Consider the following 144,179-nt stretch of genomic DNA (forward strand, 5'->3'; position numbering starts at 1 on the left):
AGAGATTTTTAAAAGGTATAATGTATTTTTGAAGAACAAGTTTGAGATATTCAAAGAAATTGAAGGGATTTAGACACGTCAACACTCACAACAAGATCTCCACTATACTGTCACATTCTCAACACACTAAGATATGCACCAGTCAACTGGTACAAATAAGTCACCTGCCCAACTGTTAGACCCAACTCCAGTTACACATCCCTTCATAAGCTAGCTACATGATCTCAGCTTTTATCCTTCATATACAAACTAGAAACATTTGTCTTCCGATCCCATCCCACCCCTCTAACTGTAATTGAGGTGAATTTATTTCACATCTTACTTTTTATCTACAAATCTACTAACACTCTCCCCTGTCCACCTTCAGGATTCCTCCAGAGAGATCTCCAGGAAAGTTTTCTGGAAGTTCTCAGCAATCCTCTGCCAAAAGTTCCATGGCAGAGCAGCTTTGTTCCTTCCCGCATTGTAGGAAGCTTTCCCATGTGAGTCGGCAATCGCTTGTGCATCGGGAGCAGCGTGGAAGCCACAAGCATGGAGTAGATGTACCCTCGTTTCCCTGCTTACCCTTAGCAGTGAGATGTCTGCTAGAATCCCTGCCTGTGGCAAAGTGTGGGAGAATTTTAAAATTTTTTCCCTAGGCGTCTTCACCACGACCCTTGCAGAGTATGTGCTCTTTTCCCTGTGTGGAGCACCTCCCGCTCCTCCCACCCCCCCCCCCCCCCCCGCAACACTCACCATCCTTTAAGTATTCACAGAGATGTGTACCTACCAAAGGTCACTGAGAAAGTGATTGTTATGTTGCAAAAGGTGTATTTAACTGAAATGTTTCAATATTGTGTGCGAATTTAACAATCCCGCTTCTGTGCATTCTCCCTTGTGCTTCAGCAGATATGGCCTTCAGGAACACCCCACACACCCCAGCTGAGTGTCTCCTCCAGATAAGAAAGTGCCCAAGACGCAGCAAAGAAGACATGTTCTGGGAGGTACTGCACTGCTCCAATGCAGAGAAAAGGGAATGCAAGGAGTGCTGGGAAGCCGCACTGCAGGACAGAAAAGAGAATCAGAACACAACTGAGCGGATGATTAAAGTAATAGAAGAGCAACCGCAGATGCTGAAGTCCTTAATAATGCTGCAGACTGAACAGATCTGTGCCTGCCCTTCCCTGCAGCACATTCAGAACTCTTTTCCATGCCCTGCCCAAAAAAAACTCCACCCGCATAGTCCTTTCCCCTTTCTGGGACTTCTCGGTTTCCCCTTCACTCCACCCGCTCGGACAACTTTCACAAAGATAGCTGGACGTATGCACAGCTGTGAAAGTCTGCCTTCCCTGGTTCCTCCTTTCCCATCAAGCGTCTGTGTGCATTTGTGTGCTGTTTCTTGTGCAATAAAAGCAAAGTTTTCGAATGGTAACTGATCTTTATTTGATTCCTACAGATTGAGACAGCAGGCACTACCAGTACATGCACATGCATTTTAATCATTTGCTCACTAGAATATAAGGCCCCAAACTTCACCATTGCTTCCGAGGAAAACTCCACGCAATGTAACATTGCCACACCAATCACAGAGCGATACATGACTGGTTCTCATTTTCAAAGTGTTGCCTCAAAGCCTCCCTGATTCAAATTGCTCCCCTCTGGGCTCCTCTGATAGCCCTGGTATCTGGCTGCTCAAAATCAGCAGCCAAGCAGTTTGCCTCAACACTCCACCCCTGAGCAAATCTTTCACCCTTAGCTTCATAGAGATTATGCAACGTACAGCACACGGCTATGAACATGAGAATATTATCCTCATTAAGATGTAACCTGCCATAAAGGCATCGCCAGCACACCGTTAATCTGCCAAAGGCACATTCAACTGTCGTCCGGCACCTACTCAGCCTGTTGTTGAACCACTCTTTACTGCTGTCCACTAAGGGCATTTCAACATCCCCCACTGTAATCTTCTGGTTTGGAAAGAAAGTCCCCACTTGTAGTTTTCTGTACAGGCAGGTGTTCCTGAAGATGAATGTGTCATGCACCTTCCCGGACCACCCTGTGTTGATGTCAATGAAATGCCCACAGAGATCCACAAGTGCCTGCAACACCATGGAGAATTACCCGTTCCTATTGAGGTATTCCATCGCAAGGTGGTCTGGTGCCAAAATTGGAATATGTCTGCCAGCTATTGCCCCTCCACAGTTAGGGAAACCCATTTCTGCAAACCCATTTATTATTTCACACAGATTTCCCAGAGTCAGGGTCCTTCACAGCAGGATGCAAGTTATTACCCTGCACACTTGCATTAACAAAGGTCAACTTTCTCACTCCAAATTGATTTGTGACTGACTGGAAGCAGTCTGGAGTCTCCAGCTTCCACATAGCAATTGCCACATGCTTCTCTACCAATAGGGCAGTTGTCATTCTGTTATCCTTGCGCCGCAGTAAAGGGGCGAGCTCCATATATAGTTTGAGGAAGGTGGCTTTCCTCATTCCAAAGTTCTCTAGTCACTGCTCGTCATCCCACTCATGCATGATGATATGATCTCACGATTTAGTGCTTGTTTCCTGAGCCCAAATGTGATAGTCTATCCTACACTGCTGTTCTGTGAATGCCAAAAGCAATCTAAACCTGCTTCTATCCATGTCATGCAGCATGTCAGGCACCTGGGAGTCTTCTTCAGTTAGGAACTTCATGATGAACTGCACTGCCATCCACAATGTCTTCATGACAGTTAACGGAGCATAGGAGAGCAGTGCAGGATCCATCCCTTCTCACAAAATTGCTGGGGTGCACAGCAAAGGACCATTTCAAAAATGCTGCGAAAGAAAGCCAGAAACGCATGGAGTGCTGGGACAGAAAGCAATGCATCCCAGGACATTAAGCCGGGTCCCAAGATGCACTGTGATCTGCTCTGCCTTCCCACAACACCTAGCGACAGAAGGTGTCGAGCTGGACTGTGGGATAGGTACCCAGAGTGGGTTGCTCACACTGTCAATGATAGTGCCCCAACTGTGGATACGCTTTGCCAACAGAGGGAACGAGTATGAACATGACATTCCGATTTTTCACTATGCTGATTTTTGAGTGTCAACATCACATTTGTTGACAAAACTTGGTAGTGTAGACAAGGCCTAAGTTGTCTAAGTAATTTTTAACTTGTTCTTTTCCTATTTTAGCCTCTGAGCCTACCACATTTTTTACTGGAATTCACTATGTTAGACGTTCAATCACTACTAACCTTTCTGGTGAAAACTGAAACAAAAAAGTCATTTAACATTTGTGCCATTTTCACATTTTCTGTTGTCTCCCCCCCCCCCCCCCCACTGAGTAACAGGCCTAGCCTGTCCTTAGTCTTCCTCTTTGTCCTAATGTATTTGTAGCATGTTTTCTTGTTACCCTTTATGTCTCCAGCTTGTTTAATCTCATTTTGTGCTTTGGACTTTCTAACTTTGTGCCTACATACTTGTGTTATTTGTTTATATTCATCTTTTGTAATTTGACCTAGTTTCAACTTTTTGTAGGACTCTTTTTTGAGTTTCAGATCATTGAAGACCTAGTTAAGCCACCATGGTCTCTTGCCATACTTTCTGTCTTCCCTAGGCAGTGGGATAGTTTGCTCTTGTGCCCTTAATAATATCTCTTTGAAAAACTGCCAACTCGTTTGAACTGTTTTTCCCCCTAGACTTGCTTGCCATGAGGATGATGGTGGGATACGGGGCAGAGTTAAGGTTGACGGTGCTACCATGCATTTCCATTCATTAAAACTTCTTTTTAAAGTGTAACCTTAATTTTGTATTGCCTGTCTTGCTGACTTTAAAACTACAGGTTTCAGAGTAGCAGCCGTGTTAGACTGTATTCACGAAAAGAAAAGGAGTACTTGTGGCACCCACAGTACTTCTTTTCTTTTTTTAAAACTACAGTGTACTCTTAACCTTTTTTCCCTTAGGTTGTTGATATACATTTACAACCTTCATGTCAGTTTAATTAAATGTATTGTCTGGGAACTGATTTATTCATAAGAATTACCTTAAGGTGCCTGTTGTCAAAGAACCACACATTTGAAAACAGATAATCTAAAGAAAAGTAATATTCCTTGAGGCAGGCTGTTTACATTCTTCAGCATTACTCTAATACTTGTCAGTGTTTTGTAACACTTTCTCAGGTGTCAATTGCAGCTTGCCATTTCTATTGAGGAACAGAAGGTGTAAATGGGTAAAACCAGAAACAGAACTGCATTTCCTGGGGTGGTTTTATGACATTGTAAGACAGATATGCTTTTTAGTGTGTGCATTCTGCATAACCATTTGCAACTTTGAGAGAGCTGGGACAATCGTGGTGAGGTGACCTTCGGCTTGACTTGTTTGTGTTGTTTCCAAGAACTGAAAGTTTTACTTATGTGAATCAGTTTTACTTATGTCTTGGTCTTGATCCACTGATTGTCTTATTTGTGAGTTGAACGTGTGGATTTAAAATATCTATAGATAAAGCATTTTCTCTATTTACCAGGTAAGAAGTCTCTTTTGAACTTTGTGAAAAAAATCAGGAGTTGCAATATTCTGTCCTCTGCTATTCAGGCTCTTGTACTGTGTGCATCATGGTGGTATCTGAGAACCTTAAATGACATAAGTACCATCTGTCACATGTGAGTCTTTCTTTCTCTGTTCCTCATGTTGCGGGAAATCTGTAATTTTTTGTTATAACTGTTTGTGGGATGCTGGAAAAATACACTCAGCATGGAAAAACTGGAGAAGTCCAATTGGAAGTCCAAAATTGAAGAAGTCCAATAGGGCTGCTTTTATCATCGAAGTCATGCCTTCTCTGTTAGTTTAAAAGCAGCCCTAGTCAAAAGGTTTATTTATTAGCACACAGCTGATAATTGTGTATTAGATATGAAATAAACCTAAATTCAGAGGATCAAATATAATACAGCCTAGCTTGTATGCAAGATTAATCATTCTTGCTACTGAAAAATAATCTAACCTATAGATAATAATCTAACTAGGCCCAAGTCTTGATTTAATGTTTTTTCTCAACTACTTTCAGTGAAAAAAGACAGCAAAGCAAATATCTGAAGTAGCAGTTAAAAATAAACTTTATTTGCCACCATCTATTGGTTTTCAAATACTTATTACCCAGATAAATGTGTTCTTTGCTTTTATTGGAGATTTACTGGTGAGTTTCAGCTTTATGCACCATAAAACAATGCACCAGGGGATTGTCAAGATAATCTTGAAATCAATCAGAATATTTCCATTTTTAAAAGTTTTAGTATGTGGCCATTAGAGGTTAAAATTTCTGTGGGATTAAGTGAAAAGGCTACAGAAATTGAGCAAATGATAAAAAGTGGGTTTTTTAAAAATCCAGTAGCTAGTACACATGTTCCAAGTAAAGTATTTTAAAGCTTTTTTTGTGTGTTTGTGTACACACCCTGGAAAGTCTTATAAATCAATCTGTAACAAGTCCCAGCTCTATTATACAGGCAGCAAAACTATTAGAGACTGTTGCATAAGTGGCTGCAGGACAAGATGGACATACATTTGCATACAGCTGCAAAAACCTTACAAACGCTCCATAAACAACTTTACTGATGCCCAATCTATGCTGAGAAGGGAGCTATGTTTGAAAACCAGATTAAAACCTGATCCTGGCAGGTGCATAGTTCCCAGAACTTTACTTGTACATCTTCATTGACAGGATGCTCAGCACCTCCTAGAGCACTCATCATTTTGTAGGATAAAAAGCAGGCATATTGGATGAAATCCTGGACCCGCTGAAATTAATCGGAGTTTTGTCATTGACTTCAATGGGGCCAAGATTTCACCCACGTCCCTACTGTTTTCAAACATAGGGTCAAATTCATCCATCCTTCCTTGAGGAATTCTCCGATGGGAGTTTTGCTCAATTAAGGATGACATAATTTGGCTCATGGTTTGAATGGCTGGCATGAGTTAGAACCATATTCACAAACCATTTAAAAACATGTTTTGGCCTTATCTACAGTCACCAATCCGCTGTGCCAGGAAAAGGTTCAGCAGGAGCTGTGTTTGAATAATTTTTAAAAGCTGTTTTCAAATATGTCCCCTTTCCCAGGGTAGACTGGGCCTGTCACAGAGCTAAAGCTAAGCAATGATAATGACCATAGTTTTTCCCCAAGTTTATTTTACTTCAAAATGTGTGGTATTATGTTTTGAATTGAACTGTAATTTCAACACTATTCAAGGGAAAGGAAGGTATATACTATTAATTCAGACTGAAGACCAAGATCCTTTAATCTCGAAAGCAGTCGTCATATCTGCTTGATTTACTGGTGTCATTTCAAAATAAAAATATGTATTTGTTTGAATAAATGGTAATCATTAAAACCAATTTATAAGGGATATAAGCAAGTTGAAGTTGTTAAAAAAAGGAAGTGAAGAAAATAACATAATGTAGATAAGCTTTAAAAGATGTTTTTTAAAAGAAAAAAAAAATCATTCAGTGCTTCCAAACGAAGTTGCATGGAAGTAACTGGCCTTCAGTCTAGCTAGTGCACTTAATTGAAAATTACATGGCATATTCTACAATTGTTCTGCAAGACTGCAAAGTATGCTATGTGCAATGAGTATAGAATATATCACTAAATGCTTAATTAATTATTTCTTTTGTTAGTCAAATGCTTCCTACTCTTTGACCTAAAAGCAAAAATGAAAAAAACAAAAAACAAAACGTGCACTGTCTGTATTCTGAGTCATTAGAATGGGTTCAAAAAGGTGCCCAACTTCATAAAATCTCATTATTAATTATCTGTGTAACTGGCAGCTTTCTACAAAGCCCAAAATACTGTCCATGTCCTTCAAGGATATCTCACTTGTGAATGGTTTCAGAGTAGCAGCCGTGTTAGTCTGTATTCGCAAAAAGAAAAGGAGTACTTGTGGCACCTTAGAGATTAACAAATTTATTTGAGCATAAGCTTTCGTGAGCTACAGCTCACTTCATCGGATGCACTGAATGTAGCTCATGAAAGCTTATGCTCAAATAAATTTGTTAATCTCTAAGGTGCCACAAGTACTCCTTTTCTTTTCACTTGTGAATGTGGAGAGCACTGGCAGAAAGACACTCAAGTTGAACTAGTTCAAGAAGACTAATAATGTATTTACTCCAGTTGTGTGAAAACCTGGAATTAATGGGAAAATATTAATACTTAGTCACTACTAATGTGCATAATATAAAAACATTCCATTCAATATACTGTGATGTATATTTATACTAAAAAAGATATATATGTATGTGCACAAACGTCCTACTTATTTCCTTGCTTTTTGTGGTTTGCGTTGGTGGGATCTGCAGACTAGCCACCTTAACTCAAAGTTAATGAAGAATTTTGTATCCATAATCTCCCATACTAAATTATATATTATACAGAGAGGTTAAATCTCCCATACAAAATCATTCCTTATCTTTAAGCTACGGGATGCACTCATCTATATTTCTGTAAACCACAAAAAGCAAGGATCCAACAGTTCTGTATTCAACATCCCATCTATTTTCCACTCATCAGTTCTGCTTCTCCATCCTGAACTGTCTCCCTTACCATGACTCAAGCCAGCTTTATCCTGTACATCAGTATTCAACCTGTTCAGTATCCCACCATGTTTATTAGTTACACATTCATGTGTTTTGCTGACTGGTACAGGGTTGCTGTGGCTTTAATTTATCAGACAGAACGTGCTTTTGTATTAAGTCAGGGGAGATCTGACTGCAAATGGTAGACCTGATTCTTCACTCCTTTACACAAGTTTTACACCAACATAACTGCACTGCTTAGTAGTATAATATCAGAATAATGTAATCAAAAATAGGACACAGGCTGAAATAAGTGTTCTTATGTAATGTTTAAAACCGTTGTGTTTGGATGACCTATCTTATTAATGATTGTTCTCAATTTGTTATGAATAAATTATAAAATTTAAATCTGCATATCTGGGTGCATTGGTATATTATATGAATGGTCAGAATTGAGGGTTACATAGTGGTTGGTTAGGATGAGGGCTGGCTTATGTGGACTGTGTATGGCAGAAGGGTGGTAGTTCTGGTTGAGAAGGGGAACAGATAAGTGGGGTGTAAATGGGGTGTTGCGGATCTGAACTGCTATTTCCTTGCCTTTTTTAAGCATGTAGTGATTGATTTGCATGTAACAATCAACTCAAAAGTAACATTTTTCTGAGGGATTTCTCAGCTTTTTTATTCAGTATAGATATCAGAGTTGATAGTTATTCACATGGTTAGCTCATGGATATGTTATCCACTAACCCCATATGCTCCATTGCATAGCTCCAGTGTCTTCCATGCTCCCCAATCCTGTTTCTCTTCCTGGCTCCCATGCAGACCAGCACTCCTCTCACATAATCCCTCCATCTCAACTTGGCTCCCCAAAGAGGTGCAATGGGGAGTAGCCTGGGCTGTATGGGAGTCCAGTGCCTTTGTATCATGGCAGGGATATGACTAGGGCCCTACCAAATTCATGGTCCACTTTGGTCAATTTCACGGTCATAGGATTTTTTAAAATGGTAAATTTCATGATTTCAGCTATTTAAATCTGAAATGTCATGGTGTTGTAATTATAGGGATCCTGACCCAAAAAGGAGTTGTGTGTGTGTGTGTGTGTGTGTGGGGGGGTCACAAGGTTATTGTAGGGGGGGGGGGTTGCAGTACTGCTACACTTCTGCGCTGCTGCTGCCTTCAGAGCGCTGCCTTCAGAGCTGGGCAGCTGGAGAGCGGTGGCAGCTGGCAGGGAGCCCAGATCTGAAGGCAGAGCCACCACCAGCAGCAGCAGCGCAGAAGGAAGGAGGTCACAGTGTGGTATTGCCACCCTGACATCTGTGCTGCTGCCTGCAGAGCTGGGCCCTCAGTCAGCAGCTGCCGGTCTCCGGCCGCCCAGCTCTGAAGGCAGCGCAGAAGTAAGGGTGGCACTACCACAACTCCCCTAAAATAACCTTGTGATCCCCCTGCAACTCCCTTTTGGGTCAGGACCCCCAATTTGAGAAAGGCTGGTCTCCCCCTTGAAATCTGTATAGTATAGGGTAAAAGCACACAAAAGACCAGATTCACGGTCCATGACATGTTTTTCATGGCTGTGAATTTGGTAGGGCTGCCAATCTGAAGCTAGTTTAGATAGAAGAGACGGGGGAGCCTGGTGTCTCTGTGTCTAGGCATTGATGCTTGAAAGGATCCCTCTATGCTTCTGCCTTGGTTCCCCAGTACATAAAAGCAGCAGCCTAAATTTCCCCCGTTTTAAATCTTGGGACTAAGCTGGGGGTTTGCACAGATAGTTACAAACCCAGTGTAGACAAGGCCTCAATATGCTGGAGGGCCAGGGCAGAATTGCTGGGGAAACAGAGGGTGAAATCCTGTTCCCATTGAAGTCAATGTTAAAATTCCCGTCAACTTTAGTGGGGCCAAGATTTCCCCAGATTGTGTCTTGATCAGTGCTTGAAGGGCTCCTCAGGGTGTTGCTGCCGCAGTGCTCAGGTGATGAGTCAGGAGCATCAAAGGAGCCCTTTGTGTGTCAATACATCAGCACAGACATTGGGGTGCTCTCACCCCAGGTGCCCTTCACAGCCACAACCCTCCCCTACGTTCCCCCCAACTTCCCAGCAGATAATCCTTTTCCCTCTGAGCCCCTTATCCTCACCAAATCTCTCCCACATTCCTATTTACCCCCCATGACCTCACAGAGCTTTTTTCCAGACCCTTTCCTCTCACTCTTCCTGCCCAGTCTGTCTCCCTGATTCACCAGGAATACAGGAGAATGTGCAAGGCAACCACTGGTTAGTTAGGGATAGAGCAGGTCAAAAGATTTTGACAAAAACCATTTTTGAGAATAAATAACACAATTTTTGAAAAATGTCATTTGTTTGTCAAAATGTTACTTCTTGTCAAGGAAGCAGGCTGACAATAAGGGCAAATAGAAACAGCTGATCCTTCTGTGCAGTTCTGTTGGCTAGTCTTGGTGAAAACCAATTAGATTATGATAAATAAGAGGAATAACTCCTTATGTGTTTAATTTTACAATTTAAAAGTGACCTGTGTCTGAGATTTTTGCATAATATGTGGTTCTGAAACATGGGAGATGCGATTGTTTAGCTAGAGGTGCCCAAAGAAATGTGAGAAATAGGGCAACATTTCAAAAAAGGGAGTATTATAAATGTTTAATTTACAAAAGCAACTCTTACTTTAAAAATTACATAGAAAAATTCAGTTGTCCTATTAGGACTTAGAGAGCCAAATTTGGAGATTAAATTCAATCATTCATTTTCATGGTGAAGCAGAATAATTTTAAGTCCTGCTTTAGATACAATCTCAACAGAACCTCTACTGTGGAGTTTCTATTGATGCATTCATAGTATATAATAGCTGCAAAATACCAGTTTTATGAGTGCTGTAGACCTGAGGAGAGAAGTGTCATAGCTTATAAAAATTAACATTTGTACCAATGGTATATTATCCATTTATTTTTACTATTACCACCTATCTTGTGGTAGCAATCTGAATAGTTCTAGGTGTTTTCCAACACAGAAGAAAATACAATCTCTGGATTCATACAGCCTCATTTATAAAAGTGCGTGTATGTGTTTTATGTACAACGCTGATCCCATAATGTCTAACAAACATACTTACCTGTACTCACGTGAGCAGTGTCAGTGTCTTTAATGGATTATTCACATGAATAAGGTTAAGCATATGTGTGTTTTCAGTATGTGTGTGCATGTTTGTGTGCTTGCTACATAAAATACACACTGTTCTTTCTTCTATGATTTCTCTCTGTAGAGAAAGGCAAAAGCATGATGTACTGACAGGTGGTCTTCATTATAAAGGTCATTGACATTGTCAAGCATCTTTTGAAAGGTGACACTGCACCTAGAAGCTTATCAGGCCGGAGCCATGAAGTCTAAAACAATTTCTCTGACAACACTGTAAATGGGTAATATCTCTGACACCTTTTTAACTTTAACACAGTATAAAAGATTAAAGTTATGAAAGCAAACAGTTTTCTCAGAGTCCCTCCCTGTGGTTCTAATCACCCTTTCCTTTTCCTTCACCAGGCATGTATTCACTTCCCCTAAGCTTTGTCTCTAAGTACTCTGCAAAAGTACTGAAGTTGTAAAGGAGCTACTTTAATTATAAGTACTACAGTAATGGATTCAAGTACACTCATTTATCATAAAGGGCTTCCCCATCTGTCTCTAGAGTATGCTCAAAAATGCTGTGTATTTGATAACATTAAGGTGGAAAATTTAACACATTTTAGTCTTAAACACTGCATATTGGTTAACTTTTTGTCAAATAGCATTTCTGCAGATTGACTGATAGAAGAGATTTGTGTGTGTGTGTGTGTGGTCTCTTCCTAATTTATTTGCACTTCAACCCACTGGGATCAAACTGCAATCCCTGTAGGCAAAAGAAGATTAGGGAAAGGGACTGACTGTTTTTTCCCAGACACAGAAGGGAAAGCAACTCCTCAAGTACCGCAAATTCTTCTGGCCACTGTACAAATTGTTCCTGAGTGTGGAGAGTTTCCAAAAGACCTAATTAGCAACTCACTGCAAACATTTCTTTGCATTAGCTAATGATCCGGCTACACTTGTAAGCAAACAGTACCAACATATCTAATCAATGCAGAAAAACCAACAGAATGCTTATTAAACATCTGGATGTATTTTTCTAGTTAGACTTAGAACAAAATGAAAACATATGCAGGTTCCTTTGATCTGTGCTTCAACAAAGAAATTGTTGATAAAAAAGCATACTGGCCAGTCAATGTGTCATTTTCATAAAGTCTGGTCATTTCTCTTCAGATGTTCCCAATTTAATTTTGTTGGTTTCCTGCAATCTCTAATTTTACCATATTGTGCGAAACCACAAGAGATTCTTTGGATCTGATTTTATTTGAGGTTTTACTGCTGCATGATTTGCTACTGATTTTTTTTCCTACTTAGTCTGGAAGAATTTTTTTTAACAGCAGGAGACTGAGGGAAGGTAACATAGAGATGCTCTTCTGGAACTTTTCAAAAATTCCTGTGCATAAGGAAAATTATTAATTTGAAAAAAAAAAGTTGAAATCATAAAAAATGTAAAGAACAGATATTAACTGTAAGATAGTGAATTATGAGAAATTTAATTCTTTTAACTTTCTCACATCATTTGATTTAATAAATAAGGTAGAATCTTAAAAACAAATACTCCTTTTGCATTTCATCATAACAATTATAATCCCAACAATATTGCACTACTGTATTACATGTACTGTATGACTCAGGCACTTTTATTTTTGGCTCCTAGCTGTACTCTTTGCACATTGCAAACAAATATTTAAACACATGTACTTTCTTTTTCTGACTGAAAATCCAAAGAACTCTGAAATCCAGAATTTTAAAAGCATAAAATCTATTGAATTTTATAATTGTCCTTTTAACATATTTTTTCTCACTGCATTATGGGTTGGAGAAGAGTGAAATAAAATACAAATTTTAGAAAGAGTTTTCTTCTGCATTAGCAAAGTCCTAATAATTGACATCATATAGCATTTTATTATATTGCCACTTTGTGGGAATTTTTAAAAACCTGAAAACATATATTCATATTGATTGTAACCAATAATGTTAACTGGAAATGAAAAAAAAACAACAACCCATAAGCATCTAAGGTGTAAACTGAATGTCATTTCCCTAACAGAGCAAGATGCTACATCTGAAACCTAATATTATACTAAAACTACATTTTGTGCCTGATCCTGATTTGTTTGTTCACCCAAAACTCCCACTGACTTCAATATGAGTATTGATACATAATCAAAACAGAATTAGGCCCTTATGCTGTTTGAAGTAAGAAAATTACATTAGTATGCTCATAGTGGGAAAATTAACAGACAGAAGAGTAGAAATTATGATTAATCGGAAAGATTTCTGATATATTAATATTGAAGGCAGCCTCTGCAAATTGTATGTTTATTTAAAACATAAGACTAAAGCAGCTTGATTGTTTAAACACCATTATTTTTAATGCAGTTAGAGAATTTAGTAGTATAATTATTACAGCATAACAATCTGGGAGAATATATTACCTTGAATGGGATACAGCTTTTTATAGGCTTATCCACTTATCCAAATTTTGCTCTTGTTGCACTGGTTTAAGTATTAAGGAACATCATAGACTCCAATTGAATTAAATTCAGGTTACATTTACATAGGTGTATCCAAGAACAGATTTTGGTCCCCTTCCATCAACCATGGTATTCAACTGTAAGTTAAATATGTGAAAGAGTTTGTTTGTTTGTTTATTTATTTATTTATTTATTTACTTACTTATTTTATACATATAGCAGCTTTCATTAAAAAAAAAAAAAAATCAAACCCCAAACAGTTCTACTACTGGTTTTATTGCTCTTCCATACTGATTTTGATGGAAGAGGCTCAAAATACCCTTAAGTCTCTTCTCCTAGCATCTCAGTAGGTCAGAAAGCACTTGTTAAAAGGTATGAGGAAAACAGAGAGCTGTATTTGTTAAAACATGCCCTGAAAAATTTAAATATGGTAAATAAAGATCACAAGACATTTCAACTTTCATGTAGGTGAGCAATTAAAAAAATCCACTTCTGTTCTTGTTCCAGAATACACTGTTGTTTTAATGCTTTATCTGTTTTTATCTCATTAACAACTTGTGCCAGCAGGTTAAGCATAGTATTAACCAAAACTGGATAAGAAAGTGTTATGTTGTCTCAGGTTCCATAACTACCAGGTGCACCCACAGCATATATAATAATGGTTTGTATTTTATAGCACTTTTAATCTGGGGAATCTAGAGTGCTTTATAAGCATGAATTAAGCTTCTTAATGCCTGTGTGAGGTAGCTAAATATGCTAATACTTATTTTTATATGGATAAACCAATACACAGAGAGGTGAACTGACTTGCCCAAGATAATGCAGAAAATCGTTGGCAGAGTTGGGCATAGAACTCTCAGAAATTCTGACTCCCAGTGCTGTGCATGGACCACTAGACAAATTTACAGTCTGGTGTCACAATCACTGCCTTCTTCTGAAAAGCAAACCTTTGTTGACTGCCCCTAGGAAACGGTGAAAAAAGAAAATATACCTTCTTACTTATGAGATTGCACTCAATTTCAAAACCCTGAGGAGTGCAAAATTCATCTGGTGTTTTGCAAAATACTCGCAGGTAATGAGAGTTTGCTTTGTTTTTTTGTCCTTCCCACCCCCGCCTTTTGTCATTTTTTATTGTAGGTAAAACTGGTAATAATGCAGTTAAAAAAATAACACTGAGAATTGAATAAAGCCATAAATTGCTCTTGTTCAGAGATGTAACAATTTCACTCCTATTGAATTTTAGCCATAATCAGTTCTAATTTAAATTACATAGTGAAATTTAATACAATTATGAAGAAATCACATAAACGTTTAAAGGGAAGTTTAATTGTAGGGTGAGAAAATGTTTACTATAAAATTGCTCCTTTTATGTTCCAATGACTCCTTATGATATTTTAGGACTTCTCCTTTAGGTAAAATATATTACCTGAATAAGTATATGAACATTTATTAAAGCATTATTTAAAATTATTTTAAAGCATTAAATTTAAATTATTTATTAAAGCATTATTTTAAAGCTACTAGTACATAATGCTTGATTATTAAATTCTGTTATGAATAAGATGGTTGTTACTGGAGGATGTGTTCTGAAGATGTTTATATCCCATTGTGGGCTGTGTGAGTATTTGGCAGGGCAGTAGTCATACATGGAGCATTTGGAATTTATTTGACCCTAGTCTACTTCCAATAGACCAAAAACTGTTTATAATATTGGAAGTTTCTGACTACTTAACTCCAGTGGAACCCTCTTGGAAAAAGTCAGTTTTACCCAATGGACAACTTCAGTTCTGTCTGAAGGCCACTGTAACTAAATTGCATTTAGTTTGTTTGTGCATTACAGTGCATTAGACCAAGTCTGAGACTTTCATTTTACTTTACTAAATTTTCTCTCTATGGGAGTACACTATAAGCAAGTGCCACAGTTTGTGCACCTATGTGTATGTAACCTATAAATTAAATGTGTATGCATGCCATATTTGTCCCTCAGAATTAGAAAGTAAACTCTGGGATCAAAAATCATAGGCCCAAATGTGCTTTCAATTTACAGCAATGAACAGCACTGAGTTCTTCTGGATAAAAACCTGAGGAAAACAGAGCAGAATGGGACCTGTTTTTATTTGATGTGATTTCGATATTGTTTTGGATGGGCTATATATCTGTATTATAACAACAACTTCCGATGAAGTGAGCTGTAGCTCACGAAAGCTTATGCTCAAATAAATTTGTTAGTCTCTAAGGTGCCACAAATACTCCTGTTCTTTTTACGGATACAGACTAACACGGCTGCTACTCTGAAACATAAAGTCCATGTGTGTAAAATAGTGGGCCACAAGCAGATGTTATGGGTAAATCGTCTTTCCCTACAAACCCCATTTTGTCATGTTCATAATTTTCTGAAAATTCTCTTTTGGGCTACAGTTGTCCATGTTGGGTCTGGTTGTTGAGGTGAATTATTCTAAGAAAAATTTAATACAGATAGATATGTGAACACCAACCTCAAAGCCTGGAGCATAACGCTCCACCCCCCAGCTAGTGTGTGTAACCAGGGTACTGTATGTCTGGTTCTAGCTGCAGCTTGTCCTGCTCTATGGAAGGATGCAGTATTTCTCTCTCCGTGTTACTTTCACAGATTGAGACTAGAGAAAGGGGAGAGGGCAAAGTGGAGGAATAAACCAGATCCCAGCAATACACGCCTCCCTTCATTCCCTTTCCCTCCTCCTCCTTTTCCTCTGCCCCCCCGCCCACGTTACTTTGATTGACAGTTCAGCCTCTCCCCCTCTCCTTCCCACCGACCTTCCCGTTCTCCCTGCCTCTCTGAGCGTTCCACGGCCTCCTATTGGTCCGCTCGGAAGGGTCCTGCAGCTCCGCCAGGAGAGCGGGCGGGACCAGAGCCTTGTCCCATTGGGCAGTTGAGAGGAGTACATCAGCACCCCACGTTGGCTGGTGAGCAGGCGATTGGCCAGGGATCCCTGCCTCCCCTCGAGTGGGCGGGGCCGGGTGGCTGGTTAGCTAGAGGAGTGTGAAACCGCGTGTTAATGTAACCAGCGCGGGCGGATACATTGTGTCCCGTTTACAGAGAGCCTGCTAGTGCCGCGGCGCAGCGCCGCGCTCCCTGGGCCGTACCCCGCGAAGTTTGCATACTGCGCACTATTATCCATGGCGGGGCGGCTGTAATTGCGGGGCTGCTTTCCCCCTCCCCCGGCCGCCGGTATCTGGATGTGTCACCTCGGGGCGCTGGAGAGAACTTTGTCCCGGCCGTGAGCGGGGCGAGGCGAGGCGAGGCGCCGGCTCGGGAGAGCCCAGGATGCTGCTGCGCGCGGCGCTTGCGGGGCACTGGTGAGAGTCGCTGCTCCCCGATGCGCGCCCGGCCGGAGGAGGCTGTAGTGGCGGTGGTGCGCGGAGGAGCTGCCCTTTGATTAGTCCCGCCGGGGGGTGGGTGGCTTGGGACCAGGGCGTGGGTGTTGGTGCCTCTCTTTGCAACGGCCCGAGGAGTCTCCGCGGTGCGTGGTTCCCCTTCCCCGCGGTGCACGTGCCGCGGGAGCCGGCCCCCGCTACTCTGCCACCGGCCCCTTCGCCAACGCCCGGGAGCAGCGCGGCGCTCGCTGGGGACTTTCTCTTGCGCCCCCGTCTGCTGAGTGTCCCGCCGGTGCTAGCCCGCCCGCGCCCCGGCCTGGATTTCCCCTGCGGGCAGGAGCTGTGGGGAGAGGAGTCGCCTCCGCTCGGAGTTTCCGGTCTTACAATTGCACAAGTTACGAGCCTGCGAAAGGGGATTATTTACTCTGCAGACAGAAGCAGCGGCCAGAGGAGGAGGAGGAGGAGGTCGGGCAGCGAGGGGAGCAGCCACCCCCCGCCTTGCACCACCCCCGCCCAGCGGAGCCGCGTGGCCTGGGGACCGGCTGGGGCCGACGCGCCCAAGGAGCCGACACCTGCCGGTGACTTTTCAGAAAGCGGCGGGGGCGAGTTGCTGGCCGAGCCCCCAGCCCTACAACAACAAAGGAGGCGGCGGGAGGAGGATGCCGCGGCCGGGCCGCTGAGCGGCGGCGTCTGCCCGCGGGGGCTGCTCGGTGCTCGGGATCTAAAGTTGGGGACTGAGTGGAGAATTGAGCTACAAAGGAGCAAAGCGGCGGCCAGAGCCATGTTCCCCCAGAGCCGGCATCCCGTAAGTAACCCCCGGGCCGGGCTACCCTCGCGGCACCCCCTCCCTGCCTGCCCTGCAGGAGCGCTATGGCAGAGGGGATCCCTGCTGCCCTTTGCCCTGCTGAGTGAGTGGCTCCTACCCCTGCCTGCCCAGCCAACCTCTCTCTGGCCTGCGGGCCCCAGGGCTTCCTGCCCCAAGAGCGACAGACCCGCAACAGGCCACGGGGCAAATTCTTGGCTCTCTTGCCCCCTCCTGGGTTGCTCCCCGTGTGTCCCTTTCCCGGACCATGGACCCGGCCTGGGTACTGGAGGGCACTGGGGGAGGGGCTCCTTCTCCCTCTCGCCCCTTTGTTTTAATATGTAACTTATTTGCATATAAATGACAATGGCGGGGCCGGGACTCTCCTTCGCCTCGCCGCCAGGTTGGCTCCTTCCCCCTTCTTCAGTTGCGGCCAAATAAACTCTGCCTGGAGCAGAGACAGGATATGTGCTGCCCCCCTCCCTCCGCACGTGATTTTACCGCAGGGAGGAGTTAGCACCGACTAGTTTCCCTGGTATGGTGGTGACAAGTGTAAAGGGGGTGGATCCTGTTGCCCATCCCTGTGGAGTTATATCCCAGGGGTGGAGTGAAAACCAACTTTTTTTTTTTTTTTTTGGAGAGGGGTGGTGAGTAATAGTGACTGGGTTGAGGGGTGAGTTGGGTCCCCAAGTCTCTTCCCTCTTTCCCTAGCGTTCTCCTATTGTACCCTGTGCTGGAATTAAGCTCCCTCTTTTTTCTGGGGTGTGATGTTTATGAGTGTGGGACCCATTGCTGTTGGAGGTGCCCCAGTTGGAGTGTAGGGTGGCATGGTGCTGGGGAATGGTTCCTAACAAGTGAGCTGTGCAGACAGTGGAATAAGTAGCTTATTTTTCATGCCTGTCCTAGGGCCTTGCTCACTGTTCTTTATTGAAACGTTTTTCTTTTCTTGTGCCTGCTTTTTCCTCTGCTGGCCTTTCTAGACACCGCACCAGGCTGCAGGTCAGCCTTTTAAATTTACTATTCCAGAGTCTCTGGATCGGATCAAAGAGGAGTTTCAGTTCCTGCAAGCTCAGTATCACAGGTGGGTGCAGCATGCTCTGTTCATAACCAATTCTTCCTGCACCATAGGCCTCAGGCACATACTGCATTTGAGGATTCAGGCTAGTGCACAACGTGTTGTTCAGTGGGGTGTGTTTCTTTTTTCTTGTCTCCACTTTCGCTGGTGGGAGAAGTGGTGTTTTATATCCGTGTCCAGATGGTGGCGTGTGGAGTCGCAGTTAAACCCTGTCATTCACTCCTCCTTTTCTTTCCTTGCCATTGTTTTCACAGCCTGTTTTGCTGCTGTTCAGATGAACTTTTTTCTGTGTGGTTTTTAGTGCTTCACAATAACTGTCAATATTTGCTCTTGGGAATTTTGTAACTGGCTGTGTTCAGAACAGCAGGTCAATGGGTGCCTTTGTCCTCATGTTCCTGCATTCCAGTACCAAGGCACTGTTGAAATAAGCTTTTAATAAGAGCTAGAAGTTCAGTAGGAAGCAGTGGAGTCTAGTGGTGAAAATGAGAGTGACTGAGTTTGGGACCAGTAGGTTCTAAGCCCAGCTCGGTCACTTAATATTCTGTTTGTGACCATCTGTAAAATATTCAGGGTGGGAGTGTGAAATTTAACTCTTTGGTAGGATCCTTAAGTGCAAAACCTACATAAATGCAAAGTATTCTGAGAGAATATCCACCCTAATTCTGTAGCAGAAAATGTTACGGTTAGTTCTCATGCACTTTTTTGTTTACAAGATTAATGCAAAAATATAAAAATGAAAATAAACAGTATTTAAAGAGCAAATAAGGATTTTAAAAAAGCAGACAAGTATTTTAGTGTGCTACCACAGATAAGTGAATTTCACTGGTTTGGTAGATTTGAGTGATGGTTGCTATGCCATCCTTGAAGCTGGCAACTGTGTTGCTAGTTCTTGTGCTTATTGCTGAGGTCTCTGCAGATATCAAGGGTGTATTTTCTCCCTCATTGCATAGACAGTACTTTTGGCATTAACAGGGAATGTGTCCCTTGGTGTGTAGCTGTATCCTGTGGCTGAGCAGAGATGAATAGAAGGCTTCAAGTAAATTTCCTTCTTTTTGAAGTTTGGATTAGGCCTTTATGATGTTGTGTGTGTATATAGTGTTTATCTATACAGATAAAACCCAACTTATCAAGGCCTCCGGAGCCTATTTTTGATAGCTCTTACATTTAAAAATAGCAAAACTTAAACTGTGTACTGTTTTATATAAAAAAGGTGAGCATGCACACCAACCACTTTGATAGATTGTTTACTATTTTCTTTAATTAAAAAAAGTCAGTTACCAGTCCATGTTACAAAGAAACGGTATTTAATATTTTGTTTTAATTAGAGCTGTTGGAGTAGTAAGGGTACAGGTTATTTGAAACTACAATTCCTTCACTTTATTTTTGTTCTCATACGTATATAAAAAGAAAAGGCATATCAAATTCTAAATAATGCTCAAAGGCTATACATCTTCAAGGCTTTGGCAAAATAGCTAAGTACAAAATCAGGAGACTTCTTGGAGTAAAGGTTTAGAACTGAAATGCAGCTGAGTCTTCTACTGTGGTTATGTTGTTGAACTCTGGTACACTAATTCCTGTCACCTAGAGAGATCTTTTTACTTCATATTTAAACTATAGTGAATTCAGGCAATACCATAGTCTGGGGGTTGTGACAATTTTTGGTAATCACCCTAAGCATAGTGTTTTGATATTAAAGCCTTACTTAGTATGTATTTAAAATGAGTCTGATCTGATTTGCTGGATGCTATGTACTCTTTATATTCATATTCAGTTTTTCTGTTATACCAGGCTAAAGTTTATGGTATCTACATTGAAGGGAAAGGACTAATAAGCTATCAAAGTGCAAATAGGGCAGGTAGATGTCAAAACAACTGTCATAACATTTACATTAAAGCGTCTGTTTTATTTCTGTAGCCTTAAATTGGAATGTGAGAAACTGGCAAGTGAAAAGACAGAAATGCAGAGGCACTATGTGATGGTAAGTATAAAAGATTTGTTTTTCCTTTGTGTTTATTACAGCAAATATTTTCTACTACTTTACTATCGTATGCTGGTTTTAAATTGTACTTTCCTTTATTTGCAGTATTATGAAATGTCCTATGGATTAAACATTGAAATGCATAAACAGGTAAGATGTTCATCTAAGTTCATAACTACTAAATTTATAGTCCAACTTGTAATGTGTTTATGGTATTAAAACGCAGCTTTTGGATTTATATTTGAATTAGTGCACTTTGTCAGAAAGAGTGGATTGATTCATAGTTGTGACTAGTAAACATTGTTCATCTACCTAATATAAAATGACGGGACAAATAAGGTCTGCAGAACAGAATGGTTGTGTTGGTGCTGGTTCTGAAAGATGTGGATAAATATATAGGAAATGGCTCGTCTCTGTAAACAAAGACACTTGAGTTAAATGGTTTATAAGGAAATAATTTTTTTGGTACAGCCCCTAGACCTGTTGTATCAGTCAGTCTTTTATGCGTCTGCAGCTTATGTTGATAGTTGGTGAAAACCTAGCAATTTAAAAGTATGAAAAGATTAGTGACTTGGAAAATTCTTATGACTGAGTTTGCAAGTTCCCATAAAATTCACACTTATGGCCACTATAATGGTGAATAAAAAGAGGTATTGAACTGGAACAAGGCACTAAGGACCTCATAAGAGAAGAAAAGCTAAATGATTGCTCAGCCCAGAGGACCCTCAATTGAGTACTCATTGTCTGCCAAAGAAAGCATTAATGGTAGGGTGTAAGTATTCTGTAGATATGCTGACATTCACTTTTTCATCAAGATGCTGGTACAATAAGTCTTTCAGAAATCGATGGCCTCTTAAAAAAATTATCATTAGATGAAGTTGCACAGTTGGACACATTTCAAAGTGCAACAATACAATTCTTTCTTGATGTATATGTGCTATTTCATCTAAAACTCTTGTTTCATTAAATTAAAGAGCATGGCTGACCGGCTAGGGCACAGCAAAGAAATTGATTAGTTCAGGTTTCAGATCTTCAGTACATTCAAAGACTTTCATTAAGCAAGTATATTTCAGAGCTGAATTCTGTTTTTGTAACTCTGAACCCTTTGATATTTTTTTTTCTTAAAGTATCATGCCCTGAAAAATATCAAATTTGGTAATGTGGAGTTACATGTATAGCTTTACATGCTCCGTTGGAGATGTATTTTGTTTAAATTTGAAGTATTGACTAATACAGAAATATGACAACTTTGTGTTGAGGTAACAATGAATTTTGTAGGGAGAAGATTTCTGCTACCATTTGTGACGCTCAGATTAGATCTAGAGCTGAATGAATTTTTTTTTCTTTTTTTTCTTTTGCAACTTAAATTTGGAACCTTGTCAGTTTTTTACTTCAGGCAACTATTTTGGGCTCAGTGGAAAAAATTCCTTTTCTTCAAATAACTTAATGGTGTATTGTGACTTGGTGATAAGTTATGATTAAAATTAATATCTAAAGGCAAACCTCTTCTGCTACAAGTATTACATAAACTTATAATAGGATCAAAAGTTCTTGTAACTATCCTGTAGATGGATTTAAAATAATGGAACAGTTGATGAGAACATGCATTTAGTGTATAAATGCACTAAAAACGTTAACCTTTGTCACTCTAAAGTTAAGTCCACAAAATCAAGGAACGTCAGAGCTCATATTTCCACATTGACCATAGCTTCTGTGTATTGCCAGGCTTTAATGATTACATATAAATGGTGTGTAATGTTTGTTTGCTGTGGTGATATAGCATAGAAACTTTTAAAATAAATGAAATAATGTATTATAACCTGCGATAGTCCAGCTGGGAAAGGTAGTATGTTTTGGGTGTGCCTAATATTGTGATTTTTAATGTCTGTTTTTGTTTAATCATAATCTTAGGGATGAAAGAACAAACTTGGGAAGTGCATGGCAATCCAAAAAATGAAAATTGACAAGAAAATAAGCTGCTTTAGTGTTAGTGGGTTCTTATGACTTCCATATCCAATCTTCCACTTGAGTGCAGAATCTTTAAAGCAGGGTTTCTCAAACTGGGGGTCGGGACCCCTCAGGAGGTTGTGAGGTTATTACATGGGGGGGTCACGAGCTGTCAGCCTCCATCCCAAACTCCGCTTTGCCTCCAGCATTTATAATGGTGTTAAATATATTTTTAAAAGTGTTTTTAATTTATAAGGGGGGTCACACTCGGAGGCTTGCTATGTGAAAGGGGTCACCAGTACAAAAGTTTGAGAACCACTGCTTTAAAGCCTCAAATTCAGAACTAAACTACAGAGTTGCAAAATAGCACTGTTACAGTTCAGTATAAATTGTCTTAAATTGAAAAACATCCTTCTAAATTTCAAATACTATGGAGGCATTTGGTAGATAATAATCATAATTCTTATTAAAACTGGTGACGTCTAGTCCCTAGAGTGTAGCCAGCCTCAAATTGATGCTTTTTGCTGGCTGATCACCAGCATGGCCTAAGTGCTCATTATGTTGTAGAGAGGGCCTTTGGAGCTCTCATTACGTTTGACAGGAATTCTCTCTAGGGGGAAACTGGGCATTAGCTAGACTCCTGACAGGCTGAAATTATTCCTGCTTTATGGCTTATAACCAAATGCTAGCAAGGCATCATCAGGGGACACAAGAAATTGTCATTTCTGACAACATCTTTGTTACAGAAAAATGCAGTGATGGGGAAACTTTCCATTGAACAAGCTTTAATGTTCTGAAGGCCTGTCTCCTGTGTAGATGTTACCCTTGCTCTGTGTGAAGCCCTTCAGAGCGTTGGTCTGATGAATTTTTTTTATACTACTTCAGTGGCACTTCACACAGTGAAGTGCTGCACCAGTGTTAAAATAAAAGTGTCACCCAAATAAAAAGTGATGTAATTATAGCGTGTCTTTTCGTGTAAAAGCTGGTGTGTTGCACAGATATTATGTGTTAATGTTGTATCAACAGTTCCATTATCTTTAATTCAGGAGTTTATAATAAATTGTCTGGAATAAATTCACAAAGGCTTGAATGTTGGTATAAACAGCCCTTTAAAAAGTAAATATTCTAAAATGTACTGCATTAAAAGAATGCTTAAGATAGAAAGTGAAGCACGCAGGTCAGGAAATGGCAAAGTTAAGGTTGCCTCTACAGCCTTTACTCTGCCCCGTGTGCATATGTATTACAGTAGTTTTTAATTACATATGCCTTTCCCAGGACTTCTGCCTTACTTCAGCCTTGGAGCACGGACCGTGCTTAGTGAGCAGTGTCTGTTAAATATATGTATCCTCACTGTTCAGTTTGTAGCTTCCTTTCTTGTTTTTGGCATGAACTAGCTTTGGTACACTTACATTAGACTCCTTACGTTGTTTAATATAGGTTTTTATGCTGTTTTATAGGTATCCACATTAAAATAAATAGAAATGAAGAAACACAAAACAATTTAATAAATCAAAACAAAAAAACTCCTATAGAATTGTTCTCAACTAGTGTTTGGATGTGTGTAGCAGAGGTGAGAAGATGTTCAGGATATATTGACTTGAATTGCATGTAGATTTTATACTCTTTAGGACATTACATTCCAATGATGGGGAGGCATTTTATGTTTTTTTTTTTTTTTAAATCTTAACTTTCATTCTCAATTCTTTCCTATTGTGACATCCATGGCCAGCAATGGACGCACTGCAGCTGCTGGCGCCGAGGCATACTGTCTGTCGGGTGTTAATAGCCATATTATACTTGAAGGGCTGCTGTCATCGGGTATTAGAGCAATGTCTCTTTATTTTCATCAGCCATGTCTGTCGTCTTCTGGAATAAGGCAGGAGATAAAGCTTCCTGTGTGTTTAATGTCCAAATTGTTTAGGTGTAAGATTAGCTTTTGTTCAGTGGCAGGCAGCCAAAGAGAGAGCCATCACTTTTGAAGCCACTGACAAAGTTATATCAACTACTACAGTGTGTGGTGAGTTTCTGCCATCCTAAAATTGACAAGTGGGTCTCTGAGTTGTGATCTTTGACCTGCCTTCAGGCAAATGTGTCTTTCCACTTTCCTTGGCTTGTTGCCTTTCTTCTTGCAAAATAATAAAACCCTTAACTGCATATACACTAACCAATAGTACAAGAGTTAAATGTCCACTTAGTTCAGTCTGTCATGTGAAATCACTTTTTTATTCAAGACCCAAGTCTTTTACTCTCTCGTTAGAACATCACGATCTCCAGGAGTGGGTTAAATAGAGGAGAATTAAGAGGCTTACTTGGCTCTCTGCAGCTCTTTAATAGGATGGTGATATTGTTGAAAGGGTTTTAAAGATAAATTTAATTTTTTGCCTTTTTTTCTTAATTGCATTTTAATTATTGGAGTCAATAATTTTATGAATTTTTCCTAAAGATTTTGATGCTGTGTAATGACATTAAGTGGCTTTGTTAACTATTGGAAATTTAAGATACACAGAATCTGTTTGTGTCTTAAAGGAAACATCAAGATAGGATCATAATGACTTTCTTCCCCTCTCAAAATGTTGTATTTACTTTACAAATATGATTAATATATAAAAGAACCATCAACATTTCTAAATGAGCGCAGTCATCATTGTATACCCAATCTGAGCTCTGGGTACTAGAAAGCTGAGAGGATTGGTAATGAGACAGAACATTTCACCTCTTGCTCATTGGCTTGCCCAGGTCAATGATGTAGTTACTACTATCTGTCAGTTATTCAGTGGACTGTGCTAAATGAACTGGTAGTCTTCATCCGTTTCTAAGTAGGTAGCTTGCCACTTTGTCAGACACCATTACTGCAGTCCTTTTAACTAGTCTCGGCAGTTGCACCAGATTTAAACACAAGTTAAACAAATGGGTACTTTATTATTATTCAGATAAATTTAGCACCAAGGAATCGTGGACCAGGACCCCATGGCACTTGGCGCTGTACAAACATGAAACAAACAGATGGTCACTGTCTCAGAGAGGTTACAGTTTAAATACAGACGCAGCCTGTGGGAATTGGAATACTGTACGGAGTTAACAATGTGATGGTAGCAAGCTTTCCATGGGGCTTGTCTCCCTTATCCGCAGTGCATTTGGAAGCAGAAGAAACTGAAAATTGTTTTGTTTTCAAGTTGGTGTCCCTTTAAAAATGAGCCATTAGATTTTTCAATCGTAAGTGTGCTGTAACTTTAATTTTTATATCTGACAAGTCAGGGAAAAAATTGATTTAGACAACGTTTTAAGAATTCAGCAATCCATTTGTTAGTAAAAGAGAAACTTTTATTTTTTTTAAAAAAGAACACCTAAGCCAACTTCAAGAAAATGCAGCAAGCCTTCATTGACACAAACAGAACTAATCACAGCTTTACCTGTACTTTGATTCATCAGTTTCCTTGCAGACTTAAGTAAACTGGTGTTAATAACTAAATTATAAAACAAAATTTTTACCAGGGATATGCCTGTGTTATATCCTGGAATGTGGCCTGTACTTTTCTGGTAGGTGTTTCAAAACAAAACATCTTTGGCAAAGTAGTAATTAAGCTGCTAAAGATATTGGGCTGCAAACTGAGTTTCTTCCCAACTGATGATTTTGTTCCTCTTGCAGCTTTTTGATGTCTTGGATAAACAGTTGGTCAAAGTAACTTACAAGTAAGGTGACCAGTCAGTGTATTGACAAGAATAGACACAATAGAAAACTGCATTAGGAGGCAAGCCATTGGGATTTGCAGTAAATATATTACAGAACACAAGTGAATTGCCGATACTGCTTGTTTAGCAGTTTGCAAGGGCAATGGCAGTATGGATTTTTGAATTAGAAGGGAAGGACTGTTCTTTCTCTGTGCCGGAACATCTAGTTGATGGCTGAGGAGAAAATTGATTTAGAGAACAAAATGCTGCTGCCTCTATTTGTGCCATGTGAAAAGCTTCTATGGATTAGTGAGTGAAAACAAAAAGATAGCTTTCCGTTTAGGAGAAGGGGAGCAGAATGGGTCTGTTTGTTTAGCTGCATCTTGATCAGGTATTAAGCACATGAGATGAAAAAAAACCCAGCTATTGGGAGGTCAGGATAAGGAAAGGGCATCTATAACTGAAGCTTTGGGTTTTACACAATCTGCTTAAGTCTGCCTAGTTCTAAAATTGTTTTAGAAGTGCTTATCTTCTGATAAACTCAATCGTTGTACTCTGCCCTCTAGTAGATGCCGTTAAGGTTTTATTTTTAGCTTAATTAAAAGAAATGATGGAAATTAGTTAGCTTGGGTAGTTCTGTAAAATAGAATATGGAAGATTTCAGGTATTCTCCATGTGGCAAACTGTTTGCAATACTGCCACTCTTGCTCATGGAGTCTTATGTTTGCAGTAGCTTAAGGCAGCATTCACATGCATGACCTATTGGTATCAGTGTAGAAACATGTGGATTTTAATAGATTCAAAATCAATGCTAAACTGAAAGATTTAACTCTTGTTAAAGGAACATGGCCAGTGTAAACATTTCACTTAGCTTCTTTCTTGGTACCATTAATAATGCCCGAAAATCTTTATTCTTTAAATGTAATTGGTTATTAAATTTGCAACACCCCTTGGTAATATATTGTCATTCTGTTGTGTACATGTATAAAAGTTGCATAATTAGTGTACATACCTTTCAGTAAAGACTTTCTGTGTGTTATTTTTATACTTTGATGTACATGGGGATGGCTATACTGGTTTCTGTGGTATGAGTGTGAATTTTTCCTTATGTTACACTAACTCCAAGCAGCTCCTTCTCTTGATCCTCAAATCTGATGACTTTGTGTCTGAGTTATTCCACTGAAATCCAAACTGCACCAGCATTCTAATCTTTTATTTGGATTTTGATAGCACCCAAAGGACCTCCTCGATCAAGATCCAAAACCTATTGTTCTAGGTACCATAAAAGTGCTTATTTGGCCTAAAGAGTTCATGATCTAACTTGAAAAACTCTGAGGTCTCCCCAGCTGTGCAACACTTCTGGGTTTTTTTTATTGCTACTTCCTGATTCAGGAAATTTCTCTAGAAGCTTCAGAGGGAATTCGTGCACATTGGTGCATGTGTGTGGGTATGACTATGTAGACTGGTATATGGGCCAGGTCTACTTGTCAAGACAAACACCTATCAGGGATAGTCTAGATAATACTTAGTCCTGCCATGAGTGCAGGGGACTGGACTAGATGACCTCTCGAGGTCCCTTCCTGTCCTGTGATTCTATGATAAGCATAGGGTAGACATGAAAGAGTTACTAAAGATGACAGGCGATTTAGAACTGGCTACAATCAGTGTAAAATGGGTAAGATTTAAAGTAGTTACAAGATGTCCAAGAGGGAGAAGGCAGATGGAAGTAAAATGTCAGTTCTCGGTCCTTTTAATTCCTATAAAGGAAGGGCCGTAATGTGAAGGACCAGCATCAATGGGAATCAAATGCTGTATAGAAAGTAGAGATTCTAACTGCAGCACCAGCATCTAGCTGAAAGAGATACTGTATCCCCCCCCCCTTTTTTTTTTTGGAGGGGGGGACTGTTTGTGGTTGAAGTTCTTTGCGCTTTTAAGTTGGATGCATGTTGGATGGCTTTGGAGATGCTCTTGTTCCTAGGAGGGGACAGTTACAACTAGGTGGAATTGGTGCTTCAAGAAGAGAATTTGGTGATAAACAGTTGACCAGAGGCGAAGCTTCGTTTTACATCTATTCAGTTATGAGGCCTAAGAAAACTTCCATGTGTATTCGAGGCTAGATATTGAAACAAAACAGTGGAATTGAAAGGCTAGTTACAGGCCTCTGTGAATGTGCATAAGTCCTGAGTGTTAAGTCAGAATTCATGAAGTGGGACATGATGAAAATTTGGATTAGAAGGGAGATGTGGTGATAAAAGTGTCCTTCTGTTAAGCGTAATTTAAAAAGAGGCCTGACATACTAAAGATGTGCGAAAGGCTGTTGTCAAGATGCTAAAGTGTTCCTCATTCCTGCCAGTTGGCCTGGGTTCAACAGCATTTACAGCTGAAAGTGGGATGGGCAGTTGTTTACAGTGCTTGGTCAATAGCTGCTGCAGAGCAGCTCACTGTGCTATTACAGAGAAAATTGGAATTGGAAAAGTGAAATGTATCCAGTGACTGTACTTTAAAGTTGAATGAAGTCCAAACCCACATCTGATAAATATAACAGTTGACTTGTGCATCATATATATACTTTGGAATATTTTGGCCTTTCTATAGCTTAAACTGACATCTGAGAGGCTTCAGAAAAATGTAGCCTAGGGTCTGGAATCAAAAATGTAAATTTTCTGCATTGTGAAACATACATAGTATGCTTTGAGACTTTAATAGAGATCCCGATATTTTTACTTCCCAAACAAACTACATGCACCCTACATTTTCAGTGGGGAAACATTAAAGCAAATGTGAGGATGTCATCTTCCGAGGTTTACTCTCATCATCTAGTGGCTGCCTGATCTTGTGATTTAAAGTGAGTACAGATACAAACCCGGGGCAGAGGCGGAGCAACATTTACTAGCTGTCATGTTAAACTGTTGGCTTTTGCCCCAAATACAGGAATTGTTCCCTTTATTTGAAACGAGTACCCTTTGCTGCTTATTAGATAGTTTTCCTTTCATAGAGTAAAAAAACCTCATCCCTCCTGTTGGTGAGAATATTAGTAATGACAGTGTTTATAATGTTAAAATATAGTTTAAAAGCTGACTTCTACAGTTTGTCGTATACTGGTTAATATGGCTGTAAAGAGGAGATGAATGTGGCTACTTTTCTGAGTCTATTACTCAGGGGGCCTGTAAATTTGATTGGCTGTTACAATTCTAGCAGAATCATTCGATTTGAGAGCAATAGAAAGATAAGATATCCAATTACCCAAATGATTTGCAGGGTTAGCCAACGTTGTCATGGAGACGCGAGTTGGAACAAATTAAATTTTAAGCAATAAAATAATCTTAAAGCACGTCTGGGAACAAGAAAATTTGGCAGTGGCACTTACCTGAATTGAATCTTAGCTTGACACGCTGTTGTTTGACATTGATATACTGTGGGGGCCTCAACTTTTAAATGGCATGTTGTCTTCATGTTTTTTTCTTTTTGCAGCCATTGCCAAAACAAGGGCCTGTATTAGTTGTAAATAAATGGTTATTAATAATATATGCTTATCTCAATGCTCAACCTGAATTCAATAATGCTTATGAACAGCAGAGTTCATAGAGTGTTAGACTTAAATATTAAAAAGCCTCAAATGATTTAAGTTTTCAGCTTGTTATATTAAAAAAAAAAAAAAAGATTTGCAACTAGCATTTTTTAGTGTCTTTAAATAACAATTTTTTAGCAGGCATACTGGAAACTAAGAAGTTTGGAAATGCCTCTTTGTGGTGGTGGGGGGACTTACGAGTTATGAACACATTTTTTGTTTTTAGGATCTTGATTTTTTGAAAAGCATAAAAGCTTCTCTATGTGTACTGTGTTGCTTTTTCAGCAATGCTGCAGGAATATGAGAAAATACATACCTCTGAACTTCGACTGATGAAGAATAAAATTTGTAAACAGAATTGTGACGTGTGAAACTATTTTTTTTATTAATGCAATGTTTAACTGATTCCTGGTTTCCAGCATGGATTTAAAACAGTCAAGTGAGTCCCATAAAGAGCTTTTATCCACGTCTGTTAGACAGATGGAGATGAAAATTGGTCTGAGGTCAAGCCATTTGCAACATTCTCACATCCTTCGATTTTCATCTCATCCTCTCCACAGATCATCTCAAATGATTCAGTAATGACCAAGAGTGCAGCATTGACCTTTATTCCCTGGTGGGTTAGGGTTACACAGTATAAATGGCTGGAAGTACTTTCCTTCATCCAGAAGTTCAGTGCTGTGATTGGCCTTCCATGTGGGAAGTACAAATGAAGGCAGAGTACTTAAATTTAGTTTCTAATGCTGTTGTAAACTTGAATTGACAGTCTCTAATTTTGGCCTCGTGTGTGTGTCTGTGTGTGGTTTTTTCTTTAAGATACTAGTTCCAACCTTGTCACACACTAGGATGCCTTTTATAAACAGGATAAATTTGGATAACTTGATTAGTCACTAAATTTATTTTTAAGGCCACTTCTAAATGTAATTAGCTTTGGTCTAACGGGCAAAGACTTGATACAATAGGACCAGTTTTCTTCTTTTAGATTTTATCACTTGTATGCCTGCATTTCACATGCTTTTTTGTTTTTACTTTTTTAAAGCTGCTTTTGTCCTACAATAGAATTCTGGTGTAACAGTTGAAATATGTTAGTGACTACTTACTCTAAAACGGGTTTAATCTAGTAATTCCTGTAAAAGATTATTTTTGCTATTTCATGATTTACAAAGAATACATAAGAGTATGCTCTTGATAAGCCACAGTAAGGGTCAAGTCCTGGTCCCAGTGAAGTCAATGGGAGTCTTGCAAATGGTCATCTTGCAACACTTTCTATGAATAACTTTATTTTTCTGCCATCTGCCCAACTTTGTCTGCCACCTGCACAACTTTATGTCTGGAGAGACTTCATGTATAGTACGCAAACTTGTTCGAATCACAGATGTCCTTGGAAAAGTTTCAGAGTAGCAGCCATGTTAGTCTGTATCTGCAAAAAGAAAAGGAGTACTTGTGGCACCTTAGAGACTAACAAATTTATTTGAGCATAAGCTTTCGTGAGCTATAGCATCTGATGAAGTGAGCTGTAGCTCATGAAAGCTTATGCTCAAATAAATTTGTTAGTCTCTAAGGTGCCACAAGTACTCCTTTTCTTTTTGTCCTTGGAAAAGGTGCAGAACATCTGTAGTTGTAGCGATCTTTTGTTTTAACGTAGACTGTAGGTTCAAGCAAAGACAAGTGTTTTTTGAATATCAGGTTTTTATATTTTAGACTCTAGCACCTTTGGCAAAGAATTTGCTTTTTATATTATAAGAAGACTAAATAACTGAGATTTGGATATTTATTCCTATTACTCCTCTTAAACTGATCTCCACATTATCATTGCATTCTAAAATGGATATGAAATGTGGCATAGAAAACTGAATAATTATAAGGAGGTTAAAAGGCCACAAATGTGGCATGCAAAATCCTGCTCTCACAAGCTTAACATACACCAGAATCAGACTGAATGCTTTAATATCTTGATCTAGTTTTGTGACCTATGGAGTGCTATTTTCAGATCTATGGGGGCAGACTTCTCTTTTCACAAAGTACACTAACCACACTGTTTCTACATGATATGCTGCTAATGTTTTTTTATTTTTCAATTTGGGCTCTAAGTTTTGAGGTATGTTTTGAAAACAGATAATGGTATTGAATGACAATATTTAACACGTCTTATTAAATATTCCAAATATATGATTTAAGATAAAGTTGGTTGAGATCTATCATTTACAGGGCTAGAGGTGGTTTTTATGGATCCTTGTTGCTAAGGACACTTACGCCCTAAGTATACTTGTAGAATACTCTTAATAAATAAAATTATTGCATTATTAACATATGGTTAGTTCCTACAGTGTTACCTATGTTGGGTGCCCTAGTGTAAAAAGTTCACTTGCCTTATGCTATATGTTGACTTGCCCCAGTCAGAGGAGACTTGTGTAACACTGATTCAAAATGCTTGGTGTGCCCTCTATCCTAGGGCTTCTTCTAACATTACTAGGAAAGATGAGCTAGTGGTGGTAATGGTGAGAACTTGAAGTATTTTTCTTGTGTAGCTAAGGCCTGATATGGGGGTGATGTCTTTTAAGATTACATTGTGCTTTTTCCTTTTTCACCTCCAAAGCAAAAACTAGCAGCTTCCAAAAGAAACGGTTGGTTTCAGCATGGGCTTGTATATTATGCTTTTTTATAAACAAGAAAAATTGTTTGCAGGTTGTATTTTAGAGTACAGAATCATCTGCTGGATCAGACATTTGTGAAAAATTTTATTAGTATTAAACATCCTTTTACAATATGGAATAAATAAATACTGTTGTATGGGTACAAACACTGCTTTATTAAGTGCTTAAAAAGATCTGTATGACAGAATCTTATACAGGAATAAGCATGGCTGCTTTGTTTTTTGTCATTTATGTCAAGAATGCAACTATAGCAAAATGACACATTAAAAATACAAACACTTATGCTTAGCAACAGTTAGGTCAAAATATTTGTCATTAATTAGAAGGAACCAAGACAAAAAAATTATATGAAGACAACACTGCAGGCTCAGCTTCACTTTGCAAAATGCAGCTGAATTCCTTCATGTTAATTTTAATGATGCTTCAAAAAGGAGGGCAGCACTTTGAATCAGGGGTCTGACAAGCTTGTCATTTGCAAATAAATCAAAAGACCATCATTGCAACAGCAAGAACCAATGAATGGAGTTGCTTTGTCATTCTTTGATAGGCCCCACACTCAAGCCTGCTATTAAAAATGAATGTATTCAAGAGGCTCTGCATTAAGAACATAAACAATTAAGGGCACTTTAGATGTTCTGCTAAGAGCTGCCATACAGATACGAGAGATTTCACATGCAATGCAGGCCTGTGCAGTCTGCTTTGCCAGTGAGCCAAAGAGAACATGGGCAATTAGTGTTCATGTCTGTGCACAAGTAGCTTTCTGCATGAATTTTTTTACCCCTCATTGTTGGTCTTCAGGCTTACATAGGGCAGTTAAAACAATCTGAGGATAGCTGCATCAAATGGGAGACTTCCCCCAAGTAACTGTTAAAAGAACACTTTTAGCAACTTCCAGATGACTAAATATAAATATATATCTTTATAAGCCTCAAAAATTGGTGACTTACGTCATGATTAGCTAAACCATTCAGACTCTCTTAAAGGATTTGAGTTCTGGTTTTCAAGCATATTTCTTTCTAGGAGAATTGTGATGTGAGTTTGTTCTTACAATAATGGATTTAAATGGCTGTAGTCCTCCCTGGATCTGCATTTGAAATGTTCACAATTGGCAATTGTATTGGAACACAGAATACACTCGTGTTCTTTCCTGAATTGCTAAATGAGCAACTAATATTCTTTACAAGGTAATAACGTGGTGGAGGTGAATATGTAGAAACTGAACTAACTCATTACCTGTATACTTCTAGGTAGCCTAAGTTCATGGAAATTTTTTTTTTTTTTTTTTTTTAAACCCTTGGGGAAGGAAGACTTCAGAGGAGCTGGGGCGAAGTTAAGTGTACTGTGGTCACTAGTCGTGCTTCCAGTGTTTGAGAGAGGAAACTGACATAGTTTGGGTATTAAATAATCCCTTTAATAGATCAATTTAGCTGTTAATGGATTTTTGGTGGATACTTGAACAGTCTCTTTCTCTGAACTGAAATTTCTAACTTTCTGTATTTTAAAAGGTCCCTACAGGCAGGTGCAAAGGAAAATTACTCATTTGGTACACGAGTCTGAATAGAGAATCATTGTTACAATAATGTCAAAATAGAAAAACGTATATGTTATGTATATGTATACGTATACGTAAACATATATGTTAAATATTGTGGTATTATCTATGGATATTGTAGGAATTGTGAATGTTGTGGCTAGATGTACATGATGACTATTTATTTCTCATCAGTATATGTGTTACATGGTTTAGTCATTTTCATCTTTGAAGCTTAAACTTTCCAAGCTTTATATGTTCCTGAAGAGACATTTTAAAAACAAAGTTTTGTTTGATTTGAGAGGATGGTCAAATCTGTGATGGGTGAAACTTGTTTTTTCCTATGTTAGTAAGCTCTTGAAACTTGGCATATTCTGGTGAAAATCGGTTTTGATTTATCAGCCCTTGAGAATTTCACTCTATAGATATGGAGTCAACTTTTTCATGAACCTTGTTGCAAAGGTGATACAATAGGCAGCGAAGGCAAGCTAGATTGTGCATGATATTACATAACTGGATTAACTATTCATCCTTTAGTTCCCTGATCTAAAACAATTTCCAGGCATTTTGGTGAAATGAACAATAAATGGGGTCATCAGCCTACTGTTCCATTTTCCCTACCAAAATACCTACTTTGCTTAATACTGTATTTGGGGCATGTCCATAGAAGTTGAGGGAAGATGGGAGGGAAGGGCCTCAAAAGACCACTAATGGGCTCGCAGAAGACTTATAAATTATGATTGCTATGGTCTTCAATAGCAAAGGGTGGGTTTGTAGGGGTGTGAACTTAAAAAAAACAAAAACAAACCCCAAACCACACCCAGACAATGTTAAGGGTTTTGCTTCCCCATTGTTTAGGTTCAGAAGGGACTTTTGGATGAGACCAAGAGCAAATATCTCTTCACTTCCCTTCCTCTCAGTGCACATGTTCATATGCTGACTCTTTGGTTTCAGGTTTGCTGTTGTGGTTATTCTAGTAGACACTTTTGCAGGGCCTTGGGAAATATGTAGGCGTGTGCATCACCAGAACAGTCCCTGGGTGCTGCTCTTATGCTAGCATGTGATTGGCAATGGTGCTGTCTATCCATAGTTTAATCCTATGAATGTAAAGTTGAAAATTAGACATTTCTTTTTCAGCTGTAGTAATAAATGTTAATTTTTACAATACTAGGGCCAGTGTCATAAAATGAAAATGAGATTTTTCAAATTGATGGTGCCCCTTTGAAGTAGTAAGTTCCCATTTTTAACATGAAGAAATTAGTCCAATAAAAGATACTACCTCACCTACCTTGTCTCATGTTTTAACAACTGACCTTTCAATGTACAGTAAAAGGTGACATCAAGAATTAAGAGTTGAGGGGAACAGTGGAAGCAGTGCATTTTTAAAAAAAAACCCCAAAAACCTTTTATTGATTTTTTTTTTTTTTTTTTTTTTCCCATGTCACAAATCTCTGGTAACTTTTATTTGATTGAACTGTGTAAATATCTTAAAGTTCCACAAATTCTAAAATACAGATTAGATATAAACTAATTCTCAAAGACTTCAGAAATAGTAGAAACACTTCAATGATGTAAGGTCAGAAGGCAGATTATTTTCCCCCAGTATCAAGAGATTCACATTTGTCTGACCCATTTAGTGGTTTTTTAGGGAAAAGAAATCTGAAAGTTCCATGAGAATGTTAAATTTCATAGAGAACCACTTGGAACCAAAAAGTTATCAGCGGTCCTGTTGTCTTGCTTTACTGACTTTGAACCATTTTTCATTCAATTTCTTTAATTCCTGTATATGCACAGAAGGCTCAAAGTGTGAGACTGCCATGAAACACCAAATATTTTAGAAAACTTGCTTTAAAAAACACATAATTAACCCAAAAAAGCGAAATCTCTAATCAGTTACAGTAAAGGATTACAGGCCAGAGAACTTTCACTTAGACCAGTAGTTCTCAAACTTTTATACTGGTGACCCCTTTCACATAGCAAGCCTCTGAGTGCGACCCCCCGCCCCCCCCTATAAATTAAAAACACTTTTATATATATATTTAACCCCATCACAAATGCTGGCTGCAAAGCGGGGTTTGGGGTGGAGGCTGACAGCTCGTGACCCCCAGTTTGAGAACCCCGGACTTACTCTGCTGACCAAAACTGCTTTTCACCTGAAACGAGAACTCATCTCCTCCCATCCTGAAAACAAAGGACTCATGACCTAATTTTAATTAGGTCATTCAGTCGATCAGGAACTATATATTACCACTCCTCTCTCATGGGGATGCAAACCCATTACACAGCAGTCTGCTGGCATCCTAATTGCTGGCAGATCTCCATCTCAGGAGGGGCAAGTATGTGGGGAACATCCTGAAAAGAGAGTTTTGGTAACCACGTATGCAACTAACACTTACGTAAAATGCACATAATGCACAAACTGGCCAACAAAGCTTGATCATTTTTAAACCTGCTACAAACACATAACAGCTTTCCTATATTACTGTTGCTATTCATTTTTTATTTGGATTGCACTATCACTGAAGGCTCCAGTCAGACTCTGCCCTTCTGGACTAAGAATGCAAACAAAATTATCTCCACCCCCCCCCGCCAACATTTATTTAAATAAAAAAGCTGTTTCTGGGCACTTACCTTTCCTTCCCATTCCACAGGATGACAAGAGAAGCAACCACCCCTTCCTCCTCCGAGGAAAGGGAATTGCCTTCCTCTCCCCTCCTTTCCACCCTCTCACCCCTTTAAAAAAAAAAAATTCACGTTAAGGGAATACTATTGCTTGTGCTAGTCTTCAGTGGAACAGCTATCAAGTAACTGCCTGCTGGTCCCTGATTCTCTGCTTCAGCTCTGATGCAGGCTATAGGGCCCTGGGACTACTTTAAATTGCATCAGCTGGCTATAGTTCCCTTGGATGCTAAGCTCTGTGTATTCCCCTTCTTGGGAATTGGGATTCCCTGCCAAGGGTTGTGGAGAGGGGAGCATTCAGACAATTCTACCAGTTCTGCACCCGTTGGGCACTACCGTACACCCAGGGAATCCCCAGCAGGGAACTTGCAGGTGGCTTCCACGTCTCTTGGGCTTCCTGGGTGGTGCAAAGAGCAGAACGGGGCAGAAAATCTCCTAGATCATTAGGGTGGTAGGGTGAGGGGGAGGTTCAGTGATTGACTTCACAGCAGAATCTTCAGCTGTGAGCTGCAGCTAAGATCTTTGAGTAAGAGTTCCTCTGTTCACCATAATATTGGAATTTGACTTCAGGTAAATGGATGGGGAATCCTTGCTATCAACAGACAGACGGGGATCTGGGTTTTTCTGATACTGACTTGCTGCAAGTTGGAGGACACTTATTGTATAATTAATAGGTGTGTAGAGAGGTATAAATGTCATAAACTCTGTAAATAAAAAAGATGAATGTCAATGACAGTTGGGAGTAGAATTTGGGAGTTCCTGGTCCTCCAGCAGGCATGTGCTCAACTCTAGACTGTGCTGTGTCTAAGAAGGAAGGTAAAAACATCCTTTCCCTTTTCCATTTTAATGGAAGTCTTGCAAAATTGATAATGAAGTATTTGAGATTTGCCTCTTAAGCTCTGAACTCTGTCTTCAATGATACTGATCATTTTCTCCTCTGCTGTTTCTCCTTTGGTTTTTACAATTCTGTAATCTTGTTCTGATAAGTTATCCACTGCTTCAGTGATTCCTTATCCTTGCCATGCCCCCTGTATGTTTGCCCTCAGGGTTCTGTTCCCTCCTTCATCTGCTCCATTATTTCAGTTGTTCCTAAATGGATGTTTCCCAAATCAATCTCTCTGCCAAGTCTTTGCCCTGTCTTGCACCTGTCTCTTCGGTATTTCGTGTACACTTCTGATTCTATCTTGCTGTCTCAAAACCTCCTGATCTGTCTTCACTGTCCCTTCTCTATTAGATCGGTTTCTTCATTAGCTGCTTCTTTTACCACCTTCTCAGTCTTCATTTTCAAGGTCCTGTAAATTTTTTTCCCACCTCCATGTCTATTATTATTTCTTTCAGCTCTCAGTCCTCTGTTGCTTTCTGCTCCTTTTGTCCATGTCACATTTTTCATGCCCTTCTGTCATGCTGCCTGCCTCTACTTACCTGCCAAGCACCCTCTCCTCTTTCATATGCACCTCTTCAGTAATCCTTCCTGCTGTATCTTTTCCATCCTCTCCATTATTTGAACTGTTGTGTTCTTTTTTTTTCTTGACTTTTAAATTGTAAATTCTTCATGGCAGGCAATACATCTTGCTCTCTAAAAGCATTGTCTAAACTTACAGCACCTGATAAAAATCACATGAAAGGATATTCACTTCACACGCCATTTTCATAGAACACTGTTCTGTGCAACTTGGTAAATTGAGTAATAAATCTGCCTTTTAAAAGGCTTTAGCTTGTGTTGGATTTGAACAAATCCTTTACTTGTTAATGACTTATAAAGACCAGATTTTTTCTTAAATGTATATAGAGATTAGGTACTTGAGACATAGCAGATGTCCGAGAGTAATGAACTAGGTCAGTGGCCTGATTAGGGACTTATTAGTAATCATTTATACTTTCACTAGACATCTTTATGAATTTTTACAATGCTTGTACTTAATATATGACCCTGTAAAGTAGCTGATATATGATAACATACCTCATCCATGTTTAAACCAAAATAGTTACTTTTTTTTTCTATAGACAGAAATCGCCAAGAGATTGAATACTATTTGTGCACAAGTCATCCCGTTTTTGTCTCAGGAAGTAAGTAAAACTGTTCAGCTGTTAAAGTGCAATTATGTTGCTTCTCTGTTTGCAAATTAGCTAGTTTTAAGATGTTAATTTTATCACAATGCTCAAGTGTGAGGAACATCTGTTATAGCTGAAGTGTGCAAACCCCCCCTTACTAATTTGGTCTAACATCTGAGTTTACACTGAAAAACTGGTGACAATAGCTCAACCTCAAATTAATTCTTTTCAGGAAAAACTATAAAATGACAAAACAATTTTTTGTTTTCATTTTTAATGACAGTGCTAAGTTCTACTTAATAGTCAAGTGTTAAGTTCTATGTAAATAAGAATGTTGGCCTTCAATACAAAAATATTCAGATATTATTTTTGGGTAGGTAACACACAGTTGGTAACTCAAATACAAAATGTTGTTCAAGGGTATAAAACATTGCTTGACTACAACTGTAGCATATTAAAGACTACTTCTGTTCAGTTTTGGAACCTGCTTTGGATTAGACTAGTTAAATTAAATGTAGGAAGCTGCCTAGTCTTTTTGTTGATTATATTGGATGCAGGAGTTATAAATGACTTATAAAACAGACGCTAGTTTAAAGTTGTCAGAACCTTCTCATCTCAGTTGGAAACTAATGATTTAGTTCCTAGAAGATATTCTCTTCAAAAGTTTTCAACGTTTGTTACCTTTTGCCTCACTCTTAAACAATGAGTAACAAATGGCATAAGATGACCTATAATAGATAACCTGGGCTTCTGTCTTATTGTGCAAATTTCTGTACAAAAACTCTTTCTGTGCATACTGCAAATGTTTCTGGTCTCGGTTTTAATGTACTGGTGTTTTTATGGGGTGGTAAGAGGAGAAGCTGGTATAGCTGTTCAACAGCTTGATAACACAAATTTTAATTTTTATTTATTTATTTATTTTTTCTAAATAGCATCAGCAGCAAGTCGCCCAAGCAGTAGAACGTGCCAAACAAGTGACCATGGCTGAACTAAATGCCATCATCGGGGTACGTGGCCTTCCAGGTCTACCTCCTACAGTGTGTATAACCAGCTTTCATTTCTTATTGCTTTGGTCGTTTTAAAATAAACTTGAGAATTTTTTGATATCTAATTCTGTTTTGATACCTAATATTGTTGCTCAAACTTATTTGATTTGGCTCACTCAGATTTTAGAGGAGGTAGAATTAACAGCAGCTTATTTTGTAACAGAATGGCTTTTCATTCCCTGCACCCATATATTATATCAAAACCTTTGCTGCAAGAAAGACCAGGGAGTTTGGGAAAGATTTATTATCTATTGATCGTGGGTATTGTATGCTACTTGATCTAAGTTACCTTTGTTTTGCCTCCTGCTTTTTGTGACATTTGAGTTTTTGGAACCTGTACAACTATTCAGTCTTCTTCCTTTTCCTTTCTTCTGCATCTTTCATGAATTTTAAAGTAGCAGGCTAATGAAAAGAAACTTCTCTTGCTTTTGAAGTAGTATTAATTGTCTGACATAATGTTCTAATAGCCTTTCACCAAGTTTGTGCTTCTAACTATGCTGAAATAAGTTAATACTACTTGCTTGTGACTGGTTGTCAATCACAAGTCATTTGTTTTGCATTAATGAAGTCTCTGAACCGTGCATTCCTTCCACTGCATGAGTTCATTTTCCCCATCACTAAGTCTAGAATATATCTCATGTTTTCTGCCCTTCCAGACTAAGTGAAAGAAGTAGCGGAAACAAGAAGCCGTCCTTTCTGATTTTATTCATATGTGAGCGCCTTGAGCGGATTCAAATTACTCATTTATCAATTTATGTTAATTGCTTGTGAGAAGATGCCCTGCTGGTCTTTATAGTTCCCTCAGACACTTTGTAATGATAATTAGACATGCTGCTGTACGGATTAACAGTGCCATAGTCCAATGACGTCTACAGACAATGGAACCAGTTAATCCATCTGTGCTTAAAATTACATCCCAACTGGAGATGTGGGGGAAAAAACCCATAAGAGCGAGGGAGGATTAAAAGAATGAGCCTCAGCTTGAAAACTCTCCTTTCATCAGTTTCTCAATTGCAGATCTGCAGTCGGTTTGCCTGTGGTAAGCTATTGGCAGTCAATTAGGTGAAATAAACTGGGAGGGTGACCTTCATTTCCTTTTAATAGCTTTTTTCCTCCCTCAAATGGGGAGGTTCAGTGGATTTTCAGCTTAAATTTTATTCAAGCTGCTTTATTACACTTGACAGATTAGCGTTGCATAAACATACCCCCCCTTCAAATTGGAGCCCTGTTTTTTCCCTTATTTTCAAATTTTGACTGTTACTGAGTTAATTCACTAATCATGTTTAATAAAAGTTACATCTGCATTTTTCTGCAGTATTCTCTGTGCTTTGCTTGCGTAATGAATTGCCTTATTTTGAAGATCAAATCAAATATACATGCAGGAATACTGTATGAATAATATTTGATTGGCAAAGATTAATAGATCTGTGTTTTCTTGCATGTGTTAAGTGTACAATTTCACTGAGCACAGATCCTGAATAAAAAGTCCTTTCATAGTGGACTAAACTTGTAGGACACTTTTGCAGAGTGTTTTTTGTTTTTTGTTTTTAAAAAGTGCATTAAAACGTCTTTGTCATTAGACTAAGAAATTGTCCTGACAGCGAAGACTTGCTATATAGCAAAACTCCTCTTACCAAACTCGCTATGATGATGTTGTCCCAAGTGGCATTTGCTGAATGTGTTCTGTTCAGTTCTGTGCTCTTAGGTCTAGAACTACAGTGTACAAATAAGACTTTTTATGGGCAGGGATTTTTGGAGGTAGGGAGAGGTATGTTAATCCGATTAATAGAAACCTCAGAATTTTTTAATTTTAAACTACCAATGATCCTTCAGTATAAGCATTTCCATTTGTTTTATGAACAAATACTCAGCAATGCTGTCGTAGTTCAGATGTTGTGAATGAGGGAATAAACACGTAGTTAGTACAAATGTATTTTAATTTTCAATGTAGATCTGTGTATTATGCATACCAGAAATCAGATGCATGTCAGTGATCTTTTACAGTTTTAGGTGATCAATAATTATCCTGTGCTGCACAATAAGTTTCATGCTCTGACATATGCTTGATTTTGTTTGAAAGGATTGTGTGCATCCTGGAAAATCAGAGTAGCATAAAATTGGGTTGACAATTCAGTGGACCTTTGCTCTCCTTCATTGAACATGCAGTGTGTCAACCTGTCTCCCCAGAGGGGAGGAGGCATCAGGAGGCTGGCTTTTCCTACAATCAGCAGCTGCACTGAAAGTAAACGCAGACCAGTTTGATAGCAGCTGTCAGTATTGTTCAGGGACCCGACTTAGTGTAAAGAACAATAGAGGGGCCATGCTCTTAAACTGCGGTGTCTTTCAGGCTAAGAAAAGAAATAGTAATTTAAGGGTTTAGACCTCTATTATGAGTGTGAAAGATCATGAAAGACTTCTTTAAAATGCAAATAGGCCAAAGCATTCTCTAACAAGTAGCCTATGGCATCATAGTGCTAAATATATTTCTGTATCATAAATGTTGGGGTTGGGAAGAAAGTTAAGCATTTTCTTAGCAGATGTTGAGTTAGGTGTTCTCCCTGACTAGGTAAAATCTGCATTCTTGGCATTTGTCTGAGCACTGATTTTCTTTCCTTTTTCAAAAAAGGATTGTGATTCTGTGACATGGTATAATGATTCAAAAAAACTGTTTGCAAATTCAGTCTTGCCTCATTAATTTGTTATTAAAGAGTCAAGACTGAGTTTGTTTTTCCATTGGGCGCACATACGGAGTTGGGGGGGAAGCAAAAACCAAACCTTGTAATTTAGTGAAAATGGAGGGCTGGTGGACACTAAAGAATGAGCTTGACCCAGCTGTGTCGCTTGGAGGTGTGCAAATCCACACCGTTTAGCAACATAGTTAAACCTACTTAAGTCCCTTTGTAGACAGCACTTGGTCAACAAAAGAATTCTTTCATTAACCTGGCTACCACCTTGCTGGGAGAAACCCCTCCCGTCAGCCCAAATAGTGTTTACGCTGAAGCACCACAGTTGTGACACTGTAGTATTTTAAGTGTAGATAAGCCTTAAGACTTGTTTCATGATAGGCCACTTTTAAAATACAAACACACTACTACTTTAGTTACTTGGGAAAATTGAATTTAGAGCAGGACTGCAAGATATTGTGGGGGAAGGAGGGGAATTATCTACCTAATGTAAAGGCAATTTTAGTCAATGTATAAAAAGAAAAAGTATATTTAGATTGGAGGAATAATGAGTGCGTTGTTGCATTCAGAAACTTTAATGAGTAAAAATAAAATAATTCAGGTAGTGTTAACTTCTTTAATTAGATGTTGGAAGATCAGTTGTGAGGTGTGTTTGTGCATATACTCATCCACAGCCCCTTACTAATGGTTACTGAAATGTGTTGTTGGGATTGTCTAATTATTCATATCAAGCCACTACATGTGTGTGTTTGGCGGAGCTAAGTATTTTACTTTTCAACCATTGTACATGTCTGTACGTGTTCAGCCATTGTACATGTCTGTAATTTTTTGAATTGCACCAGTCAGCGTTCATTGTACTACTATTTTTCACTAAAGTTGATTGAGTGAACTAGTAGATTTGCTAGATACTTAAATGAAAGGTTTTGATTGTAAAGGATCGGTGCACCTGTTAACTCCTTGGCACCACTGATTTCAGAGCTTTGCCTGAAGTCTATGTTTGGGGGTTGGGGAGAATCCTGATCATGGCATGAAAGGATTAAGTGGATTATCATGGTAGAACTTGAAGGGATTTTTTTTTTTTAGATATGATTAAGCAGCAAGCTGGAAAATCAGATGCCTATCAGCTCACACCAGGAAGAGCTAAGGGACAGTTATAATTAGTCTATCCCAACGTCAGCAATAACGTAATTTTGCAAGACTTAAATACGGGCAACATTAATAAAATTCAGACATTTATATAAGTGTACATTCTTAATTTAGAACTACAGATCTATAAATTGGAAAGGTAGAGAATGTAGCATACAGATGTGAATACTTAGCTTGACATTAGTTGCTAATGATTCTGTGAAATGTATCTTTTTGGATTGACAATACTTTTCAAGACAGATTGAGTTGTAGACCTCCAAAAGAGCTCTCCACTGTTGCATGAGGTGATTGGCTAAAGGATTAGCAAACTGCTGAATTATTTTTCTCTCCTTGGCTGTGGTTGCCAGCTATCTCTGGGATGGTAGTGTGTGAAGCTTAAGAGGATGAGGTTAACCTCTTGAGGGTTTATTCTTATGAGTGTGTAGTTAATCCTTGGAAAGCCTATAAATAACTAGGCTGTATGTTTCGTTATAAAACAGAAATACAGACTAGAACAGAAATGAATGCAAAATTCTGTGCAGGGGAAGAGCTAAGCAGCTGTAGCATTACTTTAGACCCTTCTCAACAGTGATCTGTATTTTGTGCCAAGTGATATTTGTGGGGGGTTTTAGAGCAATGACTTATTAGCTTTCTGTAAAAAGAAAGCTGAGTGCAAGATACTTATGCATCTTTTTGGTAAACTTCATAGTGTACCGGCCTATAAAAACAAGCTAAAACTTTGCTGTTCAGATATTTATAGTTTTTATGTATGTACAAAAGTGTGTACACAAACTTGCTGCTGTACCTTAAATTACATGGGATTTCTTACTGTGTATTTACATTAGATACAACCCAAGTAATCTGTTTCCTTTTAGTTATCGCTGCTGAGGCAGGATTCATCATTTCGAGAACAAGTGACTTGCTTAATGTTGGGGATTAAGTAGATACCTTGACTTTCAGCTCTTATTTTATAACCTGATTTCCCCCCCCCCCCATCCTCATAAAAAAGCAAAAAAGGACACAATACTTACATCACCTTTAGACTGGTGCATAATTGAGCTAATCATCTCTGCATCTCAAAACAGTATGGACATGCTTGCATTGGTTATGTTTTAGAGATGTAATGACTGAACCTGCAAATAAATGTAGATGGAGATGGGCAGAATTACAAAGATTATGTGTTTGACCCAACAAAAATTTATTCTTTGCTTTTAGTTGAAGAATTTTGAGAGCAGTACATGTGCTGACAAATTTATTCTAGTAATATTCATTAGACTTGTCAATTTCCAGAACAAATTGCACATATTTGTCTAAAATAGAAAAGCATGCTTTAAGTGTTTTTAAAGGCTGCTCCTCTGTCCCCCAAACTACTTCCAAAGTGGATTAGGTAACTGGTTTCAGATGCCCAGCCTGTAGGCTCACTCCAGATGTAACAATCTAGTTCCATGATGGAGTGAGATATTACAGAATATACCTGCTTGATTAGTTTCTAGACCTTTATGGTTAGGAACACTCTTTGAATGTCAACCAATGTAGTATTGTCTTCAGTGTTCAGGGACACCCTTGGCAAATAAGCCATGTGTGCTTTCCTTTATTGTGCTTTACCCTCTCCCCTTTGTACTGTTCTCCTTGGTCCAATAGTCCAGGCTCTATCCTAACTTTTTTCACTTTTCACAAATTAACTCAGATAAGGAGAAACTAACCAGCAATTGGGTTATGATATTATTGAACTTAGAGATACAACTAATTTGACAGCTTCATGGACAAACACTCCAGCCTCATGGATGCTGTGCTTATATAGCTCAAAAAAGAGCACATCACAATGATTGGGAAAACGTATTCTTCTCTGCTGACAGTCTCTCGTTGGCATAACCCAGGATGGAAGTGTATGGTGTCTAAAAGATAGATTTGAGGGACATTTGGCATCTGCTGTCATTGGAAAGCCTGGGATAACATTGTCCTTAATGTGGGCCTTTTTGCACACTTATACTAGTACTGGGATTTGTTTTGGTATACTATGTACTTTACAAAGTTCTTTATGCTAATCAAGAATGTACTCCAGGGCACCACAGGACACTCTTCCCCCTAGACTACCTTCAGAACTCTAGGTCTCTAGCTGAAACATTTTCCTATAAGTGTGGCTGTGGACGTACAGATAAGGGGCAGTAGCGCTTAGGCCCTCTATATCTTACAAGGTGGCTACTGGCTTTAACTTTCCTGACTGCTAATATGCTTCTGAGTGAGCAGCTAGAGCAAGAGTGTGATTTCTTTTGGACTGTGCTTCCTAAAGGGTAAGCAGCTGTATACAGCACCAGGTGGAGACCCAAAGTGGCCTTCAAGATTAGCTCCAAAATCAGTGGATTTAACCTTGAGGCGACAAAGATGTATGTATCCTTGAAGAGCGGTGACCATTTTTGAGCTAGCAGGAACTGAAAAAGGTGTTTCTGGCCACTGCTGCTTTTGTTGCCATTCAGGAATATTGAGGAGTCCAAGAAAACCCTGAGATTTTCTTAGCTATCATGAGTTTCCAAAGCTGTGGGTTTTTTAAAATTGGGTGCTTACATTTAAACAAGGCAACACTAGCACACATGGGGATGAAGAGGCAGTGAGGCTGAGCGTAGCAATAAATGTTTCCAGACTTTCTATTTTGGCTGAATTTGGAAAGTCTCTTTCTAGCAAAAACAGGTATTTCAAGGCTTTAAACAGTGTCTGTGCTTCCCAAGCATTCTTCAGGAAATCTCCCACCTTTTCAGTACCCCTGGAACAGCTCCAGCGGTAGTAACAATGGAAATATTGCGGGAAGGGCATAGGTGCCTTTACCATTGTGTTGTATGGACATGCTTAGAACTAGTGGCTGTGACATGGTGGTAGAAATACTAGTCTTCTCTGTGCTAGTACTAGAATCCTGCCACCATCAATGGAGCTGCTCTAGTAGTAGTGCAGAGTCAGACTTCCTGAAAAATGATTACATAGACAAGCAAGGAATCACAGGTGTCAGAACACTTTCAGAACCACCCCCCATTATTCTCCATAGGTAGCAGAATCCTGGAGGGCCAAAAGTCCTTTAAACTCCATGCTCACCAGGATTGATGTAGAGATGGAAGTGGGAAGTATGACTATAAAGTTGGGGGTGTTTTCACTCCGTTATCCATCTCAGTGCAGCTTTGACGTATGGGAACACGCTTCTTCCTTCCCTTTCAAATTCAGCACCAATTGCTAACAGGAGGGTGTGTAGAAAAGTTCAGCTTTCCTTAGTTAGGACCCTTTTCATTCTGGGGCCAGTTCAGGATGTGAGACACAGTGACATAGCCTTTTTTCTTAGCCCTCCGTATGATAAGAGACATTAACGGCTGTTGGAAGAAACATATGTCTGAGACGGTTTACGTTTTGCAACATGTACTCTGTCCTTATGACCTGAGAGAGGTTATGAGTTACAGGAATGAGGGTGGGAATTGGGGTAAAGTTAGATAAAACTCGTATATCCACACAGAAACTAAGCTCAGTTTGTTCTCTAGGAAAGTGCCATTACTTCCTCCACACTCCATGTAGGTGTGCCTGTTTTAATTAGCAATTTACAAATGTATTTACAAAGAGTATGACTTTCTGCTCAGAGTGCACGTTGCACATCTTTGACCTCGCATTCTCTAATGGAAACACACAGCAGCATGTACATAAAACACAAAAACCAAACACAGCATTACAATACACATGCACTTCCTCCCTTAGGGAAAGGATGTGAGAATGAATGCCATGTAACATATTAACTATGTCACTTAATACGCTACTGGAAGGTGCTCAGACACTATACTGATGAGGGCAGTATAAGAAGTTACATGGAATTAAATATTTCATATGCTCATATATGTTCATAGCTGTTGTCATCTGTCGCACCCCCCCCCCGCCCCCGCTTTGATTAGATGTACTTATTACTGGGGGAAAACCATCTAGATACAATATTTTTGCTCATAGTCCAGATTTCTAGGGTTGCAGTAGAGGTGGGATAGAACTTCAACTAGCACAAAAGAAGGTGGCAGAAAGACTTGTGGCTGTGGGGGAGGCAGCTTTAGTTTTTGAGGTTAAATCTGGCAATAGCAGTACTTATCTCTCCTACTCATCTTGAGTTTCACCAGGGTAGTCTGAGTTTACCACTCTGTACATAATAGGCACTAAGAATATGGTTCAAGCTTCTGCTTGGGTGGTGAGACTGTCTGCACTAGCTTTGCTCTTTGGTAGGTGCTGTGTTGATCTCTGGCTTGGGAGATAGGCCCTGGTGCAAGTAGAATTTGCAGGGCTAACTGCAGTACGACAAATCCCAATTTAAAAGTCTGCATCTACCCCATGTCCATGCTGCTGAGCATACTTCACCTTTTGAGTCTGTAACCTGGTCTCAGCCCAGTCAGGTAACCTCTGAGTGCTTGTTCATTTCTAAGTCCCTGGCTGCTAGTTTTTCCTCTCTACACCCTGACTCTAGCCTGCTGCTCAGAGCAGGGGCAGAGAAGCTACATCTGCCCATAATGAGACTAGTAGGATCTGTAATTTACGGCATTTTTAGTGGTGGGCTGGGGATCACCCTATAAGAAGAGCTGAATATGTACTACCCATAACCATTTTCAGAGCTTAGTGCAAAATGCATGTTTTTGAAAAAACATACTCACAATCCTAGGAAGTACGAGGAGTGTGTAAAGATATAGGAGTGGCACGTATACTCTATACTGTGCTGTCTTTATATAATGTGTGACTATATTCATGCACTGTGCATATGTGACAAGGTGGAGCTCTCCCAAGATGGTAGTCCCCCCTCACTTGCTCTACCTCAACTCCTTTATGCAGCATAGATAAGGAACGTATACAGCATCAGTCACCTTAATATCTAGGCACTACACATGAAAAATAAGGGACACAAGACATAGATCTTCTGGGGCTCAGCCACTTACCTAGAAACTAAATATGCTTCCGTTACAAGTGACTGAGCCCCAGAAGGTGAAAGCAGAGACTGCTTTTTCTACATCTCATGCCCTTTATTTTTTCTGTCCAGTGGCAAGATCTTAAGGTGATGGATGCTGTGTACATATCTTATATCAAATTGCATAGAGGAGCTGAGGAAGAGAAAGTGAGAAGAGACTTCTGCTGGGGAGCTCTCTACCTTGTTATGTATGCACAAGTGAGAGAGACTACTAGTTTGGGAGTGCTTCCCTTAGTACTGCAGTAATTGAGGAGGGGTGGAACTGCTGCTTCTGTCTCTGCTTGGCAGGGAGGCAGAACAAAGAACTTACTAGCTAATGGCATGGAATACCTCAATTTTTTTTCCATTGTCAGGAACTGGGAAAGAGGGGAGTGATGGAAGAAGTCAGGCTGCGGGGGGAGAGAAGGTTGAAGAGGAACGTGGGATGTGGGGCAGGAAGAGGATGACAGAAAAGCCCGAAGCTATCAGAGTGAACACCTAGTTCACAGCAAGATGGGGTGTAAACCTGCCCCTCACTAGCGTGCTGTGCACTAAGTGTTCGCTTAGAGAAGTCCTTAGAAACTTAATGTAATCACTGTGTAGAGAGGAGAATGGGCTCCTGGCAAAGATTGCTAGCCTTGGGAACCCTGGATTAAATTCCCTACTCCACTACAGGCTTCCTGTGTGACCTTGAGCAAGTCACGTTAGGACCAGATCCACAAATCTACTTGGCTGTTCCTCCACTCAACACCTAACCAATAGGTGCCCTCTGCCACAAGCTGTGTGCTCACATTCCCTAAACAGTGCATGAGGAGAGAGAAAAAGATCCTCAGAAGTCAGCTGATGGGAAGCCGCCTAAGCTAGTCAGCAGTGAAATGCTGGGGAAGGAGGGAGAGGTTTGTGTGCCTGGCTGACAGGCTGGAGATAAATGTTTCCCTGTGCTTAGGATGAGTCATGAACTCTGTCCAGCAGTTAGGTGCCTGACCCAGGTCAACTGTTTAGGTAGCCCGTATGCTAGCAGCCAAAATTATTTGCACAAAATAGACACGTTTAACAGCTTTTACAATAAGGGAGTCCCCACAATAGCTAGTAGGCCAGGGGTTAGGACACTCACTGCACATGTGGGAGACCCAGGCCTGATTTAGAGCAGGGACTTGAACCCAGGTCTCCCATATCCTGGGTGAGTGCCCTAATCCCCAGGAGGGAGATGGGAAGACACGCACACAAACATCCTACCTTGTCCCCAGGTGTCTTGTGCTGGCTGTGCTATACTGGCTCCCTTCTGCGATCAATGGCCTGCATCTGGCCTTACTTCTGCAGGGTCTGATGGTTCCTAGGCATACTCAGAGCATGCCTGCAGTACTGGGTTATTCTAAAGAGAGAGGTACTTCCTCTGCAAAGCTTCAGGGCCTCTGTAGCTTTGACTTAAGGTATTGCTCCAAATAGCTTGTGAGCTCTGGGATGGTGTCAGGGCTTAGGTGGCTTTGCAAATGGCAACGGGTGGAAACTTTGGGGACTTAGGCGCCTACAGCATTAGGTGGCAGCTCAGTGATGGCTTTGAAAATGTCAGTGTCTAAGGACCTTTGTCAGTCTTGGCCCAGGTCCTGCCTTACCTCGGCTTCCCATCTGTAAAATAGGGGTAACAGTACTTCCCTACCTCACAGGGTGTAGTGAGGATAAATACATAAGAGTGTGAGGTGCTGAGATACGACTGTGGTGGGAGCCAAATAAATACGTAAGATATAGACATAGGAACCCCAGGCTAGGTCAGTCTCTATGGGGTAAGTACAATCATATGCTAATGTGACGCACCTCTGCAGACTTAAGATGTTTGAGGTGGTAACCATAAGAGAAATATTAGTGGTTTGAATCATTAGAACCTCTGTTTAATAGATATGAATAATCTAGACTTAAAGAGCATCTTTCAAAGCAAAGGATTCTAAATCTTATTACAAACTTGGAGTCTTGCTCTGCAATCCTTAGTAATGTGGCCCACTGAAGTTACACTCTGGTAAATTTGGTGGAATGTGGCCCTTGATTTTTATATATATATATATATATATATATAAAGCATACAGAGATCCATTTTATCCTCCACAGAATTGCAATTGCCTCAGAATTTGAAACATAACCTCTGTTTTAGTAGCATACAATGTACTACACAGCAGTTGAAGAATGCAAGAACATTGGAAATGTAAAACTACAGGAGAATTTAAGTAGGCCATGGGTATTTAGACACTTAAGAAATCACACTATATAGATGTATAAAAAGAGCTTACAATCTAAATAAAGTAGATGAGTTAAAGAAAGGAAGAAGTATCACCATTTTGCAGATGGGGAACTGATGCACAGAGATTAAGCTTGCTCAGCAGATCACAGGAAACCCCTGACAGAGCTAGGAATTGGACCTAGATTTACTCGGTCGCAGTCCCATGCTTTAAACAAAACTATCTTTCTTAATGACTAGAGTTGTACTTTGACAACACCCTTACTCCAAACCAGAGGACCAGTGAAATATTGCCCCCTGATAGTATAACTGAGTTTTTTAATACTTGGTCTTTTGGGCTTTGAGGGTGAGGGGAAATTGGGACAGAAATTTTGAGGAAATAAACGCTGCCTGAATCAGCTTTCAAATGATAAACTGAATTGTTCTTTTGCCAATATTAAAAGGATTTGGGGAGGCAGGGAGAGGTGGTTGTAACAAAGCAGTTCTGGTTGAATTAGAGATTATTTTTAAATCAATACTCTGCTTAATTACCACAACACAATTGCTTGTGCATGCATCATTGCAATCCCCACCCCCCAAAACTGGACACTGCTCTTGCTCTGCAAGTAATGATAGTAATTGGTGGTAAGACAGACCTGTTACTCATCCTTCTGAGCACATTTCTTATGGTAGGTGTCTGGGTTTTAATTAAGTGCTAATGAGCATGCCTAGCAGACCTTGATACTCTACCATCTTCTTCAGTTTTATGGCTCACTATTGCTAAACTCTTAAAAAGAGACAGAGCAGGCATTAGTGTCTTTGAAGTGACAGGTGATTTTACGCATAATATAATTGTTACCATCCTCTAAAGTGGTGAATGCCTATTCTGTAAATATGTCCTCCGATTGTTGCTGTTATCCATTCTCCTGCTCCCTCTTTTCATTTTCCCCATTTGCAGACAGCACAGGTTGTCTGTTTGGAGTGGGTGCTGGGGAAGAGGACTAATATCTTAGGCTTCGTCTACACTGGCACTTTGTCGGAAAAACTTTTGTCATTCAGGGCTGTTAAAAAAAAAAAAACACATCCCGAACGATAAAAGTTTTACCGACAGAAAGCGCCGGTGTGAACAGTGCTTTGTTGGCAGAAGCGCTCTCTCCTGACGACAAACAGCAGCTGCGCTGCGTTGCTTTTAATGGCATGGCTGGAGCAGCACAGCTGTCAGTAAAAGATGCGTAGTGTAGCCATACCTTTAGTAACCAAGTTTTTCTAAAGGACACAGAACATGAGTTCTTTGGGGCTTGGATTGTCTTCATCTGTGTTTCATATAGCACTCTCAGTGCTATGCATGGCTGGAATATAAAGTAAGTTTTTTAAATTGAAGATAGATTCAAATCATACGCATTCAAGTGCAACAGCTCCAGTGGTGCAAGAGACCAAATTTAGTCCCTTATTTTATAGCAATTATCAATTTATAATCATTCTGCAGAACGTTATATAATGGAGAGTCCTTACAAATAGGTCAAGGTCTGTTCCTCTCCTAGTTGCTGACACAGCACGGACCAAGATCAGTTCTGTAAAGGATCATGTAGGATTCTTCCGCAGTTCTGCTGGAGAAAGTGTTTTCCCCATGGCTGCTGCTTTGATGTTTTGGTGAAAGAACTTCAGAGTACAGCAGGTGAAATGAGTGATTGCAGTCTTAGCCCTGGTCTACACTAGGGGGCAGAGATCAATCTAAGTTACGCAACTTCAGCTACGTGAATAACATAGTTGAAGTCTATGTACTTAGATCAACTTATCATGGTGTCTTCACCGCGGTGAGTCGACTGCTGCCGCTCCCACGTCGACTCAGTCTGCACCTCTTGTGGAGCTGGCTTACAGGAGTTGACAGGAGAGCGCTCAGGGTCGACTTATCATGTCTAGACTAGAAGCAATAAATTGATCCCCGCTGGATCGATCGCTGCCCACTGATCCAGCAGGTAGTGTAGACATACCCTAATTAAGGAAGAATACCCTACTCTTTGATTTCCCAACAAAATGCATGCCTGGCACCACTATGAATGGATGCAGGAACAGATGGCGGATACAAAACAAATTCAGTTTTAATATTGATATACTCAAATGCTTTCACCAAATCCTTACAGCTACTGAACTTAGCTAAAAGGAGAGTCGAGATATAATAGCTGCCCCATGGGGGACGGGGGGGGGGCTAGGTTTAACCCAAGCACTTCAGGTGATGTACACTAGAGAATGCAGGTATCTACAACAACAGACCTGGAATGCTCATAGCATTGCAAGTATTGCTACAGCTTTGGCTGTGCAAGTCCAATAACTTTACTAATATCAGTTCTGTCTGAACTCTTGGAGTACTGCTGTGGGCTGGAAGCTGCACCATTTCAGTCAAGTAGTGTTCCTGGTCCACAATGCTGTGCCAAGTGATAGCTCTCATCACTTAAAGGATTGGATCAGTCTGCTTGTTAAGGTTACCTAGCTAGTGGCTGTGTGTGGGCGCAAGGGCAGCTGAGAAGATACTTGGCTGGTCTTGGCTCTGCTCCCTTCCTCCTCATTTGACACCGCAACCCCAAGACAAGAAAGAAGGAAACAGCTTCTTTAAACCACAATTTTAATGTAACCTTTTCCCCCTTCCACCTCATGTGTACAAGCCCAGTCAGTCAGTAGGGGCTAGTGATCCTCAGCCATATATATGGATTGTGTGGAGATGTAGTAAGGCATAACTTTTCCCTTTCCACCACTTGTGCAAGACTGTTCTTTTTGAAACAGTAATTGGACCAAATAATAATGTGAACAGGTGCAAATATGCATCTTGTGCTAACATTAGATATGTAATATTGCATAGCTCTGAGAAATGTAACCAATGCTTTACATGTGAACACACAAAAGAAAAATATTAAGGTTGCAAAGTCAAGCACTCTGAAGTTACTATGGTAGTCTGTGCAACATTAATTTGGTGTCCTTGTTTGTGTGCATTATGATGCAATCTTTAATTACATGATCACATGCTGGTTTTTCCACAGGCCTCTTCCCTCAGAGTGTACAGAAATAATTGATCACTTAATGAGCAACTATTCAGTATTTTGTTTTCTTGTCATTGATCATGCTCCATTTAGTGCATGCTATTCCAACCCTGCTCTGCGGACAGAATTATTAAATTTACTCTTGGGCTTTTCTGTGACATTCATTGCCGTACTATTCAAGTGCATCACAAATATTAAATTTATTTTCACAACATCTTGAGGAGGCTGTTTTAGATGGGGAACTGAGACACAGAGACATTAAGGTCAAAAGTGTCTACTAAATATGGGTGCCTAATTTGAGATGCATAGGATCTGAATTTTCCTCAGCCACTTGATCTTATGGAGTAACTGATAGCACTAGTAGGTTGTCATCTTCTATGTGGCCCAGCACATTCCAGAGGGGAATGAAACACGCACTTTGTCAGTGAGATTTCACAGATGTTTGCAGACTGAGGAGTATTAGGGAGACACAGGAATTTTGGGTTCCATTCCAGGTTCTGCAGAGAAGTATCTACTATAGTGGTCACAGATATTTCTGTCAAGCCTGACTCCCTTCTGCTCCTCCAGCCTGTCTCTCCCCTCCTCTCTGTCTCCTCCTCCCAGTCTCTGTCCCCATGGCTTCTTGTCCCAGACCCAATTTGCTAGCCAGTACCAGTCTCCACACACTGAGCCCTTGAGCCCAGGCCCACTCTCCTTGACTGGTCAGTCCTAGTCTGTTCCTCTCCCAGTCCTATTTCTTTCCATCACCCAATGGCTCCTTGTCCCAATCTGTACCCTCTGCAATGTCCCCTTGCCCCACAGTCTGGTTGCTGTTTCCTCTGCACTCCAAAAGCTACTCTTTTCAGGGTAACTGAAAGCACAGAAGAGACAAGACAAGCCCTTAGAGCAGGGATACTTCACTGGCAATTTATAGCTATAGCAAAGCAAGAACTCACCCCTGCAGCACCTCCTGCTGGTTGTCTTAGGAATTAGCTCTTCCAGCCCAGAGCACCCTCTGCAGGCCAGTGTCTCACCTGCTGCTGGCCCCTGTGTCCCTCCCAGACCCCCAGTGCCCCTTTACCTTGGGGTACTGCCCCCTGGCAGTGCCCCCACACTCTGGGTCTCCCCTCCTAGGGGAACCCCCCAACCCTCTAGCCACACCTTACCTCAGTGGCTATTGCCAGTCAGCATTTAGCCCCTGCTCACTGGGGCAGACTGCAGTCTGTAAACCACTCATCAACAAGGGGGGTTTGGACCTGCTACCTTTGCCTATTCTCAGGCTATACCTCTGTAACCCCAGTACCTTTCCTGGCCTTAAGCAAGGCCTGGAGCTCCTCTAGCCTTACCCAAGCCCTGCTCCACTCCAGGTACCCTTTTCTCCCAGGTAGCCAGGTCCTTCTTGCTAGAGAGAGTGTGCCTCAGCACCTGGCTCACAGCTCTTCTATAGGGCCAGCTGTGGCCTGATTGGGGCGTGGCCCCAGCTGTGGCTGTTTTCCCAATCAACCTAGCCTTTTCTCTCAGCCCCAGCCCTCTCCAAGGGCTGGTTTTTAACCCCTTCTGAGCCGGAGCGGGGTGACTGCCCTGCTACAACAATGCTGTAACTTTCTCGCTCAGGAGGGTGAAAAAACACCTGCCTGAGCACAGCAAGTTTCAGTGTTGTAAAGCGACAGTGTAGACAGTGCACCAGCGCTGGGAGCTACGCCCCTCGTGGGGGTGGGTTTTTTAGAGTGCTTTAAATTGCCAGTGTAGACTTTAAAAGCCATGCTTTAACATTGCCAGTGTAGACTAGCCCTTAGTTCCTGTGCCCAGGGCCACAGCTGTGCATAACAGTCAGGATCAGCAATTGCAGGAAAATCGCTGCCTACCTGGAGTGGCACAGGCCCTTTACAAGTGAAATCTGTGTGGAAATTAGCTGCCAAATTCTAACAACTGCACATTTAGAAATTTTGATGGATTTACGTAGGGGCAGTAAAAGGCACATCCCTGACATGAAGGAAACCCCCTGCCAAATTTCAAATCCCTACTTCAAAACAGGAGTTCTCAATAAACTAACTGAAGGAGTTTTTTTGACTTGGGCAGAACAACTTATTTTCCCCTCATCTTGTTCTTGGAAATGGCAGAACCATTTTTTTGCAGAAACTTGACCCAAAAATTTCCGTTTGAGGCACGCCCCCAGCATGGGAGATTTCATCCTGAATGGTTAATGTTTGTAAAATTATAAGCAACTTAAAACAGAGCCTTATAATAGGAAGTGTTAGACAACCTTAAATATAGGCAGAGGTATTCACCTGATCTAGGAAGCCGCACCTGAAATTGAGAGGTCATAATCCATAAGCACCACAATGCTTGCAGGGAGTGCTGTATTTGAATACACAAACTGCCTGATGCTAGCTAGGTTTTTTAGAGTGTAGACACTGAAACATTTTAGGAACACAGGTTCTATAAAAGCTCAGTTGGACTGTTTAAGCATGAAATGATGTCTTGTATGCTGTCTTTTTGGTAGACATTTTTTCTTAAAAATGGCACCCACCATTTCATCGCTGGTGGCAGTGCTGTTGTAGACAGGGCTAATGTGTTTTTAACCACTTTGTTTAGCTTTACTCAAATCAGGAGTAGGAGACACAGTGTGGTGGGGTGGAGAGGAGAGGAAGATAGGGTAAAAATAGGATATTATTGATTATGAATAGCTAACCAACATTTTTCTTCTCTTTTCTTCCTCAACTATGTGCTTCGCATACTTCCTCCTGTGAATAACAATGCTATCCATAACAGCAGCAGCAGTTGCAGGCTCAGCATCTTTCCCATGGCCATGGACCTCCAGTGCCTCTTACACCACACCCATCAGGACTTCAGCCTCCTGGAATTCCTCCGCTTGGAAGCAGTGCTGGCCTTCTTGCCCTCTCTAGTGCTTTGGGTGGGCAGTCTCACTTGGCAATAAAAGATGACAAGAAGCATCATGATGCAGAACACCACAGAGGTGAGAGGCATGGCAAGCCTGATTAGGACGTTGTCTGATTCGCACATTGCTGCAAATTATGTGCATCTCTAAAGAAATCGAATTATATAGAATGAAAACGAGAACAAACTGTTGTAAAAAAATTTTTTTTTTAAAAGTGTGTCTGCATTTCTACCACTGAAGCAAAATTAAGCTTGGAAGTTTTCAGTATTTGAAATAGGCTATCCATTAGGTGTCTCCTGCTTTATAGATTGCAGGGCATTTTGACATCCTGGGGAATGATTAGTGTAACACCAGTGCCTGCACAATATTGTGGATAATTGTTAAACTGCATAATTGGGTAAATTTTTTCAAAGAAACTAATGTTGTTAAATGGGTGGGGAGAAGGGAAGACGGGAATGAGAATTTAAATTTTGAAGTGAATGTGTTAAATGAAAGGTTTAGATAACTGTATCTGTTACTTTAGTTTCATAGGCTTAAGTTCTAGTACACATTTAAATATTGGGCAAAATTGCACTTGACTAATTTTTGAAAAAAATAATTTATTCTGTCATGAAATAAAAACTAGGCTTTGTGTATGTTTAAACTGTAAATCTATCATGTTTACAAAATACTGTAATTTTCAGGAAATCACTGTATTAGGAATGTGCAATGACTTATATAAATAAAAGCCATTTTAAAACTGTTCGGGGCTTGTGTTCTAATTTTTCCCCCCTTTTTTTATTTCTGTTCTTGCCTCTGTGTCTGAACGGGCATGTCTGTGCATTTCTTGGTTACTACGGGAGCAGACAGAGAGCCGGGCACAGTAAGTACCAATACTTCTGTTAACATTAAAATGTTTCTGCTTCAACAGTACTTGATAAACAAAAATTACTCACACCTGTTCTTTCTCTGTAGGTGTCCTTGTTCTCCCTCCTGTGTAGTCATAGTTGTGATACGATAGACATATATGTACCCTGTTCAGATAATGCAGTACTTTTTTTAAGTTGGAAAAATTAAAAGAAACTGTTTAATTACAAAATTTCTGTGGTCATGATAAAATCATGGCAATGGCGGAGATTTGAACTTTAATCAGACTTGATTTGTTTGGCTTCTGGAGCTACTTCTTTTTTTTAAGTCATGTTTATTGCTGCTCACATTTTGAGTGGCAGTTAAGGTGTTTTTAAAAAAAAAAAATCTGCAAAAGTTTAAGTTGCAGAACAGGTGAGAAATCAAAATCCACACATTACTGCTGTTTGCAGTCTCTTGGGCATTGTAATTTCTCTAACTGAATCTCTCTACCCATACAAATGTCTTCATTACTTGATTTATGCATCAGCTGCAATTTCCCTTGAATAATTTTCTTTCAGGCATGAACTGTAATAAAAATTTCATTATAAAATAAGGATCTGGCTTAGCCCCCACCCTTCTGTTCCCCATCCCAAGAAAAGTCTGCCAAAGGGTGGTACTTTTGTTTTTTCTTCACACTTTTGTGTCTGAGTAATGATGTCAAATTCAGGTGTCAGCAGGTATTTATTTTGATTTATAAAATGAAACTATTCACTAATGCCATGGGTGAATTTGGTCCTTTATGCAGCAAAATGAGTTGTGATTATTCTTTCTTATTCTCAATTAGACAACAGTGTAAGATGCAGTTTCACTAGGAAGGGTTATTCATTGTCTGATAGCCTTAAGACACTTACCTGTTTTTGTTTATAATGCTTGTAAATGCCAGTTATTTGAATGGCAGAGCTTGGAAATATCTTAATTAAAAATGTCCTGCATGCTTTTTATATGATAAACTGATCTTTTTCTCTTGCTTCCAAGTTGGAATTAACAGTTTTTGTTCATTTCCTTGCTCAGTGCAGTGGCATCATTAAAGTCAGTACGGCTGTGGAAATGGTTAAAGGGTAGGATTCTAAAAAGTACTGAAGGGATTGAGGAGCACAAGTCCCATTATAGAACGATGGGATTTTATGTTCCTAAGTCTATTTGGTGCTCTTGAGAATCCCACCCTTAGTTAAGTATTTTCTCAGAGTCAAAAGATGGATCTAACCACACTTTTTTTTTTGGTTCTGTGTAAAATACTTTGCTAAAAATATTCTGCAAATAATTTTAAGAAAAATGTGATAATTTGAGAAATATGCAGTATGCTTAAATAGCAAATATGCAAAGGATACTTGAGATGTGTTGACTTTAAAGTTTAGGTGCCCAGAATGACAAAGCAATGTTATAGAATGCAGACTCTGTGCAACCCTTCATTATGCACAACAAAGAAAGTAGATGCAATCTAAATCTGGTCATCTGGGTAGGGCTGCCAGAAAAGCCTTTTTAGTACATTGGGTGGGTTGCAGTTTCATTTTCTTAATTATAATTCAACTTATACAGTTAACTAAAACAGTTCCACCACAGTCACAACTTGCCACCATATGTCAAATCCATGTTACTCTGCTGTGGGTGTGAGGTAACTAGTATAAGTGCATTCTGGGGTGTCACTTAAGATCATGCAAGCAATGTGGGACTTCAGGGCCCTGAAGAATGAACAGTAAATGTAAAGAAAATTACATGCTGATTGTCCTTCTTGCTGTTTGGATATGCCACCTAAAATTGGATGTCTGCCACTCTTTAGATCCCAGTTCAGCAAAACAGTTAAATGGGTTTACACGTTTTGCTGAATAGAGATGACCTTAAGCATGTGACTTAACACACACAAAATGCGTTGCTATTTTGGGGTATCTGTTTCATGGCAAACAGAAGTTTGCTTTTTTATTTTTTTTAAAGATATTTAGAATCCATGGAACATTATCCAAATTCAGATTTAACATTTGTGGCTAACATTTATTTGACAGTGAGTTTTGGTTGGTTTGAATTTTCTTTCTCAGTCACATCTTTAATGTCACTTTGAAATGGTTTTTATATTTAAACACCTTTTAAGGCTAATATTTAAGTGGTCATAGTTACATAAGTCATATTCACATGACTATAAATCTTATCATAGTGTTTCCTAAGCTAGTACTATATTCTTATCATGCAGATTACTATTTAAATCATTCATCTTAGTGACCTACATATTTATTTCAGTGAGGCTTTGCATATTAAATGCATATGGTGATGCTGCCAAAACTGCTGACAGAAATATGCTCTGATCACTCAAGACACTAGAAACCATGTTGTTAATCTAAAGTAGCTGCAATATTGCTTTGCAGTACTTCACTATAACTTCCAGTGAAGTTAACTGGTGTGAGCTTCCAGTGAAATCAATGGGTGTTGATTATTCGAAGTTGCAAGGTAAAAGTATTCAAATACAAAGCAAGCTTTTAATGCTCATCTGTGAGGTATTAATGTAACTTAATGGATTAAAGCTGTTCAGGGTTTTTTTCGTGAGGCTCTTTTTGAGGGGAAAAAAAAAAAAAAAGTGCACCCAGACTAATACATGCAGTCAGAGTTTATAACTATGGTTTGAAACAGATACATGAGATAGTGAAAGCTGGGAGTAAAATACTCCACATGTGGAGGTGCATTAAACAAATTTATTATAATTCTGGATGATTATGTGTGGGCAATGCCTATAGAAGTTGCTACTGTACATACTCTCACTGCATCTGGGTGGCTGGACTACAAAATCTTTTTTTTCTCCCTTACCTTGTCACTCTTCTTACCCTAAAAATCCAGAAATTGGTATAAGTGAAATTTGTCTGCAAGATTTTATTTTTCAAAAAGTTATTTTGTGCACAATTTCTGATGAGGATAATAACTTTAAAATTCAAACTGGCCAGTTTTGAAGGCAGAGGTGTGCACTTATAACCTCAGCCAAGTTTCCACTGATATGATCTCAGCTGTCCAGAATTGAGACACCTTAACAGAGTTTGGTGTGGGAATGCAGACATTTTAACTATTGCGATCCTTTTGGGCTATGGCTAATGAAGATGACCAGTCAGTTATGCTAACTAAGTTCTGTAACTGAAGTTTAATAAGAGTTTTAGGAGACTCCGATGCAAGCAAGCTTTGTCCAAATTTTTCTCTAAAGGGTACAATAGCAACATCCATCAGACTCATCTCATGTATTCATTTATCACTTGTGCTGTCACTGTTCTAGCAGTCTATTCGGACAACATAGAAATGCAAATGTTTTCAAGTACTGTATTGTATCAACAGTAATTCATAGATAGTGGAGTTTTAATCTTTTTTATGCACTTGCGATTCATATTGTCTGAAGACAAGAATTCCGACAGTATGTTTTTAGAAGATTTATAAAGTACCTTTAGGTTTGAAAGTAGTTAATTTTTGCTTTGATTACCATTTGTGAAAACAGCAATATTTATAAAGCAGTCACGTTCTTTGTACAGTGAATAGAAAACTCTTTCTCGCTCCCCCACCCACCCACAAAGAACTCAAACAAACAACACCCAAAGACAAACATCCTAAAATATTTCTTTGGGTGCTTCTCTTTCTTGGGGAAGGTGATTGTGGTGGACATAATGTTTTAAGTAAACTATTTAAAATGAAATTTTGAATAAATAATATTTTGAAAAGCTTAGTATGCATTTATATATTAAAGAACCAATACTTTAATATCTTCACCAAGAAGATAGTACCTTTCCTAGAGCTTGTAAGAGGGAAGCTACCATGCTTCCTTTAACCATATGTTATCCCTCTCATTTTTAAGGGCCATGTCAAGTTAAAACATAAGGCCCAATCCTGTGTCCAAATGCATGCACAATACCAATTAACTCTAACCAGAGTTACCTGCATGCAAGGGCTGTGGAATACTGTGTTGCAGTCTAGTGTGAAACTAGAAGCCACAAGTGCTGATGGCTGGCAACAAAAGTTACAAAACAAAAGAGGAGAGCAATGGGCAGTGGAGCATAAATATTTATGGATAATTCCTGACCCCCATTTTGACAGGCATTAGCTAGAAAATATTGAATTCAACAGAAGCCTTATTTTATCCGTTGTTAACCTCTTCTGATTATTAAAGCACAGAGGAAAGCAATTTAGAATTTCTCACTGTGCTCATATAATCATGTGACAATACCAGTTTTTATGTTGGTGGTTGCTGCCATTATTAGTTTAAGTTCCAGTTGTAATTAAACTTTTTCAAATACACTTCAGTTTTTATGTACGAAGCCTTCCTCATTCTGTGCAGGTCATTACCAGTCTACAGTAGTGGTTTCTCTAGCTTATGATAGGTTCTGACAATTGTGATATTGTATATGTAAATTAAAAATAATTATTAAATTAGTGTGCACACTCATTTCAGTTAACCTTTCCTCCCCCCAAAAATCCAACAATGTACTCTTCAGTCTGTTTCTCGGTGTTTGAAACTTCTGCCCCTGTTTTCAGGCAACTTGGCCTGCTGAGCAGGTAAATAACTGGCAGCTTTTTAATAGTATCTGAGGTGCTGCTCTATCCTGTAAAAATATAAAATATTTATAATTTCAAGTAGAGGAAGAAAACAGGGATGCGGGGTGTGGGGGGGATAAAAAGAAGAGAAATGAGGGAAGATGGCAAAAGAGCAATAAGACTTCATATTTAAAACAAAATCAACTTATTTTAACATTAATTTTCTACAACTTATTTTTCTGGAAGAAAGTTCTAATAACTCTACCCAACCCCCACCACCCTGAGAACACTGGTAGAGTTGTTACTAACTGCAAGTTGTTAGGACTTGAGTCAAATAAATCTTTACTCTTGGGCAGATATTTTAAAAATTTACACCCTATAGGATCTGTGAAATGGTCTTCCCTCCTATTCAACTCATGCTGTTTATTCTTGTTTACTAGTGGGGCATGAATAGTCATCTTTCTCTTGATAGTGAGCACCAGAGCTTACATTGGCCCTCTGTTATTTTGGTTGTAGATGTTAGATTTGCTCCTGCTTTTCTTTCTGACAAAGGATAAATGTTTGTTTTCCTGATATATAGGGATGTTGGCAGATAATGCTGGTGTGCAGTGCAGGAGATCAGGTCTAATGTGTTAGCTAAATGTACATAGCCGCCTTTTTGTTTGTTTTTTTTTTTGTCTGCTGACAGTGCAGACAAGTGTGAGTTCAATCTCTTATAATGGTTGAGGTCAGTCATTGCAGTTGGTTAGACGTACAGCAGAATCTGTAAAATGACCAAGCACAGTGGAAAAAATCCAGCTCTAGAGAATGTCTTAATGGGTCCCAGGTATAGTTAAAGCATGCACACAGATGTCATGGGAACTCTGCTACCTAATTGTTATGTTCAATGTAAAGCTAATTGTCAATGTGGTGTGTGCTAGCAAATTAACTTCCCTATGCCATGGTATAACCAAGGATAAATGAGGTGTTTTGGGCTCCCAGTCTGTACTGCTGACACAAATACTTTTCTTGTGGTTTGGAAAGAGTTCCTGAGGGGAATCAGAATGGCAGCTAAGGAAATCCATTTGAATAATGTGCATTATATTCACATTAGGGAACCTGCCTTCTCTTTCTGCATCCATGAGCGGGTTTTCCTTTTCACATTTGTTGCCGATGGTTTCAGTGTTCGAATTTTGTTGGCAGCAAAGTCGCTTTGAGATCCAAGATTGCCTTTATGCTGTCTGGTAACAGTGACAGGAAGTAATGTCACATTAAGCTTTTTTTTTTTCTTTCTTTTTTTCAAGAGTTACTGAAGGAGGGAATCTATGCAAATAAATAATAATGTTGAGCCATTGGAGAAAAATAAAATGTTAGTTATAAAATTGATTTCATCATTTATGCCAATCTGGGTACATTGTATGTAGACTGTGCATTCTTAATCCCTGATAAATTGGGTTCTTAGCACGAAAGGAAGGATTATCCTCAATTAAGTGTCTAGTCTACTGAAATTAAGACACAACAAAAATTGGTGTCATGCTGTTTTTCTTCTTAGTGAGTCAACCAGATTTTTTTTGACACACAATCAAATCAGTTAACAGTGTAGATTTCAATCCAAAATGAAAAGTCTGTACTATTATCTATAAAATCTCTATAATTCCTATAGGGAAAATAGTAATTCTAACATTTCAAAATCAGTCATTTGTAGAATAGTAAGGCTACCTTTTTTATTTCATTTGTTGTATTTAAATTAGCCATAAAAGAAGAAGAGAACTGATTAGATATCTCTAGAGATATCAGCCTCATGAAGGTGTTGTGAAGCTCCTGCTCTTTCATGCTATCAGTCCTATATTATACCATTTAGGGCACTGATTATGTGGGAAATATAGACAGTACTTGACCTGACATGATGGGAGAATCTTCTCAGTTTGCTGTTCTAATTGGTAACTGTTCTCTGAACCCTCAAGTCACTTCTGCTGGCAGGAGGCATGCTGAGCCCTGGGTAAAAAAGTTTGATATTGTCATCTGTGTCCTAGTTTTTTGTTTACTGTCATTTGTGTCGCTTCAGTATTTCATAAAGCGCTAGTAACATGAGTGGAAAATGGAGACCCTTTCATACCACCTGATGAAATTCCATACAACTGATACTCAGAACTAAAGAAGGAGCAGTTTGCAGTAACAAGTGTACATACATAAAAAACATACTTTCATCAATCGTGGTGGACATTTTGAAGCTTGCTCTTAACTCTTTAAATATTTTAATGTACTGTTTTCATTTTTTGCCCAGACTTATCATTGAATTTACCGAGTCTAAATCCCTTTGTTGTCGACTGTGATTTTATACAACCCAGAACAGTGTTGGCATAATCTGGGAATGAACACCCAAACCATCCAAGATCTCAAATTCCAGGATGTTGGACATGTCGTCATGTAGGAATGTGAGCAGGATCAATTAACATCATAGGCCTCAGCGCTTGTCAGGGAAAAAAGATTGCCAATAAGTTCAGTCTCTCAGCTCCTTGCTACCCATTATCCATCCCCAGTGTGACACTCCAGGGTAGTGAAACTGTACTGGGGGTAGGTCTAACATGCCTTGCCCCTCCCCATTCTCTCTCTCTCTCTCACACTCTCACACTCACACACACAAATTTCAAATGACTCTCTTCCTTCCCCCACTCCTTTGCCCCCAATAGAAATTTTGGTGAAAACAGTTTCTGCATTTAAGACCTGATCCAAAGTAATTGGGAATGTTTGCAATAGATCAAGTCTGCATTTAGTACCGAATAAGATAAGTTATTTTTTCCAAGACCTTTAAAATAATTATCTTGTCTGCTACACCCCAAACTATACCGAGTCAAAATGGTTAGGTTTTAAAAATATGTTGGAAGTCGCACATAGCTGACATAAAGAAAGCAAGGTAGCATTTGAAGTGACAGTTAAAAATGCTGATATTAACACTTATAAATAAGGTACATTTTGCTTTATTGTTAATGCCCCAGAGCAGTGGTTCTCAACCTTTCCAGACTACTGTACCCCTCTCAGGTGTTTGATTTCTCTTGCATACCCCAAGTTTCACCTCACTTACAAACTACTTGCTCACAAAATCTGACATAAAAGTGTCACAGCACACTATTACTGAAAAATTGCTTACTTTCTCATTTTTACCATAAATAAATCATAAATCAATAAATCATTTTACCATAATCATAAATCAATTGGAATACAAAAATTTTGTACTTACGTTTCATTGTATAGTATATAGAGCAGGATAAACAAGTTATTGTGTGTGAATTTTTTGTTTGTACTGATTTTCACTAGTGCTTCTTATGTAGTCTGCTGCAAAATTATAGGCAAATATCTAGATCAGTGAATCTGCAGCCCGTGGCCACTTGCGGCCCAATCAGCACCGATGTGCGGCCCATGTGACATCTTCAGTGCCATACAAGTAGTATAGCTATTGTGTGGTTGCAGCCCACATCACTCAGAGAGCTGCATATGTGGCCCACAATGGTAAATAGGTTGAGAACCACTGATCTAGATGAGTTGATGTAACCTCTGCGTATCGCCAGGGGCACACGTACGCCTGGTTGACAGCCACTGCCCCAGAGCATTGGGGAGCCAAGAGGTGGTGCTATATAGGAAGTTTGCAGATGCTCTTATCTATTTGACTAGATGTTTTCAAGATCTATAGTCTTCCTGCTTTTAGGAATTCCAGTTTGTAACAAAAAATAATGGATAGGATGACTAGTGGTTATTGGGATGGGGAAGTTACATCCCAGATACTGTGGACCCTTGCCCCTTAATTACTATTCTGTAAACTAGTAATTAAATGCATATCATAGGAACTGCTTGTGTGTGTGCATGAGTATGCTTTCTGGGTTTATATAGTGCCATGTATGCTTTTTGGATTGATAAGTTTTTCTTTGTTTTTTAGAATACTGAATTGCACAGAAGTGTGTCAGCATTGTTTTGTATAGAGACGTGCATGTAAACATAGGTAGGATACAATCATGTGTGCAGGAACTATGCATTAAAGGGATACTAAATTTAAAAATACAATAAAACCTATTTCTTATCTTTGTTAATACCTGAAATTACTCTCTCTACATATTTTAGGCACGGATCTTGCAAGCTTCTTGTATGATTGGAATCTAGACCCATGTGGAATAATTTGCAGGATCCAGGTCTTAAAAATACAAATTAGTCTTTCCTTTTTTGCAGTTATTTTCTGTGAGTTTGGACAATGAAAACTAATGAAGTCGGTTTTACGTTTTGTTAGTTTCCCTTTTAGCTTCTCAATACTGCAATATTTGAGTTGTTAAAAATTATGTCTCAGCATTTTTTTTAAAAAGAATTATTTCTGTTGGCCTTGGGTTGAGCAAAAGCGGGCTTTTTTTTTCCTCAACTTTTTAATTTGTAGTCAAATTAGAGTTGACAGTGTCTCTTTAAGCTAAAAGAAAAGGAGTACTTGTGGCACCTTAGAGACTAACAAATTTATTTGAGCATAAGGTTTCATCGGATGCATGAAGTGAGCTATAGCTCACGAAAGCTTATGCTCAAATAAATTTGTTAGTCTCTAAGGTGCCACAAGTACTCCTTTACTTTTTGCAAATATAGACTAACACGGCTGCTACTCTGAAACCTCTCTTTAAGCTGTATCTTCTATGGCAGACATTGGGTGTTCATTTTAAAATACAAATCCATTTTTCATCAGAATTGGATTTTAGTATATGTTGCTTCCAAAACATTGGCTTCCTTATCTTCGTGTGTGTGTGTGTGTGTGTGTGTGTGTGTGTGTGTTTGGAAGGAGAAGATGGGTTAAATTCTGCCTATACTTATCAAGGTAATTAGTTCAGTCATCCAACAAGCCCACCTTTTAACCGCAAAACATTGTGGTAAACACATTACTGTGAGCTTCTTTATACTGAATTTCATTGGACCCTCCCATATGCTTTATGTAAGCCCTCTGGCATTTGTGTAGCTTGAATAGTCATGAATAAAAGAGCTTAGAGCTAGCTTTAAAGTACAGCCTCTGAAGTAGGCAAAAGAGGATTCAAATTGTCTTGTGTACCCTGTTTTGTTTTCTTTCTCCATGTGGTTGAGCATTAATGTTTGAGCACTGCAAAGCTTTGGTTTCAAATACGGAGTCATTCAATGAGTAGTAAACTGACTATTAGGTTATGTTTATGATATTTTAAGAGTAAATATCTATGGTTTTTAATTATATGCAAATATTTCCTTATGGACTCACCACTGTATCTGATTTGGCCTAAAGTAAGTTTTCTTTTAAGTAAGTATATGTATATTGGCACCATGCTTCCTTCTTGTGGTGATTTTTTTTTTAGATGGCTTTTAGAAACCAGGCTTATCAGGTCTTTTTGATAGGAGTTTTTTGCACAACTCATTCAGCATTGTTCATGGCATTAACACATCACTGAACAAATTGCCCTCTTGCATATGCTAATCCCGTACTTAAAAGAACTCATTGTAACATGTTTTAATGCTTTAGCTGGAGGGGAGATGGGAATCTGAGGCATGTCCAATTGTGTCATGCGACCCAAAAATATTTAAAATGCCTTTTTTTCTTTGGGTCAACAGTTTGTACTTAGCATATCTGAATGAAAGTAGCCTGTATCATTTGTAGAAAAGATTAGTCTTTGCTCTTGTCTTTGTGTGTGTGTATTGGCCTCAGTTTTTAAGTCCAAGACTGATTAAACAATGTAATAGTGTGAATTTTAAGCTAACGGTGAATTTTATGTTGGCAGTGAAAATATTTAATCTTTCTGTTTGCAGTAAATTTGTTGAGGGTGTCCTGTTGAGGTTATTATCACAGCTAATAAATAAATGAGCACTGGGTAATCTTACTCTGTAGCTAACACCTACTTAATTGTTATTGTTTTAAGAGGTAGTGTTCATAATGGTACATGCAATGGGCAGATCCTCCAAGCTTTATTTGCTTTTGACATTGTAAAAATGGGAGATCCATCCTTAGGTAATACATTATAATTGTAAATTTAAAGTTATAAATGCCATTGTATGTTTGTGTGTGTGAGTGAGAGTACATATAAAATACTGTATGCTCACAAATAAACATTGTTTCTCCTAAAGTAAAACAATAAGGTCAGTTAAATTAAGTAACCTCACAAATAGTTACTGACGAGCGAACTAAATTTCTGATAGGTTGATGTATGCAAAGATTAAGCAAAATGTAAAATGCTTGAATCTCTATAATTATAATTTGCCTTTGAAGACTTTGGTGAGTTGAATTAAATCGAATGAGAGATTGAGACGATATTACATTTCTAAAATATTTATTGCATCCAGTTTTAATTTTCAGGTGTATATGAAGGAATTCGGGAAGGAATTTTTGATTGACCTTGGTTTTTTGTCTTTACAGAGTAATTCTCTGTTGGTACCGGACAGCCTGCGAAACACAGATAAACGCAGGAATGGTCCTGAATATTCCAATGACATTAAAAAAAGAAAGGTGGATGATAAGGATTCCAGCCACTATGTAAGCAAATCTGTTTCAAATAAATGATTAATTTATTTGCACATATTTTGTGTGTGAGCAGTTAAATAGTTGTTAAAAGCAGGGCAGATTGATTGATTTAAATCAAAGTTATTTAAATCACCCATTTTAATAATGATTTAAATTAGCAAACAGGCAACCTCATTTAAATAATCTATTATAATCTGGTTTTGTGTTTATACTTTTTGGTTATTTTCCTAAAGAAGGTTAGTTCTCATGTTGAATCACAACTAAATATAGCTCCACATTAAATTTGGTGTTTGTTTTTGCTAATCAGGAGGATATACCACCTTTATTTAAGCAGTTATATTGAATAATGTACATTTATTTGGATTCTTAATTTTTCTTAATTAATTTTTAATTTTTTGTTAGAAAATGTGAATGGTGCATTTCTTATTTATTAAGTGATTAATTTTAACGTAAGATGTACGTCAAGCTCTATTTTGATGGAATTTCAGTTAAAAGAGCACAAAAATGGGATACTAATTTTTTAATTAAACTATCTTAAATGTACTGCATACATAATATGAAATTTTATCAAAAGGTGTAACAAAATATGTTTTGCATTTAAAACAATCTGATTTATTAAACAAAGGAAGTGTTATCTGTAGTTGGTGAATCTGAGTGTTTCTGGTCACCATGTCTTTAAGATTTTAGAACTAGTAGATGTCCTGGTCTCAAACTTAGCTTTCATTCATTGATTGGAAGAGGAAAACAAGCTTTCCTGCATTTTCAACTTCCATTAGTTCCTTAATTTTGAATGAACTAGTCACTGAACTGAAATAGTTGAATAAACTGAAATGAAGAAAATCTCTCTGCACTTTCAAATATGTACTGCTTAATATTATTTTTGCATTTAAATTAAATTATTTTAATACATTATAATAAGTTTAGGCCTCACCATAGGTTGTCATAATTCCAATTTTAATTTTAAATAGGTTTATTAAAAACAAAAATAAAAACTGATTTAAATTTAAAAAACCTGTTTAAAAAAATCCACCCTCGTTAAAAGCTGTATTTCAGGTTTCATGTGGTTGTTGCCACACTTACTGATATTCTTCATATTCATTCATGCTATATAGTGTAATGACTGAATAGCTTAACTTAGTCCGAAGATTATTACTGTCACTGGGTTTTAGGGAACCAGCTGTGCCTGCCTTTAGGAGTCAGAAGCCTTCTAGGATTCAGAAGCAAGTTGTTTTGCTCCGTTTCCTCCCCTTACATAAGTTGTAATAGTAGCCTCAGGGTCTGTGAGGGTACATCTACAAGGCAAGCAGTAACCTGTGGTGAAATCCATCCCCTTCCCTAACTTCGGAGCCCGAACCCAAATGTCTACACAGCTATTTTTAGCACTGTAGTGCAAGCCTCACAAGCTTAAGTCTCTCTGAGACACATTGCCACAGGTTTCTGCTTGCCATGTAACCTAACAAAGCTACCTACTACTTACGCTGGTTGAAATTACAAAATTACTATGAAAAGCAATGTCCCCCCCCCCCCCAAAAATGTAAAATGTTTGCACAACTTGTGTGTTGTCTTTTGACCAGCTTTACTTGCCCCTGAAGTTCCAAAGAACCAACAGCCGAAAGGGTCGTAGATCATATGCACTGGCTGCAATAGCTCAGCATTTCTGCCCTTAACCTTCTTCTAAGATTATGATAAATAAGCATGGGAGGAGCAGAATTTAATGTAAATTAAATAGAAATAATAGTAATTGGAGAGGGAATGGAGATGTTAGTCACACAGAGAAACAGAGGGGAGGGCTGATCTCTTTTTATTAAAAGTGCAATTGTGACACAATTGTACAGTGGCAAGAATGCCTTGGGTCTGTGGCTTCAGGCATTAGCTGCATTGCTGATCACTCTGACCCAAGAAAATTAGATTCTATTGTAATTCTCAACATCTGTGGGTATGATTTATTTCCTTCTCTTGATCCCAAGTTTTCACCAGATGCTTGTGTTGATCACAATAGGTTCCGTTCTATTCTCAGTGAAACCCTTGTAGTCTTTGATTTTGGGGTTGCATCAGAGCAACTGTGAGCAGGTTGGGGCACCTTCCCTCTCCTGTTAACCTAGCCCTGTATTACCACTGCATCTTTGAAACCAAAGTCTGTGATTTCTTCCACCATCTTGTATCTTGTTTTGTTGCTGGGAACTTTTGACAAACTTTCCTATTTACTAAAATCTTTCAACTCACTAGTGTCCAGATGCTAGCAGTTTTGCGGGTATTAGTAACCTCATTTATTCAAAGGAGAGCATGCTTAAACCATTATCTGTTTCTTGGGAATCATATACAATGTGAAACTCTTGATTTTTTTGGAAAACAGGACAACTTTTCTTTTTGGTAGAAGCACTAGGAATGGAATTGGATTATTAGTAGATAAAATAAATACTTAACTCTTAAAACAAAGAGTTTAAAATAATTCCACTCTGGAACAGGCTTAATATTTAAAGATTTACTAGATTTCCAACTGTACTCACATGTTTGCTGCTTTCCTAAAAGCAGCACTTTTAATGACAAGGAGGCATTTGTGTCTAGAAAGCAGAAATAAGTTGGCTCAGGGGAATTGTGGGATTGGAAATAGGACAGTAAGTTCAAGATCTTTCAATTTAATTTCTGCTCAAAACTTTTTGATATTATGAAGCTTTAAAATGGAAATTGGGATGATCTCAAACTGGACTCTGGACTTCTCCAGGAGAATTACCTTGGACTTAGAAAAATCTTCTGAAACAAGTAGTACACATAGGAAACTTCTTTGAAAATCCTTGCCATTGTGCTTTACATGTTCAAAGCACTGTGAAAACTGTAACTAATTCTGCAACTCTCCTTTTACAGTTGCTAGGACTAAAATATACAGGTTAACAATGAGAGCAGTTAAGGATGTCTTTTTCCCCTCTGAGTGTAAACAGTCATTGGACTAGCCATACATCATTTATATTTTATAGTTAAATACAAATATTCTTTCAAATATCTCAAATGTAATGTAAAGCTAAAAGGAAGAAAAGCTGTGCTCCTATTTTCATCAAATTTGTATATTTGCCCTATCATTTATAAAAGTGGCGAAGGGCTCTCTGCTGTTAATGGTGTGGCTCTCCTCTTTCTGTCTGTCTAATTCGGGTAGGACAGTGATGTTTGATATTCAGGTTGTGAATACAGCAGATGCTTAGCCTTTTCCCATGCTTTTCAAGTGTATTAAATGGAATAAACAATTTTTTTCTAGGACAGCGATGGGGACAAGAGTGATGATAACTTGGTTGTGGATGTATCCAATGAGGTAACTCAGTTTTCATTTTTTGCATTTTTAACATTTGCCCAAGCATTGAAGGAAAAATTCACTATCGTCTAAATGTATATAAAAATAATGCTTGCCTATTTTCTTTTTACTAATATTGGTAATTAACCTGAAAAACCTTAAAATGTAATGCCTGCTGGCTGCCATGTTACAGGACAGAGCAAATTGGGCTGACTTATCTGCTCCCTCTTGCACTGGTTCATACACATTTCAGCTTTCCCATAAGATGCATTCCAACATTTTACAGCTGCTGTCATGACTGCCTCTGTGTGGTGGGGAAGAGTTAAGATGAGGATGTATGTACAGGACCGGGTTTGATCAGGCAGTGTTTTTAAATCAATGTGTCTTTGGCAGGGATGGGGTTGGAACACAGGGTTAAAGCAAACTGAGAGTTGAGAAGCAACTAGAGATATCCACAGAATTTCCTAGGGCGAGTGGCCATTTAAGAAAACCCTACCATTCTTCAGGAAAGACAGTGTAGGTAGCAGCAGTTCCTGCCAGCAGCACGACAGTGGAGGGGGCTAGTCCAACTCCCTCCTCCCCGTCTTCTATGTCCTGCAGATACAAGACTTTGGGAGCATAGGATGCCATCAGTCCTCTTCCCTTACTCTGATCTGGCTTGGGAGGCAGGGCCTTTACCAAGCCATGGTGTACAGAGGAGGTCTACTCTGTCAACCGTCAGTTTCGTAGGATTGGATGGTGGAAAGTGGGTATCTGAGCAGGGAGCTAGGTAACTAGCAACATCTTCAAAAGCCCAGACCACAGCAATATCTGAGCATATGATACAAAATTGATTAATAGACTTTCTGCTCTCCTGCACTTGATACCACCTGCAGGGGTCCACCCGACCCCCAGGAGAGCAGCAGAGTGTGGAGGAACCATTGGAATCCTGGTGGCTTTGCAGCCTCCACCCAGGGCAGGCACTCGGGGGGTAGGGGGGGAGAGGAGTGAGGGGAAGATTTGCTACATAGAGGGGTAATATGAACAGTCTGTATAGAGGAAAGAAAACAATAGACAATACATACTCTGTGGGCCACGAGCTCAGGGTCATTTTCTTTGAGGGTGGGGATAAGCAAAGTGGGTTATCATTTGACAAGAAATTTTTAAAATAATGTTTACATTATTCAGAGCTATCATGCTGCGGACACTATGAACTGCATAATCTTATTACTGTTAGTCTTGTCCTCCCTTCCCTCTCACTGTTTGTCACACACTTGTCATATTTTATCTGTAATTAGGTTGTAATCTCCTCTTTATATATTTAAGAAAAAATTACCATGTTATTATTTAAAACTCACATGCAAAACTAACTGGATTTATTTTAATCAGTGGGCTAACTGCCCCCCACTGACCTGATGAAGAGGAGGCATTGTCACAGAGAAACAAAAACTAATATTTAAAAAAATTATTTATTTAAACTTACCTGTTTAAAACCTTCCGGTTTTTCCATGGTGATAATTCCATGGCAGTGTTTTGTACAAGCCCATGGCCATAAAGCAGTTTTCTGCTGTCCTTCCTCCCCCATTTGTATTTGTTTTTTGTTTTATTAGTATTATTATTATTTTAGGATCCTTCATCGCCACGGGCAAGTCCGGCACATTCGCCACGTGAGAATGGCATAGATAAAAACCGCCTGCTGAAAAAAGATGCCTCTAGCAGTCCAGCATCCACAGCCTCCTCAGGAAGTTCCACTTCCTTGAAATCCAAAGAAATGAGTTTGGTGAGTATTAAAAGCAGTCAGTAGCCCAGAGGAAATACCTATCTATTTCTCACATGTATGGTCTCACTACTAATTACTGTGCATAGTGGCTTGCTTGTTGGCTGCGGATGTCTGATTTTATACACTTGAAGTTGAAGCATGTTCTTGTTCCCCTAGACCTTTATAGTACTATACAACCATCTTCTTCGCTGATAAAAGCTTCTACTTCACACTGATCTGTCCTATGCACTTATAGCTAATGGTTTCCAAATTTACTGTATAATGCAAACGATTCACTTTAAACAGTGTTTTCTTTTTGGAGCTGAAAATAGCTTACACTTATTCTTCACTATAGACAAAACATACACACACAGATCTTTTAAATGTTCTGCAGAATCATGGTTCCCTCCTTCTAAATAGGTTGTTTTACTCTCTCTCTTGGTAAAATGTCATTAAATTATTTGATCATAAGATCTTTGGTTGTTATACTGGCACAATTTATTAAATTGTTTTATTTTAGGAGATTATTAATTACGTATCACTCTTTTTTTGGACTTTAATCTGGGACATTAGACAAATTGTTTTCTGTAATATTTGAGATGCCGATTTTAGACTGAAAGAATTTGGCAATACATAGAATATTGTCCTGAATTTAAATTATCTCAGACATTTTTAATGCCTGTGGAGGAAGGAAAAAATGACCTTCTGCATTTTTTCCTTGTTTAATTTTGGCAGGAATAGGAAAGGTCAGCATTTCTCTCTCACAAGTTAATGCTAACAACATTGTGTGGATTTATGAAAATTGGCTGAGGGAGTAGGTAGTAGGTGCCCAGTGTCCCAGCTGCTGTTGTGATAAATTGTGTAATATGGCCTGGATTAAAAATAATACTCATTTAATTTGTTTAATGATACCAGCATGAAAAAGCCAGCACGCCTGTTCTGAAATCCAGCACACCGACTCCTCGAAGTGATGTGCCAACTCCGGGCACTAGTGCTACTCCAGGACTTCGTCCAGGCCTTGGAAAACCTCCAACAATGGACCCTCTAGTTAACCAAGCTGGTAATGCATTGCTTTTCATGTGCTTTTCTCAGTCTTTCATTAATCTTTTACTTATGTAATTTGTGAATACTAAATAAATGTATTGCTTCATTCTTCATATTGTTGAAGAGGTTTGATAAGAAACAGATGTTCAGACTTAGTTTTCAGCAGCTTGTACCTCTTTCAGACTGACTGTTTACATTTGTTTTTATCTTCTTTGAAAATAATCTAAACTACGTAATGACTTCCTTAAAGTTTCTGATAAGTATTCTGAATGCAAGCTCCTTCCTAGCCCATTATCCTGTATTTGAAGCAGCTAATATTTGCTGAAATGTAAATCCTGACAGATTCAGAGTGATATTCAGACTTCAGACGTCAGTTTTCTAAACTATACCTCTCAGTCTTATTGCAGGAATTGGAGAAAGACCAAATAACATGAACAATGGGGAGGAGGAAAATATGAAGGAAGGAATGGGCAGTCTGTGTAGGGAATATTAAAAGTAATCAGAATATCTATGCGTATAAGAGCTTTCATTTACACAGAGCCAGGATGAGTGGTGGTGATGAGCCTAGTTCAGACTGTACCTAACAACATTAAAAGGGACTATGGACAGAGGGAAAGACTGGGTGTTGCAAAAGACGTATCCATCTGGAAGTGTTTTCTTCTCTGTGTGCAGAGAAATAGAAAGAAAATTACTTGAATTCACAATGAGCACATTATTTCATTAAATTGCAGCTGCTGGCTTGAGGACACCCTTGGCGGTATCAGGACCATACCCTACTCCATTTGGAATGGTACCTCATGCTGGCATGAATGGAGAGTTGACCAGTCCAGGGGCAGCTTATGCCAGTCTGCACAATATGTCCCCGCAGATGAGTGCTGCTGCAGCTGCAGCCGCCGTGGTTGCCTATGGACGATCTCCTATGGTAGGAAACACATTGCTTGCCATCTCAATAGGATGAGGTTTGGTTCACTGGGAAAGGCTACGTACGTTATTTAACATTGTCTAACTCCCAGGCCATAACAATGCCAGAGGCTTAACTACTTCACTGTATGTTTCATTTTACTCTGTGGCTAGAGAAACAAACTTGTGCCTTGAAAACAAAGAATCTCAGTGTATTTATGAATGTTTCAGTTTTTGTTTGCCTTCATTAGTGCTTTGGTTCATTAAGAAACGCCAAACTATTTATGTATGTATTTATTTATTTGAATAAAAAGGTAGTGTTGGAAGCTACAAAGCACTTCATTGGTTCTCTGGACATCTGTGTTTCTCCTACTGGAGCAGATTTGTACACTTTATAGACATCCTAAATTAATCTTGCAGCACATAGAAAGCTTTTTATCCACTTTTCTGTGCTTGTAGTTTTATTTTTTATGAAAATAAAAATTTGAAGTTGGCTGGTGTCCGGTTTTTTTATTGCTTTGTGGCCTGGAAAGTTAGAAAATTCCTTATGCCTGGCAACAGTGCAAATAAGGTTGTCTGTAGTCACCACTACCATAAAGTAAAACTAAGTAGGGGCCCAGTTCTTCAAACATTTAAGCGTATGGGTAACTTTAAGCACACAAGTAGTCCCAGTGAATTAATTGGGATTATTTATAAGTAAAGTTGTGTGTCAGTATTTCCAGGATATGTGAGGCTTGGTGCTATATTCTCTAAATTCTAGAATGAGGCTAATCTTTTTAACTGGAAAACAGTTTTCTTGAGCAGGAAGGATGGAAATTGTAAGTGGCATATACATGTCTTTAAAACTACATGCATTATGGTTTTAAGTTATGTATACCATTTCAAAGGATGAACTTGAATGCACTTTGGCCTATATTTGTTGTAGGGATTGCTTGAAGTGTGTATTTATGCTAGATGAATTAATATAATAAGATTTAAAATGCTAGGAAATCCTAAAGTAGCACATAATGTATTAAGCGTATCATTACTGTCATATTTAAGCTGTTACGATCATGTACATCTATTGGTTCAGTTTTTCAGTGTGAACACTGGAAAACAAAAAAATAAATCTCTTCAGAGAGTCCCTTTAATGCATTCCAATAAGTAACATTTGCATTTCTAAAATCTCTACACCATTTTTTTTTAATATATAAAATGAGTTGGGGGTGAAGGAAGGGGAGTTGTTTTTTTCATTCAACAGGCTGGAATTTTATTCATTTTTCATTACCAGGTTGGATTTGATCCTCCTCCTCACATGAGAGTACCTGGAATCCCTCCAAATCTAGCAGGAATCCCTGGGGGGAAACCGTAAGTAACTTTTAACTTTTAGTCACATCTGAAACGGCGAGAGCATTTAGTTATATTATGTCAGCGAACAAGACTTCCAAATGGAATGATATCTTGGGTGTTTTGAAAGAGATTGCTGTTGTCCTCTCCTGATAAGGAGTATTTCTTATAAAGTCTCAACTGGTAGCTGTCATCTTAATCACATTTGTGAACATTTAGTTGTTTCTGGAGAGAAGCTGTTGGTGGGAAACATCCCTGAGTTTCCTTTCTTTCAAGCTTTGCTATTGAACTAGAGGTAGGTCGGGGAGTTGGAAACTAGTAGAGCTCACCTTAAAATTTGAAGCATGTCAAGCTGTCTTTCAGCCACTACAAATAGAGGGTGCAAATCACATCCCCCTTGTATTGGTAGATATTTGAGCAGGAGTGAAGGTCTGATGAAATCACTGTGTCTCAAGCTTCAGAAATTTAGGTGGCACTTAATGGGGATCATAAGTACTGACTTTGGCAAATGGTACATAACTTGCATAATGAACTTCTGAAAACTACCTCAGAGATATGCAGCTGTAGAGCAGCAGGATACACAGGCAAAGAAGTACAGTGAACATATAAATGTAGGAGGATTTATTTTCACAGCAGTGCTTGAAATTAGATGCTTGTATTAATACTGAACTCACTAGATAAAGAAAAGAGCACTTAGCACGGTCACCATTAACAAAGTATTTTATTCTGTTTTGGATTTTTAGAGTAATTTCATTTTTTACTGAGGAAGTAAAGGTAATAAAATTAAAGCAGTCTTACAGTTAGCTAATATTCTGTTCTTTCAGATGAATTTTGAAATTCTCTTAAAGATGTCTTGCTTTCTGTATTTTCACAATATAGTGTTTTGTTGGCATATTAAGCAACATTTTTAAATTATGCCACTAAGATATGTGTTTTAGTTTGGTGGGTGAGCATTTTGTTGAACCTGCAGCATTTGCAGCAGTTTTATTTCAGTAGGTTGTAAAGGTTTAAGTAGCCTTAATTAAACCTGGTTAGGTTCCACATTTAGGGTAGAATCATAGATACATACAGCCTCTTTTTAAAAAACAAACACGCAAAAAAACCAACCTCTAAAAACTTCTTATTTTAGCAGTTTTCTTAAATATTTTTAGAAAATAATTGTACACAGTTTTAAACAGAGCATAATTTCCAAAGAATACATTATTGATAAAACTTCAGTTTCTGATGGTATTTCCTTTATAATAGGTATATAGTTTCCCTCTCAACCTGCACAGTCTCCGGGCAACGTTTATCTATAATACCTGCCAAATTTGCGTATGGAAAATCCTTCCTGTTGATTACAAATATTCTGCAATATGGTTCTAGTTTCCATTAATCTATCTGCCTGATTTAGTAGTGAAACTGGTTTAAATTTTCTCCCCTTCACTTACGTCTTCCTCTCACAGATGCATCATATGTCTCCCGATTGCCTCATGACTTTATTATGAAGCTTTGTGCTTACACATACACAGATTCACTTGTCCTGCACAGCTTTCAAAAGAATGCAGTCACTTAATTTTTAGTATGAATTGTAAGTTCTAAGAAACATTTACTGTGTTGAACCTTACAAGCTGAACTTTTACAAACATACCTTGATTTGCTTCCACCATGCTTTTCAGCCTCATGTGCCGCCGTGCCTATCATCCTGACTGATTAAATTGTGTAGTGAATATGGTGCCTTGTGTAGTGCATGTTTCTTTTCCCTCTTTTTCCTCTTTCATAGGAATTAATGCAAACCACTCCTCCTAAATCTGTTTTCTTTGCTACTTATTGCACTTTTACATGCAGACTCCACGAATAGGTTGGCACTCTCAAGCTCCTGCTTGGACCGAATTTCATGTATGAAATCCCCACCTGAGGGAAAGATTAGAGAAGAGATAGTGATACTGCATTACTAACAAGGGTCTAAGGATGGTATTATGCATCAAACATTGGCTGGCAAGTTAAATATTGCAGAGCGGACTAGTTCTTAAAATAGATGTTTCTGTTTATGGGGCCAAATTCATTCCTAGTGACTTCAGTGAAATGTGGCCCACAGTTTTATAAATAAATTATTGTTGGATCATTCATGGGCCAATAGATATGGGTAATTTTAATTCTTGGACTTCATTTGTTAAACCATTTCACTATTTCCATTTCATGACTTCCAGAAATATTTAATCAAAAGTGTACTGGGGAAGGGGGCTCAAATGTAGATGTCATTTTTGCAGTGTTCCAGGCACATCAGCCATGTCTGTTTCCTATTGCTTAAAAAGTACTATTTGAATGAAAAATATTGTGTTCTTTATGGTGTTTTCCTTCTGGTCACTTAGCTTTAAACTCTCGGTCAAAATCTTAGTTATTGAATCTGCTTCTGAGAACCCTCACTTGCAGTTAAAAGTTACATACTCAGTCATACTCCTGGTCATACTACTTGGAGACTGTCTTGCTTCCTTTGCTGATAGTTGCTGCCTCCTTTGCCTGTTCTTACTATAAATAAACATGGTAAACTTTTAAAATCCCAGGAGGTGGGGTAGTCTAAAATTGACTGCGTTAGGATTTAGACTTATTTTAGCCCTGTTCATCCGCAACTAGCAGGATGTCTTCCGTTGCCCAGAGTAACTTTATGGTTGCATCTTTTATCTGTGTTAAGTCTATTGACATTTTCTGGTACAAAGTATGGGTGTAATGTGGCATCTGTCACAGAATTTCACAGACTGCAGGGGAATTCTCGGTTTATATTTGAAACCAACTTTCTCCCAGACACACACATTGAGATGCCACATGAGATACGGCATTTTAGTTGTGTATCCTGTTGCAGGTGGGATGGGGGAGGAAGTTTTTCAGTTAGAAATACTGAATCCCCTGCCATCTGTCTGCTGGTTACTGTAGTTATCCATAGCTACTCTGGGGCCCTTGTTTTTTGTTGTTGTTCTAAGTACCATTGACTCAGTTCTCTCTTTCCAAAGGACCAGCATTTCTGTGAGCACCTGTTCTTCTTTGACCACTCTATATTTTTCTTTTGTCTGCCTTTAACTGCATTTATGACTTACTACTTACACGCTGAGATCTTATTAATAGAATAGATTGCTGTTAGAAAAATAAGCTGCCTCTTAGGAACCTGCTCTTGTTTTTCAGTTGGCTGCTGTTGAAAGAATTCCCTCTGGAAAACACCTTACTTTCTACTGCTTCACCTTCTGCTGTGTCACTAAGTTTAAGTCCCTTACTCCCAACCTTTTCTGGTTTTGTTTTTTTTAAATCTGCCACTGGCAAGTTCGTTCTCTTCAGAGCCTAATCCTGTTACCAGTGACTCTGGGCCATTGCATGCTGACCTAGAAAGCTGTAGGGTGTTTCAGCTCTCAGTTCCCCTTGCCACAAATTAGCTGGTCTTGGCAGATGAGAGCAGGTGCCCCTTAGACATTCTTTTATTTTATTTTTCTGTGTTTCTCCCTGGGAACCATTCCTTCCATTTTCTCTTCATCCTGCTGTCAAGCTGTATTTAGTATTTATTCTTCAGTTTTCCTGCCCTCTTTCTGTGGTTGTGTGGCGTTTTCCTTTTCTCCTGTATCATCTTTCTATATTCCCTCCATTGCTGAAGCCTGCTGCTATTTTTTCCCATTACTGTGGGACTCATGTTTCTCTATATTTTTCTTTTGTCTGCCTTTAACTGCTGTTATGACTTACTACTTTTTAGAACTTGTCCAGTTTCATGCTTCCATCCTCATACCGAATGATTCAAGCTCATACTTTAAAATCTCATACTCAGTAGTGTTTGGAAGAGGTCAGATCTAAAACTACTTCAGTTTCTTTAGCTATTGGCCAATTATTAATTTATCTTGTGGTATATTCATCATGTTGCACAAGAGTGAATTTCTTTAGATTTTCCTGGCAGCACTTGTTCTGTTGTTTTTCTTTTTCTTCTGGTGTGGTCTCCAAATCAGTAATTAATTTTCTCCTGAAATCAGTACTATTTTCAGAGATGACTATCTGGTGTATGACAAATTGTGCACCTTGTCCTTTCTCTCCCTACTGTACAGTGAGCAACATGCAGTATTTTATACTCTTTTTGGCTTAGTGCCATATTCATATTTGCTCATTTGATTAGTCATTCCAGTGGAGTTTTTAGCTTTCTTTACAGTCCCCTGTGGTTGTTGTGTTAACGTTCTTACAGGTTTTCCCAGGGTGAGAGTTCTGACTTCTTCTAGCACTAGGTTGCTGCACTTAGCATTGATACTAGAGTTACAAAATGGTGGCAACATTGTGACAATTAACCTGATAATTAAAGAACATGCTGTCTTAAAACAGAATTGAAATGATTGCAGGGTGGATTTGATTTAAATCAAACTGATTTAAAACACTAGTCAGGAAGACTCGATTTAATCATGGATTTCTACATAAAAGTGCATTCTTGTTGGTTGTCATAACCTTAATACATATTCCTCACAACTCAGAGATAGAGGTAGGTTCTTCTTTGAGTGATTGCTCATGTGTATTCCACAATAGGTGTGCGTGCTCGCCATGTGCACCGATGCCGGAAGTTTTTCCCCAGCAGTACCCGCAGGGGGGGAGCGCCCCCCCTCCCCCCCCCCGGCGACCCCTGGAGTGGCACCTGCCTGGCGCGGTATAAGGGGAGCTGCGCGCTCCCCCCACCCTCAGTTCCTTCTTGCCAGACAACTCCGACAGAGGTGAAGGAGGGCGGGATATGGAATAGACATGAGCAACACATCTCGAAGAACACCAGTTACGGAAAAGGTATCTGTCTTTTCTTCTTCGAGTGATTGCTCATGTGTCTTCCACAATAGGTGATTCCAAGCTATATCTGTTGGAGGTGGGTAAGAGTTCACAAGTTCCCAGGACAGAGGACAGCCCTGCCGAACCCGGTGTTATCCCTGGCTTGGAAAACGATTGCATAGTGCGAGGTGAACGTGTGAACCGAAGACCACGTGGCAGCCCTGCAAATGTCCTGGGTGGGGATGTGGGCCATGAAGGCAGACAACGAGGCCTGCGCCCAAGTCGAGTGTGCCCTCACAATGGGTGGCGGGGGGACACCCGCCAGCTCATAACAGGAGCGGATGCATGAAGTAATCGAATTGTAAAGCCGCTGAGTGGAAATCCGCTGGCCCCTCGTGCTCTCAGCCGAGGCGACAAACAGTTGCAAGGACTTTCGGTATGACTTGGTCCGCTTGAGGTAGAAAGCCAGAGCCCGCCACACATCGAGTGTGTGGAGATGGCGCTCCTCACTGGATGCGTGAGGCTTGGGGCAGAGGACCGGTAGAAAAATGTCCTGACCCATGTGTAGGTGGAGACCACCTTCGGGAGGAATGCAGGGTGTGGGCGAAGCTGGACCTTGTCCTTATGAAAGCTCCGAGACTCGCCTGGCCAACGTGATTGCAGCCTGGAAGGTCACCTTCCACGAGAGGTGAGACCAGGAGCACATGGCCAGTTGTTCAAACGGGGGCCCCGTGAGACGAGCCAACACCAGGTTTAGGTTCCACTGTGGGACCAGGGGTCTAGAATATGAAAAAAGACGATCCAAACCCTTAAGGAACTGGCCAGTCATAGCAGGGGAAAATACCGTGTGCCCTTGCACTGGTGGATGGAAGGCCGATATGGCTGCTAGGTGCACCTTGACTGATGAGGGCGTCAAATAAGTGTGGTGAGTGGAGGGCCGTCTACTTTTGAGGAGGATGCGCTGAACCTGTTCTGAGCATGTCCTTTCCTCTCCGCCTAACCACTGAGCAGCTACGCCATGAGGTGAAGCACCGCTAGGTTGGGATGGAGGAGGCAGCCCTGACCCTGAGAGAGCAGGTCCGGGCGGAGCAGCAACAGCCACGGCGGAGCTACCATCAGGCCTGTGAGGGTCCCGTACCAATGCTGCCTGGGCCATGCCAGGGCAATCAGGAAGGACCCAGGCCTTGTCTGTCTTTATCTTCTCCAGGACCCTGCTGATTAGAGGGAACGGGGGAAAGGCGTAGAGAAGTTGGCCTGACCAGGACAGGAGAAAGGCATCCGAGATCGCACCCCTCCCCAGGCCCTCCCGGAGCAGAACCGGGGGCATCGCTGGTTCTGCTGAGTCACCAATAGGTCCACCTGGGGAGTTCCCCACCTTCGGAAGAGCCAGTGGGCCACTTCCTGGTGGAGGGACCACTCGTGTTGGGAGGAAAAGTCCCTGCTCAAGCATCCCGCCCTCTTGTTCCAGGCGCCCAGTAGGTGGAAGGGCCTGCAGGTGGATGTCGTGGGCTATACAGAAGTCCCACAGCCTGAGGCCTTCGTGGCAGAGGATCAGGCCTTGCCTTGCCTGTTGATATAGAACATCAAGGCTGTGTTGTCTGTGAGGACCCTGACTACCATGCACGCCAGCCACACCGCCCTGAGCTCCTTGAAGTTTATATGTAGGGTCAGGTCTTGAGCCGAACACAGGCCTTGGGCCTGAAAGTTCCCCACATGGGCTCCACGCACACCTAATGTGGAATACACATCAGCAACACATCTCGAAGAACACCAGTTATGGAAAAGGTAACTGTCTTTTTCATTTTTAGAAGGTACACACTATACATTTTTAAAGTGATTTATTTTGAAAACTTTTCTGATTAGTTTTACATCTATATCAGAAAAGCAGGTAATTGAAGCAGATATTTATGAAGTCACTGGGAGGTGAATATCTCCAATTCAACAGGTTAATAATATTTGGAGGATTTTCTTGCCATGGTGTATTTGGAGGAGAACATCATCAGACAGACATTTAAAGTGTTTTATTTTAACTAAAACAGCAACGTTATGTATTCTGGATTTTTTTCTTCAACAGCAAATCTACAATATTTTAACAAAACAGGCATATGAATTTTTGAATTTAGTTAAACATCCAAGTTTTTTAAAGTCAGGTTTGTTTTTGATAAGTGTTTTTAACTGAAATAGTTAAATGAAAAATTAAAAAAAAAATTAAATTGATTATGTCAGCCAGGTCAACAGGAGAAACTTAAAATATTGGTTTCTTCAGCTAACTCAGTCATCTTCACCTTCATTTTCCTGTTTCTTTATAATCTGGGGGGGAAAAAACAAGCTTTCTTGCTTTTTCAGGTCCCTAACAATTTCTCAATTTGGAATGAATTAGTCCAAAGAAAGAAAATATTCTTTCTACGCCGTCTGAAGAAGCTATTCTGTTAAAAGTGAGATTATCACTTCAACAGTCTCTGAATCCAAGTGCTTAATTGACTTCCAACAGTTCACTGGTGTGACTTTCTTTAAAACATCAGCAAACATAGATTTCCTGAATGGTTCACCCTTAGCTCTGAAGTTTATTATAGTTGGCATTATGGAGGGATGATTGCTGGATGTCCATGTCCTAGCCAACTCCTCTAATTCAGCAGTTAAGGTTTGACCCTGGTACTGAGTAATGAGAATATTCACAAGAAAATGAGCTGGAGATAATGCTTGTCCTATTTGTTTTTTTAATGCTTATAATTTAACTCTATCATTGCACATTTCTCTTTTTAAGATCTCACTCAGTTCCTTCCAAATTTCAACAGCGTCAGGAATAAAACAGCTATTTCACCTCATTTTGTTCAAGGCTACAGAAATAGGCTTCAGGGTACTCGGCATGTGTTCAACATTTCTCTTAAGCCCAATGTTGAGAACTCTGGCTGTGACAGTGCTATCTATTTTTTCACTATTTTGTTCACAAACTGTCATCAGATTCAGCCAGTTCTTGATATAGTGCTCAAAACAGTCCACTACTGAGTTCCATTGTATGTCTTGTGGGAGAGTTGGCTTGGTTCCTCCCACTTTTTTCAGAGCAGCTGCTGCAAAGTGGTTGTTATGGAAGTATTTTGCAGTTTCAACAATATTAGCCTTTATTTCTGGAACACTGAAGTCTTTGGCTAGGAGGTGCATCAAATGAGCACTGCAACCGTATGTTCTGAGCTTGGGACTCTCTTCTAAATAATGTCTTCTCATCTTGGATACATTTGCAGCATTGTCTGTGACCAAGCTGCGTACTAGACATTTGAATTTTTTTTCACAGTTTGTTATAGCTTTTACTGTTACTTCTTGTAAGTATTCTGCTGTGTGCGCATTTCCTGATGTATCAGTTGTTTCTGTAAGGAAGACATCCCCTTCTTCTGTTTCAGAGTAGCAGCCGTATTAGTCTGAATCTGCAAAAAGAACAGGAGTACTTGCGGCACCTTAGACACTAACAAATTTATTGGAGAATAAGCTTTCGTGGACTAAACCCACTTCATCGGATGCATGCAGTGGAAAATATAGTAGGAAGATAGATAGATATACACAGAGAACATGAAACAATGGGTGTTATCATACACACTATAACGAGAGTGATCAAGTAAGGTGAGCTATTACCAACAGGAGAGAAAAAAAACCTTTGTAATGATAATCAAGATGGGTCATTTCCAGCAGTTGACAAGAAAATATAAGGAACAGTATGGGGGAAAAATAAACATGGGGAAATAGTTTTACTTTATGTAATGACACATCCACTCCCAGTCTTTATTCAAGCCTCATTTAATGGTGTCCAGTTTGCAAATTAATTCCAACTCAGCGGTCTCTCGTTGGAGTCTGTTTTTGAAGTTTTTCTGTTGTAATATTGTGACTTTTAGGTCTGTAATCAAATGACCAGGGAGATTGAAGTGTTCTCCAACTGGTTTTTGAATGTTATAATTCTTGACTCCTGATTTGTGTCCATTTATTCTTTTACGTAGAGACTGTCCGGTTTGGCCAATGTACATGGCAGAGGGGCATTGCTGGCACATGATGGCATATGTCACATTGGTAGATGTGCAGGTGAACGAGCCTCTGATAGTGTGGCTGATGTGATTAGGCCCTATGATGGTGTCCCCTGAATAGATATGTGGACACAGTTGGCAATGGGCTTCGTTGCAAAGATAGGTTCCTGGGTTAGTGGTTCTGGGGTGTGTGTGTGTGTGTGTGTGTGGTTGCTGGTGAGTATTTGCTTCAGGTTGGGGGGGCTGTCTGTAAGCAAGGACTGGCCTGTCTCCCAAGATCTGTGAGAGTGCTGGGTCGTCCTTCAGGATAGGTTGTAGATCCTTGATGATGCGCTGGAGAGGTTTTAGTTGGGGGCTGAAGGTGATGGCTAGTGGCGTTCTGTTACTTTCTTTGTTGGGCCTGTCCTGTAGTAGGTGACTTCTGGGTACTCTTCTGGCTCTGTCAATCTGTTTCTTCACTTCAGCAGGTGGGTATTGTAGTTGTAAGAATGCTTGGTAGAGATCTTGTAGGTTTTTGTCTCTGTCTGAGGGGTTGGAGCAAATGCGGTTGTATTGTAGAGCTTGGCTGTAGACAATGGATCGTGTGGTGTGGCCTGGATGAAAGCTGGAGGCATGTAGGTAAGTATAGCGGTCAGTAGGTTTCCGGTATAGGGTGGTGTTTATGTGACCATCGCTTATTAGCACCGGAGTGTCCAGGAAGTGGATCTCTTGTTTGGATTGGTCTTGATGGTGGGATGGAAATTGTTGAAATCGTGGTGGAATTCCTCAAGGGCTTCTTTTCCTTGGGTCCAGATGATGATGTCATCAATGTAGCGCAAGTAGAGTAGGGGCGTTAGGGGACGAGAGCTGAGGAAGCGTTGTTCTAAGTCAGCCATAAAAATGTTGGCATACTGTGGGGCCATGCGGGTACCCATAGCAGTGCCGCTGATTTGAAAGTATACATTGTCCCCAAATGTGAAATAGTTATGGGTGAGGACAAAGTCACAAAGTTCAGCCACCAGGTTTGCCGTGACATTATCAGAGATACTGTTCCTGACGGTGTCACACAAGCACACACAACAGGATCATTGTGGACATTGCTCCACCCATCAGGTAAACAATTTTACCCTCTAGACCTTTTGCACAGTGCTCAATTTCTCTTTCGTACACTTTATCCAGCAATCTGCCTGTGACATCTGCTCTGTTGGATGGACGGTATCCTCGTCTTAATGTCTCATTAATGAAGTGTGGGTTCTCAGTCATACAGAAAGGAGAGTTTGTTGCATAAACAAACTGCAGTTTTTCATCAATTACCTCCTTTTGCAATCTGCTGGTTCTTATGACAAACTTATCTATGGTTGTTTCTGGATGCTGGAGATTTTTTTTCTTTTTGCTACAGGTGATGTACCGTGGCTATGTGACTGGAACGCTATCATTGGCAGATAACTCTGAAACTATAGAAAATGATGGTGATCTTGAAGGCGGATAGTCTTCAGAATCCTGTCTGAGGATAGATTCTCCTAAACAAAATATATCAATGCAGTTATTTAATTATTATTACCATACTACTCATTTAGTATTACTCATTGCATTCACTGACACTCAGTACTACTTTAGAGGTGAAATTATAAAAGGAAGATCTGCCTATTTCAGTTATTTATTTTTTTTATCACAGCTGCATCTAAAATGATAGTACCATTGAGTAATAACTATATTTTTTAGTCCAGAAGGAAGACAGGCAGTCCTTAAGAAAGAAGTATGAAATAAAAAAGTTTATCAACCTGAAGATTCTGCATGTTCAGACATGTTCCTTTCATCATCTTCAACGCAGCTTCCTCCTGAGAAGGAACACTTCTCATGATGCTGTTTCAATCAGGCAACTGGGCCTTGCATTTCTTTGTTTCACTGTTTGCATTTTGTATGCATGCCTGTCTTATCCACAGGTAGAAGACCTTCATTAAAATATTCCCAAACTGGGTCTCTTTTACGGCCTGCTGCCACTAAAGGTTTTCCCTTCTAGTGAGAGAATGGTATGGTAGATCTCAAATCAATGAAGGTTACACTCAGAAAGACCTCAAGACTTCTGGAATTTGCTGCTCAAACAGTTTCACTTTTGTTTCTACTGCCTGTCCCTCCCTTCCCACATTTATCTCCAGACTTCTTCTCTTTGTCCAGATCTATTCCACCCCCAACAATCTTCTATTCATTGAACTTTTTGAAACTTTGCCCTTTTAGAGAGAGGTAGGGCATTTGACTCTGTGTACACAAATTTTCAGAGGAACGATAGGGTTGAGGTCTGTTATTTCTCATGTCTCTGTATGTAGGTATGTGTGTATTTATTTATTTATTTTTTAAAATTTTTGCTGTTAACAAACATGTTATCTCTGAAGACACAAATCCACAGTTTGAGAACTGCAAAACTAAGCATCTCTGATTGTATCTTCTAGACTGAGCATTGAGTCCCATTGGGTAGGTAGAAAGATTAACCTAAATAATCTATACAGAAGCCCCTGGAACCACATAAGATTGGGTCCCTAATCCATGAACTATTGGAACTCATTTACAAATCTTTTCTTAAACATTACGTGACTAGATTGTCGTATACTATAGAATTAGAATTTATAATCCCTATTCCATTATAAGATATCTTTGAGCTATAATGTATCTTAATAAAAACTACCTTTAGGTAAGTTTTTTCCTCAAAAAGCATTTTATCAAAAAAATCCAGTGGTTTGAGCATTGGCCTGCTAAACCCAGGGTTGCAAGTTCAATCCTTGAGGGGGCCATTTAGGGATCTGGGGCAAAAATTGGGGATTGGTCCTGCTTTGAGCAGGGGGTTGGACTAGATGACCTCCTGAGGTCCCTTCCAACCCTGATATTCTATGAATAAAATCTGATTTTTTTTAAAGTAATTGATTTTTATCCACCCTGAATGATTGTATTAAGGACGTGTGTTCCTATTGGTGCTCTATTTGTACTTTTTGAATCTAGTTCGGAGCATATAAATGTTATAGACAAGATTTAGATGGAGGCAAAATGTAACTTCTTTTTAAAATAATGTCAGTAATTTTAATAAGGAAATGGCATTTCATTTGTTTAAATGTTTAGCATGCAAGTCCTAGTTATAAGCTGTCTGGGACACTTTCTGCAGAACCCAAAACTGCTGCATTTTTGCAATTTTGTTGAACAACTAGAGTGAGAGAGCTGGTCAAATCAGTTTCTTGACTTTGAGGAAGAATTAGCATGATAAATATGATTAAAGTTCTGCAGTTCAATTTTATTATGAAAACACTATTTCTAGATATTTCTCTGAAATGGAAAGAACAATTCTGGACTTCTCCTGGGAGGGTCATAATCATAAAACAAAATTATCCTATTTGGAAAATGGAGAGCTAAAAGTGCCAAATTAAAATTTGTACCAAATTAATCTGAGACAAATTAATACATTACTATTATTTGTATTGTGGTAGTGCATAGGAGAAACAGTGTATTCCTGGTACCAATCCAAAATCCTGGGTACAAATGGAAAAGCAACTTACTGTCTCAGTAAACCAGGGTCAGAGAGACTGCTTCAGGGTGGATTAATTTAAATTAAAATGAATTCAAATTTATTCATGATTTAAACCAGCAAGCAAGAAACCTTGATTCTTCTTCGAGTGCATGTTCATATCCATTCCAATCAGGTGTGTGCGCATGCATGTGCATGGTGGCCGGAAGATTTTTTCCTATAGCAGCATCCGTCGGGTCAGTCTGGGCGCCCCCTGGAGTCATGCTTTCATGGCACTCAATATAAAGCCCTGCCAACCCGCCCCTCCTTCAGTTCCTTCTTACCACCAGTGACTGTTGGCTGGAACTTCCCGTAGCCCTTGCTTAGCAAGCGCATTCTACAGTTCTTTGTATGTAGTTTTACCTTAGTTATTAGTATTAGACTAATTAGAGTTGTTGGGGGTCCCCTGCATTTCGACTGTCCAGAGCCGTGGTATGCCGCGGTCCCCATGGTTTAAAAACACACCAACACCTCCAGCCTCGGCACCGACCTCGGCACCAGTGACTCGTCCAACTTCAGTGCTGGCACCAATCTCGACTACAGCGCAGGCACCGATGCCGGCAACTGGCCCGCCACCTTCATTGGTGCAGACGGGGTTTGGCACCGGCTCCATCTACATTTCCACCAGTGTTGCCGATGGCTGCGCCAACACTGGGTTTGGCGTCGACAGCACTAGCAAGCGCTCCGTTGGCGCTGACACTGCTCCAAGAGTCGCGGGTCCCCTTGGGAGCGGCTGGCAGGGAGCATCCACTTCTTATAGGTGCTTCCTCCTCATCGTCACCAGACGAGGCATTGGTGGGCACAGCTGTAGCCCCGGTGCTTGAGTTGCTGCAAAGGGCTGCTCAGGGTCTGGGCGTTAAGGTTGAGGAGGCTGATCTCATGGTGGACATCCTCACCCCCTCAGGACCTTCTCGTATTGCCCTACTACTTATTAAGACTATTGTGGACACCACCAAGACCCTGTGGCAAACTCCAACTTCCTTGCTGCCCACTGCCAAGCGCAACGAGAGGTGTTATTTTGTGCCCTCCAAAGGGTACAAACATTTGTATTCCCACCCATCTCCTGACTCTCTTGTTGTGGACGCTGCTAACCAGCGTGAGAGGCAGAGTTTCCAAGGGCCTTCCCCAAAAAACAGGGAGGCTAAGCGACTAGACCTTGTCGGGAGAAAGGTCTATTCTACTGGGGGTCTGCAGCTCCGTATTTTGAACCAGCAGGCCATCGTCAGCCTGTACTCTTATAACACCTGTGTGGCGATGGCCAGATTTACAGAGCTCCTCCCTTCAGACTCCTGAGCAGAGTTTTAGGCCTTGGTGGAGGAGGGGAAGCTAGTCTCCCAGGCTTCCCTCCAAGCCACATTGGACAGTGCAGATGCCGCCACTATGGTCCTGGCTACTGGCCCCAAGTCTCTGGGCTCCCTCATGAGGTCCAGAAGACTATTCAGGACTTCTCATTTGAGGGTGTGACTCTTTTTTCTGAAAAGACAGACAAGAGGCTACACAGCCTGAAAGACTCATGAGGCACCCTCAATCTTTGGGCCTTCACACTCCCGCCACACAGCGGAGACACTTCAGACTGCAGCCTCCTCCGAGATTCCCTCAGCAAAACCGCCAGGACGGTTCTCAGAGGAGGAGCAGAAGTGGCAGGAGGAGACAATACCCATCTTCAGGCCAGGGCTCTGGCCAATCCAAACCGCCTTCTGGCCCTAAACCGGCCCTTTGAAGGTGCGGTTGAGGATGGTGCACCAGATCAGAGCTGGATCTACCCCACCGTACCTTTTCCTCCCAACTGTCCCCTTTTTACCGTGCATGGTCCTGTATCATGTCGGACTGCTGGGTGCTCTGCATGGTAGAGAGGGGATACTCCATCCAATTCTGTGCCCTTCCACTCTCCTTCCCCATCCCTTTTCAGGGACCCTTCTCACAAGCAGCTCCTTATCCAGGAGATTCAGTCGCTCCTAATACTAGAGGCAGTGGAGGAGGTTCCTCAGGAACACAGGGGAAAGGGCTTTTATTCCCAATATTTTCTAATACTGAAAGCCAGAGGCGGCCTCAGGCCTATCCTGGACTTGCGAGAACTTAAGTTCATGAAGTAACTCAGGTTCCGCATGGTCTCCTTGGCCTCCATCATCCCCTCTCTGGATCTAGCAGACTGGTATGCCGCCCTCGACTTGAAGGACGCATATTTTCCTATCAAAATCACTCAGCCCCACAGGAAGTACCTCAGGTTTGTGGTCAACAGTACTTTCATTTTTCTTCCATACTCGTGTGTGTGTGTGTGTGTGTTTCTGTGTACCAGGGCTGTAGGCCTGGGGTTGGAAATACAGTTCTTCTGTAGAAGCAGCAGAGGAGGTCGTCTTTATTTATACAATGACTAAGATAAGAGGTAGCCTGGAAATCTGCAAGGAAAGTTTGAGGAATAAATAAAGCCATTTGCACCTGCATTGGCAGTGCTGTACTTGTTCTGAGGAAGGATCACTTCATTTTCAAAAGTGTTAAATTTTTTTTAAAAGAAAAAAAAAAGAAGCAATAAGATGTTATGCCATGTTGTTGGTTTAGAGAGACAAGAGGAGTGAGGTAATACCTTTTATTGGCCCAGTTTCTGTGGGTGAGAGAGACAAGCTTTCAAGTTTACACAGAGCTCTTCTTCAGATCTGGGAAATGTTAAAATAAAAGATATTCCCTCATCCTTGTCTCTCTAATATCTTGGGGCAACATGGCTACAACAACACTGCGTATTGTTGGTTTGATATGATTAATAATTGAATTACTTGCATTAAAGAGAATGAACATACACTGGTATGAATGTACAAGCCTTAAATTAGGTTCAAGATTTTACATTCTAGGATTAATCATTGACACATTGAATGTGCACTTTACACACACAGGAAGATATTGTCTCTGCCCCTCCTCTTCCCCAGGACTAACAAACTTTGCATATTAATTTATAAATAAACTGAAATATTAGAAAATCTGATGTTTTGAAAATATTGGGAGTCAAGCAGTAACCTTCAAAAGTCAGATTTCATATATTGGGGGGAAAAATTAATGTGCACAAGTATGATTATTACTCTGAAAGGTGACTGAAAAAAATGGCTTCGGTGGGGGACTTCATGTTTCTTACCTCTGTCACAGCCAGAACAAATCTGGTCAATCTACAAGTAAAAAAAAAAGTGTCTTCATAACTGCCAGCCCTGCAAAACCAGCATGAGATCTAAAAGTCGAGTTGTGTTTTACTTGTGTATCTTTCTGCCTGTGTATTTTCACCAGTAATAAAAATTTTGCAGCTGGAACTTAAACTTCTGCTTTTGTGTGTGTGTGAGAGAGACAGAGAGCGCGCCAGACTATAAGGCCAACTACAGCCTCTCACAGCTGTCATGATTCTATACCTGGATTCTCTTCCTAGATCTGACCTGTTGTGTGACCTTGGGCAAGTCACTTCACTGCTCTATGCCTTTGTTTCTTCTCCCACCCTTTGTCTGCCTAGTCTATGTAGATTATAAATTCTTTGGGACAGGCATTATCTTTATTATGTGTTTGTACCTTGCACAATGAAGCTTTGATCTCTGTTGGAGCCTCTAACCACTACTGTAATACAATCCTGTGTGTTTAATGAGGCAGGAAATATGTGATCATGTAATTAAATACTTTATTGTAGTTCATTGGCAACCTCAGTTTTGGCATTTCCTAATTTTAAAGAGCTTGATTTAGTAACCTAAATAACGTTTAGGGTTTTTTCAGGCAGGAGTGGGGTTGTTTGTCATATGTTTTTAATTTAATTACTTACAGACTATCTGTTACTTGTCCATTGTACACAATTAGAAATTTCCAGCATCCTTGTGGGTTAATCTTAGCTCTTGTGTATGAGGAGACTTGGAGGAAGAGTAAAAATTAACCAAAAAAGGAAGGGGGTGGGGAATTAATCTCTTCCTACAGAATGTAAGAAATGTATGTTTTGGTGGTGTTGGTTTAGTTTGTATGTGTTTTTATTATAGCTGGGTGTGGTAGCAGTGTCTATTATTAAGATTGCCTGACATGTCTGCTTATAAGACCCTGGTTTCAGTTGCTTCTAACTTTGCCAAACTTCAGACGTTTGGACTGAAATTTGCCATGCCTGATGTCTGCCTCAGGCTGAATTTAAAAAAATTAATTTCAGAAAAAACAATTCAGTCACTTCCGAGAACGAGGGTAGGGAAAAATATATTGTTTTGCGCATGTTAAAAAATTCTGGTGACATTTTCAATGAAAAACTCAAGGACCCCATGCTTTGGAGCGGTGACATAAAATTTGACAAGGGGTGACCTTTGTGTCAGGACTATGTCTTTTGCCATCCCTGGGAAAATCTGCCTATATTGGGATTCCAAGCCTTTGAAAAATCACATCCGGTCAATAAAGACTTCTTCGATATTAGCAACTAAGTTACAGGGACTAGCTGGGCAATGAGATTGAGACAAGGAGTTGGGGTAGGGAGACAGTGAGATTGGATGAGGAGCCTGAGGAGAAGCCTTGGACTGGAGCCCCTGGGGAAGGGAACATGGGTGTGCATGAAGACCAGGGAGACTAATCAGATTAGGAGCCAGTGGGTGAGGGGTGCTTGAACTGGCTGGATAAACAGACTGGGACTGGAAAAGGGACAGAGACTGAGGCTGGAACGGGGAGTCTGAAGGAGTTGAGACTAGGATTTTCTGGGCAAGGGCACTGGGATTGGGATGAGAAGCCTTATGAGTGGAGACTGGGACTGGCTAGGTGAGGAGAATGGGACTGGAATGAGGAGCTGGGTGGGGAAAAACGATAGGCACGGGCTGGGCGGAACAGAGCAGATGGGGTCAGTCTTGGGGGGAACAGACAGACGGTGTCTGTGCCCACTTAGATCACACTCCCCTCAAGAGCCTGGAATGGAACTCAAGATTCCAATTCTCCTGCTCTCAGTAAATGTCTGTGAAACCCACTGTAGGGCTGGTCCACATAGAGGATGATAGTCTTCTATCAATTTCTCCCCGAGCTCAAGTGGCACAGTGGTGTGCAGTGTGGTAGATATAAAGATTCCAAACCTGCTGATGACCCCTGGTGGTGTCAGCCTGATGGAGAATTTCAGCTTTTTCAGTTTATTACTTTTAAAAACCTAGGAAATTACACACAAGAAAGCAATGTGTAAAAGAATACTAGTAGAGTTGCAAAGTCAAAAGTTAGGAAATGCCAGAATTATGGTTGGCTGTGCAACCTTAATTTTGTTCCCATGCACATGCATTATGGGACAGTCTTTAATTACATAATCACATAGTATTTTTATCACAGAGCCTCATTTTGTTCATCCCTTTGTTTTTGTTTCTTAGAGTAACAACGTTGGCAGTAATTATGGTATTTAGAACGGTGGGCTTTTTGAGTGAATAAAGAACTGCCCTCTAAATCAAATACTAATGGTATTTATAAATGGAAAATACTCATTGGATGAAAGGAGATATAACTAGTGGAGTCACCTACAAGATATTAACTGTTGAGGGCTAGTGTTCACTTTGTTCCTGTGCCCTGAAGGAGGAAATGAACAAAAAGGAAGTGCTACAAACCTGAGACAGTCAATAAAACAGAGAGAGGGCAATAGGCAATATGAGTCTGGCTATCAGCATCATGAAGATAAATGATATATTCAGTTCAATGCAGGGAATGTATCGTGACAAAACTTGAACATTTTATATTCAAATTATTTTACTAGTGGGCTTCAGAAGTTTTCCCAACATCTACTATAACCCATGTGACAAACACTTGTGCCGTCACAGCCCCAAAAGCCATGCCCTAGACAATTTAAAAGAATACTGTGTTTATATTTTGCATTATCAATCTACTTCCCATTTAATAAGTTTTGCAACAATATAACTTTGTCTCCTGTGCTTTTTCTTGTATCTTGTTTCCCCTTTTTGGCTTTACTCAACTTTTCCATCCTATTATATACATTGTGTTGTTTGGAGTGAGTATCCTTCCATTCTTTTTCTCTTCATGCCCTTGAATCTTTTTCTCTTTCTTTCCCAATGTTATCTTCTATTCTTTACCGCCCGTCCTACATTTTCTCTTGTGCACATCTTCCTGAAGATCTTTCTCTCCTTCACTTCTTAGCTAGTATAGCCCCCTCATTCTGTTTCTTGCTCTCATCCGTACCCATGCACCTGTGTGCATTCACTCAAGTATGAATTCCACCACATGTGGCCAGCTATAAGAAACATCCATGCCTTAACATAAATGCAGCTTGCTTCCCTCTACTCTTTTGAGAAAACAATAATAGCACGTGAGCTGCTCTACTCTCAGGCTTAATCCCTTCCTTCAAGGGAAGGAGCCAGCTGTTCTATCTGTTCTCTCCCCATCCCTAGTCAGCATACTCACCCCATTTGAGTGGGTTTTTCAGTCCCTGGTTCTAGCACATGATATTACAGAAAACACAAATCGAAAAATCTGAGAGTAACAGTTGTAGGATAGAATGCCAATTAAATAGTGCAATATGTAAAAGAAGTGTATGTAATACTGAATTTCATCTGATTTACACTGACTGAGAGGCTGTAGGAAGGCTGTATTTGGAGTATAGGGTAGGTACTTTGATCATCCTCTTATGAAAAGGATATTTTAAGGAAAAAGTAAAAGGGATAACCAGGGAGAGCACCAAACAGTGTGACTCAAACTGCCCAATTTGTATTAGTGAGCAGGTAGTTCATTCTCCTCTCCATGTTCATTCAGTTTTTGGCCTTTTTGAGACTGTCATAAATGTGGCATCAGCGTTGATGGTAGTATTGGTCTTTGTGATGTGAATCAGACATGTATTAAAAACATTAGGACAAAATTAGGGATCTCACCGAGGCAATAAAATGTGTTAAGTTAGTGAAAAGGTTTTGTCCTATAATGGTATGTGAGCTATAAAAGAAATACTCAAAACACTAGGTCCTATCTACTATTAGTGGAGTATTCTGAAAGTAATACATGTGGAGCATCTGCCTATCTACATTTTTTTCAAGGAATATGTATCTTTATTCAGCTACCATTCTCCACATCCCAGCCCATCAGTTTCAGTTCACTCATACTCAGACGCTGGCACGAATGCAAATATCAAAAGCTGTACAAATAATCAGAAATGCCTCCATTTGTTCATAGAATCATAGGATTGGAAGGGACCTCCAGAGGCTATCTAGTCCAATCCCCTGCATTCATGACAGGACTAAGTATTATCTAGACCATCCCTGATAGGTGTTTGTCTAATCTGCTCTTAAAAATCTCGAATGATGGAGATTCCACAACCCCCTTAGGCAATTTATTCCAATACTTAACCACCCTGACAGTTAGGAAGTTTTTCCTAATGTCCAACCTAAACCTCCCTTGCTGCAATTTAAGCCCATTGCTTCTTGTCCTATCCTCGGAGGTTAAGAAAAACAATTCTTTTCCCTCCTCCTTGTAACAACCTTTTATGTTCTTGAAAACTCTTATGTCCCCTCTGTCTTCTCTTTTCCAGACTAAACAAACCCAATTTTTTCCATCTTCTCTCATAGGTCATGTGTTCTGGACCTTTAATCATTTTTGTTGCTCTTCTCTGGACTTTCTCCAGTTTGTTCACATCTTTCTTGAAACGTGGACACAATACTCCAGTTGAGGCCTAATCAGAGTGGAGTAGAGCGGAAGAATTACTTCTCGCGTCTTGCTTACAACACTCCTGCTAATACTCCCAGAATGATGTTCGCTTTTTGTGTAACAGTGTTACACTGTTGACTCACATTTAGTTCATATTTGCAGTCTAGGTGTTTGGTTAAATTTCCTGTTGCTAAAAGGTGATTAGGAAGTTGCTATGACCTCATGTATATAGCCTTTTTTAAGGGGGCTTGTTAATCGTACCACTTAATGCACTTTTATTTTTTGCTCTCGTTACTTCTCATGCAAGAGGAGATAGAACTGTCTGCTTTGAGTGGTCTCATCCTATCCCAAATTTTCTGTGCCTATAGCATTTGGCATTGCAGCTCACATTGATTATAATGTGAAAAATAAAATTAGCCAAGCAAAGAATCTGCTAAAGGTTGCTCTTATTTCTCACAACTCAGCAATGTAATGGTTGACCTAATTCTCTTTCTGTCTTTTTCTCTCCTCTTCCCTCTTTCCCAAAAAAGAGCATACTCCTTTCACGTTACTGCAGACGGTCAGATGCAGCCTGTACCTTTCCCTCCTGATGCCCTCATTGGACCAGGAATCCCTCGCCATGCTCGTCAGATCAATACTCTGAATCATGGGGAAGTAGTGTGTGCAGTTACCATCAGCAACCCCACAAGACACGTGTACACTGGGGGAAAGGGATGTGTCAAAGTCTGGGATATTAGCCAACCTGGCAACAAGAGCCCTGTCTCTCAGCTGGACTGCCTGGTAAGCAAACAGGAACTTGTGCACAAGGGTAACTTCTCCTTGGAGACTCAATAAGGAAATAGCTCTCCAGGCCTGGACTGTATTCATATTATAAGGAAATATCAGGCAGTTCTGTTTCCTGCTTTAGGTATGTAACTATTTTTTAAAATAAAATGGTGGCAGTGGTGAGAGTTGAATCGTAGTTTATTCATCACAGATATGATCAGTAATAATCATATACTGCAATAGACAGATGACTTTTAAATGTAAATTGTCCCCCATTCTCCCTCTTACAGATAATGGGGGTTTCCCCATTAGATGAGATGAAAGTGACAGAAAGAGAATGCAGTCAGGCTTGCTCTGTGATGCCTAGAACATTCCATAAGTATTTCTCTTTTGCTACAGTTCACTTAAATAGAAGGTAGTTACAGTGTGCCTGATTATAGTACGGGGAGTGGTCTTAAACTTAATATGTATTTGCTCTTGTTCTGAACATAAACGTACATTTGTTGAGAGCTGACAATGAGTTCAGTGCTGTATACATCATGGAGCAGGCAGGGTCTGCCTGCTCAACTAGCTCAGGAAGCTTAATACACCATACTCTGCTCCACAACCAATAAAACCAGCTGAAAAAGTTTGGAAAGAAAGGCAACCAGTAAAATGTGAACTGTGAAGGCAAGTGCTCTACTAGGGGTATAAGCCATAAATCCCTACAGTATCTATTTAAAACAGTTTGCTTTCAATATTCAGTGGTGTTGGTATGAGCCAAGGTACAAAGTCTGGCTTTGTTACTACTACTGTCCCAGTGTTAGCCATCAAATATCATTGCTGAATATATAGGATGTGCTTTGTGGAGGAAGCAGTCCTGGAAGCAGTATTCATAGCTATCTACATGTAGGTTATGTTGTCTTATTGCTGAATATAATAATGCCAGCAAGGATATAATACGGCTACTGCAAAAAAATGATTGTTCTGCTGTAGTAAGGAAAGTGGAACGCAAAACAAATAGTAATATTGCTTTCTTGAATGTTTTGAGTTATAGGCTTTGTCCTTTTGGCTGCTGCACAGCGCTCATCACAGTAATTTTGCTATTTAAAATGAGGAAATCATGACAGCCAATAATTTATGGAGTAAAACTTGTAATGGCTGAAGCCTGGACTGTTTTCCCTTAGTACTTTTTAGTCAGCAGCATTATCACAAGTGTGAAACCAGTTACGTGGTAAGAGCCCGGCTGACAAACGAAGACCCAGTCTCAGTCCCAAGAAACAGGTTAAAAGCAGTCAGGACATAAAAGGTGCAGTGTTTGTAGCTGTAAATGGTAAGCACGAAATAGTGTTTAAGGAAAAAAACTCGAGGGCGGCATTGGTTTTACAAACTGTTTTTCATAGATGGTTTCTTCACACTGCCAAAGTAAGAGGTCATTTGCTCTTTCGAAAATATTCCTGCAGTGTTGGCAGTCATAGCAGAAGGAGTGCACTTGCACAGCAAGCAAGCTCTTGGCTCTGTTACCTTGGCTCTGTCAGTTTGTAATGAGATGTAAGAATTGCTACCCATCAGATTCAAAACAAAGCAGGCTTCCGTACTTGCAATATGAAAACTGTAGCTTAATTTCTACAGCTGTACTCTCTGCTCAGTGGTGAAAGGTAGGAGATGGAAGCCATTTAGAAACTGCTGGTGAATTTTGTGTACTTTGGCACCAGGAAAATACAACCTAGTGTTTAAAACTTGGATGCAGCATGGATCATGTCATTGGTTATTATCAGTAGGCATTTATTAATGTAACTGAGGTGGCTTGTATTGTACAGAACAGAGATAACTACATCCGCTCCTGTAAATTGCTGCCTGATGGATGCACCCTCATAGTTGGTGGGGAAGCCAGCACATTATCCATATGGGACCTGGCAGCACCAACTCCTCGTATAAAAGCAGAGCTGACATCTTCTGCTCCAGCCTGCTACGCTCTGGCTATCAGCCCTGATTCCAAGGTCTGCTTTTCCTGCTGTAGTGATGGGAATATTGCAGTGTGGGATCTGCACAATCAGACATTGGTCAGGTGAGTTATTCTTACTTTACAAAAGGATTTTTACTGAATATTCATTGTTCCTACATAATGTATTTCATGACAAAAGTGTTAAACGTAGGTAGTTCCTGTTATCTAGAGAACAGATTGAATCCTTGTTTAGTGATGATCTCAGCCTAGTCCTGGAAGACATTCTCCCAGCTCATAAAGAGCCTGATCCAAAGCCCACTGAAGTCAATATAAAACTTCCCATGGACTTCAGTGAATTTTGGATCAGCCCCAAATCACTGCAGACCGTGGCATATATATCACTTTAATCTTCATGGTTGATGACGGGTGAATGCAAACTTCGGGGTAGGATTGAGGTATGTTTCTTTGGCTTGTCTTGACCCTTATTACATAAGTACCTGCTTGTGGTAACAAAATTGGACTATCCAAAAGTGATTTAGAAGAGTGTGGATTCTGCCAACTGTATCAATAAGGCATGAAATACCAATAGTCCATTGTGCTTGAGAAATGGGTGTTGACAAGGCATTATACTTTTGACCATGTGTTACTGGAACACAACAGCAAAGACGAAGGAGATTTTTTTTTAACATACAATGGATTATACTGGCATTGGGATGCACCAAAAGTGTTAAACGAGGCTTGGAGCAGCTCTTAAATTTTGTTTAATTTAACCATAGTATAAATAGTGTTAAATTAAAGTTGAAACAATTTCATGTATTCTGTTTTTTTCTGCCATTCCTCCCCAGTTTTCTCCTCTCACATTTTTAAGATACTATTTTTGACAGTTGGTCTGGTTTTTTTGGAGGCTAATAAGTAATACTCTTTGCAGCCAATTTCTGATTCTTTTAGGATTGGTTGGCAGGGAGTATGATTAACTTAATGCCCAGATAAGTCATTTCCTCAACTGACTTCCTTTTAAGACTTCAAGACAAAACAGTGACTGTGCTAGAGGCAGAATCCATTTCTAAATGTGAGTGCCCGGCATGGTAATGTTATCCCTTTCTGCCATTATGCAGAGGCTGGATTTGGAATTGCCTGGGATAGCTGATAGTATAATAATGCTGTGGTCCACTGAAAAGCTAAGTTTTGGTCCATTGCTACTAAATTTGTAGAGATCCATGGTACTGTAAGGAAATGGAGCCTAAATTAGGAATGGCCCTGATTCTCCGTAAGTGTTGATTACGCACTCTGGGCCTATTTAAAGGTCTCCGAGTGGGCACCAAAAAAACAGAGGCAACCAAATCCTAGTCACTCTTTAGAATTTAGGCCCACATACTTGCACAAAGTATAAAGCCTTTTGAATGTTTAGATCCACAAATTTGATTTTGGCATGTCCTAAGATGTGGATGTAAGAGCTTCTATGTACGCTCTTGCTACATATTTAAATTATGTCTGTGTACAAATAAAATCTTTCTAAATTTTATGACACTTTCATGAATGACCAGGACTAGCTGCCATAGTGCTGTGATGCACTTCTTACCTCTGTATGTTTGCTTCTAATCTTCCATTGCCTGCTACTTTTACTAATTGATAACTCCTTGTGTTTTCATATCAGTGACTCAAAACCAAACATGCCACATGACCTTTCTTGTGGCAGTTGTAATTTATGATTTATAGTTAACTCCCAAAAGAGTCTTTTCTCCCCCTCCCCACCACCCCTTCCACCTTTGACACTAAGGCATAGGACTTCCCCAAAGCCAATCACCAGTGAAAAATGCAAGCATCTCAGAGGATGTTGGTCTGCGGATCAAGGAAAACTTGAGTTGACACTTTGATGCTGAGAGCTGGGAGTTCCTAAGGCAAAGCTTTAAAACAAAATATGCTCTTTAGTGTCAATGGGATCTCATGATCGACTACCACTGAGGGCATAATTTTGCTGATTCAGTCATGGTGGCAGTGTTTGTTTTTAGTTTTCTGGATTCCTTCCTACTAATATTTATGTAACCAAATCTGCTAGGTTTTTATCTTCTTGATTCACAGATAAATAAAAACGCAGAAATAACTAGTTTGTACCCTGGATAGTCTGTTCTTTTAATCTTGGTGTTTCATTCATTTTTTCCAGGTGTGATGGCTAACGTACTTGTATTTTTGTAATAGCTTTCCTTCCTCCCAAAATCTGATAGGAAATATTTGACTGCTTTTGTTCAGCTAGCTGTACTACAGATCATTTCCCTAACACCTGCAACGTGGTTTTTGTAATGTGTGCATTTCATGTCCAGCCAGGGGGAGGGGCTGGCTCTTGCACATCAGCAGACTCAGAAGAGATGACACACACACACAGAATCCAAAACTAACAACACAACAGTGTTTACCTTGAACTCTGGCAGGAAATCATTATTCAATCCGGTTTGTTTTATCAGGCAATTCCAGGGCCACACAGATGGAGCCAGCTGTATTGACATTTCTAATGATGGTACCAAGCTCTGGACGGGAGGTTTGGACAACACTGTCAGATCCTGGGACTTGAGAGAAGGGAGACAGCTACAACAGCATGACTTCACATCACAGGTGACTAGTTTTTCCTATAATTTTTTTTTAAATTTGCCAGTTTATTTAGGATGATATTCAAGAACTAAACCCAGTGCAAGTGTGAAATTTTTATTTTGCTGTTAGACGACAAAACATGCATTATGTTTTGGAATTCCTATAGATTATTGGCTCACAAAAATGCAACGATAGCCTAACTGACATCTCACTTCCCGCTCTCCCCTAAAGCATAGTTTGAATTACATGAATAGATAACTAAATATTCCCCTATTCTCTTATCAGAATTGGAACTATATTCTTGCTGGTGAACAGTTTGGATTTGGTTTTAGTCTCTTTCCTCCACTGTGATATTTCATTCATTAACATTGCAAAAAGATAAACATTTTCCTCATTTAATTTCTCCAGATCTTTTCCCTTGGATATTGCCCTACTGGTGAATGGCTAGCTGTGGGGATGGAGAGCAGCAATGTGGAAGTACTACATGTAAATAAACCAGACAAGTATCAACTACATCTGCATGAGAGCTGCGTGTTGTCACTTAAATTTGCTTACTGTGGTAAGTTGGCCTGAACATGGCACTGGAAGCCAGGGGTTCCTGTGTTCTAATCCCTGCTCTGCCAGTTACCTTATGACTTGGGGAAGTCACTTCACCTTTCTGCCTCTTACTCGCCATCTGTAAAATGATGGTAATGCCCATCTACCTTCCTCCCATGGCTGTTGAGAATTAGTTAATGTTTGTAAAGTGCTTTCTTCTTACCAAGTCGTTATTTTTTTTAAAAGTATTATTATTACAAGCAGCAACAGCATTCCTCTGAGATGGGTTTCATATCCACCCCCCCATCTCCCCCCCGCACAGATGTAAGCAAAAACCATGTTGATTAGTACCAAGAGCTTTGAATAGTGCTAATCAGGCAGCTAATAACCCCTGAGGTTAATATGCCTATTGAGTTAAACTTCATAAATGTGAGTTGAAAATGTAAAATCTGTCAGTTGTTGGATGTTTTTTTATGTTATCATTGCCTTTGTTACATTTCTAGGTAAATGGTTTGTGAGTACTGGAAAAGATAACCTTCTTAATGCCTGGCGGACCCCCTATGGAGCCAGTATATTCCAGGTAAGAGTAATAGCCCCCTGCCCCTTTAATTTCTTCACAAAACAAAAAGTGTTGGAGGGAGGGTGAAGAAAGGATTTTTTATTTTAATGTTATATTTTTCTTTCAGTGATTGCACGTGTCCATTCCACTTCAGGAGTGTCTGCACCCAATGCACCAAAGTTGGAAATTTCCCCCCTAAAAGTACCCACTGGGGTGGCATATGTGCCCTCAGTTCCCTCATGACACTGCCCTAGTTCTTTCTGACCTCCTGGGATCAGTAGTCAGAGCACATGGGCATGCTGCTTCAAGTTTCTATTTTTACATGGAAATTATCTTCCTTTATGTAAATAGTTAAGTGATATTCATTGGTGTTATTGGTTGTTTTTCTTGAAGCATTGGTTCCCTCTTATTTGTAGGTTACTGACACCCAGTACTGAGGTATACATTGGTCTCTGGGTTTTAAGTCTTGTGCTGGCAGCAAGAAATCTATGCCAGTGAATGATCCTCATTTCACCTGCCTGAAGTGCCTCGTTCTGGGTCACATTCAAAATCCCTGCCAGATTTGTAGAGACTTCAAACCCCAGAGGAAAAAGGACAGATAGGTGAGATTGTGCCACATCCTCCTGGAGGCCGCTCTGCATCCACCTTCTGTATCTTCCTGTCAAGGAGGGCATCAAGTACTTTGGCATTGGTGAGGATTGTCCCTTGGGACACTGCTTCTGAAGGTTGGCACCAATCCCCTTTTCTAGTGGCAAGAAAGAAGCATGGAAGATCAGACCATTTATCAGAGGAGCCGAATCTTGGATCCGTTAAAAGATCGAGGTCCCTGGGACCATCCATCAGTAAACAATCTGGAGGACAGAATAGGGTATCCTCTGGGAAGAGAGGCTCCTTGTTACTAACCTCTTCTCATCAAGGGTTATCAACTCCAGCACCCATGCCTGGGCCATTGAGAAGGACCCCTGCTACAGCGCTGACTCCTTCAGTACCACAATAAGCACCAGGAAAATCTCTTGGTATTGATGACACTGGAGACCTATGTGGCAGCACAGGATCTACTCTGCCTCATGGTGCCAGATTCTCTGATGGTCCAGGAGACAAGCTAGCTGGTACCAGTGAGAGGCCCTGTCTGTGGACGTACCTCAGAGACAAATTCAGCCCTCTATACTGTTTGGGGCTAGCTCTTTGGAGTGTCCAGCAGTTTCTCGCTCAGTTCCATCCAGAGGTAAACAGCATGCTGTTCCCAGTTCCAATATTTCTGGAGAGACACCCCCAGGCTCTGGCACTGCTTGGCACAGTACCACTATAGTCCTACAAATCAGGGTCCTCCTGGATTGTGAGGTAGGCTCCTGTGCCCCTTGCTCCTGGGTTAGATGACAATGCTCCCCTTCACCTTCATTGCAGGAATTCCGTTCCTCGTACCTAGCACATGTGCAGAGACATGGATCCTTGGAGTAGTTGTGTCTGGGGTCCTATGCGATATCTGTGTCTTACTGGAACCTGTGGGGTATGCCTCCCACTTCCAGATCCTCCCTGGTTCCCTAGCTTTATAGATCTCCTAGCAGATGACAATCACAAGGTCCATACCAAGAAGACTCTCAATACCAGCTTCATACTTCCAAACATTGATCCACTGCACCACAGGAGGATTAGCCTCAGCCTCCTCTGTATTTTCCCTCATCTCATCTGACAAGTCTGTAGTCCCCCAGGATTCCTCACCTGTAGGGGATGACATCAGGGCTTATAGAGAACTTTTAAAAGAGAGTAGCTACCTCTTTTGATATTCCTGCTGAAGTGATTCCAGGAGAGTTTCCCATAGGCTTTTGGGTTCAGCCTTATGGGTTCAGCAGGGCTTTCCAGAGTGGCTCTGCCCATCAGCAACATCTACAAAATCCTTGTGGCAAATGCTATCCTCTGCCTTTGACAGCTAAGAGAACTGACAGAGGGTGCCATGTCCCTTCTCAAGGCTATGAACATTTTTATACCCATCCTTTGCCAGGTTCCTTAGTTATCTTGGAGGTGAATGAGAGTGTGTCAGGGTTGACCATCTTCTACACCAAAGGACGAAGACATGAAGAAATTAGACTTTTTTGATAGGAAAATTTATTCTACATCTGGGCTACAATTTCATATCTTTAGCCAACAAACCTTATTGGCCAGATACAACTTCTCCCTCTGTGACAATATTCTGTAGTTCTCAGACGAGTTGTGAGATGCTGCTCGACAGGAATTCCAAACCCTGTTTGATGAGGGCAGGCTGGTGGCTCTGACCTCTCTGCAAACATCCTTAGATGGGGTAGATTGAGCAGCCAACACCACGGGATCTGCAGTATCTATGCACAGATGTTCATGGCTTCAGTCTTCAGGTCCCCTGCAAAAAGTCCATCAGATGACCCAGGGTCTCCCCTTGAAAGGTCCTACCCTCTTCTCTCAGAAGATGGATGAGACGGTCCACAGCCTTGAGGGCCACATTGACATTGTTGGGAATTTACATGCCTTTCTCTAAAAGAAAGCAGTCTGCTCTCAGTCTCTTTAGAGATCTCTGTTTTCCCCACCTATGCAGCCTGAACATTCTAGAAAATGTGGGGAAAAACCACAGGATAAGACCACCTCCTCCTCAGATTTCTACTTCAGTGGGTTCTTTGAGACAGTAGGGAAATCCCCAGCAGTCTGTTAGATTGTCTTGTTGGGGACGGAGTACTGGATCGTGATGTGCCAGTTTCTCCCTCCCATATTTTTTCTAACTTGTTTTCCTGGTCCCTATATCCTTGGTCCCATATTACCACAGATCAATGGGTCCTAGGTACTGTGAAACAGTATCTTGCTGTTTATTTCCACTCCCCCCCACCCAACTTCCTTCCCCACCTCTCTTCGGAGAACACTCTCACAAGTATGTTGTCCTCTGACAAGTGCAGTGTCATCTCCATTTGAGAGCTATAGAAGAGGTTCTCCTCATTATAGAGGTTTCTAGTCACATTATTTCCTGATTCCAGAGGCAAAAGGAGGTCTCAGACCCATCCTGGACTTGAAAAATTTTAAAGAAAGTAAAATAATTCATGATAACCCTAGCCTCCATCATCCCCCTCCGTGTATCCAGGCGACGGGTGTGCTGCCCTCGACTTGAAGAATGCACATTTTCATGTGGCTGCCCCTCAAAAATACAGGAGATTCCTAAGATTTCTAGTTAACAAGACCCATTATCAGTTTGCAATCGTACCCTTCTGCCTGTCTGTTGCCCTAAGTCTGTGTATTTATAAAATGCATGGCAGGGGTAGCTCCATTCTTAAGGACAGCAGGAGTCCAAGTCTTTCCTAACCTGGATGACTGGCTGATACGGGATCGATCCAAGCTACAGGTGGAAGTTAGATCCAGGATCCACTCTCTCTTCAGTATTCTGGTTATGTTGAACAATCAGGACAAGTCAATCTTCTTCCCAGTTCAGAGAATACAATGTATAGAACAATCCTGAATGCTCCAGTAGCCCGGGTGTTCCTACCTTTAGCCTGGTTCTGCTTTGATCAGGGGGTTGCACTAGATGACCTCCTGAGGTCCCTTCCATCCCTGATATTCTATGATTCTAAGTCCTCATAGACAACACGGCAGCGATGTTCTACATGAACAGACAGAGAAGGGCCAGGTCAGACAATCTCTGTCAAGAGGTGATACATCTTTGGGAGTTTTGCAATTCATCTCAAAGCCTGTCACCTTCCTGGTGATCGGAGCGGCTTGGAAGATTGCCTGAGCAGTTTGTCCAGCATAGATCATGAGTGGTCTTGTCAGGTCGGAGCTTGTGAGGTTCATTTTTCAAACCAGGTCTCTCACATAGACCTGTTAACTACTCATAAAGTGTCAGCTCTTTTGTTCACAGTCAGGGATTGCTGACAGATGCTTTCCTGCTTTCTTGGAAAGACAAACTGCCTTCCCTCCTATTCTGCTACTTCCCAAGCCCAAGAAGAGTCATTTTTGTATGGTCCACATAGCACCAACTTGGCCTCGCCAGCATTAGTTCTCCAGTCTGCTGAGCCTCTCTTCCAGGTTTCCTTTGACGCTGTCTATAGAACCCATCTTGATTTCTCAGGACCACAGTTGCCTGCTACATCCCAACATGGCCATTTTCCATCTTACTGCCTGGATGATCCATGCTTAACATTTTTAGAGGTGGAGTGTTCGGAGAATATGCAAATGTTCTCATGAATAGCAGGAAGCCATTTACTAGATACACTTCCCTGTTGAAGGGGAAACAGTTCTTCTGATCAAAGCAGAAAGGTGTTTTTGCAGTCATGGCCATTATCCAACATGTTTTGGACTGTTTGTTCCATCTGAACAAAAAGGCCTATTGATTACTTACATCAGAGTTCATCTGACAGCTACTTCCATTCTCCACCCACCAATTGCAGGCCACTCAAGAGTTTTCTAATCCTATAACAGTCAGATTCTTAAAAAGTCTGGACAGGCTATATCCCCATGTCATGGATCCCATTCCTCCCTAAGACCGAAATCTAGTGATAACAAGGTTGATAGGTCTGCCCTTTGAACCAATGGCTACCTGCTCTTTACCACATCTGTCTGTGAAAGCAGTGGTTTTGGTAGCTATTACCTCCATGAGAAGGAAGGTGGAGTTACGAGTTTTGGTAGCTGACCCTCCTCACTCAGTTTTTTTATGAGGACAAGGTATACTTGTGCCCACATCTGAAATTCCTGACTAAAGTATTGGAATTCCACCTCAGTCAGGCCATATACTTACTGACTTTCTTTCCTAAGCCCCTTTCTCATAAGGATGAGGAGAAGTTCCATACCTTGGATGTTAGAAGAGAATTTGGACAGAATTAGGTTTTGTAGATCATTGTCCCAGCTGTTTGTGTCAGTTACAGTAAAAATGAAAGGACTTCCAGTCTCAACTCAGAGGATTTCATCTTGCATACATCTGTGCTATGGTGTTGCCTATGTAACCCCTCCAAACAGGACTGTAGCACACTCTACAAGATCTCCAGCAGCTTCAGCAGCTTTTTTGGCTCATGTACCTATAATAGACATTTGTAGAGCAACTTGGTCATCAGTGTACCTTACTATTCATGAGGCTATATCTCAGCATTCCAAAGATGATGCCACTTTTGGACAAGTAGTTCTTCAGTCCTTGTTCAGGTAGACTCCAAAACCTACCTTTGGATTGTACTTCTTGTGTGTCACCTGAAGTGGAATGGACATGTGCAATCGCTTGAAGAATTAAAAACGGTTACTAACTTGTTCGGTAACTGTTGTTCTTTGAGACGTGTTGCACATGTCCATTCCATGATGCACCCTCCATCCCCTCTATATCGGAGTCCGTCTGGTTAGAAGGAAATGAGGGTCTGGGGTGGCTCTGTTCTTTATACCATCATGCAGCAGCACGAGGTGGCTGATCGTGCATTCGCCTCCCCGAAGGGTACTGCTAAAGGAAAAACCTCTGGTTCACTGGGCACACACACACCTGAAGTGGAGGGACATATGCAATACGCCTCAAAGAACAGTAGTTACTGAACAAATTAGTAACACATTTTTATGTTGTTTTTTCCCCCATCTAGTCCAAAGAGTCCTCATCTGTGCTTAGTTGTGACATCTCTGTGGATGATAAATACATAGTCACTGGCTCTGGAGACAAGAAAGCTACAGTCTATGAAGTCATCTACTGAAAAATGTGATGGGGACATAACTCATAGAGTTGAACTGGGCCAAATGTTCTTAATTTGTAGAAGTAGAGAGGTTTTACCTTTTTAAAAAAGGAACAAAATATCCATTTTCAGACCTTGACATGAAACAACTCCAAGTATACAAAATAAAATAGAAGGCAACATCCAGCAACTAGGTATTAGCTACCTGGACCAAATGAAACACAGAGGCAAGATGGACAGATGTAGCCTAGGTTTGGGGGATTTAAAAAAACTGAGTCTGCTGATGAATGTTGAAGCCTTTTATTTTTCTTTCTTTCTTTCTTTGTGACCTCATGCAAATCTTTCTCATTGCCTGAATATGTGGGATTACTTTTCTTTTCCTTGCGGTTCAACTTGCATTCTGTCCTGTGTAGAGCGGTGGTGTCTCAGATGAATTTGTTTTCAGGTTTTGCATCTTGTGATATGTTTTTGTATTTTTGTTGAAGGTCAAACATTTGTATAAATTGTAAATATATTTGGTTTATTACAGTAAAGGCTTTAGTACCAACAGTCTTTTTTGCTCTCACTTATTAAGTGATCTATTTAAAGACTTTTTGGCGATATAAATACCTTTTATAGGAAAATGCAAAAACTATGTCCTATGCTTTATTTACTAACCATCAAGTTCATTATCATACGTGAAAATAGTAGTTTCACAGACCTGTTTATAAAATTCAGTAGGAACTGTTTTTTATGCTACAGAAAACTGAAAATAATTTTTTTTTGTAACTGATCAATTAGTGCCAATATAAAAATTGAAGAACAATTCATAAAGATGTGCATTTAACTCTAATTTTTCTCAGATGTCCAATATGTATTTGATTTGGCAGATGTAATATACATATGTGTGCCTAATTATAACCCATTGAGCTCTCTCCAAAACACATACAGTAAGAGGTGACTTTTCTCACACACCTAATTAATCAAGTTCACTCAGAATTACATTTTAAATTAATACATCAAATCTCTCGTGTATTAAATGGAGATTAAAGTGAATAAACATTATTGGACAAATTATACCACTTCAGATTCTAGTTTCTCTTTGAGGAAGTGATGTGGCCTGGCAACTTATGGTCATTCTGTATATCTAAGGCTCTTTGAAATCTTAGTGAGGGCTCCCTGAGTTAAATTGGATCGTATCCCTGCCATTGACTGTGCCACTGTTATTGTAGTTTTGAAGAACTCTGCTTTGATGCCAATTACCAAAGCTAGAAGCCCCCAAATTATCTGACTTGGCATTATGTGCTTTAAAGATAGAGCTGGGAAGAGAGTTTGTGAGAACTACTGCTGATGCACTTAAATTGTGTATATTTTGGAAAACTGTATCTGTTGTTTGGTTATGATAGACAAAATCCTATTAATTAGGACTAATGTTTGCATGATAAACTCAGATACTATGCTAAGGAGAGTCACATATGTACCTTGGTCCTAGATAATAAGCTGAATAACAGCATGTTATATATGGAGAGTACAGAGGAACAGGAGGGAAGTCTTTGAACTGATGCTTCATGTGATATAAATGGCAAACTAAGGTTTATTGGCAAAGAACGGATTTTCTTCCTGATGTTTCATAAGTGGCCCACATCTCTGCTCTTACAAAAAAAGACAAGTTACCAGGAAGACAAGGCTGTGGTTGAGAGATTCATTAGCTGGCTGCAGTGTGTCCCATGTGGGAGAAAATTTCCTCTCTGGTTTCCAATGCCTGCCGAGACATTAGTTTTCTTTTCAATTTATGTGACCATTCTACTGAAACCATTTCAGAGCACTATGGAATTGTAATAGCCGTAATATAGAACTTTGCATTTCGAATGTAAAATGTTAACCATTCTTGATAGTCTAGTTTTGTTGCCGTTTAAAATTGATGCTTTATCTATACAAATCCATACATGTGCCTAGTGCTGTGCACCTGTATGACAATGATAGACCGACCAGATGTGGTTAAAAAATTTCATTCTCCTTTGATACATTGTGGGGTGTGAGGCTGAAACACTCTGGTTTTCACCATCCAGAAGCATGGTTGATATAACTGCACAATCGATTTTTTTTAAAATGTTAAACCATTTTTAAAAAGAAGAGTTTAAAAAAAAAATGTACAAGCTTACTCCAAGTTACTCTTTTAAAAATGTCCCTACTATTCAAAAATTTTAGTTATTGGGAGCCCACTGTCTGTATCGCACTTTGCTAACCAGTAATTGCAGATCCCAAAAGAGACTAATGCTAGATGGAAAAATAGGGCTAAAGTTTTTAATATGTTAACTTTATTAAAGTTTCCTTTTATATTTTTTATTTCATGCATATTTTCAAGGAAATGGCACTGGAATGCTTTGCTTTTGATAGTCTGGGATGCTCCTTGTAATCTTTGCAAATGCCAGTTTGCATTAAAAAAAACAAGAGGGATAGAAAAACATAATTACACCTAAAATGTCCCCCACCACCTTTTATGTATAATATTTAATCCAATGGCAATTCACTAACAACCCCTGATTTGTGTGGTTAGCTCTGCACCCACAGAGTTGGAATGTTATTTGTGAAGATAAGCTTACATTACATAGAAGATTTGGGGAACTTTTAAATCCAGTTTCTTGAGGAGAACTACTAGATCCCTGATCACATTTATTTCAGGTTCTGATCCAGCAATTTTTTGGTGCCTTTGGGGAGACTGCTGTGTCTACAACTATCCCCACTGAATCCACTGGGGTTCATTGTGGGTGCAACAGTCCTCACACGTAAGTTGACAGATCAGGACCTTAATACTGAATCCATATTGTTGCTCTTTGGTCTCAGTCATTTCATTTTTCTGGGCATTTTTGTAAGTTTTGCAACTGTATTTCAACATGACTATCAAACTGTCAAGCTTTTCCCATGAAACACGGCAAAGGACACATCAACTTCCTAAATGTTTCCAATTTTTTTTTCTCATAAAGAGATGCTCCCTCACTCAGTAAAATCTTGGAACACTTCTGCAAACTTCTCAACAAGAGCCAGCAGCTGTAGAACCTGTAACTTTTTGTAAAATAATGGGTGGAGTAGGGATGTGCGTTGGGGAGAGAAACAGGCCAAAATTCTTCCTGTGTTGTGTGCTGCTGCAGTAGCAGAAATGGCACTGAAAGACGCACACAGAGACATGAGCATTCGGGATATTCTAGGAGTAACTGCAAAGTCGTTTAAAATATTTATCGTCTTTGCAGTGTTGTTGTTGCTATGTTGGGCAAGGATGGTTTCCCTAGCCTTTGTTTGCCAGATGCTGGGAACGGGCGACGGGGGATGGATCACTTGATGATTACCTGTTCTGCTCATTCCCTTTGGGGCACCTGGCATTGGCCACTGTCAGAAGACAGGATACTGGGCTAGATGGACCTTTGGTCGACCCAGTATGGCCATTCTTATGTTCTTATATTGTCTTTCATATCCTGGGACCAAGGTGGGTGACATAATATATTTTATTGGACAAACTTCTGTTGGTGAAAGAGACAAGCCTTTGAGCTCCACAGAGCTCTTCTTTGGGTCTGAAAAAGTAATTGGAGTGTCACAGCTAGGTTTCTTCCAACATGTGTTAACACCTTATGCTTAGCAATCTGTTCCTTCCTGTATTTAGCTGTGACACTGATTACCTTTTCCAAACCTGAAGAAAAGCTCTGTGGAGCTCAAAAACTTTTGTCTTTCACCAACAGATAGATATTACCTCACTCACCTCGTGTCTCTATTTTTCTTCTTGCCCTTCAGTTATCAAGGAGTCTCCTTTTTAGCCCCTTTCTGGAAATACCTACCTTGACTTGCTGTGTGGCCTTCAGTACTTTGTATTGCCTAAACAGCACACAAGAGCACTTTAATGTCAGACAGAAGCAGGGAAGCCTTATAAATTATATATTGGTTGTCAATGCAAACAAAGACTGATGGAGAAAAGATTTGTGGAAATATTAAAGACATTGTACTAGTTCACACATCTATTTTGTCTGTTTATATTATGAATTACAGCATGACATTATGAGACATTTCCCAGTAATGTATCCTATTTATATAAAATCCTATTTATATCATTCAAAGCAAAGAACTTCCCCCCATCAACCCAAAAGCCTCCAGCCCTCAATAAAAGACTCTGAATATGTCTGAATACTTGTGATGGATTCTTTTAAGAGGCTTTAATATTTCTAGAGCTCTTATTTTAAAGAAGTATGTGTAGCAAATGGAATATTAAGTGCATAGACATTGAAAATGGTAAAATTACATTTTGCCATAGTGTAAATGTCAAAACTGATTCTCTGTCTATCATGCAATCTAACATACACATTTATATACAAAATATGGGCCATCATTGAAATCACTTCACTATATTAGCAACATCATTTGTGTAAGTGGGTACAATTTTCAAAAGCACCCAAGTCACTTAGATGCTTTTGCAAATTTTACCCAGTGATCCTACTGAACTCCGTGAGACTACTCACATGATTAAAGTTATTCAAATGTCTAAATATCTTCAAGATCTAGTCCAGTAATAGGACTAGAAAAATATTTAATACAACGTTTTGTTCTGTTTTGCTTTCATTTTTGTTTGTATTTATTGTGTTGGCAAATTTGGTTCTGCAAATGTATAATAATGTAAAATAAAAATACTTTTAAAAAGCCCACTCTATAAATTATGAACATAACAAATAATGAAAACACACAAAGGAGATGTGAAAACTGAAGGAGAAGCAGTTTGTGTTCAGAGGACCCAGTATTGTTAGAGACACTTTCCTTGAGACAATGTGTGTGTGACTGTAGTACTTCACAAAGCTGGATTTATATTTCCTTGGGTTGGAGTTAAAAGTGCAATTCTGCTCTGCAAAAGTGACTGTAAAAATAACATTGTGGGGTTCTGTGTTTGTTATCTCAGTGACGTCCTTATCAACTCTACAGTTTACAACTAAGAAGATGGCTTTCTTATATTTCTAATTGCCAGCACCATAGGCTCCTCCTAAAATATGAAAAACAAGCTGTTCTTTCTGGTTCATGGATCAGCAGCAGTACAGATTCTGGAATTGCACCTTAGTTAGCAGATCTGTTGGTGATGCATGGGCCAAAAAAGAATCTGGTTTATTCTCCCACTTGTGTGTTGGCTCTGCAGCACTGACAAGAGTAAATTATAGTATCTTACTTATCTCATTGAAGTAAGCAGAAAGATTTGAAAACTGCTCAGGGAAAAGCCTGGAGTAAGAAGGTGTCACTGTTTCCTACATACAAGAACAACCACACTTTTAAAATGTATTTTTCAAATACCAGGTAATCAGCATAGTTAATTGTTTGGTGGTTTCTGTGGGGTAAATGTAAAATAATCTGAGATGAACTCTTCCAACCAGAAATGGTGGGATATGAGTTTGATGGTCTGTAACAGTAACTTAGTCTTACTTTCATTTTTGAAAAAAAAGTAGTTCTCAACATTATACAGAATATTATAAACATTATAGTTGTGGTGCATCTCTCATCTTTTCTGAAAGCAAGGAGTACAAATGCAGGTGCAGTAATCTCTTGAACTAGTCTGTGCATTCTGGCGATCTGTTTCTTTTTGGGCTATCTACTATGTTTGTGGGTGAGAGGGTCTGCTACCTATATTCACCCCTTATAAGTTTTGGATAGAGAGACTAATCCTTTTTTGTAATTTTCCATGCAAATTTTGCCCATGTTATGGCCACACTAATTCATATCAAGATAATGGAATCAGTACTATGAAATTCTGATACGGTACATAGCTTACCAAGGGCTGCCTTTTTGCTGTGTCCACAGAACAAAGGTGTTATATTTCCTGAACGTCTTTTATATCTGTGAATTCTGCCAGGAATGAGTAGGAGATTAAGATCACAAATAGTTTGGAGATTAAGTAATCACACATACTGATATGCTTAGCCTTTTGATGCACTCTGTTATGAGCATAGAAAATGGAGATGGTAGCTTGCAACTGAAAATAATAAACATTCATGTTTCTTCAAGGAGAACATTTAATGGCAGGAAAAAACTAGCAAGCAGACTGAAAAGGTCATAAAGGGAAGTTAACCTATATCATGGAAAACTAAGAAATCATTTGTTACATCCTTGGTAGTGGGCCTAATTTGTTTAAAATAAAATCCATCTGTTCGTTTCACACTCTTTGTTCCACTTCCTTGCAGCAATCCACAGTGGATTACTCCATTACTGTAAAAATTGGATGCAATTTTGATAAACTAATAATTCTTATTTTGTGGGTAACTGCATCAGGATATTTTGGAAAACACCCAAGCTTCCCTTTATTCTTCTGAACGATCCCAATAATTTGTTTTTCCAGTCCAACCCAAGAAATTTTTTTAATTGGGTTTAAAGTAAATGCACCATTTTATTGTTGGCGAATTCTAAAAGAACACTGGCATTTAACAAAAAGTTTTCATTGCGGCTGATGATTCAGTTATGTACTTCTGTCCAGAATGTTAGTAACCTAGCACACAGCATACGTTTCTAGGACTTTGGGGTCAAATTATTCAGATTTCTTATTTCCAGCTCACATGAAATTAAAATGACACTTGTTTCTTCCTGGGACAGAGTGTTATCACATTCCATGCAGTGACCCAGTGCAGTACCATACCTCACTCTGCGTCCATTTGAGTGCATATCAATTCTCCTGAGATGTTCTAACCCATTATACAAAGTGCTTCCAGTGAAGTAACCTAATCAAAGGAGAGTGTAATAATTTAATACAGTGCATAATATGTGTGCTGCTGACATCAGTTGGGTGATCTGGAAGATGATTGAGTCTTTAAATATGTACTTCACTCGATATAAGTCCATATACATTTATCCAGCGTTATTTTTGATTTGTTAAACTCCACTCAATCATGGTAGCTACGATACCAGTGCATGTTGCCAGTCCAGCTAATTAAGCAATGAGTAGCTTGCTTTTTTATTTAGTTTTGATTAGCGTTATCATTTGTCGGCTATTTTTTATGTGCATGTCATTGTCTTGATACTGTATTTATAATTTCCCTACTCCTGCAATGTTTTTAAATAGCTCATTAAAAGCTCAAATATGAAATGGCAAGTGGTTTCAAATTGAGGATTTGAGAATGGATGTTAGAATATTTCAACATTTGTTCACAGTAACTTTATATTTTTCATTACTGAGATAATTCAAAAAATCCTTAGGGCTGAATTATAGTAAAAGTTTATAAAGCCCAGTACTAAGTACAAACTAATTTTCTCTGCCAACAGACAGCCTTAACTTAAATGGGAATTTTTTTTATTCTACCTAGTTTATTCATGTTGAGGAATTTTTTTTTAACCTTGCTACTTCTAATGACTATAATTTCCTGAGTATTAAAATTATTTTAAATGACAAAAATATCATTTAGAAACTTGTTCACTTATAAGGTGCCATTAAAAAAGATGTTTACATTATTTACCCTTCTCCTACAATTTTCACTATACTTGAAATGGGAAAAACAGTAGTAAAAGTAGCTGAGGTTAATTTTTAATGGTTCTTTCAGTGTAAATTGTTTTTGTCTGGGTTTAGCTGCTTCAAGCTACCAGTATACCTATCTGTATACAAAAAGATATTAAGATAATACTTTTAAAAATCTTTGCCATTGTTCCTAATCCCTAGATCATTTTAATGTGGTGATTTAAAATATTTACTTTTTGTATAGTTCAGTTTTAGTTGTGTGTCAGTAAATTGATGAAGTGAAACTACAGTCGTCAGTTTCACATTATAGTTCTCAAGTACTTTTGGTCTTCAGAGATTGTGTTGGCAACATCTGATTATTGTTTTAGAGTCTTGTTTCATGAAAATATATATTCAAATGAGGTCTAAGACGAGGGGTTTTTTTAAACACCCAAAAAGTGAGTCCCTCAAGGGCTTTGTTGTTGTTTTGTTTCCTTAGTTTGTTACTTAATGCAATACATTTGAATTTAGCCAACAAATTAATCCCTTTTTGTAGACACATGCCTTATGCAGAGACCCCCGACAGGTATGAAAATAAAGAGAAAACATCACTGCACATTTAACAATGAAACTGTACATTCCTGTCTTTTAAAAGTGAACAATGTCTAGTAAGCTTTTTAAAAGACAGTTAAACTACTAATCATACGCGATCCATTTTTAACTCTGGTTTCCAGCAAAAGTGCTACAAAGTGATATGTGGTGATAACAAATTCAGAAGGAAAAGAATATGAAATTCAGATAGCAGCTTGAATGATTTGCTGTTAGCATGGGGCCAAATAACACTACAAAGCTATAAACTCTGTCGATTTAGATTGCCCAGTTAGGTGGCAGAGATGCAATTTGTCTTTTCTGTAGCCGCCTGCTGCTTGCTAGCTCCATCTCCTGTCACAGCCTATTAGCTCCCCAAGAAAATTGGTGGGAAATTGCCTGCAGATTGTAGGAAATTGCATCTCCAGGCCCTGGAAAAAATGTAGGATAGCACGACACTGACCCTCCCAGAGCAGCTATTAATACAGCAAAAACTGACCTTTGGCTTGGTGTGAAACGACTTTGCTATTTTCTGAATAAAGACTGTATTATGTCTGGTTGAAGGAGGGAACAAATTATTATCCTAGCCAGGCTTGTAGCCAGCCTGCCTGAGGAAGCTTAAATATTACTGATAGGGTTTTTTTCTTTTACTTTTGGAGGATGGAAAGGGGTTGTTGGGGCACTTATAGATAAAACTCTATCACCCAGAAGCAACCTTTCAGCATTTCAGCAGCATTTTTTTTAAATCAAATTCAAAATGTCTTAAAGAAAATGTTCAAAAGAAATTTCTCAAACTAATCTCAAAGCAATAGAATTTGATAATCCCCTGCACTGGCCCAGCCTTGGCAAGAGTAAAATCAGCCTAGTGGCTGCTCTGTTTTATACCACTGGCATTAGATTCTTAATGGGCCACACACTAGTGGAGGATCACTGTAGCAGAGTAAAGCCCACTCTCTGCCCCCTATGTTGGGGCTGGAGGTGGCTGGCACCCCAACTCTGCCAGCTTTAATTAGTGAGGAGTTCATCTCTGCCAGGAAATTCTCTGCCAGACATTTACAACCAGAATCTGAGTGAAAATTTTCAAATTCATTTTCACGTTCTCTTATAACGCAACATGCAATGAACCCTCCCCTCATATCCTATTTCTAGACGTGCTACCTTGTGTTTAGGCCATCTTCACAACACAGCTGTAACTGCCTAGTAGATAGACCAGGGCTTGGCAACCTTTCAGAAGTGGTGTGTTGAGTCTTCATTTATTCACTTTAAGGTTTCGCGTGCCAGTAATACATTTTAATGTTTTTTAGAAGGTCTCTCTCTATAAGTCTATATATTATATAACTAAACTATTGTCGTATGTAAAGTAAACAAGGTTTTCAAAATGTTTAAGAAGCTTCATTTAAAATTAAATTAAAATGCTGATCTTACATCGCTGGCCCACTCAGCCCACTGCCAGCCTGGGGTTCCGTTCACCTAGGCTGGCAGCAGGCTGAGTGGGACCCTGGCTGGTGAGGGGCTGGCAGCCAGGACCCCAGACTGGCAGCGGGCTGAGCGGGGCTGGCGGCCAGGACCCCAGACTGGCAGCGGGCTGAGCGGGGCCAGCGGCCAGGACCCCAGAGCGGCAGCGGGCTGAGCCGTTCAGCCCGCTGCCAGTCTGGGGTTCCGTCCGCCGGCTTCTGCCAGCCAGGGTCCCGGCTGCCGGCCCCGCTCAGCCCGCTGCTGGTCTGGGATCCCGGCACTGCCCACGTAGAGTGGGTACCTACCTTCTCCCTGGTTCTAGCCATTCTCTTCCTCTCTCTCTGCACTGAGCTGAGGGTGGGAGTGCACTGAGCACAGGGCTGGGGGTTGGGGTGTAGGGTCTGGCCAGGAGCTAGAATGAGGGAGGGGGCTCAGGGTTGCGGCAGGAGATTTGGGGGTGGAGTGCTTACCTGGGTAGCTCCCATTTGGTGCGAGGTGTGGGAATGTAGGGGGTGTAAGAGTCAGGACATGGGGTGTGGGGGGGCTGGGTATGTGTGTGTGTGGGTGCAGTAATCAGGGCTGGGGTCGTGGGGGATGCAGGGGTCAGGGTAGAGGGTTGTTGGTGTGTGAGGGGGCTGCAGGGGTCAGGGCAGAGGGCTGGGGTAGCTCCCCGCCCCCTGCCCTGAGCGGCTTATGGCAGGGGGCTGGAGGGGATATGCCCTGATTCCCCGTCCCCGTCCCCGTCCCCACCTCTTCTCCGCCTCCCCGGAGCAGCAAGCGTGTTGCGGCTCTGCTTCTCCCGCTCGCTTGCAAGGGCCATCAGCTGATCGGGGGCAGGGAGGGAGAGGAAGAGGGGCAGAAACCCAGCACGCTGAGGGAGGGGGGGAGCTTGCCTGCTCTGCAGCAGCAGCCAGCAGGACCAAGCTTCTTCACCCTGCTCGGGGGCAGGGAGGGGCGGAGAAGAGAGGGCCGAGGCAGGCAGGATTTTTAATGGCTCGCTGCCTGCCAGGGTCCTGGCTTGGGTTCGGCAGTGGGCTGAGTGGGGCTGGTGGGGATATGCCCTGATTCCACCCCTGTCCCCACAGCCCCGTCCCTATACAAGTAAAGGAAAATGGGTGGGACAAACACAGTGGGCTGAGACATTGTATCAATATCAGCTTATTTTTTAGGGATCCCAGAAAAGAAGCCTTATTCTTTCAATTCACTGCAGCAAATTGGATGGGGCAGGTCAGAGAGACCTGAGGTCAAAGTATTACTGAGCCCCACAATAAGAACGACTGTTCTGTTTGTTTGGACTTCTGGATTTACCTCTGAAGATGACTTTATATTTGTTTGGAGAGCCAAATCACCCAGCTGCCAGAATGAGAGCACTGTCTTCGGAGGGGACACTGAGACATGTTTGAAAGGGAGAACCGAGGCGGTGGCTGAGATGTGATGTCAGAGAGGTAAGCTAAATCCCTATACTTCCATAGTGTGGCATAGACCAAACCCTGGACTAAACTCTATTGGCTTCTATAGTGTCTATGGGCTTCATGTCTTCTTTTCTCAAGGCTAAACATGCCCTGTTTTTAAAACTTTCTTCATAAGTCAGGTTTTCTAAACTTTCTGTCATTTTTGTTGCTCGCCTCTGGACTCTTTCTACTTTGTTCACAAAAGTCTGGCACCTGGAATTGGACACAGTATTCCAGCTGAGGCCTCATCAGTGCTGAGTAGAGTGGGACAATTACCACCTGTGTCTTACATACAACACTCTTGTTAATACACCCCAGAATGATACTTGCCATTTCTGCAGCTGCATCACATTGTTGACTCTCATTCAATTTGTCATCCACTATAGCCCCTGGATCTTTTTCAGCAGTATGATTTCCTAGACAGTTATTCCCCATTTTGTAGTTGTGCGTTTGATTTTTGTTTTTATTCTTAAGTGAAGTACTTTGCACTTGTCTTTACTGGAATTCTTCGTGTTGAATTCAGAGTAGTTCTCCAATTTGTGGAAGTGGGCATCTGAAACTCATTTGGCTAGCCTATAGGAAGAAAAACTACTCGCCAATATTTCCATTCATCATGGTTTAATTTTTGCCCAGTCTACAAGTTTTGTGTTCTTGTATCCTGCTAGGTATAGCCAGAAGGGAAGGTGCCAGTCCACCCTCTCTCTCCAGTTAGAAGTTCCCATAGCAGGAATAAGTTATAGGAAACCATGGAGAAGAAGAAATGTAAGAAGTGGCAACCTTCAATGGGGCAAGTGTTTACCTCATTGTTTAGTTTGCCACACCTGACCAAGGAAGTGTCTTACATGGCAGGTAGATCCAGCTGGTCTTATTCTATGGATGTGTGAGGAGATGACCATGTTGCCACTCTGCACTCACTGAGGTATTTTATTTATAGACAGAGTGTGTCCCTTTTGAAATACCAGTTGGTAAGAAGGCCATTGTAGCCTGCTGAGCTCGAGAATGAGCCTTTGTGTTCCAGACTGCAGTCCAGAAGGTGCCAGTTTCAAATACGGTGATGACAAAGGGCTTTTTGCTTCTATTTATCTGATCTGTAACCTCCTCGGAGCTTCCTTCAGGAAGCTGCTATGCTTATTTTCAAGCTGTTAACTTGGAGGTGAGGATGAGAGCGGAGCACTGGTCAAGGAGAAACCAAGATGGAATATCAAATTCATGAGATCTGACTGAGGAGAGTGAGGACAACAAAGAGAGCCGTGATAATATTTCTCTCTGTCCTTGATTTGCTCCCACTTCAAGTATCTTTGGGAGATGGCTTGTGACAGAACCGGTACTCCAGTTCCACTCTGCAATTCTATGCACACATTTATGATTGTGGGCTTTGAGCTCAGAGATCACCACCAGGTTAGGCTGGCTAACCAGTATACTGTATGTGTGACACATTTTTGGCAGTCGTGTAATGTATGTATTAAAATCTCATAACAGATTCCCCTGTTGTCAGTTGCTGAACCAGTTTGCTTAGGCATTGTTGTTCTCCTGGGGAACTTCCACTTCCTTGGGTGGAAGGCCTTTGAGAATGGTCTCCCTGCGGGTGTCCCCTTCCTGTTCAGGGAAGTGACAAGTAGAATGAGAGTTGGGAAGCAGAGGATTCCAGTTCTACTTGAAGTTCAAGAATATTGATGCTCAGTTTCAATTCCTCCAGCCTCCAAATGCTCCGAGGCCACCTGGTTGGGCTCCATGTGGTGATGCAGCAAGAGGGTAAGAAGGAAAGACCTTTCAAGAGATTAAAATAGTGGGATCTCCAGACCATATTGGCCCTTGAGGGAAGCTAGAGAAATCAGGCATGTTTCCAAATATGATGGAAAGGACTACAGGAGAACATGCAATATCAAATTCCAGAGAGGTGAGCATACGTGCTGGCTTCCGAGATGTCTCCCCTGAGAATAACCCCTTGCCTTCTGTGGGGGCCTGAGCTGTATAGCCCTTTGTCTTCCAACCTCTCCCTCTGATTGCAATAGCACCAACTGGTTTGTGTGAAAGGGTCCAAGATCATGGCTCTTCCATGTGTGGGGTTTTGGTTTTTTTTTAAAGGGGCCTAAGCAGAATAAGAAGCTAGGGAGGAATAGGAGCAGATATCAGCTCAGTGGGTGAGGTGAAGTCTCCATGCTTCCTTATTAAAATAGACAAATGGCCTGGGGGAGTAAGGTGGACTAGGGGCTTACATGGAGGAAGTCTCATTCACAGTCCTATCTGCCGCCTCTATTGTTGGTAGGTAGAACCTACCAAACTGTCTTGTAGATGAACAAGAAGTGTGTGTATGTGTGTGTATATATATAGTTCATTGCCACAAAAGGCCCCAAACTGCTGAGTATTACAGGGAAGTCACCTTAAAACCATTAGGCTGAACTATTAAAAATGTTTTACAGTTAATCTTGTTCTCTGTGCTGTGCAAAATGACAAATAATATAACGAAACATACTTATTGGTGAGAGTGCTGCTTTTTAGGTGTTGTGGGTACTGTACAAAAGGCTAAAAAAGGTTTTGTATTGTGTGGGGCTTGTTTGTTTTGTTTTGTTTTAAAATCTTATACACGGTGACTTAGAATCTTCTTCTACCAAGAATAGAATTGTGTTCTGATGTGTTGTTTTTGAAATGTACTACAATATTTGTTATAGCAAGTGTCTTCCCCACTACACTACTACTTTAAAGTCTGAGGTTTATCCATAGCAATTTCCCATGCTTTCATCCAAAGCCTGAAAATATGCCTCAAGCAAGACATTCAATCAAAAGTAAAACATTGCCAGTTATTTGACTGTCTCTCCAGCTCCCTAGGAGGTAGCTTGCTGCTATGCTGGTCTGAAGAAACTCATGTTATGAAAAGCAAAATGAAAGAAAACAGAAATTAAACAATAAGAACAGCTTCACTTCAGAGAAATTGTCTGAGTATCCCATAGCAATCAACTTCCACCTCCTAGAAAAGAAACTTTAATTCGATTTCATTTTAACTGATTTCTTTCCTGTTGTTGTTGTTTGAGCTTTTTAAAAAAAGAGATTCACTTTTTACACACACTTTGTCTCTCTTGTCTTAGGTGTGGGAGATAAGAAAGGTCTATTGAATTCTCAGATTATCCTCTTATCTTTCCTGATTTTAAAAAGAACAACAACCCTGATCTCCAAGTTCTTCAGAGGGCTGAGTTATTTGCACTATTTCATATGAACAGGTAAACTGTGATTGACCTCATAAATAAGACTTTGTAAGGATGGCAATAAATCCCACCCTTTCTGTGCTTGAGTTTCCAGGATGTAGAAGGCGCGTGTACTCTTGCTGCTTCTGGGGCTAATGAGAAGCAGTCTAGCGGACCTATGCAGGATGGAAGGGAGGAGCTGCTTTGTTCTTTTGGTAGCTCTAGCTCATGCAAATTTTATTTCCTTCCTGAAGGTGTCCCATTGTCCCAAATTCAAGCATCTGCAAGAGGACCTGTTTGGGAGGAAGATAAACTATTGAAGAAAATAAGGTCTTTCTGAGTAGGCTCCATGAATCCGAATCTGTCTACTGGTACAACTGAAGGCAAAATTACATATGTGAACTTCCACCTCATGTCCACCAGTTATACTTACACAAAGGCATTACTCTTCCCCCCCAGTTATTAAATGAATTCTCTTCCTCTTTTCCTTATTGACTATGCTCCTTCCCATCGCAGTCAAGTAACTCTAATCCTTCTTTAGTTTTCCTTCTCTGCCCCGCCCTGCCAAGTCCCTCAATTCCCACTTCTTAGTCTCTCATCATGATCCCTTTAATGAATTAAGCCTCATGCTGGGAAAATTCTACCTCTTGTTCTTTTGGTCACCACAGAAAGGGGTCTAAGCTCCTGCTCTTTTAACTTCCCAGCCAGCCCGTTCTTGCCAGAAGTCCAGATTTGATTGGGAAATCCCAGATTTCTTCTTGGTGATCTGTGTTCTCCTGTCTTGAGAATTAATAGGGTGTAAGGCAACCTTCCTGCTCCTACGAACTGTTGTGTCTCTGAGCAGAGCTACCTGAGTTTTTGCATTTCTCCCATTCCACTTCCCCACTTGCCCAGTTTTCATTGTTTCTCTCGTTTTAGCAAAGTGGGGCAAGCAGTAGGAACCAGGGAAATCATCTATTCCAGTAGCTTCACCAACCAGCACTCTGTAGTGACAGCAAGTTACATCAGCCCCCATCATGGGGGCAGGGGGAGCTCAGGAGAAAAAGGAGACACTATAGTAGGGAACGAGGGAAAGAAATGGGGAGAGTGGAGGTGAGAAGATGGGAGGAGATGTTAAATTAGCAGACAGAGGTATAGGAGAGAGGAACTGGAAGAGATTAAGCTCAGACAGGAAGGAAAAAAGAGAACACTGAGAGATTAAATTATTCTGTGTTCTCCTCTGTGTGTGATTCAATGTAGAGTGGGCTGTAGAAAACAGTCGGGCTCTTTGAGTTTTGCTTATGCTATGTGAAGAAGAAATTGGTACACTAAAAATACCAGTGTGGTTCCGCTATGCAGGGATCCCAGAGATGTCACATGCGCATCACTTCCCCTCCTGCAGTAACTGATGTGCTCTTGAAAAATACAAGTGAAGCAGTCACAGGCATCCAACAAAGTGGGTATTCACCCCCGAAAGCTTATGCTCGAATACGTCTGTTAGTCTATAAGGTGCCACGGGACTCTTTGCCGCTTTTACAGATCCAGACTAACACAGCTACCCCTCTGATAAGTGAAGCAGTGTAAATCCTCTCTATCTAGAGTTAAGCACCCACGTCAAGATTACAGTCTAGAGTATATGGAGATGGGCTTACAATAGGATGCACAATTAAAATAATATCAAAATCATCAAACTGTTAGCTTGCATGCACTTATCTCACGTAGCTGATCCTGACCAACAGCTTCATGTATCTTGACAGAGCAGTTTCCAAAATAAAGGATGGGTTTCAGAGTAACAGCCGTGTTAGTCTGTATTCGCAAAAAGAAAAGGAGTACTTGTGGCACCTTAGAGACTAACCAATTTATTTGAGCATAAGCTTTCGTGAGCTACAGCTCACTATGCTCAAATAAATTGGTTAGTCTCTAAGGTGCCACAAGTACTCCTTTTCTTTTTGCAAAATAAAGGATGAGACTGTACTATAAACCAGCCTGATTAGTATGGTGTAGAACACTGATCTATTTCTACTGAATATAGACGCAGTGCATTGTGGTAATTGGAAAAGTCACACAGGGAGTGTTAGAACTGTCCTCATGTAACTTTTCAGTAACCACAATCCACTGATCAAGAATATATAATATATATATTTAAATCTATATTGTACATTCGCTATGATCATAGCACTAAGCAGTATAAATCATGTGTATACTGTTAATTTGTACTATAGTGGTGACCAAAATCACAAAGGGGGTTTGGGGCCCCATTGTGCGAAGAATGGTACAAATACACAAGAAGACATGGTCCCTGCCCCAAAGAGCTTACAGTCTAAATGAGACCATTCAGAAAGTTTGTGTATTTTATCTAGACTATAGTACTAGTAAGATAAAGTGTGGCTTAATGGATGAAATACAGTACAAAACCTTGGTTGTAGACACAGCTGAACAAACTGCTCCTGGAGCTTGAAGGGTCACTGCAGTGTAAACAGAAAGCAGGGGTGATCTGTGGTATAATCTCAAGACATAATAAATACATGCTTCATGCTGCTTCTTACCTTCTGCTGATTCTGGTATTTTAGAACACAGTGGGGCTTCTCCATGCAAAGATTCTAATCTAACGCCCTGTATTTGAAGTGGGGTTTCTTTTAATTATCTTTGAAAATTCGCATGGAAATATGTTTAGAATGTCTTAAGTTTATCTAGTATAACATGAAGGTAAGGTTGTGAATACTTGGTTCTGGCAGAATGCAAATGCAGTTAACCAGTTCCAGGAAGTAAAGCTAGATACTCCGTAGACAGTGAGGGCCAGGTCTGCTGCAGATGTAGATCAGCATAGCTTCATTGAGCTCAGTGCAGCCAAACAAGCTTACACCTACTGAGAATGGCCCTATATCTGAGCTACTTGAAGAGCCACTGACCCTTATTTTTCCTTACTGTGAATCCCCTATGTGTCTATTCTTATACTTCACTATACTAACTTCAGTTTCTGACCGGTCCTCATTTCAGTGGAGGAGGGCTTTCAAAAGAGCCATGCTGCCTATTACAGGTTACTGCTATGCTAAATATGATGCTTCTAGCCATATATGTTGGCAGTATGGGCTGAAGGCAGATAAATACCCAACAATCTGCAGCAACTTAATCTAGATGGTCAAGTTTGTTTTCTTTACAATGCAAACCGTCTCCAGGGAATGCGTGAAATCCATGTTGTAGCTTTGTTTTGTGGTAACTTTTGCAGTAAGGTTTTGTGTCTAGGACTTCCAGAGGGATGATCAGATGCTTAGGATTAAGCAGTTCAAAATCATCAACTTTAGTTAAAACACAAATTGCAGGTACTGTTATGTCTGATGGCATGGAGTATGGTGTGCCAGATAACGTGCTGGCCTTGGCTGAGAGGGATATGTTAGGAATACACTAATGGGATAACAATACTGGATCGAATTGTCTCTTTGCCCTGGTCCGTACACGGAGATGGCTCTCTGAGCAATGATTGTGCCATGCCCACATGGACAAAGCAACTCCGCTACCGCTACTGCAATGTCTTCCCCTGGACTTATCGAGGGCTTTCTATGGGTTTGGGATCCATGTAGGGGCAGGTCTTGGGTGGGGGGAGGATAGGCTCAAGGTGATGACATTGTACCCCCATAAGAGCCCTGTGGAGTTCATAGTGGAAAAATACCAGATCTCCTGGGGCCACCATTGACTGCTTAATCCGTGATAGAGTGGTTCTGCTGGAGTGACTCTTTCAAAGTGTGGGTGAATATGCACACTGGGCCATAGATGGTATGGATGGCCCTGGACTTCTATGGAGTCCTTGGGATCAAATCCTGTAGTTTGTGCCTCACATCCCAAATGGAATTAATGGAGACACTTCTTTCTATGTACTTTATTGCATGAGAGGTGGCAAACAAGCCTATTAGGCTTTATATTCGTGCAAAGTGCTTTTATCTGAGGATCTCAGCTTGCTTGTCAAACATTTAACTTACCTCACCACCCCATTTTACAGATGAGGATAGAAGATTAAGACCAAAGTAACCTAAACAATTGACGTGATGAGCACCCACAACCTTTGGATATTTAGAATCAGGTCATTTATTTAGGTGCCAAATTTGAAGTATGTGTATTTGGAAAAAATTTATCCTAAGTCACACAGGATGTCTATTGTCATTCACGTGCCCTGACTCCCACTCCTGTCTCAGTGCTATTAGCAGCTAGCTATCCACAGTCCACTTATGATGTGCTGTATTGTTAAGAATTTGTCAAGGATGCCTGAAGCCCATAGGATTCTCTTTTGCAGTTATAAATCTAAATAAGTTAAATAAACACAGGGCATGGAAGAATCTAATTCACTGGTGGTGTTCAAATGATTCATTTCAAGCTAAAATTGCAGTGAAGTTTAAACAAATCTGATGTAAGAGAGCACTGTGTGCTGTTCACTAACCCCTTTTGATGATGAACTTGCTGATAAACTGAGAAGGCAGATATCTGACAATAGAATAAAAATGAGCACTAGGTGAATCATAATTAGGAGACCTATTGTATGGTCTCTAAGCGGACAGTGTCAACTTGCGATCAAGTAAATATTAAAAAAATAAATAAATAAAAATCCAGTTTCAGATGCCACACATCCCCATGCCAAATTTGGGGGTTTGACAATTATATCTTCTAATAAAGAAACAAAAAGTTCCCCTTTCTGTTGTGTGAAAGACCCACACAAACACTGGCGGGGGGAATGTCTGTCCAAGAGAAATAGTTTCACTATCTACTAAGTGCTGTCTAGTGCACCAATTCAAATACCTCCGGGGGCGGGGTTGGGGGGGGGGAACAGATGAAAAAAGTTGTTTTTCGTGACTTTCATTTACAGTCATGAATGGTTCTGGTAGAGTTGTAGCTATAATAGGCTAAAAAATCCAGACAGAGGTGTGACTTTTAAATTGTGTGTCCTCTGAACTGTCTAGCAGGAAATTGTTTAAAAGAAATGACTAACAAATCAATGGAAAAAATAGACAGTGCAATGAAAGTCACAGGCTTAAAGAGTCTCCACTTTACTGACTTTTTTGGTAACACTTTTCTCCCTTAAAGTGCACCTAGAACCAGTGGTGATAGTGGAAACAGATTCCTTTCCCCTCTTTGACCATAGAAAAGGTGCAGCAAATACAGCAGCAGTGCAAACATCTCTGTGCTACTCCCTTAAGTTGTCTGTGTCAATCCTGCCCTGCAGAGACTAGGTCTATTGCTGAGAGAGCAGTTCAGTCTCCCAGGCCAGTCAATACTCTCTCTGCTGAGACTGCCTGTGTAAACACCCTAGGTCACATCAAATTCTAGCTGACTGGTGTGTGCCAGGTGTCACTTTGTGTTGTACCGAATGCACTGTGACAGTCGTACAGTGGGGCATCATCACAAGATTGTTCACAGGCCAAGGACTGGCTGATTTCTGTGGCTGAGTCTCATGAGGTTGCAGTTTGAATATGGCTTTAGAATGAAGGATAGTAGTATTCAGAGGCACATAAACCATCTGCCATGTCCACAGTACCACAATAAAGATACAAAGATCAAAGAAGGAACAGACTGTGTCTGAGAGCAGAACTATGTTAATATCAAACACATTGGAAAAGTGAGTGAAGTTGCATTTGTTACCATATGTATTAGGTCAGTATAAGCAAAAACATCTTTATTTAATAAAATGTTAGTAAGATTTACAGTAAAGTTAGCTTGAAAGGATATGCAGATACTGGTGATTGTATATTTGAGTGACCTATAGCTACCCTTAACTTGACAATTACCTTAAAGAATTCAATAATATTGCACAATATTTGCTATCTATTTAAGACATTATTATTTGTATTGCAGTATGTCTAAGGATCAGTGCTCCATTATGCTAGAAGATGGACAAACATTTATTTAAAAACATACCCCAGTTGCTAAAGGGTTTGTAATCTATGTTAGAACAGATAGACTAAACAAACTTTGGAAGGCAGGATAAGCTTAGCACAATGAGCCCTTATCTATTTAACTAAGTCAAAATCTACCAGAGTAACTACTATATGATGCAGGACGAATAGGGACAACTGCATGTAAGCATTCCTGATATTAGTCATGCATCAGGGTGCCCAAATGGGAACATACACATGAAACAGAATTACCTTCCTCCATCCATCCTGCTCTGTTACAAGCCAGGATAGTCCTGATAACCTTGCACCTACAGGTTTTAAAACAAGTTCTTATTAGGCAAGAGCTGTCTCCTTCAGCTGGCAAAACTGGACAAATACAGCTCTAGAAAACCTGCCTCATCCCCACACTGGAGAGTGTCAACAAACAACAGCTGAGTAAAGGTTAGAGATACTATCTGCCAGGGGATGGCATTGGACAGCATGAGCACTGTGATTCCTACTTAAAGGCCTTCAGTTCTCAGTCTGGCTTAATAGCTTGCAGCTCCTTTGTTATACTGTTGTCTCATAAAGAGACTTTATGACAGCCCAGCTGGCTCTTTTCAACTCAAAACCATACTGTATAAAACTCTATCTTCATCTTTCTGCCTTCCCCCCACCCCCTTCTGCCATCAAAAAGTGTGAATAGCCAGAGCTAGTACTCCTTGAGTACCCATTTGCTTTCCTAGCAATTTTGCGCAGAAAAAACAAAGGCAGCTCAGCATGTGAAGGAGGGTTGGTAGGCACCTCTGTGTGAGGTCCTTGGCAGGATTATCTCATTCCAAAGATCTAGGTGGCTGGAATTCCTCCCCCTCTCCCCCCTTTAATACAAATCCTTAAGTGTTAAGTCGGGCAGAAAATGAGTCTACTCTACATTTATCTTACTGAATGGCAGTCAACTCCCGCCTAATCTTTCAACATATATTTGTTCAGTGGATCAACAGATTGTGTAAGCAGTATGACTGACGGGTTTAGAAATGTGTCTGCTCATGTTTGGTTTGTACTGAACCATTGACCATTTTGTTTGTGAATCCATCATAAATTATATCTCTGGGTTACCCAGTACGAGTGAGGGATGTGGGATACTTACCCTGGAGTGAAAGACATCTTAAACAGCTGTCAGCCTTCAGAAGGGAAGCTGAATCTCATTAATGGTTTTATTTTTGTTTTTCAAAAGCCCCCTAACCATTCAGCTATTCTTTCACAAACCTGTTGTAATTTTCTCTCTCTTGTATGCTGAAGATCCCACTTGACAAAATGCAAGGACATCTCTATTGTTTTAAAAAAAAAAAATTTAAAATGTGAGGAACAAGACTTTGCGATGTCACTACGAATTTTTAAACTTACATTAGCGGCATTTGCAATATTTGGTCACAATTAATACCAGGAGGCACATGTACAATGCTTTCACTAAAAGAAGAGGCAGGCCAGAGAACATCACAGTCCAACCTCTGCTACCTGGGAAAAAATTACAGGTAAAAAAATTCATAAGCTACAAAGTGAGTTAGACTCAAGTGCCTAAAAGTCACTTTTGAAATTTTTACTGTATGTCAGAGTGCTAGGAGTCTAGATCTGACCCAGCACTCTGGTCACTAAGGTACTAGCTATTACCCCCAGGATTGGCCTTAACTGGGAGATGAGTGCTCAATGGTTTAATTAGGCAGGAGGCTGATGCACTAACAAGAACCATCAACTGGGAACAGCTAAGGGAGTGGAAGGAAGGACCGGGGAGGAAGCTGGTAGGGCCAGGGTCTCAGGATGAGGGGATCTTTCCCCCTCACTCCCTGGAGAGTAGGCTAAGGGGGAAGCTTATGCCAACTTGTGTGTTGCTTTAGAAGGCTATACTGATGAACTGGTGGAGGGGACCCAATAAATAACATCCTGGTGCTTATAAACCTGGAAAACACCAAGCCTGTTTGTAGTGGTCCAAAGGGTACAGAAGGGAGCATGGTCACAGTTCAGTGATGCCCATTTAATGAATTTAAAATTCCTTCAGTTTTCAAAAAGATGGATTAGCTTAAATTATTCCATTAAGCAAAAGCCTCTAATCCAAAAATGAGCATAGAAATTGGGTTCTCTTGCTCATTAAGCATGTGAGAGTGACTAAATTTTCCAAGGTAGCATTCTGAATATCTTAGAGATTGTTCAAACTACTGCTGATGATCTCCATGTAAGTACCTAGATCGGGAGTTCTCCGCTTGTGAGCATTTCTTAGACCTCTCTCTCGGGGTTGGAGGGACAGCAATTCCGGCTCCATGGGAATGGCAATGCCACTCTGCTAGCACAGGTGATAGAGGAAATAAGAAAGGAAGGTTTTGAACTCCAAGGGCTGCCTCTGAGAAGAAAACAACAAGCAAGAAACAAAGCTGTCTGGGGAGGAGCTACAGGGGTGGAAAGGGGAGCATCTTAATTTTCAAAGATCAAAGCTGGGTTCTTCAGGACAACTAGAGAGTGGTTTGTGCATGATCTGGTGAGTTGGGAGTGATTTAACTCTTCTTCCTCGAAGAAGCAAATAACCTAAACTTCATGGATTGTCACAAGTGGATCCTGGCCATAAACATTTATTTAGCCCTCTAAGGTAATGTAATTATTCACGGTCATTTAATTATTCCATCTTTTACTTACTGCAGAGTTTTATGATACTGACCTTGGATGATAAAAGTGTACCTTTCCTTACTCCCAATTTGTTTTGGGGGGGGCGGGGGGGAGGTGGAGGGCTTCAGAAATTGCCTCTGGGATACAATGTACTCCAAATATTAGCTCAGGGAATAGGAGGGCTATGAACTGCCATGTGCCATTGTTTGCTGGAATATATAACCATACAAAGGCCCATGCTCTTTTTTCCCCACCTTCTTGTGTTTCAGCAGAGTTCAAACGGGGGTTATTTGCAGGTACCATCTTGTATGTAATTGAAAGCTTTCGAATATCCACACTTTACAATCATGCTCTCTTCCTTTTTTTCTCTGCTTCTTTATTTCTTTTCCTATCCCTTCTTTAAACCACAGTTGATGACACCATTGTCCACTTCCTGAGACTCTGACAAATCTAATTGCAGTTTAAATATTTGTACTGTAGAAAATCACAAATGAATAATCTAACCAATGTATATTTAAGCATGTAAATATCTTAAGCACCAACTGCCAAAAATCTTTTAAAAGGGTAAATGTATAAACTCTTGGATACTGTGGGTTCAGTTTATTGAATGCTTGCATTTCCTTTGTGCACTTGTACTTTATATAAAAAAACCAAGGATTAAAAACATGACTTGCAAGCAAAAATTAATAATTCTGCCTCTTTTAATGTGCAATATATATCACACTGGCAATGTGAAAATTACAGGACACCAGTAACCTGCTCATTTGCAATGAAATTTCCATGGAAGCACATATTATGTTCACATTAGTATCAGATAAGTTAACTTATTAATTGTTGTTATAATGAACAACCCAAGGAATTTGGTTTGTATAGCTGCTGCTTTTGTATGCTTGCAGCCCTGAGCACCTTTCAAGAGCAATGGTGTGGGTAATACAATGGCTGTTGGTCCAGGTTAGGGCTGGTGGAAAATTTTCTAATGAAACTGTTATGAAGTAAAATTGGATTTCTGACTAAACAACTTTTGGCAAAAAAGTCTGCTTTCTGTGGAAAACTGTTTTTGTGTGGGGTTTTTTTTTTTTTTTTTTTTTTTTTTTTTTTGAAAAACTGAATTTCCAAACCTCAAAATATTTAGGTTCTGAAATGCTACAGAGGTGCCTCATGGGGGTGATAATTTGGGTGCCTCAAGCTCCTATTCTTCTCCCTGGGTCGGGTGCCCCCATCACACTTCATCTCCCATGATGCACTGTGGCCATTTGACTTCCCTGATTCGCTGCCTCTCCACACCAAGAGAAGAGGCTATGGTGAAGCATGGGAGATGTAGTTTGACCAGGAATCCTAGCCTATAGAGGAGAATGGGAGCAAAAGGCTCTCAAATTACAGCTTCTATGAGGTGCCTTGGTTGCATTACAGAATCTAAATAGACCAGTTTCTTTTATTTTTCTCCAAGACCTGAAAACTTTTCTTGGCCAAAAGAGAGTTCTATTCCCAACTCTGGCACTTATTTGGTGAGTTATCTTGCAAAATCAAATAAGGCCAAACTTTCAAAAGTAGCCTCTAATTATTTTGTGCCTCATTTTCTGGATGCTCAACCGTAGACATCTAAGGTGAGAGCCTCATTCACACTCCAGCCCTTTATGCTGGATAAAAGAGCCAGAGTGGCATAAATATGCCCTTAAAGACCTAAACAGCACCGTGGAGATTTCAGAAAGTGCTGTAGTCCATAGGGCAGTCCAAGGACATTGCCCTAACTCAGGCAGCCCTCCAGGGCTGTCTAAGTTGTCCCAGGGGCTGCTCCAACCCCTGGAGCAATCCAGGATTGGGAGGGGACAAAGGTGGTTTAAAGTCTCCTTAGCAGCAGCAAAGAATCTGAGCCCTAGAGTCTGATTATCAGCGGTGCCAAACAAACACTACTCTCACGAATTCAAACTGGAGTTTTGGGTGTTCAGGACTGGATGTCTTTAGTTGAATGTTCAGAAACAGAGGTGCCAAAAATTAGAGGCCACTTCTGAAAATTTGGTTATCAACCTCCCTACCTCATTTGCTCTGTCTGTGTAATACTTGCTCCTTAAATCAGCCTTGCAATCCTCAGTCAAAAGGAGCTATAAGTCTTCTTTTTTGCTCTGTTTAACTTTCCTTTTATCTCTGTTATGGCCACATGATCGCAAAAGAAAGCTATAATATCCCCTAATGAAAGAAGATAGGGTAGATGATAACATCAAACTAGAAGGACTGGCCTAAAATCAGTTTGTTTGCAAAAGTCTGCTTGTGGAGTATACGGCAGTCTAAACGAGTTGTTGCTGTTTTGATATGAAACTAATTGTAGGCTTGAGTCTCGCCTCACTTGGCTCCAGTAATTACACCAGTGTAAAAACTGGTTTGGGCAGCAGACAACTGAAAAACCAGAAGCTGTTTTATTTATTTATATATATATATATATATAATATATGAAAAAAAAATTTTCAGGTGTATTACAGAGGTGCCAAGCATGGCTCCATAGTTAAGGTTATGTTCTGGATTTTTGCACTTACAGCAAGAATTCAAACTCCTTGATGTTCCCAGACCAAAACTATATTAAACTAAAGTTATGAGTGGGAGTACATGTTGCTAACTTGAAGGTAAAAATCTTACAGGGATGTTTTTGTTTTGGATAGTTAAAACATCATCTTCTCTTTTCCTCTTCCTCCTCTCCCCACCCCTCCCCCCCCGCCAAATATTATGAACCCAGGGAATTAAGGCTAATCTCACAAAAACTGAAGATATGAAAATGCACAGTTACGGCCCCCAGGTAGCCTTAACCTGTTGTTAAGGGGAAAACTAAACTTAATTTGCGACCATGAAGGTTAAAATGCATTCATGATTATTGTATGGCTGTTTTAGCTATGCATTTCCATGCTTTAATGTGTTTGGATTTTTAAGAGTAACCTTAACTTTGAATTTTCTGGGTTAGAGGTTTGTTTGGGGTAATTACATCATCTTTGTAATATGTTGTGTTTTACCCTTAAATTACTGACACACACTCTTAACTCTAACTCTGTCAATTTTTTTCTCTTGGATTTATAATTTCACTGAATCATTTTGGTGGGAAGTGACATCTATTGGGTTACCTAGTCAGTCCTCCTGCATCATGGGAGGACTGTTTTATTTATTCATGGGCATTGTCATAACTGATCAGATCTGGGGTCCATCTAGTCCAATATCCTGTCTCCGACAATGGCCAGAACCAGATGCTTCAGAGGAGGTGTGTAAAAGCCTCCTAATTACTAGTAGTTAGAGATTGGGTTTTGCCATAAGCATATGATTTAATATCACTTTCAAAGTATGTTACTGTTAACTATTATAACTGGATATTCTTATCTAAGTCAGTGTATAGTCCCTTTTTCAGTCTTGCTAAATTTTTGGCCTCAAAGATGTCTTGTGGCAATGAGTTCCACAGTCAATTACATACTATGTGAAAAACCATTCTGCAACTTTCCCTGATAGACTTTACAAATATCTAACTTAGAGGTAATTTGGCCCTGTGGATAGAGGATAGATTGGGATTCAGGAGTTCTATGTTCTATTCCTGGCTTTGCCACTGGCCTGCTGTGTGACCTTGAGCAAGTCACTTCACCACTGTGCCTCAGTGGCACCATCTGTAAAATGGGGATAATGATACTTACCTTCCTTTTATATAGCATTTTGAGGTTGATGGATTAAAAAGCATAATATATGAGGTAGGTATTATTATTCTATCCCCAGCCTCCCTTGGTAGCCTGTTAAACTGTCATTATTGCAGCGATACATTTGTAACTGCTGTGACACAAGATAAATGTGACAAGTGCTAATTCCAAACACCCACATTATTGAAACTGAGAACAGCTTAATTCAAGCACTTTGAATTTTCTAAGGACATCTGAGGTTTACAGTTACAGCACTTTAGTTTTTCCAGGCAATAACAAACTGAAGTGTTACATTAAAGATCTAAGACTAAAAGACGAACAACTGTATTACAAGAAGAAAGCAAATAGTAAAAGTAGAAAAAACAAAGCAAATAATTCTCATTGTTAAAAGGAAATAAAACTGCAGTTGCAAGATTTCACTGCTCTCCCCAAGGACATGAGACAACTTAAAAGCCAAAGCACTTAGAATTAGGCTTTCAGGAACTGAATTTTACATCTCCCTGGTATTCCCCTGAAAAAGCTTTGTATTGCAAGACAAGAAAATATCAACATCAGTTACAGAAGCATAAAACATTACACAGAAGAATGAGAAAAATGGTGATTTGCCCAAAGCTTTATGAAGGAATAGGCTGCTTAACTGGTGAGTTCAAGGTAAGCCCATTTTCTTGCTCAAACTAATGGTGAGTTTCAAATTTTTCTGAGTGCATAAAGTGCAAGGTGACTATCAAGATATCAGTCTACTGAGAGTGGCCAATAATATATGCTGATATTGTAAATCCTGATCAACAGAGAACCACACCTTCCTGAACTGTCTTATCAGTAGGGGGTCATCTTTGTGGATGAGGGCAGAACACTGAAATGTCAAATGTCAAACTGCAAGCAAGTAAAAAATGTCAGCCTTGCAATGAAGCAGACAAGGCCTTATAGGCTTATTGTCCAAACAAATAACTTGTCAGTATTTCTGGGAAAGGCGAAAGTCCGCAGCATGCAGACCATTGTCAAGAAATACAGAAGGTGTTTTGATATGACGTTATTGTGGGATTGCAGAACTGGCAAAGGGCAGCCCACAGATGTGGCAAAACAAATGAGTAGATTACCCTTCTGTAGCTCCAGAGGCTAGTTTCTCTCTAGCACTCTGTAAAGAGTGCACAGCTTATAACATGGAATAGTCACAATGCCAAACAGAAGGCAGAAAGAAAGGGCTCTTTCCTGTAAGGATAGAGGGAAGCTTCTGGTGTGGCTGTATCAGAGTAGAGCCAAGAAAGACCACTTGGGGCATCCAGTCCCGACCCACTATATCATAGCTATAATGTCCTACAGAACCTCTTCTTGCATATCAGAGCTGCCTGGAAAGTGACAATTTTGTTCTGAGGCAAATTCTGATATGACATTTGTTTTTCATCCCAAAATGGGAATGCCACAAGGTGAGCTATATCTTTGATGGGGGTTATGTCTCAGTCTCCTCACCTGTGCCAGGTGTAGCATACCTCACCAGGTGAAGGAAAGGAGCCCAGGAATCATGTTTAGTATTTATTTAGTACTCATCTTTGTCACTAAAACCCAACTGAGAACAGGGCACCATTGAGCTAGGTGCTGTACAAACAGTCAGTAGTAGACAGTCCCCGCTCTGAGGACTGTACAATCTAAAGATGATGGGGGCATGTGACTCAGAGCCAGGCTTGTTGGAGAATACAAGGGTGACCTGAGCTCTCAGAGAGGTGGTGTGGGGGGCTTAAAGAAACACCAGGGCTGTGTGGCAGGCTCCACACAGAGATTCTCCTTAGCACCCTGGAAAGAGGGCCTGTGGAGTGCAAGCTGCAGAGGGAGCAGGAGTCAGTTAGGAAGGCTCGAAGGACACAAGCTGGCTGGAGGAAAGTCTCAGGAGGGACAGGACTAAAAACTCTTGATCAAGGGGGGTGAACCAGCTAGGAAGGTGAGGTGAGAATTTTCTTTTGAACTCTAATATTTGACACATTAGAGCACAGGAGGAGTTACTAGGGAACTCTGAGGGGGAATTCTGGGACTGTGAAAAAACTGAATCCAGACCAGGTAAGTCCCTGCTGCAGGGATGAAAACATAAAAAATGTACATAGAATGAAAAGTTCTGAAAAACTTGTGACTCGGCAGTAACAAAATGAAAAACATTAACGTTGTCAATTCAAAATGAAACATTTCATTTCAACATTGCAAAATGTTGACAGGAAATGCCTTGAATTTTCCCATGATAAAAATCAGAAATAGGAACCAGTCCTCCTTTTTCATATGAAAAATTAGTTTAAAAATGATTTTACAGACAAAATTCCTTGACATCAAAAATTTGAGTCATTGATTGAGAATTTTTTTTTCTTCCTTGAGCTGTTGTGGCACTGAATGGTGGAGATGACCTAAATTTTAACATTTCTGAAATATCAGTTGCCCTGAACAAATCTTCAGAATGAAAAGTTTGGGGTCTGTAAGAATCAGTTTTAAAATGGATTAGCCCAAATAAACTTAGAAACTCAACTGGACACAACATAAAGAATTTTTGAAATGGGACATATTCTACTTTTTATTATAATCAGTGTGATGCTGCCTGTGTATTACATCAATGTGTAATTCTTTCCCACTTGTATGGGTCGTAATTGTGGGGAATGGAAGGGAAGATCTAGAAAATAGTGCATAGTCAGATGCTGTACATCTGGAAATTGATCCATACGTCATCTCTGTAACTACCCCAAATGTGAATTGTATATAAAAATAAACTGCTCCCAGGTTCAGGTCCTGTTTGGCAACCACAATTGTTTTGGTTGCTCTGATGGGAAACCATGCCAAGAAGGTGTGTTTTGCTACATTGCTTTTGGAAGTCCTACTGAAAAGATGTTTATTTACTTTGACTTACTGTCTCATGGAATAAATGAGTAAGGATTAGTTGGGGCACCTCGAATAGAGTAAGAGGTTGGAATCTGCAGTTAAAACTGTTCTTGAGACGACCTGAAAGATTAAAGGAGGAGTGTTGAAAATTCCCCAAAGTGACTGAAAAGATATTCAGGGGATGTCTCCAGAGTGATATAAGCCTCTCTAAGAGGATGTTGGTAAGACTTCTCATAAAACAGCTTTTAAATAAATGTCACTACTGTTGCCCTCTAGTTGCTGTTGTTTGTGAAGTATTCTTTCTTTATATACAAAATATTTTCCCTTCTGTTTCAATGTATACAATATGTATCTTGTTTGGACAATCCCTGGAATTTTTAGTACGTAATTAGCTGCAGTGTTTTGTTAGACTTCAGGAAAAACTTGTTTTTTAGAATATTTCCTTCATCTTGTTTCTGGAGTGTACAGATCTGGGAACAATTAAGGATGGAGCGAAGCAGTGTAACATGTCCATCCTGGACTCACTCTTTTGTAACATCAGGGAGGCAACTTAGTATCTGGGGAGCGATGGCCTTGAGTGTCAGGCCTTGGGACTCATGACTTCTGGGTTGAGTTACTGACTCTGCAGCAGACTCCCTGTGTAACCTTGAGCAAGTAACTCAATCTCTTGATGCTCCAGGTTTGCAGTCCGTAAAATGGGAATGATACCCCTTATATAATTCACAGGGCAGTTGTTTCAATACATTTATTTACATTTTATAAAATGATCAGATATTGTAAGAGTTAAACGATGATCCTGAAATAGACACACAAAGCAGCATCTTAGGATGAATAAATTATGGGTAAGAAAATAAGTGTTCTGGGACCAAAAATTACTGGAGAGGAGAAATTTTATGTGACGTTTGTAGTGTATATTAATATACACATGCACACATTTTCTTCTTCCTTTTCTGTATCTTGAGTCTTTGCCAAAAGATCCTGCTTCACAGCAACACCTCAGATATCTTGTACTTTAGCTCCCTGTCCAGATCATAGAAGCCAATATATCCTCCTTGTCCCTCACTATTGTACTGCTGGGTACCGCAAAGCTATCCAGTAGTACCTCAGGCTGCATGGAGGGGTGAGTTCCAATGAATCAGTCTATATCATCATTGAATGTACACACATTTCTCCCTAAACTGGACCTACTATTATTATTTTAGACTTTGTTATAATGGCTTTTAAGTATCTTGATCTTTTAATTTTATTTATTTGGCACTGTGTGCTGGTCTGAGTAATGCCCCTGTGACCGGTATCCTAGTGGGGAGCCAGCTATGGTCACTCAATTAGGGTGAACTGCAAAGAATGGGGCAGACAATCCCCATAAAGCTGGTAGATATTCCAATACTTAGATTTACCAAGCCAGCATAAAACATCTTCTTTATTACCTTACTGGTTACTCAGAAGTCCAAACAACACAGTTCCCTTAAAGGGATGGAGGCCTGAGGCTAGATCAAGGTAACCACGTCAAATATGATGATAAATTCTGTAAATCTTATCTAATCATATAAAAGAAAAGGTTATACCAATCCCAAAGGATCGGACACATTACTTCCCAGGTTAATGAATGTTTCAGATCTTACCCAAATACACACTACAGCCAATTCTTATTAATTAAACTAAACTTTATCAAAAAACAAAAGAGAGTATGGTTTAAAAGATCAGTATAAATACATTCAATTCATTGAGGTGCAGATTCATAGCATAGATGGTTAGCTTTGTAGTTACAAAGAGTTATTTCAGAAATAGTTCATAGGTTATAGTCCAATGTCTAAATATCATATTCAGGACGTACCAGCATAATTGGGACCTCAGTGTTGCTACTCAAACTTCCCCTGATGAAGCCTAAGCAGATCTGAGATGACAGAATCAGGACCCAAGGATCTTTTATACAATTTCATGTCTTTTGACAAGTTGGGAGTTCAAAAGGTAATTAGCATGACTTTGAAGGAGGTCCATCACTGGTTCTTAGCCATAGATTTAACATAAGGCAATTTGCTTGTTCCTCCACCATTCACTGATTATTTGCTATACATTTCAGAGAAAGATGAATGCAGAGATATCCCATGTTTACAATTCATTTAAACGATAGGATGTTCTTTTGACCTCTGAATGATCAGAATACAGCATAGACAGGGATTGTTGGTTATGTTGTCGACCTTACCCATACCTATGTAAATACACAAAAAGACAAACATTATCTCCCCACATGTCTTTTGAGGGTTATTTATTTTGTAGGATGTTTAACATGCATCACAGCTCACCTCAGACATATGGTCTTACATCAGAGACCTTTTAATGACTGAGTGCAGCTAGCCCTGGATCACCTCATCTCCGCAGATGGCCACCAATGGCTGCACGTTAGCTTTTGGCCATGTGGCAACTTGCTCATAGGAAGGCCTTCTCTTGGACATGTTATGAATAGAAGCAGAATGGAGAAGAAGTTGTTGTTGAAGTCAATCACTGGGGAAATAGCCTGAGCTCCACTGTGTGCAGCCGGTACTTGTTCAATTAACTGGCTTCCAGCTAAACAGGTAACAAAGTAAATCCAGTGATCCACTTAAGTAGTGATCGTACATCGTGAGATGGTCATGAGGACTATTTGTTATCAACATCTTTTCTGGCACTGTACCAGTGATGACTGGAGGACCACACAGTGGTTAGTGTTCTTCATAGGAAGTCTAATTCAAATGGCAGTGTGAATGCCGGTGCACCACTGGGAACAATCCTGTGTGTGAATGCTAGGAGTGTTACAGGCACACCAGAAGGACCACATGATAGCTAGCTTGTCACATGTTTCTGGAATAGACCAGGCCTATATTTGTTCCTGAAATGCAAATTCTAAACAGGATTAGAACTAATTATCTACAGTACAGTGAAGTGCCAATAACATACTCTTGGGGAATTTTAACATTAGAAAATTAGTGCTCTCATTGCATGCCTCAGCTTTACCTACTATCACAGGTTGGCTGAACTATTAGAAATTAATGCAGATGGTTAGTAAACCAGTGAGTCTGGGGAGTGCTGCATGTGCACACCAATGACGCAGGACCACTTATTTTGCATTCATTTCTACCTGAGTTTTATCAGAATTGCCTATGAATTTCACATAAGTATTAAAGGATGTTCTGAGAGCTTCTGTATGGTCAAGGGGAAAATGCTTCCTTGATTAGTATTCATGTATCTCTTCAGCGTTGTGGTATGGCATGTGGAAACTAAATATCTGAAAGCGTTCTGTTAAAAGAATAAGCATGTGGCTCTATTCATGATGGGTTTACACAGTGATTATTCTATATAACTTGGTCCAAAGTGCTATGCACTACGGGTGTACCTACACTGTTTATTTAAAAAAAAAAAAAAAAAGATGTGTAGTCACGTGGCTCAGAGCCTGGGTCAACTGACTTGGGCTCATGCTATGGGGCTAAAAATAGCAGTGTAGACATTCAGGTTTGGGCTAGAGTCCAGGTTCTGAGATGCAACCCCCTCCCCCCCCTCCCCCCCACGGTTTCAGAGCTGGCTGGACTCCAGGCAAAGCCCAAGCATCTACACTTCTGTTTTTAGCCCCATAGCCCAAGCCCTGCGAGACCAAGTCACTCGACACAGGCTCTAAGGCTCTCTGCCATGGATCTTTTTTTGCAGTGTAGACGCAGACTCTTCCAAGCACTAGACTCAAAGTATCTGATTCTCCCACTCTAGATGTGGGAAATCCCCATGTGATGGTGCTGTAGTTACAATTAGCTGTGGCATTCAAGCTGGAATTTCCTTGGTATAAAAGAAGGGGGATGCCGGCAGGACATTGTCTATGAGGGACACTTGAACATAATTTTGCATTAGCTGAACTGTTAGTAACATTATTTTAATGTTTAAACTATTTATTAGGCTAACTGTGTTTTGACGCTTAAGCCCTTAGTTCAAATGGTGTGTATAGATGATTAGTAATGGTGCCTAGAGAGGCACTCCTTGATGACTGGCATGTTAGAAATATCTAAGATACACCGTTGTTGATGTATAATCACAATTTATTGATGCAGTTTAATGCATCACAATAATTTAACTTTGTCTAATAAAACTCTGTCTAGGTTTATAGTCTGGTACATTCTTAGGAAACAGGCCATGGCTATTGGGAACAACTTTCTGAGTCTTATCAGGGTTCTCGCACTCACTAGATCAAATACCAGTCTGATCTGAAGTAACAGTCCAATATACTGAGGAACAACATACCTTTCTGGATAAAAGATGTAAGTCTGAGTGACAGATATATCTTTTTTTTTTTTTTTCCCCGCCCTCCCCTGTGTGGAAGAGCAGATGAAAGAATGCAGTAGATGTCTGACTGTGTGCTTTTTTCCTAATAAGTACATTTTTATTTGCAGATATTTGTTGTTAAATCTCATAAATGGCATCAAATACTAGCTTGCTGGAGGAAACATTGCTGCTAGAGCCTATTCCAATTTCAAGGAGTTGATTGATTGATTATGAATATTTATTTATTTTTGCGATTTATCAGTGCCTGAAATGTGAATTGTTTTATACCTGAGGTTATTGTTTTGAATAATAACAAATAGTGCATGGCTCTCTGATTTGCTTAAAAAAATGCAGAATTCCACATGTTCTCTATTTCCACAGCTAAAGAATTATTAATCACTCCCTCCCCATGAAAAACCTAGCTCTCACATGGTCCAGAAAAAAACAGATGTATTTCTACCACCTATTGCAAGCAAAGATAGCTAACAATTCAACAGAAGGATGTTTCTGGCTTGATGGTTACTTCATACCAGTCATAGTCTGGAAACACAGAATGCTGGTGGCAGTGGAAGTTGAGTCTGTAAGAACATAAGTGCTGCCATACTGGGTCAGACCATTGTCCATCTAGCCCAGTATCCTGTCTCTGACAGTGGCTGTGCCAGAGCTTCAGGGGAAGTGTACAGAACAGGGCAATAATGGAGTGATCCAGCCCGTCTTCCTCTCCTAGCTTCTCGTAATCAGACGTTTAGGGTCCCAAGCATAGCATTGTGTCCCTGTCTATCTTGGCAAATAGCCATTGATGGACCTATCCGCCATGAACTTCTCTAGTTCTTTTCTGAGCCCAGTTATACTTCTTTCTATCACAGCTTTCCCAGACAACTCATTCTCAAGAAGCACATCAAAAACTGTTTTGGTAGATGGAGGGACACATTTTCTGATGGTGTATCTCTGTCGTATTCAGTTGGAGCTTTGCCAACTAGCAGATAATTTAGCTTGAGAAAGTGTGCTATGATTTATGCTGCTTTCCACCAAGATTCACTGCAGGAGCTGTTTCTGAAAGAGAAACCTTTCTCTCATTAGGAGGAACATCCCACATTTTAGATGCCACTTCACCTCAGTCCTACGCAAATCTGGTTTTGTCTTTCTTTTATTATTGCCAGGAGCAAAGATGAATCATGAAACTGAAGTTACAAGAAGTTGATTTTTGTGACAAATTACATCACTCAACTAAAAATGCTGCCTCTCTCCCTTTCGAGGTATCCTTTACTAGTGATCTATACCCAGCATTGAGTTGGACAGCTGGGCTTTGACACTTGGCTGGGCATGAGGAGAAAAAGTTTTACTCTCCCAAATAGATAATATTTTGATGTATTTAGATGAGTGAAATATATGCCTATATGTATGGTGTGCAAGTTATGGCCACTATGGAACCAAATGTTCATTTTCTTGTGTCTAAATTTCTTACCTTAAAGTTAACAGATTTTAATGCCAGAACTGACCATTAGGTCATCCAGTCTGACCCATGCAAAACAGGAAAAAGTTGTACTTTAAAATATATTTTCATTTATTTTCACTTTTAATGTCCTTCATTTTTAAAAGATAATTTAATAAGATAATTTAAAAGAAAAATAATTTTTAAGTGAGAAAAGTCAGTCTCCTGCCAGTCATCCCCCCGCACCCTCCTAGCCATCCAAGAGCTGCTTGGAGTGACACTACAAACACTTAAGCACATGCTTAACTCTAAGCATATGAGAAGTCTCATGAATATTACGGAATCTTGAATGCTGACAGATTGGAGAGGAACTTATGCTATAATGTTAATTAGTCCTAAATTAAAATTGCACTTTTGGTGGTGGTTGCCTTCTATTACAGGAACACCCAGAGGCTCCAGTCACAACTGTGCTATTTCCAAACTCAGGAAGACATAGTTACTGCCCCAAAGACCTGACTGATCTTAAAATATACCAACCAACAGTGGTATACCGGTGGTGGTACTGAACCATACCAATATTATCTAAAATTGATGGATATATAACCTCATTATCTTCATTGTACTTATTACAGAAAATAGCTCATCTTAGTATTTGCAGTGTTTAAAGTAACTGCCATTTTTATTTTGCTATCTAAGGCAAATGGCAAGCTGTTTTCCAGTGCCACAACTACCAGACCCAAACTTACAAACAGGTGGGGGGTAAATAGTATTCTTCTTCACTGTCTCCTGTTTGAAAATTTAGGTTTAGTGATGATATTTGGTGTTCCATATGAAGAGACAAAGCGTATTTTTCTTGCGGTATTTGGTACAAAGGACCCCATACAGTTTAATTTAGAGATTAGGCGTCTGATCGTGCACTCTTGTTCACTAGTGTAAGTATCTGATAACTCCACTGACATTAACACAGTTACAGCGGTGTATGTGGTAACA

At 40.1% G+C, this 144,179-nt stretch overlaps 1 protein-coding gene across 4 annotated transcripts; it reads left to right on the forward strand.

The window, feature by feature from the left end:
- Positions 1 to 12,125: 12,125 nt before the first annotated feature.
- On the forward strand, positions 12,126 to 110,020 carry TLE1 (TLE family member 1, transcriptional corepressor). 4 transcript variants are annotated; one of them, XM_007065536.4, is made up of 20 exons: positions 12,126 to 17,280; positions 18,258 to 18,358; positions 20,267 to 20,330; positions 20,436 to 20,480; positions 38,383 to 38,445; positions 39,363 to 39,467; positions 56,217 to 56,421; positions 57,189 to 57,205; positions 68,096 to 68,212; positions 71,448 to 71,501; positions 73,087 to 73,239; positions 74,134 to 74,278; positions 74,994 to 75,184; positions 76,433 to 76,509; positions 96,900 to 97,149; positions 98,934 to 99,181; positions 101,518 to 101,665; positions 102,050 to 102,200; positions 102,682 to 102,758; positions 108,299 to 110,020. In XM_007065536.4, the coding sequence occupies exons 1-20, from the start codon at positions 17,257 to 17,259 to the stop codon at positions 108,404 to 108,406; spliced, it is 2,343 nt and encodes a 780-aa protein (XP_007065598.1). In that variant the 5' UTR covers positions 12,126 to 17,256; the 3' UTR covers positions 108,407 to 110,020. The 4 variants fall into 4 exon arrangements, with proteins under 4 accessions (XP_007065598.1, XP_007065600.1, XP_043402433.1 ...); XM_007065538.4 differs by having other exon boundaries at positions 39,363 to 39,437; XM_043546496.1 differs by lacking the exon at positions 12,126 to 17,280 and adding an exon at positions 17,794 to 17,812.
- Positions 110,021 to 144,179: the final 34,159 nt, after the last annotated feature.

Source organism: Chelonia mydas, chromosome 5 (assembly GCF_015237465.2).
Source record: "Chelonia mydas isolate rCheMyd1 chromosome 5, rCheMyd1.pri.v2, whole genome shotgun sequence".
Classification (NCBI taxonomy): domain Eukaryota; kingdom Metazoa; phylum Chordata; order Testudines; family Cheloniidae; genus Chelonia; species Chelonia mydas.

What these genes read in the sequence shown, in the direction of transcription:
- TLE1 (XM_007065536.4), top strand. Translation starts at nt 17,257, where the DNA reads ATGTTCCCCCAGAGCCGGCATCCC. An exon ending in CTGCAAGCTCAGTATCACAG is followed by an intron (nt 18,359 to 20,266) that starts GTGGGTGCAGCA and finishes TTATTTCTGTAG; the next exon opens with CCTTAAATTGGAATGTGAGA. An exon ending in CCTATGGACGATCTCCTATG is followed by an intron (nt 75,185 to 76,432) that starts GTAGGAAACACA and finishes TTTCATTACCAG; the next exon opens with GTTGGATTTGATCCTCCTCC.